Here is a 142377-nt window from a genome sequence, read left to right as displayed (position 1 = left end):
ATCGGCTGCCTCCTGCACACTCCCCACTGGGGATCGAGCCCACAACCCAGGCATGTGTCCTTGGCTGGAATCGAACCCGGGACCCTTCAGTCCGCAGGCTGACGCTCTATCCACTGAGCCAAGCCGGCTAGGGCAGCACTAATAATTTTTAAAGCGTATTTCCTGTTTTGACTCTAAGCCCCACGAAGAGAGGGATTTTGTCCCGCTCACCAGCACCACCCTGGTCAGGACGGGCTGTGTAATGTGCACGGCCCAGTGCGAAATGAAAGCATGGGCCCTTCTATTCAAAAATGAAGTATTTCAAGATGGCGGTGCCAGAGCCTTAAACCAAGCGCGGGCCGGGGAGTGGGCCCTGGCCAGTGCCCCCGTCATCAGCTGGTCAGTGGGAGCCAACAGCTGTGTGATTGCCCTGCTGAGCACCGACCGACTGGGGCCTCTCTGCTGAGAAGCAGCAGGACTGTGGCACTGGGTCCCTAACTTGTTAATTTTCCTCTCCCACTCTTCGGAGTTGGAATTTTTATTTATTTTTAAAAATATGCCGTAACCGGTTTGGCTCAGTGGATAGAGCGTCGGCCTGTGGACTGAGAGGTCCCAGGTTCGATTCCGGTCAAGGGCATGTACCTGGGTTGCAGGCACATCCCCAGTGTGGGGTGGCAGGAGGCAGCTGGTCAATGTTTCTCTCTCATTGATGTTTCTAATTCTCTATCCCTCTCCCTTCCTCTCTGTAAAAAATCAATAAAATATATTTAAAAAATATTTTTATTGATTTCAGAGAGGAAGGAAGAGGGACAAAGAGTTAGAAACATCAATGATGAGAGAGAACCATCGATCAGCTGCCTCCTGCACGCCCCCCACAGGGGATGGAGCCCACAACCCAGGCATGTTCCCTTGACCAGAATCGAACCAGGGACCCTTCAGTCCGCAGGTCGATGCTCTATCCACTGAGCCAAACAAGCTAGGGCAAGCTGGACTTTTAATTTATTTTCTAAACCTCAGGATTGTGAGGAGCCTTTGGAGACAGCAGAGGCATTTCAGTTACACCAGAGGATTTCATGCATGGACTTGCGATAAAAAAGATACAGCTCAATAAATAAACCAGATCCACTCAGGACCTGCGTTGGTCTACTAGGCTCCCCTCCCCATTGCCCCTGAGGGCTCAGAGGAACCCTGGGCCCTGCTGTTCCCCTAAATAAATAACTGATTTACGGAGCCCGTGTCTGCTCGTTCCCCCTATGGTGTTCAAGGGCCACACCAACCCCAGGGCCGCATGGGGGCGGGTGAGCAGCCTTCCCTTCCGTTTTCATGGCTGCAACCCCCACGCAGAAGGCACGTGGCAGACTCACGCAGCCCAGCCTCCCTCACCTGAACGTTGCCCTGGGCTTCGTGCAGACAGTGCAGGGCGAGCTCCAGGTTGGTGCCCCCTCCCGGCATTACGCTGGAGCAGGCCACGTTGCAGAGCTCGGTCACTGTTTCCAAAGGCGGCCCCAGCCGGGTGCAAGGGGGAGACACAGGGAGTCAGCAAGGGCCAGGGAGGAGGCTCCCTGACAGCACAGACAGGGGGGCCTCACATTTCAGCTCAAAGCAGGTTGAGGGAAGGGAGGGCCAAGGAGGAAGGGCGGAAACCCTGCTGCGGCGCCTGCTTTGGACAGCCTGGAAAGCTACTGAGTGAGAAGATGAGAAGAGAGGTGGGGGCAGGAGACTGCGGCCTGGGAGAAGCAATACTGGACTGAGGGCTAGTTCTACCCCCCTCCCCCCACCCTCTATCCCAGGGGACCCTGCTTCTTGGTCAAGGTGAGAACTGGGAGGAGAAACTCGTAGGAGATGGGGGGAGGCCTTGGGAAATTGGCCCCAAAGTCCCAGCCACCTCTATCCTGCGTTTCCAGGTTGGTCATCACATCTCCCCACGGCTTCCAGACCAGAGAAGCTAAATGCTCATCGATTCCGGCCAGCAATCTGTCCTGGAGCTCCGGGATCTCAGCCTGAAACCGGCCTCCTATGTTGATGTGTCTGCAATGAGGTCACATACACAGACATGTGAGGTACACGTGACTAAGATGGGAACTGAAGGTGCAAGGTGTGCCCTGCTCTGTGGGAACCCTCCACCATCGCCGCCGTGCTGCGTGTTGGTCACCCTGAGCCACGTGCGGGCCTTCCAGAAACCTCTCAAGGGATATTTCCTCCCTTCCTCCAATTTCTTTTATTGCCAGGTTTCTGGCCTCAGGTGTCTCTCTTGGGGTCTAGGACCAGGGACGTACATGCTTCTACCTGACATCAACATCCATGGCCACATCCATGTAACCACTGTGCCAGCACCAATTCTACCTAGAACCCCAGGGTCTTGGGCATTCTTTCCCGATGGCCCCAACTATGATATGTCTGGACAAAGGAATATTGAGGGAATGTCCCACAAGTACCCGAAGAAACCCACGCCTCCTCTCCTGGGGAGGCTCTGGAGCGAGACCTGATCCCCCCCTGGGATGCAGGAGGCCGTGGGAAAAACTGACACTGGAATGCAAGGAGGGTAAAAGCAGCTCCGCTGTGGAAGGCCCCTCAGGTTCTGAGCCGGCCCCAACTCACGGTTCTATGCTGATTTTGGTGTCATCCTTTACCACACAGATGCCGAAAGAAACATCCACTTGATCTAGAAAACACACAACAAAAAGTCTCAAGAAGACAGACGAGAAGTGACCCACGGAGCCCCTCTGTCTACCTCCCCAGAGTGGCTGAAAGCAGGCTCTTGAAGCCTGCAGAGTAGAAGGTTCTTCAGAAAATTAAGGATAGAGTTACCATAGGATCCAGCAATCTCGTTCCTGGGTATTTATCCAGAAGTAAAGATATAGACAATAGTAAGAAATCAGGATCTCAAGAGATACCTGCACGCTCATGTTCATTGCAACACGATCCATACTAGCCAAAAAGTGTAAACAATCAGATGGCCATTGCTGGGTGAGTGGATAAAGAAAGTGTGGTATAGACATGCAACAGAATACTATTTAGCCTTAACAAAGGAAATTCTGTAATATGCAACAACACAGATGAACCTTGAGGACATTAGACTAAGTGACTAAACCGGTCACAGAAAGATAAATACTACCTGAGTCCACTTATATGAAGTACCTAAAATAGTCAAATCCACATAATCAAAGAGTGCAAGGGTGGTTTCCAGGGCCTGAGGGAGTGGGAAGTGAGTAGTTATTAATCAATGGGCATTGAATTTTTAAGTAAGCAAGATGAGTAAGCTCTAGAGATGGGCTGTACAACACAGTCAAAATACTGTATTGCCGAAACCGGTTTGGCTCAGTGGATAGAGCGTCGGGCCTGCGGACTGAGGAGTCCCGGGTTTGGTTCCGGTCAAGGGCATGTGCCTGTGTTGCGGGCACATCCCCAGTGGGAGGTGTGCAGGAGGCAGCTGGTCAATGTTTCTCTCTCATCGATGTTTCTAACTCTCTATCTCTCTCCCTTCCTCTCTGTGAAAAATCAATGAAGTATATTTAAAAAAAAAAATGCTGTATTGCACACTTAAACGTTTGTTAAAAGGGTAAATTTCATGTTAACTATTCTTATCACACAAAAATTAACTTTTGAAAAAAGATTACATGGAAGGTGGATAGGCCTTCTGAAAAGTACAGCAAGGAACTCAGCACAACAACAAACTAACTGATAAAAATTATATTAAAAACACTAAGTTAAAGTCTCTGGAAGTTGTCTTAAAGGCATACACTCAGGAAAACTGACCCAATCTTAGCAAGAACAATGAGAATCTGTGACATCTGAGCCATGGCCCATGCCCTCAGCCACCGGGCCTCCAGCTCTGTAACAGACTCTACCCGGAGTGCTCTAACCCAGGTGGGTGCCAAGGAGAGGGGGCTGACTCTCCCCACAGTTCTCATGTTTAAATAATTAAAGGGAGGTATAAAAATAAGGTCTCATCAAATAAAGATTACCATTAAGAGGCAGAAATTACTTTTTTTTTTTTTTTAAAAAGAACCAAAATGAGGCCCAATGGATTTGAGCAGATAGGAGAAATGATCAATAAACTAACTTGCTGATAAATCAATGGAGATTATGGAATCTAAAAAACAGAAAAAAGAAAAATGAAGAGAGCCTCAGAGAAATGTGAGATGTCATTAACTGCAACAACATATGTGTAATGGGAGGACCAGAAAAAGAGAAAGGGTCAAAAATATTTAAAGTATTAATGGCTGAAACCTTCCCAAATTTGATGAAAAACAAGATACACATTTAAGAAACACTATAAACTCCAAGTAGGATAAACACAAAGTGCTCTACATCCAAACACATTGTGGGCAAAATGTTGAAAGCCAAAGATAAAGATCTTAAAAGCCAAAAGAGAAAATTAACCTGTTATATACAAGAACACCAGTAAGATTAACAGCTGACTTCTCATCAGAAACTACAATGGTCAGAAGGCAGTGGGATAACATATTCAAATTGGTGAAATTAAAAAACTGTCAACCAAGACTCTCATACTCAGCAAATTACCTTTCAAAATGAATGTGAAATAAAAACATTATAACATAAATAAAAATTGAGAAAATCTATTGCTAGCAGTCCTTTAGTATAAGAAATATTAAAGGTAGATTATGGTGAAGGGATTAAACAAAGAAAAGAAAAGAAAAGAAAAGAAAAGAAAAGAAAAGAAAAGAAAAGAAAAGAAAGACTCACGGATACAGACAACAGTATGGTGAATGCCAGAGGGAAGTGGGTGGAGGAGGTAGAGGAGGGTAAAGGAGGGACAAATGGTGATGGAAGGAGACTTGGGGTGGTGAAAACAATACAATATACAGATGATGTATTTTAGAAGTGTCTATCTGAAACCTATATAATTTTATTAACCAACGTCACCCCAATAGATTCAATAAAAAGAAGTGGAATATCATTCAGCCATTAAAAAGGAAGGAAGAACTGATACATACTGCAACATGGCTGAAACCTGAAAACATTATGCAAAGTGGAAGAAGGCAACCACGAAGGACTAAATATTGCATGATTCCACTTACATGAAATATTCCGATTAGCCAAGTCTATCGAGGCAGAAAGGAGATTAGTGCTTCCCTAGGGCTCGGGGGGAAGGCAGGGGAAAGAGGGGCTGCTAATGACTGTGGGGCTTCTTTTGGGGGTTGTAACATTGTCTGGAAATTGATAATAGTAATGGTTGCACCGCTCTGTGATTATACTAAAAACCATTGCATTATCTATACTTTAAGGAGATGAACTGCACGGTATGTGAATTATATCTCCATAATGAAAATAAATACTAAAGAAAGTTCTTCAGACTGAAAGGAAGTGATATCAGATAGAAATTTGAACTTAAAAAAAAGAGCACTGGTGAAGGTAATTACATAGGTAATTACAAAAGTCAGTATTTTCCTCTTTAAATTGACTTAAAAAGCCCTGCATAAAACAGTATGCAGTGTAGCCTGTAACACACGGAAATGTAATCTAAATAACAGCACCAAGGACCGGAGCTGCATTGGAGTGAAGAAGTAACACCCAGATAGTAGCTTTGAATCCACAGGAATAAATGAAGAGATCAGAGGTGGTAAATAAGGTTAATATAACAAACTCTATAAATGGCATTTGCTTTCTTTCCTTTATTCTCTCTGTTTTAAAAATGATATAAAGTCATAATTATGACAATGCCTTGTTGGTTTCTAACATATAGATATGTAATATAACAACAATAATAAAAGTGTTACAGAAACAGAGATAGAAAGAGCAACGTTTCTACGTTCCGTTCTTAATAAGTTGTGGCACATCTGCAAAGGTTCTCATATTTCACATGTATGTTGTAGGTCCTAGAGCAACCACTAAGAAATGACTAAGAAAAAGTAACACTAGAAAATATTCACTTCATACAAAAGAAAGCAGGAACGGAAAAACAAAAGGAGAAAAATACATGAGACTTACAGAAAAGAAAAAAAAATGGCAGATGTAAATCCAACCACATTAGTATAACATTAAATGAGAGTGGATTAAACAAACCAATCAAAAGGCAGTTCGTCAGACTGGCTTAGAAAACGTATGCTCCTACTAATGCTCTTTACAGGAGGCATGCTTTATGTTCAAAGACACACATAGGTTAAAAATAAAGGAACAGAAAAATACATGCCAAGCAAACAACAACCGTAAAAGAGACGGAATGGCTATACTGTCAGACAAATATTACTAGAGGTGATACAATTATAGTATGAATGATAACTAATATCACAATTATATCATAATGATACAAGGTCGGCCAAGCCATCAGGAAGACATGACGACTATTATAAACATGTATGCACCTAAAAACATAATCTAAAAATACAGAAAGCAAAACTTGAAAGAACTGAAGGATGAAATATACAACTTAAAAATAATGGTGGGAGATTTCAATACTTTCAATAATCGATAGGACAACCAAGCAGAAGATCAACGAGGAACAACATAACTAACTAGATATGATAGATATCTACAGAGAATTCCACCAAACATCAGAACATACATTCTTCCCAAATGCACAAAGAACATATTCTAGCCCATAATACATGCCTCAGTACATTTAGAAGGGCTGAATTCATATATGTTCTCTGACCAAAATAGGATAAAAAATCAATAAAAGAAGGCAATTTGGCCCAGCCAGTGTGGCTTAGTGGTTGAGCATCAGCATATGAACCAGGTGGTGATGGTTAGATTCCCAGACAGGGCACATGCCCAGGTTGCGGGCTCAATCCCCAGTGGGGGTGTGCAGGAGGCAACTGATCAATGATTCTCTCTCATCATTGATTCTCTCTCTCTCTCTCTCTCTCTCTCTCTCTTCCCCATCCCCTTCCTCTCTGAAATCAATAAAAAGATATTTTTTAAAAGAAGGCAATTTGTAGTAATTAAGCAACACTCCTTAATAATAATAAATGTATCAAAGAAGAAATCAAAAGAGAAATTAGAAAATACTTTGAGATGAATGGCAATAATAATACAACAAACTAAAACTTACAAAATGTAGCTACAGCAATGCTTAGAAGGAAATCTATAGATGTAAATGTGTTTAAAAAGAAAAACAAATCTCAAATAATTCATGGTTCATTGACATTCAACAAGGGTGCAACACAATTCAATGGGAAAAGGAAGATCTTTTCAACTAATGGTGCTGGAACAATGTAAACCCACATGCAAAAGAATGAATTTGGATCCTAACCTTACATAGAATATAAAAGTTAACTTAAAATGATCAAAGTACTAAATGTAAATTGGATCAAAGAACGAAATTTTATATTAAAATTATAGAACTCTTAGAAAAAAACATGGGCGCAAAACTTTGTGACCTTTGGTCAGGCAAAATCTTAGATACAACCCTGAAAGCACAGGTGGTGAAAGAAAGAACTGGACTCAACCAAAATGAACCTTTGTATCGCAAACATTGCCATAAATAAACGAAAACAACCACCCACAAAATGAGATCGAATATCTGTAGGAAAATCATATATCTGATAAGGGACTTGAACTCTCAAAAGTCAATAATTAAAAGATAAGAATTCAACATTTAAATGGGTGAAGGATGAACAGACATTTCTCCTGAGAAGATAGACATATGGACAATAAGTACATGAAATGATGCTCAACATCATTAGCCATCAATACCATAAAGAGATGACACTTTGCACCTAATGTGGTTACAGAAACAGCAATGGACATAAGTCCTGGCAGGTTGTGGAGGAACTGGACCGTTCATACAATGCTGGTGGGGTCTTAAAATGGCCCGGTCATTTTGGAAACAGTCTGGCAATTCCTTAAATGATTAAACATAGTTACCATATGACCCAGCAACTCCATTCCTAGGTTTCTACACAAGAGAAATGAACACACATCCACACAAAAACTTGTACATGAATGTTCATAATAGCACTACTTATAATAGCCCAAACGAGGGAACCTAGATGCTCACAGCTGATGAATGGATAAATAAAATGTGATCCATCCAGACAACAGGATATTATTCAGCCATAGAGAGAACGAAACACTGATCCATGCTACATGGATGCACCTTGAAAACATGCTAAATGAATAAACGACACACAAAATGTCACGTATGATTCCACCTATACACACTGTCCAGAATGGGCAAATCCATGGAGAAAGTAGATCAGTTGCTTCCTGGGGCTGGGGAGATTGGGGCGCTGGGGCTATGGGGGTGACAGCGCTTCTTCTGGGGGTGATGAAAATACTGTCAAATTGACTGTGTGACGAATGCATAGTCCTGTAAATATACTAAAAAACACGGTACATTTTAAATGGTGGTTCATATGGCATGTAAATTATCTATAATAATAAAAGCGTAATATGCTAATTAGACCGGACGTCCTTCCGGATGAAGCCGGGGCTAGGACAGAAGCCTAGGTCCTGGGTGTCAGAGGGAAGCCGGTGCCGGCAGTCGGGGAAGGAAGGCCTACTCTTGCATGAATTTCGTGCATCAGGCCTCTAGTATCTCAATAAAGCTGTTTAAAAAGTTAAGAGGAGGGTAGGCAGAAGGGTAAAAGGCTAAATGGCTCTATGGTTGTAAAACTCTAAGCACTGACAAGGCTGCGGGCCACAGATGGTCCTGCGATACTTATAATGGCACCCACAGCCATAGGCGGGGGAATCTCTGGGCCGAATGCTAAAGGGAGAGTGGGCCTGGTCCACAGGAGGTCGGCCGTGTGATGACTGGGAGCTCCAGCCCAGCCTCACTCACCCAGCGTGGTGCTGATGAGCTTGTCGGGACTGGCCTGAGCCGACGTGGAACAGAGCGTGTTGAAATACAGCCCAGACCCCTCCCGGATGGGGCTGAGCATTGGGGGTGGCGTGTAGGGAGGGCACTGGAATAACCCCTTCAGGAGGCGGTCCACCAGGAACACCGGAGACCGCAGGCAGCTCTGGTGGCATCTTCCTGGGCCTGGCTCCCCGAATGTGGAGCGGGGCGGAGGGATGAACAGTGCCTTGGGCTGGGGGCGCTTCTTCCGCTTCCTGTGCAGGCTGCTCTCCCTGCTGTCTCTCTCTTCCATGTCTTTCTCTTGCCCCTGGGGAAGAAGACAGTTCAGACCCACAAAGGGTCACTGAGGCTCCTGCCACACAGCTCAGTCCTCAGGGCACTGACCCCGAGGACAGAGGGAAATGTGACAGGCACACCCACTGCTGTCCATGCCGAGAGCCTTAACAAAGGAGGCTGACAGGGCCACCCACCGGAGCTAGACCCGAGGCTCTGCCTGTGACGTGCAAGGCTGGAGCCTTCTCGCACCCACACTCCAAGGAAAGGCCCTGACTCAGAGGGTTTGGGAACGTGGAGGCCAGTGTCAATGGTTAACATGCCTGGCCCTTAAACAGTGGGGGCCAGAGTCACAGAGTGACTGACAAAACGAAAATGTATTCCCCTCCAAGCGATCACAGCGCCTGTGAGACGAACAATGGCTCCCTGTCCCCATGTCCAGCATGCGCTGTTCTGGTCAGGACCCTCTAGTAACAGGCTGAAAGCCCTACTGCCTGAACTTACCATGCCCTCTCACCTCCACACAATCTCCCTTCCCCTCTGCCAGTCTTACTCCTCCTTATCCTCCTGGTCTCAGCTCCCACACCCCCACCTCCAGGAAGTCCTCCCTGATCTCCTCAGGCTGGCCCTCTGGTGCCCTCTCAGGGCTCCCACAGCTCCCTCCCCCAGCCTGCCCTGCCCACTCTGGGTCATCACTGTCTGGGGGAGGGTCTATCTACTGCACTGAACTGGGAGCCCCAGCAGGCAGGGCAGAGGCCTTCACGGTCACCACGGTGTCACCAGCACAGGGCCCGGCACAGAGGAGGCTCAGCAGATGCCGAATGAGTGAGTGAATGAACACGCAAACCAAGCTCTTCTGGAGTCAGGATTGCCTGTGGCGTTTGGGCCAGCAGGTCGGGAGGGAGAGCAGCAGGAAGGACGTGGACTGACCAGCACCCACCTTGGCCGAGCTCCCCAGGACTCGGTGTGTGGGCGCCGCAGGCACCGACATGGGGAGCTCCAAAGGGGCCGCGTTGTCCAAGGACTTCTTGGCTCCGGGGGGGCTCTGCCCGTCCCCCTCTGGCCTCAGCACCTGTCTCGTGGGCTTGCAGAACTCGGTGCCAAACACCTGGAGCAGAGGAGACGGCTCTTTAGAAGAAACAGCGAGTGGGGAGCGGAAGAGCTGCCCCAGCCTGCAGTTCCGACTCCTGGCCCCTCCCCAGGCTTCCCCCAGACGATGGAGGACATCTCCATCCTGAGATAAATGGCCCCCAGTCCTTTTCTCCCCCAAGCCTGTCAGCAACCCTGAAAGCACAGACTCTACTGCGTGTGCCCTTCACCTGCTGCTCCTGCTTCCCGCGAGGTGACGGCCACTGATCGCTGTGAAAGCACATGTGGCTGCTCAGCCCTTTCTCGGTGTAAAACATCTGGCTGCAGTTCTTGCAGACGTACGTGCTCCTTGGCTCTGCCCAGTCTGCTGGGCCCCCGTTTTGCTGGCTACTGCGGGAGACATGCAGGAGGGAAGAATGCCAGAATGGGACTCTGCCCCTGATCACTGACTCCAGTTTTCTTTTCTTTTTTAAATCTCATCCGCTGACAACTCTAGATGAACCCTAAGAAATGGAGACGACACCCCAATTCTTCAGGGCCTGGCGCACACCTCGTCAGGACTGACACATCCAGAGCTCGCTTACCCAGGGCCAGCACATGGAAGAGAAGGGGCTGAGCTCCCCCAGATGTGGGGGAGGGACTTCTAAACTTACCATCCACCTGCCATGTTCTCCTCCTTCATCAGATGGGGGAGCCGGTAGATATTTCCACCCTGAAGATAAAAATACACCCGAGCCAACATATCAGAAACGAGGTTTGCAAGAGCTAAAACTCTAAGATGCCTAGAAGAAAATACAGGTGTAATTCTTTGCGACCTTGAATTAGGCAATGGTCTCTTGGATGACACCAAAACAGAAGCCAGAACAGACAGCCCTCTGGGCTGGCTCAGTTGGTTAGAGCAGTGTCCTGATACACCAAGGTTTGGGGTTTGATCCCTTGTCAGGGCACATACAGGAAACAATCAATGAACGCATAAATAAATGGAAGGGTCACTGGTTTGATTCCCGGTCAGGAGACATACCCAGGTTGCAGGTTTGATCCTGGTCAGGAGGCAGCTGATTAATGTTTCTCTCTATATATCTCTCCCTCTCCCTTCCTCGCTAAAAAAATCAATGAAAACGTATTTTTTTAAAAGTGTATAAAAAAAAGGAAGTGAACCCAGCTGTTGTGGCTCAGTGGTTGAGTATCAACCCATGCACCCAGAGGTCACTGGTTCAATTCCCCGTCAGGGCACATGCCTGGGTTGCAGTCTCGATCACCAGCAGGGGGCGTGCAGGAGGCAGCTGGTCAATGTTGATGTTTCCCCTCTCATCGATGTTTCTATCTCTGTCCCTCTCCCTTCCTCTGTCTCTAAGAATCAATAAAAACATATTAAAAAAAGAAAGAAAAGAAAGTGAAAAGAAAACCCACAAAATGGAAGAAAATTGTTGAAAGTCATATGTCTGATAAGGACTTGCATTCATAATACATAACTTTTATAGCTCAATAATAAAAAGTCAAATAGCCCAATTTAAAAATGGTCAAAGACCTGGCTGAGTGGCTCAGTTGGCTGGAGCAGTGTACACCAAAAGGTCGCAGGTTCGATTCCTGATCAGGGAACACTCCTAGGTTTCGAGTTCAATCCCTGGTCAGGGAGCATACGGGAGACAACCAATCAATGTTTCTCACTCACATCAATGTTTCTCTCTCTCTCTCCCCCACTTCCTTTAAAAATCAATAAAAAAATAAAAATAAAAATGGACAAAGAATCTGAATAAACACTGAACCAAAAGAGATCTGCGAATGCCAATAAGCACATAGGGTAGAGAGATGCTCAACATTGGTAGGCATCAGAGCAATGCAAATGAAACCTTAAGGAGAGCTCTGCACAGCCACGAGGAAGGCTATGATAACAGGACAACAACGGGCTAGAGGGGACCTGGAGAAATTGGAGCCCTCGATGGCTTGTGGGTGGGAATGTAAACTGATGCAGCTGCTTTGGAAAACTGTCGGGCAGTTCCTCACATGGTCCAACACAGAGTTACCATCTGACCCAGCAATTCCACTCCTCGGTATTTCCCAAGTGAAATGAAAACATGCCTGCACAAAACATGGACACCCATGTCCACAGCAGCACTATTCACAATGACCAAGAAGGGTCAACTGATGAACGGATGAACAAAATGTGAGGTGCCCGTACGAAGGAATGTTACTCAGCCCTGAAAATGAAGCACTGACACGTGCTACAGATGGACGAACTTGGAACACTACGCTGAGTGAAAGAAGTGGTCACAAAGGGCCATGCGGTGTATGATTCCAATGCCATGAAATGTCCAGAGCAGGCAAATCCAGAGAGAGAGAAGGTAGATTCCTGGTTGCCGGGGGCTGGGAGGGATGGAGAGATTGGGGGTGACAACTAAGTGGGGGTTTCTCTGGGGCTGAAATGTTCTGGCAGAGTGGTGATGGACGCTCAGCCCTGCGGTTAGACCAACCCCTGTGGTACCTGGATTCTGTTGAATATGGTCAGCTTGGACTTGGAGTCCCGGGCGGCGTCCGCCGGAGGCCCCGCCGAGGAGAAGGAGGCCATGGCCACCTGGCTGGGAGAAGCGGCACAGCACATGTCCATTTTCACCTTCTCCTTCCGGAAGCCTGAGAAGCGCTGGGCCCTGGGGTTGCCGGAGAAGAGCCTGTAGCCTCCGCCCCGGGTGCAGGCCGAGCCCCTTTCCCCTTTCGTGGCTCCTGATGCCGCACCGTTCTCAGCCTGGGTCTGCTTCCCAGGGCCCGGGGCTCCAGGCGGCTGGTCCCCCCCTGCCTGGCTCTGCTGTGGGCCGCCGGGGGAGAACATGTCCCCCAGGTCCAGGGTCCCTTTTGCAGATCTCAACTGCTTGGCCAGAGAGGAGATGTCTGGGTTGTCAGGAGGGTCCAGAGATGATGCTGTGAGGGACGGTGGGGCGGTGGCCACCTTTGGTCCTCCCTTCGAGTCCCATTTCGCGCTGCCAGGAGAGGCTGCTCTGGGGAGAGCAGCTGCGGTTTTTCTCCTGTGGACTGGGGACCCCTCAGGCTCCGGGTTCCCAGGGCCAGCATGGAGAGAGTCAGCACTGGGCGTCATTGGCAGGGGCTGCTGCGACCACGGCCCCGACTTCAGGGCGGCCTGCTTGCCCTCGGGGCCCGGCAGCTGGGAGGACGCGGCTGCCACCTGGGCGTGGGAGAAGAGCCGCTGGGACTTGGTGATCATCTGGAACACCTGCATCTGCTCGTGGCTCACCAGAGACTCCTGCGACTTCAGGAAGAGCTGCCGGAAGAGCGGGGTGGCGTCTGACGGGAGCCCACCCGGCTTCTGGACGTCCTGCAGGCCGGGCTCCCTGGGGTTCTGCCACGGGAACGTGTCGCAGTCACACTGGCTCTTTCTGGAGGCCCAGTTGTCATCTTCCCCGCTGGCATGTCTGGGGTCACCCGAGGCCTCCCCAGGCGCCTTCAGGAGCGAGGGTGCGAAGGGCAGCACGTCCTCCAGACTGAGGCCCGAGCTGGGGGAGGGCTCCCTGCTGGGGGAGGAGCTGTTGGGCCCGGGGCCGGATTCCGGGCCCTCCGGGGACTGCACCGCTGGGGCCTTGTGGACCACAAACACATTGTTCCCTTTGCTCTTGGGGCAGCCGGGCAGGTTCCGGTTCCGGAGCCACTGGAAGTTGTGGCTGGATGGCTGGGAACTGGAGGGGCCCGTCTGGCCTCGGAACAGAGGCAGGCAGGCAGGCAGGGGGCCGCCCTCAGGCCAGCCCTCCAGGGCGGATGGGAGCTGGAGCAACCAAGGCTCCGGCTCGGATGGGTCGGGGCCACCATTCTCTGCTGCCCTTGAGTGGACGGCTGTGAACATATCAGCGACAGGCTCCTTCTGCGGGGGACGCGGCTCCTTGGGAACCTCAGGGCCCAGGGCTCCTGGGGCTGCTGGGGTGCTTGCTGGGGTGCAGGAGGAGGACCCGGATGAGGGTGGGCAGGGACAGGCCGTGTTCCTCCCTTCGCTGCTGTCTGAAGGCCCTGCTGGGGCCGGGCAGGGAGAAGGGATCTTCTGGTGGACAATGCTGCTCACGATACAGCGCAGGAGGTCCCGGTTGGGCAAGAGGGAGCCAGGGGACCTGGCCTCTGGGGGCATCAGGGACCGCAGGCCACTGGGTGCGGGTGGGCCGGCTACCTCCTGGGCGTGGGGGGAGTCCCCGCAGGCCTCCTCCTCCGCGGGCGCTTCCTTCAGGATGCACAGGCCGTGCTGCACCTCGTAGTGCCGGCGCAGCGAGCGGTAGTCGCAGTAGCTCTTGCTGCAGCCCTGCTCGATGCACACGAAGGGCTTGGTCTTCTGGTGGGTGAGCATGTGCCCGGTCCTGGAGTCACACAGGAGAAGGAAGTCAGCAGGCTCCACTAGGGCCTCCCACTGAGAGGACCCCAGGGTGCCCCACGATTCAGAAAAACGCCCTCAGCTCCCACTACGGGAGAAGCCATCTGGGAGGGGTGCTCCTCTCCCTCACCTTTAAGTAAACCCCTTATCTGAAAAAAATCAGTGGAAGCCAGGCCAGAGTTCCCCAAAGTGGGTTCCCGAGGAACACCAGTCCTCCAGAGTTGCTCCCCGAGGACTTGGGCTCAGCTGGCAAATAAGTTTTGAAAAAACATTATATGCTTCTGGGAGGTTCACAGCGCACAGGAGCAAAATGTAAAAGCCACGCAGCAGATAGGGAAGCATCTGTTTGACTTTCCACATCTCAACCTTACTTGCCACAGAACCGTTTTTCCAAGCAGCCTCTCTGAGCAGCCCCCAGAACAGAGCTCTGCAGGGTGCACGGGGGAGGTGCGAGCCGGGGACACCCTTCCTCTAACAGGAATGTTTGCATCCCCTTGGGTTCCCCAGTGGTCCTCAACCTTCCCAATGCCGCGACCCTTTGATACAGTTCCTCACATTGTGGTGACCCCCAACCATAAAATTATTTTCATTGCTACTTCATAACTGTCATTTTGCTACTGTTATGAATGGTAATGTAAATATCTGATATGCAGGATGTATTTTCATTGTTCTCGACCCACAGGTTGAGAACTGCTGCAGGAGACAGCTACCGGGAACCCCCGCAGCAAAAAGAAAAAAGTCCAGACGCCCAATCAGAACACTTTCTGGAAAACAGACAAATGTGCCCACAATTTCTGCAAATATCGATGAATACAAATGTGTATTACGTTTATATCATAGTCATATCTACATGAATATATTATAAACATAAGCCACCCTCTGGGTTCCCCATAGTCCCAGTGGACAGGTGCAAATGTGGCCCGTGGGGCATGTGCAGGGAATAGCAACGTCCCTCCCCACAGGCCGGCCCGGGGCTTCCCTTTGAGAGAAGCCGCGGAGAAGGAATCCGGAGACCCCATTTCTAGCCCAACTGTGACCAACTTGTGACATGAGCAAATTAACTTCCTTTCCTTTGGGTCTGAGTGGGCAAGAGGATAAAGGAAAAGATAAATGAATCAGCCCTGGGCAGTGTTCCCAATGGTTAGAGCAGTGGTTCTCAACCTTCCTAATGCCTCGACCCTTTAATATAGCTCCTCATGTTGTGGTGACCCCCAACCATAAAATTATTTTCGTTGCTACTTCATAACTGCAATGTTGCTACTGTTATGAATCGGAATGTAAATATCTGATATGCAGGATGTATTTTCATTGTTACAAATTGAACATAATTAAAACATAGTGATTCATCACAAAAACAATATGTAATTATATATGTGTTTTCCGATGGTCTTAGGCGACCCCTGTGAAAGGGTTGTTTGATCCCCAAAGGGGTCACGACCCACAGGTTGAGAACTGCTGGGTTAGAGTGTTGGCCCGCACACTGAAAGGTCTCGGGTTCGATTCCCAGTGAAGGGCACGTACCGGGATTACAGGTTCAATCCCCAGCCCTGGGTGGGGCGTGTGCGGGAGACAACCAATCTATGTCGCTCTCACGTCAGTATTTCTCTCTCTCCTTCTCCCTCCCTCCCTTCCACTCACTAAAAATCAATGAGAAAATACCCTCAGGTGAGGATTAACAACAACAAAAGGTAAATTAATCAAAGCCTCAGGTAAGGGTTAGGAGTGCTGCAAGGGATGTACTTCCCACGTGCAAGTCTCTTAGTCTGAGAAAAGCCTGTCTTTCCCTCCTTACTAGCAAGAAAAGCTCATCAACTTCCCAGACATCAAGAACAAAGGAAATTCTGCCCCTAACTCTTATCATGGACTTTCTTTTTAAAATCAAGAATTAAAAAGAAAAATTAAGAGTTCTAAAAATGAAAGAAGTTCAAAAAGAAAAACAAGAGTTAATACTTCATCATCATGTTCTAGAAGCAGGCGTTTCAGACACTCTCATGCCCAGTGTTGTCCCAGCACATATTCCTCATGGCACGCAGACCCGTCGCCCTGACACCCACCAGGGACTCCGAACGGTACTCGGGGGCTCAGCACTGCTTCAGGAGCGAGCCGCTATGTGTCTTTAAACCACCAGGGTCCCGGCTACACATGGTAGCAGCCACTTCCTCCCTGGTGTGAATCTGGGGGCTCCGAACAGTGACCCGTCCAGGGCAGTGCCAGCCCTGCCCCAGGCACTGGCAGTGTGAGAAGGGGGAGTCTGGGGCTCAGCACAGGTGACATCCATCTGGGGAACACGGAGGTGAGACCATCCAGGAGGGGTGGGAAAAGCTGATGTGAGAGGGGATGGAGGAGATACAGGAACGCCCCTGCCCCCTCCCCCTTTGCCCCCTGCAGAGCTGTCAGGACTCCTACGTACAGGTGGTCCTGCCGCTTGAAGGCCTTGCTGCAGATTTTGCAGACGTGCTTTCTCTCCTGGCTGTGCGTCAGGTAGTGCTTGCTCAGAGAGCTGGCGCTGCTGAACACCTTCCCGCAGAGGCTGCAGTCCAGAAGCGGGTTCTGGGGGGAGCTGTGCTGCCGCTTTCCTTTCCTTGCACTCCCCGAGCTCGCCCTGCCTCCTTCGTCAGTGTCTTTAGGCGCCTTAAGCGGGCCCAGCCCCAGGTCTACACAGGGGAGAAAGCACAGGTTAGAGACATGGGGCGGTCAAGGAGCCGGCTGGAGGCTCTGCAGCTGAGAGGCACGGCCGGCTTGGGGAGAGTGGGCCGGGAACCCCCACTTCAGCAGCTTTCCTTCAGAGGAAACGGGTTAGGACCAGGGGAGGGAGAGAAGGCAGCTGTTCGGTGCACCTGCAGGAGGCACCCAGTCTTGGTGCCCTGCTCCAGGGGACAGCAGCCTGAGGCTCTCCGTGGGTAAGAGGGCGGGGCTTTCTGACCACCCCACCCATTTCACTCCGAGAAAGGTGATCCAGAAATACACACTCCAAAACCTTAAGAGAGTCTCAATCCTTTCTCCCAGCCAATTCTACTTCGGGTTTTTGTTTTGTTTTGTTTTGTTTTAATATATTTTATTGATTTTTTTTACAGAGAGGAAGGGAGAGAGATAGAGAGCTAGAAACATCGATGAGAGAGAAACATCGACCAGCTGCCTCCCGCACATCTCCTACTGGGGATGTGCCCGCAACCCAGGTACATGCCCTTGACCGGAATCGAACCTGGGACCCCTCAGTCGCAGGCCGACGCTCTATTCACTGAGCCAAACCGGCTTCGGCTACTTTGGGTTTTTAATGAAGGAAATAAATGTAGACTTGTCGAGTTTGCTGTGAGGGACTCAACGGCCACACTGTTTTTCCTGGAGAAATGCTGGAAACGACTAATATCTGACAGGAGGCATGCAGGTCACGGCCTGGTGGGTTAAATGGTGTATGACATACGCACTTCAGATAAAACCGTAGAAAAATGCTCGATGACACGAAAGGATGTTCATGCTGCACTAAGCCAGAAAAAAGCAGCCTGTTGCAAAACAGAACTGCCCCAGTTTTAGAAAAAGAAAAAGAAATGTATTCAGAAAACAGAGAGAATAAATTGACTGGTCATTTTTATTTTCTTCTTCTTGTGTATCTGAATTGTCCGTGTTTCCTGCATTTTGGGGGTAAAATGATAAAAGGGTATTTTTATGAATCTTGTCATTGGAGGAACTGAAGGGGCTGGAAATGTTCTGGGGGGAGGGGGGCGATGCCCTCAGACACCTGAAGGGCCAGCGTGTGGAGGAGGGAGTGGATGGCTCTGTCTTGCTCCAAGGGACAGAGCTGGGTTTGGTGACTAAAGGGTAAAGGGAGCTGGTCTCACATCACTAGAACTGCTCAGGGCATGGACGCGGGACTCTGCCGGCTCCCTGCTCCAGCTGCTGGACTTCCCATCCGGGCACTCGTAGGTGCTCAATGACCATCTGCTGGATGGATGAGCAATGGGAGACCTTTCTTCCCCTTGGACGGCCTTCGGGATGGAACAGCCTGCATGAGACGGCAAGCTGAGAACTCACCATTTAGCTAGGAAGCTAAAGGCAGCATCCGTGACTGTCACAGGCCAGGGAAGGGGGAGGGGAGGGGACGGCACTGAAGGACCCAGATGGCAAGTCTCTGTGGCTGAGATGCAGTGTGAGAAACACAGCAGGAAGGAGCCAGACTTTTGTCCCAACTGTGCCTCTGGGGTGGACCATCTGTCACTTCACTTGCCTGGTTTACATCTTCATATGAGAATTACTGTGATGAGTGATTAAAAGATTCCAACAGTTTAAATGAGGAAAAACAGGCCTCCCTCAGGGGAAAGCCCTGGTCTTGCTAAGTTACTTTTAAAATGCTCATTAAAGAAACTATTAAACTAGAAAACAAAACGTTGTTTTGAAAAATTAGCAAGGACATTGAAAAATAGGCAAACAGAGTCACTGGTCTGGGAAGGCACTTGATCTTCCCAGAGAGTAATTGTTAAAGGAGCTCTAAAACTGTACGTTCTCTGACGGGCAAACTGACTTAGAAGCAAATGTTCAGGCCCTGGCCAGGTAGCTCAGCTGATACAACGTCGTCTCAATACACCAAGGTTGCAGGTTTGATCCCGTCAGGGCACATGCAAGAAGCAACCAATGACTGCATCAACAAGGGGAATGACAAATCGATGTTTCTTTCTCTCTCTCTTCCTCTATCTAAAATCAATCAATAAACATTTTTTTTAAAGATGTCCAAAGAACTAACTAAAAAGAAAACTTGATGTGCAGAGTTGTTCACAAACACTATAGCAGCCTAATGAGCAAGAATATGGTCAAACAACACAATGGGATAAACGACTGCTACAGTGACCACCGCGTGGTCTACCTGCATGTAAGAGAGCAGATACTCGCCCTGACCGGTTTGGCTCAGTGGATAGAGCGTCGGCCTGCCGACTGAAAGGTCCCAGGTTCGATTCCGGTCAAGGGCATGTACCTTGGTTGAGGGCACATCCCCAGTAGGGGGTGTGCATGAGGCAGCTGATTGATGTTTCTAACTCTCACTCTCCCTTCCTCTCTGTAAAAAATCAGTAATATATATATATTTTAAAAAGTAAGTAGATACTCTAAGTTTTAAAAAGAGAATGAGCCGAAACCGGTTTGGCTCAGTGGATAGAGCGTCGGCTTGCGGACTGAAAGGTCCCAGGTTTGATTCCGGTCAAGGGCATGTACCTGGGTTGCGGGCACATCCCCAGTAGGAGATGTGCACGAGGCAGCTGATCGATGTTTCTCTCTCATTGATGTTTCTAACTCTCTATCTCTCTCCCTTCCTCTCTGTAAAAAAATCAATAAATTATATTTTAAAAAAAAAACAGAGAATGATACACTTAATACACCTCTGCAAAACCATGTTTTTCTGAGTGACTTTACTCACATTTTTAAAAATTTACATGTGGGAGCCAGAGTGGGATTTTTCTTGTTATTACATTGCTTTATTTCCTAAGTTTTCTTTAATAAATATGCATTACTTTTCTAATTTTAAAATTAACGTAAGTATATGCATTTATATGGACCTAAATTTACGTTAGAGAAGTGTAAAGAATAGAAATTTAATGTTCAGTAGATCCCTTTTTAAAAAATGAGATGAAAAACTTCAAGTTTAAAACAAATTAGGGCCTAGCTCATTTTTCTCAGTGGATAGAGCATCAGCCTGCAGAGTGAAGGGTCCTGGGTTTGAGTCCGGTCAAGGGCACGTACTTGGGTTGCAGGCTCGATCCCCAGTTGGGGGCATGCAGGAGGCAGCCAATCAATGATTCTCTCTCATCATTGCTGTTTCTCTCTTTCCCTCTCCTTACCTCTCTGAAATCAATTAATATCTATATCTATATCTATATCTATATATTTAAAACAAATTAGGAAAAGCTGAGTTAGACTAATGATTTGTAACACTGGGGGGAGGGGGGGGTGCACAGACCCCTATGAAAATCAGGGGAAGCTACAGTGTTTCTGCCCAGCATAATGCGCACATACTAGTATTTGCACTTAGCAGCATTTTCCAGGTGATTTCTGTGGCCTGGGCTGAAAACCCTCATCACTGTATCCCCGGGCCTGGCCTGGTGCCTACAACACTCAGATGTCCCAGGAGTCTAGGACTTCACGTTTAGCTACTGTTCCTACATGGTGACAAGACTAACGCCCTGGCTTCCACATCGTATGCGAGTGGGGGCTCAGAAGGCTTTCATGGCAGCAAGTCTTCAGGGCCTTTGGGAGCTGCCTGTTCCAATGAAGGTTAACATGTTTGCAGGGCTGCTGTTTCACATGTGCCCTTCCACGCGCACAGTGTGGCTATAAACTTCAAGGAGCTCTAGCTCAGTCAACCCATCTGAGCAACCAACCCACCACCATAAAGAAGATTGAAAACCAAAACGGAATTTATCTTGTGGGGAAGCCTGAAGGCAAACCAAAAGGAGATTTAATGAAGGCCTGCTTTTCCTCATTTAAACTGCCGGTGTTCTTGTTCCGGCATTAAGAAGGGTTCAGCAATCTGGAAAAGGGGCTGTGTGTAACTTAAGTATGAGTCCAGAGACGAAGCATAATTTTGAAAGGCATATGGCGGTCAGAGGAGCTTAGCTAAAAGGAACTAAGATCTCCTCGTCTCAGGACCCCATGCTTTTTTAAATTTATTTTTATTTTATTGATTTTTCACAGAGAGGAAGGGAGAGAGACAGAGAGTTAGAAACATCGATGAGAGAGAAACATTGATCAGCCGCCTCCTGCACATCTCCCACTGGGGATGTGCCCGCAACCAAGGTACATGCCCTTGACCGGAATCGAACCTGGGACCTTTCAGTCGGCAGGCCGACGCTCTATCCACTGAGCCAAACCGGTTTCGGCCCCCATGCTTTTTATTAACACAAATTGTCCTGAGGCCAGGCAGAGATATACACTCAAAGGGTCAGGGTTTCCTATACAGAGGCATTGGCAGATTGGGGGAATTAGCCTACGGCTGTTCAGGTGTTTGGCCAGTAGGAGGCAGTAACATGTAGATTAAGATGCCCTGAGCTGTCTGGCAACAAACAATCATCCCTTTTCAGGTTTGGGGAAATGTCCTCAGCCATTCCCAACAGGTGACAACATATGTGACTCAGCCCTTGTTGAGTCCCCAAGGTCCATCAACCTTCTGCCATTATGACATGCTGGAATTGGCTTCTGGCATTAACTATTGGGATCTTTTAACCACTCCACTGCTTGCAGAGAAAGACTTCGAAACGAACCGATGGGCTGTCTGAAATGAATTCTAACAATGTGGGTAAAAATAACAAAATAACTCTCATCTGTCCAGAGCTTTACAGTCTACAAAGTGCACTTGCGTTCATGTCTTCTGTTGCTTTCTCTTACTGGTACTCTGGGGGAAGAAAGGAGGGTGTTACTGTCCCCCCACTTTACAGATAAAGACCCTGGGCTTGGGCGGTTTAGAAGCAGCAGATGGACAGGCTCCCGGCTGGGTCTGGAAGTGTGAAAGGGCCTCTGAGAAGTGGTGACGGAGAGGAAAGTCTCCCGTACACTCGAAGGTCTGCCCACACCACTCACGAGACTAGGATATCCCCAAACAGCCACCCTTCTCAGCATCGTTCCCTAACACCAGTGGTACGTTTTCTCGACTAGGAAGTTGGGAACAAGTCCCAAGTGGGAAAAGGGTAACTGCTCCCCATTCATCTGTGCGAGAGACACTTCCATAACCCATCGGGCAGAGCCAACCCCCTGCAGCCCGCCAGGCCCTGGGACCCACGGGGACAGCGTTACCTTGTAAGGAAGCCTGAGATTCCGGGTCTGCATACTCCTCCAGCACCTTCACGGAGTCACTGTCCTTCCCCGAGTACAGGGACACTGCATCTAAATTGTCCTCCAGGGCCTCGCTGGGCACACCGGGCTTTGGGAGGCTGGGGTCCAGGTCCAAGCCACTCAGGCCAGCGTAGAGCAGGTCTCGTGTGCTGGACCCCAGGTCCCGGCTGACGGTGTCACTGCAGTGGAGCCCCTGGCCCTCGGATAAGGAAGGGAGGTGCCGCTTGGATGGAAGGGCACCCTCTTCCCCAAGGCTGTACTGGTCCATGGTTATCTGCTGCCAGGTTTTGGCCAGGAGTTACTCTCCAGATGAGCAAAGTTGTGCAAGGATTCAGGGAGGAGAGAACTCCTGGTCTCTAATTCCTAAAAAGGAACAAGGAGGAATCAAAATTACAAGATGGCAACACAGTGTAGTGGATTGAACTTGGACTTGGAATTCAAACAGGCCTGTATTTGGGTCTGTTCTCTGACACTTAATAGCCCTATGACCCTGGGAGTCACTTAAGCTCCACGAGACTCAGTTTCCTCATCTGTAAATTGGGCATAAGAGTAGCTTCCATCATAAAGTGGTTGTAAGGACTAAATGGAAGGACTCCCAGCAACATGGTGGACTGAACTGACCTCTTTTCCAGCTATAAACACATAGAAATATGAGAAAAGAGAACTTTTAATACACAGTCACGCTCAAGAGACAGGTAAAACCCCAAGTGCCAGCAGCAGTGAGAAAACTCAAAGCCAGAGGTGTAAGCACAAGGGGAACATCAGACTCATGGGCCTGGAGCCGCTGTCCCCTACGGCAGCCACTGGTCACACGTGGCCTGGCCCGACACTGAGATGTGCTGTGAGTGTAAAATACACGCTGAGTTTGGGAGACTTAGTGCAGAAAAATAATAATTTTTTATATTGATGACATGTTACAGTGAGAATACTTTGTACCTAGAGGGTTAAATATAATTTTATTTAAACTCATTTCATTTGCCTCTTTTATTTCTTAATGTGGCTTATTAGAAAGTTTAAAATTATATACATGACTCAGAGTATATTTCTATTAAAGAGCATTACGCTAGAGGCTGGGACCTGGGGTCATAACAGACACGTGGGAAAAGGAAACAGCACCTTGAGGTGACAGGAAACGCAGGTCTGGGCCCCTGGAGGAGCCGTGCCATTCACAGGAAAACGAAATTAAGAGAAAAATGGCACACAAGCCTAGAGAAACATCCCAAAAATAGGACGATGGGAGACAACAAAACATAGTGTAAGAAAAGAAGTCAGTATGGGACAAGAACAAACATTTTTAAAAAGAAACAAATGGACCTTCTAGAACTGCAAACAAATTAAATTCACTGGAGGTTGAACAGCAGATTACACAGTGCTAAGAGAGCATCAATGAACTGGCAGAGCAAACCCAGGAAATCCCCCCAGAAGGCAGCACAGAGATAAAGAATGAGAAGTTGAGAAAACATGAATGGAGAAGAAGCCAATGCCTAACAGGGGTCCCAAAAGGAAAGAGGAGAGATCGTAGGAGAGACAGTATAGTCAAGAGATGACGGTGGAGGAATTTCCAGAGCTACAGAAACACATGAATCCAAACTCAAAGATATGATTCTTGGAAGAGATGTGGTTAGTAATCAAGCATGGCAAGGTCAGAGCAGAATAAATAAAAACGAGTTCACTCCTCGACACACAGCAGAACTGCAGAACACCAAAGACAAAGAGAAAACCCTGAAACCTACCAGAAAGAAACAAACAGGCAGACAGTCTACAACGGGATGATGACTAGATTGATGATAAACTTCCCAACAGAAACGAGGCTGGAAGGCAAGGGACACACGGCAGCAGAGGAAGTCAGGAGGAGAGTCAGCACAGAACTCGGCGCAGGAAAACTGCTGTTCACGAGGGAGCGACAGAGACTTTTCCAGACAAAGCCTAAGAGTCTACCTCATAGACCTTGGCTCAAAAACTACTACAAGTTTTGAATCATTTGGATAAAAGAAAGAGATAATGATTAACTTCACACTTTAAGTCTCCATGCTAAGGGAATCTAACTATGGAACATCTAAACTGGCAGAATTTATCCCAAAAAAAGAGAGAAGAGAAAAAGACTCAAATTTCTAAAATTAGAAATTTAAAGAGAAAATATCACGAAATGACCTTACAAAAATAAAAAAGGATTATAAAGGAAAATTATGAATAAATGCATGCCAACAAATTAGGTAAATTAGATTAGAACAAATTCCTAGAAAGATTCAAATTACAAAAACTGACTCAAGAGGAACTAGACTATCTAAATAGAACTGTGTAGGAAGTAGAAGAATTGAATTAGTGAATTTAAAACTTCCCAGCTGTGGCACCAAAGAAACATTATTGCAACTCTGGAAAAACAGTCAAGGGTTTATAGCAACTAAGTGAACCCTCATTAAGAAAAAGGTGAGCTGAACCGGTTTGGCTCAGTGGATAGAGTGTGGGCCTGCGGACTGAAGGGTCCCAGGTTTGATTCCGGTCAAGGGCATGTATCTGGGTTGCGGGGACATCCCCAGTAGGGGGTGTGCAGGAGGCAGCTGATCGATGCTTCTCTCTCATCGATGTTTCTAACTCTCTCTCCCTTCCTCTCTGTAAAAAATCAATAAAATATATTAGTAAAAAAAAAGAAAGAAAAAGGTGAATGACACCTGGGAGGAGAGCCCTGTGTGGTTTTAACTCACCCCTGTCCCACCCCCTCTTCCCACCCCCTCCCTAGCACCACAGCGGTTTTGAAGACTGCTCTGGTGTGGGAGGCAGCAGAGAGGACCTTGTTCTCAAAGAACTGAGGTTGTCTGCCTTCCCCTGTGGAATGGCTCCTGAAGGTCTAACGCAAAGGTCTTGCCTTGATCTTGCTCAATTTGGAACTCTCTCAAGGCAGAGAGTAGCAATGGGGATGGGGGGGAGGAGGTTTGCTGAAAACATTAAAAAAACAATGAACCATTTGCTACAGCTTGGGACAAAGGATGTTATCTGGGGCCGACAACAGACCAGCCATGGAAAGCAGGGAGGAAAGGCTGGAGCTTGAGATGCTTGGGGAATAAGGGCACTGAAAAGCTCCCACACTGGCCGTTTCTTACAAAGTTAAACATGGCCTTACCATACGACCCAGCCAGCACACTCCTAGGTAACTACCTCAGTGAGTTAAAAACCTACGTCCACACAAAACCTGCACACAAATGTTTATAGCAGCGTTCTTCATCCTGCCCAAACTAGAAGCACCCGAGATGTCCCTCAGTAGGAGAATGGATAAACGAATTGCTACATCCATACAATGAGAAGCAAGGAGATCTCAAGCCACAAAAAGACACGGAGGAACCATAGACGCATATTGCTGAGTGAAAGAAGCCAGTCTGAAAATGCTATATAGTGTATGGTTCCAACTATATGACATTCTGGAAAAGACAAAACTATAGAGACAATAAAAAGATTGACTGCCCGGGTTGGTGGGTGGGGGGTGGGGGGTGGGGAGTGGGGGGTGGGAGATGAACAGGTGGACCATGGAGGGATTGTTAGAGGAGTGAAATTACTCTGTACGATACTATGACGACAGATACATTCGCCAAAACCCATAGAACTACACAACACAAAGAGTGAGCCCTAATTTAAACTGTAGAATTTCGTTCATTAAAAAATAAAATAAAAATTTAAAAACCTTCTACATATTTCAGGGAACCTAGAAGGCCATGTGCCCAGGGTAGGCACACGCTCAGAAAAGACCCCAAAGGCTCTAAGCTCGCACCTCTGGCTGACCTTCGTTCTGTGCAACCAGGAAGTGAAGGTGAAGGTTGTAAACTGCCCACTGAGTCTTGAAAGCGTGTCCCGACTCCCACAGAGCCCAGCTGCAAAGACTGGGCAATTTCTGTTTCGTTCTGGGCGGGTAAGGTAATCTCTGTTAAGTCACTGACCCCGCATGGCCAAGAATATAGTCTTTATTTTAAAAGTCTAGAAAAGTCACTAAACAAATAAATCATGACAACCCATACGGAGCAGCAGCAACAAACCCTGGGGTGGGGGTAGAGAATCTACTCTGAGAGAGACACATTAAAATATTCAAAATGTCCAGTTTTTCAAGAAAAAATTACGAGGCACATAAACGAAGTATGGCCGTTCAGAGAGCCATCCACTTCATACAAACGAAATCGAACAGTATGCAGCCGTTTCTGTCCGGCTTCTTTCACGAAGCACAGCATTTTCGAGGTCTTCCACACTGTGGCAGGTACCATTCACTCCTGTTTATGGCTGAACTAAAGACACGATGCATGAAATTTGTGCAAGGGGCTCAGCCCTTGCAGCCCCGGCTTCGTCCAGAAGGATGTCTGGAAGGTCGTTAGGCTGTCTGATCTAATTAGCATATTATTATATGCTAATATTATTATATGCTTTTATTATTATAGATTTATTATTATAGTTAATGCCAGAGGCCCGGTGCATGAATTCATGCACAGGTGGGGTCCGGCCAGCCTGCCCCAGTCGAGGCCTGCTGGCCCCGCCACTGGTCGAATTCCCAGTTGAACTCCTGGGGGACAATTTGCATATTAGCCTTTTATTATATAGGATTCCATTGTCTAGTTATACTACATTTTTTAAACCATTAATCTGTTGATGGGTATTTGGGTTGTTTCCATTTTTGGCTATTATGAATAATCCTGTCCACACCTGGACATTTAAAAAATGCTTTATGACTCCCCGAGAGCAAATCTAGTGGATCCTAGAATAACTGGAGTTTGGGCCTAGATGCCTAGGCTGTCAGTATCTACTGTTTTTAAACTGTTCATGTTGAGATATAATAGAACAGCTGAGCCCTCAACACCTGCAATTCACATTATGCATCTGTCTGCCTGTCTGTGTACGTAGCCTACTGAGGTTGCTCAAATGAAAGTTGAATACAGGTTCACAATCCCGTACCACAACTCTGCGGCCTAAATGAGTTTCAGAATTCAAAATTTGGGGGATTTAGAAAGGTAAATCAATGCATATGCCGTATTTAAATAACCCACATAGGTCTGGGGCAGCACCTCGTAACCCAACTACTATTTCCGCTTTGACACCTGTGATTAGAGCAACAGAAAAAAAATAAAGAGCAATGTGCAAGTTCAGATTTGGCCACCACATGAGGTTTGAGACATCTGGGCACTCTCAGATATTTTGGGTTTCTAAATTACAGAGAAGGGAATGTGAACTATAGAAGTTTATATTCTGAGGCAAAATGAATTTCTCCAATTCTAACGTTCTCCTGGAGCACTGCTATAAACAGTGTTCAGTGCTCCGAAGGGAAAGACCCATCTCTTTCTTCCTCTCCCAATAAAAACAAGCTACTGAAATATAAAGCATTATTTCCTGGCCAGGTGGCTTAGTTGGTTGGAGCATCTTCTCATGCACCAAAAGTTGCGTGCCGAAACCGGTTTGGCTCAGTGGATAGAGCGTCGGCCTGCGGACTGAAAGGTTCCAGGTTCGATTCCGGTCAAGGGCATGTACCTGGGTTGCGGGCACATCCCCAGAGGGAGATGTGCAGGAGGCAGCTGATCGATGTTTCTCTCTCATCAATGTTTCTAACTCTCTATCTCTCTCCCTTCCTCTCTGTAAAAAATCAATAAAATATATTTTTTTAAAAAGTTGCGGGTTTGATCCCTGGTCAGGGCACATTCCCAGGTTTTGGGTTCAATCCCCCAGTCAGGGCACATGCTGGAGGCAACTGATCCATGTTACTCTCACATTGATGTTTCTCTTTCTCTTTCTGTCTTTCTCTCTCTCTCTCCCCCCCCTTCTCTCTCAAATCAATAAACATATCCTGTCCCATCCGGTTTGGCTCAATGGATAGAGCGTCAGCCTGCGGACTGAAGGGTCCCGGGTTCGATTCAGGTCGAGAGCACATGCCCGGGTTTCGGGCTCCATCCCCAGTAGGGGCGTGCAGGAGGCAGCCAATCAATGATTCTCTCTCATCATTGATATTTCAATCTCTCTCCCTCTCCCTTCCTCTCTCTGAAATCAATAAAAATATAAAAAAATAAACATATCCTTATGTCCTTGAGTGAGGATTTAAAAATTATATATATGTATATATAGAGCATTATTTAAGATAAAACATTAAGCCTTTTCTCCTCGTCAGGTATCACACCAAGTACTTTACATGCATTGATTCACTCCTCACAACAACCCCCAGGTTGGCTCTATTATTACTCCCGCTCTGCGGAGAAGGACAGGGACTCTGAGAGGCTAAGGAATTTGTTCAAAGTCACATACTAACAAGTAGTGGAGCGAGGTCTTAAGCCCAGATACTCTGACTTTGGAGCTTGTGTTCTGACTCAGTGCACAACACTGGTTGCCCGTAAATTAAAGCGGAGGCCGCACTGTGTCAGTTACACTGGAAAACACAAACTTGCGAGCTGCAGGGAGGGAGGCAGACTGCCTCTGGATTCCCCAAATGCTAATCACTTGCTAATCACTTGCTTTCCAACACACTCCCAGAGTCCAGAGAACAAACCGGTCTGGTCACAGCCTCACAGGCCAGCCCGAAGTCCAAAGGCCACGCTTTGATATTCACATCCTGACCAGTGAGGAAAGCAACCCCCATCACCCAATATTGAGCTTGCTCTTATTCTGTCAACAGATAAATTCAGGTCAACAAGTTTTGGCGCCTTCTGTGTACACAGCTACCTGCTAGCCCTAGTGGGGCTGGGTTTGTGGTCCATGGAACCTTGCAGGCATTCCCAACAGCCCAAATACTCTTTCCAAGAATTTTTTATTTTGTGTTTTCATTTGGAAAATAAGTTAAAAGAAGGAAACGGTATATTTGGATTCCTGGATTATCACTTTATAATCCAGTACTACCATTTGGCTTCCATGCCCGGGGACTGTAATTGCACGAATGCCAAACAGGACTATTTTACTTGCCATGGGCCAACGAGAAGCGGAGACGGGTGGATTTAGCTCATAATGAGGCCTTTGGGCACAACTCAAGGCCAACAGACATCGTGGTACAAATAGAGGTTTTGCGGCAGTTCAGAGAAAAGGGAGGGGGGAAATGAGACATCACAGGGCCTGCTAAATCCGAAAGGGCCCAGTGTAGCAGACTGCAAAGTACTTGTCTTAAGGAAGCACTTAAGAGCAACTCTCTCATTAATTTGAATTATATTGGTTTGGTTGCTTTGTTTATATTTAACTTGCTAATTGATTTGGGCTTTCTGGAGGCACAAGAACTGTAAGCTTTAGGAACATATGTATCATTTATGCCTCATTTCATAGCTTAAAAACCAATTTAAATCAACACTGGGGATCCAAAGCCAATTTAATTTTTTTTTCTTTTAAAAAAGGCCCATCATTCCAGGGCTGGTTGGGGTAGGAGAAAGGGATTCTCCTGGGAAATGCTACCACCTCTTAGGAAAGTAACCTGCCATTCAGCTCTAGACTGTAGCCCTAAGTTCACAGTTAGATAAATAATATTTACTGTGGTGTTGTTTGGAGGGAAGGGAACAATCTGAATACACGAGAGGCCCAGTGCACGAATTCGTACACGGGTGGAGTTTTCCCCCCCCACCCCCCACCCACCCCAGCTCATGCCTCCAGCCTCACAGCACTCTGTCTTGGCCTGGCACCACTCCCTCACCTGCTCCACCATCCCACCTGCGGGACCATCTATTGGGGCCAGGCCGCCCCCTGCCACTGCTGCAGTTGCTGTCTGCAGGGGCCATCAGCAGGGCCATCAGGCCCCTGCTCACACCCGCGTTGGCCTGGCACCTGCTCACCTGCTCTACCATCCTGCTGTGGTCCCACTTTCATTGGGGCCCATCAGGGCTGGCAGCGCCTCCACTGAACAACCGCCAAAGGGGACAATTTGCATATCAGGCTTTTATTATATAGGATGTGCCTGTTCTACAAAGCTGTTTTATTCAGCTTGCAGTAAATTTAAACATTTTTCAATTCGTTATCAGGTTGAAAAACCTGTCAGAGTTCTTTTGGCCAGAGCATCACTGTCCAAAAGAATTTTCCGTGCTGATGGAAATGTTCTAAATCTGTACTGTCTAATGATAGCTACCAGCCATGAGCACCAGAAATACAGCTGGTGTGACTGGGAACGATAGTCTTTATTTTATTTCCATTAAATCTGAATTTACACAGCTACAAATGATAGTGGATAACGCATTGGACACAGCAGGCTCTAGAGATGTCTCATTAAAATGAGGCTTTCCAGCACTGGCCAGTATGGCTCCACTGGTTGGGTGTCTAGTGCACTGCAGGGGGCCAGGTGGCGCATTCCCTCACATCAATGTTTCTCTCTCTCTCTCTTCCTCTCTTTCTAACAATCAACTTAAAAAAAAAAGTGCTTTTTTTTGTTTTTTTAAAGTAAGGCTTCCCAATTTGTATGTAAAAATTGGGGGGGGGGCGGATATCTGAGGATCTGTCAACACTGAGTCCACATTCTTTTTTTTTTTTTTTTACATTTTTATTGATTTCAGAGAAGGAGGGAGAGGGAAATAAAAACATCAATGATGAGAAAAAATCACTGATTGGCTGCCTCCTGCACACCCTACACTGGGGATCGAGTGTAGGGCAACCCTGTTATGTGCCCTTGACCAGAATCAAACCTGGGACCCGTCAGTCCGCAGGCCATCGCTCTATCCACTGAGCCAAACCGGCCAGGGCTGAGTCCACATTCCTGCAAAGCAAGAACTGGCTGGAGCCGAGAAGCTGCAGCTGCCTTGAGACAGAGCACGGACTGTCCAGTTTGCCACAGTCTCCACCACTCCCTGTTCTCTCACACCTTCCCACTTCACTCATTTACATGCCCTGCCAGGTCCCTGGAGACACCTGGGTGTAGTTCCCTGATGGATTTCCCTTGACCCAGCTCTCTCTCCTCAGCTTTACCAAACTCTGCCAAATCAGGCTACATGCCCCCTCTGCCATAGAGGATACTCCCAACATAACGAAGTCTAAGGTAATTCTGCCCTCCTTGGAAACGCTGATAAGCACGTGTCTGATAATCCACTTACCACTTTCTCAAATGGCCTCAGAAGTTAAGGACCTTTCAGGTTCCTCTATTTTCCCCAGACCACAGCTCTAGGATGGCCGTGAACCTGCCTTATGCGTCTCTACTTCTCACAGCCTCTGGCCTGGCACAGAATTCTGATCAAAGGCTCTCAGCATCCCTCTCATGGACGAGTGACAGGATTCCATTGTGTCACCTCTCTTCCTCTTTGAAAGGCCCCAACCTGCTGTTCTATCAGTCTCCCCGCCCCGCAGTGACACCTTTTCCTGTTCCTCTCCACATCGATGTTACCAGAGAGAGAGTGAACATGCCTGAATGACATCAGCTTTTGGGAGCTGAGACACTTGCAGCTTTTACTCCAGCTGTGCAAATGCTTTCCTCATTTTCCCACTCCAAACATTATTGTAAACTGCAGGCCCGTTTTGTTTGGCCTACAGTGTTTTTAAAAAATGGATTAGTCATCAATGCTTCTTTTAAATGGAGAGAATTCAATTAAATGGATTTCTGGCTTCTCTTGAAAAGTATATTTGCTATTGCCTGACAGTTATCAATAGATAGAACTGAGGGACATAACCCTCTGGAGAGGGTTATGGCCTCCAGTTCCCATTTTCTTCATTTATCATCCCACTTGGTCCCTATCATAATCTATATATATAAAAGCCTAAGCAACCAAACGACCGGTTGCTATGATGCCCACTGATCACCAGGGGGCAGATGCTCAATGCAGGAGCTGCCCCCTGGTGGTCTGTGTGCTCCCAGAGCCAACTTCCTGCAGCTGGCCAACCTCCTTCGGTCCCTCCCCACAGCTGCCCTGATTGCCCCGATCAGGACTGGGCGAGACAGCCTGATCGGCCCAACCGCCGGCCAGGCCGAGGAACCCCACCGGTGCATGAATTCATGCACTGGGTCTCTAGTCATTATAATAATAACAGTGGCAACAAACATTTATCGAGGTTTTATCACATGCCGGGTACTATGTGATCACTTATATATCATCTCATTTACTAGTAATTCCCACAATACCCCTCGAGGCACAAAGAATTTTCTGTGCTGATGGAAATGTTCTAAATCTGCACTGTCTAATGACAGCCACAGCCACAAGGAGCTACTGTATCTATTATTAGCCCTACGTTACAGATGAGGTAGATAATGTCCAGAGAAGTTCAGTAACTTGCCCAAAATCAAGGTTAGGATTCAACCCCAGGAAGTCTGACTTCAAAGCCCTCACACTTGCCCTGGCCAGTATTGCTCACTGGTTAGAGCATCGGCCTGTACACCAGAGGGTCCAGGGTTCGATTCCCAGTCAAGGGCACATACCGGGGTTGCAGGTTCGATCTGTGCCCCCCATCGGGGTGCCTGCGGGAGGCAACCAATTGATGTGTCTCTTTCACATCTCTCTTTCTCTCTCTCTCTTTCCCCCTCTCCACTCCCTTTCACTCTCTAAAAAAATATCCTCACTCCTTGGGTGAGGATTTTTTAAAAAGCCCTCACACTTAACCACTCCACTTTGCTCTGGCCCCACATGTGAGAGTGGTCTCCTGCCCTAATTCTGCACCTACATTCTTTTTTTATTTCAATCAGCAATCACTTTGACTCAGGTAAACCTAATTGGCCACAATACCTGTCGCTGAGCAAAGCCTGCACTTACATTCAAGGAAGACTCCCTCGTCCCACCATGTAACTAATCTGTACAGTGGAGCCTTGACTTACGAGTGGCCCGACTAACGAGTTTTTCGAGATACGAGCCGTCTCTCGGCCGATTTTTTGCTTTGAGTTGCGAGCTAAAATTCGGGTTACGAGTCAGCTTCAGATACCCCACCGCTAGTTGGCATAGCGAACGTCACAGTGAACGCCACAACATCAGCCCAGCATCACGTGTCTCACTCGTTCACTTTAAGATTTGACATAAGAGTAATTTGAGTTACGAGCTCCGTCACAGAACGAATTAAACTCGTAAGTCAAGGCCCCACTGTACTTTCAACCAGACCGTTGACTCATTCCCTCTGATAGCTCATTATAAGAGCAAATTTAAAGCTTACATTGGGAAAGAGAAAGTCTGGAGGAATGAGAAGGCCACCGTTGTACCTTCCAGGGAAGATTCTTGCACAGAATTATCTAAATGAGAAAACAGACGCCGAAGTGTCTCACCCCAAAAGCTAATTCCGGCAGAAAATGTTAAAATAAGCATTAAAATCTAGAACAGTGGTTGTCATAGTGCGGTGACGTGGGGGAGCCGTGGGGTCCTCAAGACTATTTCCATAGTAATATTTACATGTTACCTGCCTTTTTATTCTGGGTGAAACTTTCCAGAAGCTACAGGACATCTCTCAAAAGGCTGAATGCAGAAGATCTGAGAATCCAGATGACTCTAAACATGCAAAACAATGCCACTATTCTCACAAAATTTTGTGGTTTTATTTTTGTTTTTTTAGTCATCTTTTTGTTCTTTTATTCTCACTAAATTTTTTTGTGTTTTGAAACATACTCTTTTTTAAAAATCCTCACTCGAGGATATATTCATTGATTTTACAGAGAGAGGGAGGAAGAGAGGGAGAGAAGGAGAGATAGACAGACAGACAACAATGCAAGAGTCAAACATCTATCAGTTACCTCCCCAAGTCCGCACCCCACCAGGGATGGAACCTGCAACCTACGTATGTGCCCTGACTGGGACTTGAACCCACAACCTTTTTGGTATACGGGGCAGTGCTCCAAGCAATTTAACCACCTGGCCTGGACTGAAATATACTCTTTTCAATAAAAATGTCAAAGATCTTACTCTATAATGAACTTATTATTGCTATTTTATTTTTTTTTAAATTTATTTTATTGATTTTTTACAGAGAGGAAGAGAGAGGGATAGAGAGTTAGAAACATCAATGAGAGAGAAACATTGATCAGCTGCCTCCTGCACACTCCCCACTGGGGATGTGCCCGCAACTAAGGTACATGCCCTTGACCGGAATCGAACCTGGGACCTTTCAGTCCACAGGCCAAGGTTCTATCCACTGAGCCAAACCGGCCAGGGCTATTATTGCTATTTTAAATTAATAAATTTTTTCAAAATGTATTAATCTTCTAACACAACAAGTATCAGTAGATATAGTTCTCGAGCACAAAAGCTCTCTGGGGTCCTCAGTGATCTTAAATGTAAAGGGGCCCTCAGACCAAAGTTTGAGAACTGCTGCTCTAAAGAGAAAAAGGCCTGCATGTACACAAGCAGGAGTGTATCTGTGTATGTGTGCCTACCAGCGAAAGAAACCCTAAACCAAAAATTCCAAACTGGCGGCCAGCAGGCTTTGTAAGGACCCTACACCAGTGGTCGGCAAACTGCGGCTCGAGAGCCACATGCGGCTCTTTGGCCCCTTGAGTGTGGCCGTGAAGTTTCAATCGCACTGTACGTGCGCGCCCACATGTGGTATTTTGTGGAAGAGCCACACCCAAGGGGCCGCAGTTTGCCGACCACTACCCTACATTATCTCTAAATACTTATTAAATTTGTTGTCAGCATTTAAAGATCAAAAACTTGCCCTAGTTCATTTGACTCAGTGGATAGAGCATCGGCCTGTGGACTGAAGGGTCCCGGGTTTGATTCTGGTCAAGGGCACATGCCGGGTTGCAGGCTTGATCCCCAGGAGGGGGGCCTGCAGGAGCAGCTGATCAATGATCCGCTCTCATCATTGATGTTTCTCTCTCTCTCCCTCCCTCTCTGAATTTAATAAAAGTCTATTTTAAAAAAATAAAGATTGCCCTAACTGGTTTGGCTCAGTGGATAGAGCGTCGGCCTGCAGACTGAAGGGTCCCAAGTTCGATTCTGGTCAAGGGCATGTACCTTGGTTGCAGGCGCATCCCCAGTAGGGGGCGCGCAGGAGGCAGCTATCAATGTTTCTCTGTCATGGATGTTTCTAACTCTCTATCCCTCTCCCTTCCTCTCTGTAAAAAAAATCAGTAAAAATATAGTAAAATAAAATAAAGATCAAACGGTTTCACATAAAGACAGTGTTCTGGTCTCTTCTAAAAAAAAAAAAAAAAAATTAAGTTCTAGCAACACTGTCCTGGCATGTCCACACAGCCATTTCCACTGGCTGGTGTCACCTGGCTGGGGCAGGTGCTGTTTGGCTCGCCACACTCCGGGTCTTTCGCTGCCTATCCCCGGTAGGAATCTAAGTTGCTTTGCAATAAACAATGAAGCCAACACCGATCTACTAAGTGTCTGCACTGTTCCAGAGTCAGCATGCAGGATAAATAACCCTTCTCCCAGGTGACTTCCCAAAGCGGCAACTTGCAATAGTGTCCCCACTGGTACTGAGAGTCCCTGGGGTGGACTGGAAATCCTTCTGAGACAGAAAGGGATCCATCTGAGAAAGGAGGTGTCTCTGGACACGTGCAAAGGGGGGAAACTCACCCAGAGAGGAGCGAAATCTCCAGGGCTCAGGGGGGCCCAGGCCAGGCCCCACGGGGAGGGGAGTCCAGGTGACAGTCAGACCATTGGCTGTTTCCTCCTGGAACACTGGGTGGTAAATACGGGGCACTCGGCCGACTTCTTTCACCCTGAAAGCAGGTGGTGGGGCGGAGAGGAAGGGGCCGTCAGATGGCGGGTCCCCAAAGCAGCAGAGACACAGGCGTGAAATTGGGGGAAATGGGCACCTTTGAGAAGGAAGAAAGCAATACTAAACTGGGGTGATCTAGGTGGCAAAGTAGTTTTGTTGTTAAGGGAAAGTTATTATTTTTTTTCTCTCTTTCTTTCCTTATTTTCACTGCCCCCTCCCTGGAGGGAACTGTAGGGTTTTGCTGGGAGAAGCCAGTTGGAGGTGGGAAGGAGGGTTGGGAAAATAAGTATCAGATGAGAGGGAAAACGGAAGCTCTGAGTTGGTTTGTTCTCAATGAAAAGATAACTCCAGAAAGGGGACTCTTGATGGGAAGAAAGGATTTTTGCTGGAAAGTGATCCTGAATGGAGGGAACATCTGAGAACCCAATAATAATTTTTTTTTGCTGGAGGAAGTTCCTAAAAGGAGGGGGAGGGGAGTAACCAAGGGAAGCTAGGAGAGAGATCTGGTTTTGCTAGAAGATCCCCAAAGGACACAAATCTGGGTCCCCTAAGGTGGGGCCACGTAGGATGGACGAATTTTCAGCAGAAGGGGCCTGGGAGCGGAGAGCGAATGCAAGGCCGAGATGCAGAAAGCGCCGAGGTCGGGTAGGGCTCGCGGCGCGAGCTGGGGAGCTGCGAGGGAGCAGTTAGGGCCCCGGGGGGGCGGGGTAGGAAAAAAGCGGGGTGCAGCGGCTCAGGGGCCCCCGAGGAAAGTCTTCTCCAAGGCGAAGGCGGTTGCGGGGGTGCAGCGGGGCCCGGAGCTGTTGGGGTGCAGAAGATGCGTGCGTGACGCGGGGTAAGGGGCGCCCGCCGCACCCGCTGCGCCCTTCGAAAGGGAGATGGGCCCCCCCAGAAAAGAAATCTACAGACGAATTAGACTTTAAAAGGGGGGAGGCGTTAGAAACCGAGGAAGGGCGGGAAAGGGGAGGTGGGGAGGATGGGGAAGGGGTAAGGGCAGCACAGCAACCGGGTTTTACCCGCCCCCGGGGGCTCGCGCGCCGGGCCTCGCGCCTCGCGGGCCTCCCAGCGGCCTCCAGCCTCGCACGCGCTGCCCGCCGGCCGGGCGCGCACGCGCAGCCCCGCTCGCCCCCCGGAGCGCCCCGCCGCCCCGCGGGCGCGAGCTCACGTGCGCGGCCTCGGGCTGCCTCGCGCCGCCCAGCGCGGCCACGCGCGCGCCTCGCGCCGCCCGGGCTCCCCGCGTGCGGCCCAGCTGCGCAGTCTGGGCTCCGGCCGCCGGGGGGGCGGGGCCAGGCGGGGGCGGGGCCAGGCGGGGCGGGGCCTGGCGCGGTCAGGTGACCCGCGGCCGGCGGGAGAGGAGGCGGTTGGTCGCTGTTTGGGGAGGAGGGCGGTTAGAGGCGGGAGCGATGAGGCGGAGCTGGGGAGGGCGGCTGGGGACCTGGGAGGCAGGGAGGCTGGAGGGCAGGGAACAGGGGGGGCCCCTCCCGACCCACCCCGGGCAGCGTCGGGCCCTGGCCATTGTTCCTTGAGGGCGACGTTAGAACGCAGGCGGGGAACCCGGCTCCCGGGGGCGCAACGAGCTGCAGGCTCCGCGATGGGGGTGCACACGGGGTGGCGGGGGGGGTGGGGGGGGGAGGGAGAGCAGCCAGGCAGCCCGGGGTCCCCAGACACCTGCCCGGCAGTGGCGGGGAGGATGTGGGGCTGGAGAATCACAAACGGGCACGAGCGGCTCCGCCTTTGTTTAGGTGGCCACGTTGTTTAGGCGGCCAGGTGGGGTCCCAGGGAAAGACAGACGCCGGGAAAGGCAATGGCCTGGGGCGCGGGCTGGCCAAGGGGTCTGCACCCTGGAACCGGGAATTGAATTCATTGCTTAGAAATTGAACACGCGATGGAAAGCTCACTAGTGGGTGTCCTGGGGGGAGGAATGGGGGCCGACTGTAAACTGGCAGGAGGGGGTCTGATTGGGGTGCTGGGAATAGTATAAAAATAGGTTATGGTGACGGGTGCACAGCTAAACGTTGTTGGGCTGTCCATTTAAAATGGGCTTTTGGGGGGGTTCAATATGTTTTTATTGATTTCAGAGAGGAAGGGGGAGAGATAGAGGGATAGAAACATCAATGATGACAGAGAATCATTGATTGGCTGCCTCCTCTATGCTCCACACTGGGGACCAAGCCCACAACCCCAGGCATGTGTCCCTGACCGGAATCGAACCCGGGACCCTTCAGTCCGCAGGCCGAATCTCTATCCACTGAGCCAAGCCAGCTAAGGCAATTTAAAATGTTTTTATTAATTGAAATTGTACCTCGATAAAGTTTTTTGTTTTACTTTTATGTGTTTGTTTTTCACCGATCCCTGGGGTAGACGGTGGAGGAGAAGGACTGGCTGGCGTCCTACGTGTGGATCCCGTCCTTCAGGAACTGTTATTTGCTGGGTTTCTGTCCTGGGGGACAGGACAGCAGGGTCTGAGTCAGACACACCTCCCAGCCCTGGCTTCCGTCCAGAGCAGCGCGCCCGATGGAAACAATACAAGCCCCGAGTGCCAGCCACATAATTTTACATTTCCTAGTAGCCATTTTTAAGGAACGGTTAAAAAACCCAAATGAAATGAACTGTCATAATACTGTAACCAAAAAAATGTCGTTTCCACATGCAATCAATGAAAAACATGTTTAATGTGATAATTTACTCTTTTTTTGGTCTCTTCCAAACCTAGTATATAGTTTACATGCCACCTCTCTAGGACTCCGTAGCCACATGTAGCTGGTGGCTCAGGAACGGGGCAGCATAGATGTACTGGGACATAGGCAAATGTGTAATAATAAAAACATAATATGCTAATTAGACCTGACGCCCTGCCAGGCGACCTTCCGGACGAAGCCGGGGCTGGGAGGAAAGCCGGGTCCTGGTTGTCTGCAGGTGGCCAGAGGGAAGTCCGGGTCCCAGGTGCCAGAGGGAAGCTGGTGCCGGCAGCTGGGCGAAAGAAGGCCTACTCTTGCACGAATTTCGTGCATCGGGTCTCTAGTACATTTATAATGCAAAGTGGTTATACGTCAATGAAAAATCAAGGGAGCCCTGGCCGGTCGCTCAGTTGATTGGAGTGTCATCTTGTGCATCAAAAGGTTGCGGTTTGATTCCCAGTCAGGGCACATACCCAGGTTGCAAGTTTGATTCCCAGTTGGGGTATGTGCAGGAGGCAACCCATTGATGCTTCTCTCTTAAAAAGAAATCCAATTGAGAAAAACATCCTTGGGTGAGGATTAAAAAAAAAAGTTTCTTTAAAATAAATAAAAAGAAGAGGACAGAGAGTGTTAGAAGATATGATTAAAAAAAAATACAGGTCAGTAAAGGCCTCTCTGGTGGGGAGGTCATACTGAGCAGAGACCAGAAGGAAATGAAGACAGGACCTGCAGAAATACCTGGGGGAAGAGCAGGTGTGAGCACCCTGAGGCAGGATGGTGTGTGGGCCCATGTGAACAGGAAAAGCTAGTGTGGCTAGAACCACGTGAGTAAAGGAAAAAGCAAACCAGGGGTAGATCATATATAGGTTGTGCCAAAGCAGCACTTATAAACACCCGACTTCAGTTTAGGACAGTGGTTCTCAACCTTCCTAGTGCCGCGACCCTTTAATACAGTTCCTCATGTTGTGGTGACCCCCAATTTCATTGTTACAAATTGAACATCATGAAAGCATAGTGATTGCCCAGCCAGGTATAGCTTGGCGGTGGAGCGTCGACCTAGGAACCAAGAGGTCACCAGTTCGGTTCCCGGTCAGGGCATATGCCCGGGTTGCTTGATCCCCAGTGGGGGGCGTGCAGGAGGCAGCCAATCAATGATTCTCTCTCATCATTGATGTTTCTATCTCTCTCCCCCTTCCTTTCTGAAATCAATGAAATATATTAAAAAAAAAAAAAAGCATAATGATTAATCACAAAAACAATATGTAATTATGTATGTGTTTTCCGATGGTCTTAGGCGACCCCTGTGAAAGGGTCGTTCGACCCCCAAAGGGGTCTCGACCCACAGGTTGAGAACCGCTGGTTTAGGAGCAGTTGTTATTTCAGTTAGCAAACATTCAAAAAAAATTGAGTGTCCGCTTGGCTGGTTTGGCTCGGTGGGTAGACCCAGGAAGCAGGAGGTCACTGGTTGGATTCCCAGTCATGGCACATGCCCAGGTTGTGGGCTCAATCCCTGGTGAGGAGTGCACAGGAGGCAGCTGATCAATGATCTCTCTCATTATTGATGTTTCTATCTCTCCCTCCCTCTCCCTTCTCTCTGAAATCAATTAAAATATTTTTTTTAAAAAGTGCCAAGACTCAGGAAGGAGGGGGCCCTGAACAAGTCACTTAGCAAGGTGGGACTGAACCTCTAAGAGGGAATTAACAAGGATTCTTACACTTATTTAATAGACTTTAAGAAATATTGAGTTTTCCTGGCCAGTGCGGCTCAATGGTTGAGCATCGACAATAATATGTCAGCAGTAAATCTTATATCTAAGCTCCAAATTTTCATGATTAATATTTTTAAAGCATTTTAATTCTCTTTTTAAAAAAATTTTTATTGTTGAAAGTATTACATATGTCTCCTTTCCCCCCCCATTGACCCCCTCCAGCTCACCCCTACCCCCTGCCCCAGGCCTTCACCGCCCTATTGTCTGTGCCTGTGGGTTATGCCTATATGCATACAAGGTCTTTGTGTTGTTAATATTTACAAGGAAAGGTTTGAATGAGCAAAGAATCATTTTGTGTATCTTCGGTTTTCTATAAAATGTTCGTTAATGTCAGTCATACTTGGTGTTACAGATGATCTGTTGTCAAACCTTCTATCTCATAATGGCAAGAAAGGCTGCCTGCTCAGGGGGGACTTTCCTGGTGGTTGGGGCTCCCACCCAGAAACCTGGAAAACTTGTTCACAGAGGAAAATACCCCACTTCTGCTTGCCAACATATGAAAAAAAAACAAAAAAACAATGAATGCATAAATAAGTGAAACAGCAAATCTCTCTCTCTCTCTCTCTCTCTCTCTCCCCCCACCCCCCCTTCCTCTCTAGAATCAACAAACAAACAAACAAAAAAGAAGAAAGGTCTGCTTCTTAATATTTGGCCATTAAAACGACAAGCTCACAGAAGTGGTTACCATTTCCCTGGCTCAATGAACACATAGTCCAGTGATGGCGAACCTTTTGAGCTCGGCGTGTCAGCATTTTGAAAAACCCTAACTTAACTCTGGTGCCGTGTCACATGTAGAAATTTTTTGATCATAGAAAAACAAAGACTTATATTTTTGATATTTATTTTACATATTTAAATGCCATTTAACAAAGAAAAATCAACCAAAAAAATGAGTTCGCGTGTCACCTCTGACACACGTGTCATAGGTTCGCCATCACTGACATAGAAGCTGGTGGTGATCATGGAGGAGAAAAGGAAATGGACCAGCTGGCCGGCTGGATGATGATGAGCGCCCACAGCACTGCTCCATTTGTGCTTTGTCGTCTTGCAAGTCATGCCACAGATGGCCTTGGACGGTCTGCTCTGCGCAGAGCACTCTTTGGGGCACTGTGTGAAAGTTACAGCACCCTACCCCCCAGGGTCTGTGTTTGTATTTAGAGTAGCCCTTCTATGTCACATGATATAAAACATATTTCACAATTCTATTTTTGGTTATTTTGGTAATTCTTTTGCTTTGCCTACCAGGCTATGTTCTTGAAAGTGTGGTCTGGCCTCATTCAACAGCCTATCTCTCGTAGTACTTAACAAGACATCATCATTGATTATAATAATAATCAATACTATTGCCCTGACCGGTTTGGCTCAGCGGATAGAGCATCGGCCTTCGGACTCAAGGGTCCCAGGTTCGATTCTGGACAAGGGCACAACCCCTGTGGGGAGTGTGCAGGAGGCAGCTGATCGATGTTTCTCTCTCATCGATGTTTCTAACTCTCTATCCCTCTCCCTTCTTCTCTGTAAAAAATCAATAAAATATATTTTAAAAAATAATCAATACTATTATTAACACTTGGAGTGCGGGAAATGAGTTAAGTCGGCTCGCGTGAATTGCGCGTACTCCGCGGGAGCCGTCTTAAACTCGGTTCATATAGATTTGCGGTGGAGTGCGGGAAACGTGTAAACTCGGGCCGATTGTAACTGCGTATTACCAAATATTTGTTTGTAATCCACCCTTTTGGTGGATGGAACAAAACCAAAAGACAGAGCCATCTTATATTTTGGCGGGAAATTCACCCGCACTCCAAGTGTTAATAATATATACTTATATCTGAATGACCAACTTATCCCAATTTGCCCAGAACTTTCCTTATTTTGGCATAAAAAAAAACCTTTTGTCCTTGGAAACCACTCAATTCCAGGCAAACGGACTATTGGTCAGCTTAATTATAATCTATAATATAAACGGAAAACATTTATGGCGCTCTACTTGTATTAACTCACTCCTCACAACATTCTGATGAGATAGGAATATTATGATCATAACTATTTTCTAGATGAGAGAACCAGCTCAGAGAGGTTAAGTAACTTTCCCAAGGCTACACAGCTAGGAATAAACCCATCCTTTTTACTACCACAGGAGTAAATATTTGGGAGTTGAATGAATAGATTAAGAGCCCTTAGTACCAAAAAAAAAAAAAAAAAAAAAGAAGAATCCTTAGTACCTTAGTATTTAGCCATAAAATCTAGCAGCAGAAGTAAGACACTGTCTCATCTTTGAGGTCTAGTAACCTGGCAGGGTCTGGTGTAGGGAGCGCCTGGGATAGGCCCCTGAGCTGATTCTCACCTGAATCCAGTGGTGCCCGGCAGAGCTATGCCCTGGAAACATACCTTGCCACAGGCAGGTGTGCTGTCAGCCTGACCTTCAGCTCAGGCGCCAGGGATGGGTTTCATTATCTAAATCCAGCCAAGCACCAGAAACAAACATGATTATTCGGGCCCACCCGGAAGTGACGATGACAAAGAAGCCACAAAAATGCACATCATCTCCTTTGTCTTGGGCTTTAGTAAAACTTCCTGGTATTTTGCTGTATAAAATAAACGCGCTGTATCGGCTCTGGGTCACTGTCTCTCCATCAGAGGACGGCCGTCCCACCCGGCCCCAGCTTTTTCCTTCTATCTCTGTGTCTGTCTCTTTCTTTCATTTTCTCAATCCCCAGACGCCCCTACTCAGGAACCGGACCGCTCTCTAGCCTCGCTGGACACGGAAAAGAGAGAAATATTTATAGTCTGGCACATAGAAAATCAAAACTGTGAAATCACCCATCCTCAAACACTCAAAAAACACCACCAGCAGCGTTTGGTTAACTACCAAAGGAGACGCTTAACTTCCATGGGCTGTTGGAGGAAGGAAGAGGCTGTGAGGACTGGAGCAGAGAAAAAGTTTCAGATCCTCCTGGCCGGTGTGGCTCAGTGGGTCGGAGAGTCAGCCCATAGACCGGAGGGTCTCAGGTTCAATTCCTGGTCAGGGCACATACCCAGGTTGTGGTTTCGGTCCCTGGTAGGGATGGACAACTGTTGATATTTCTCTCTCTCTTTCCCTCTCTCTCTCTAAAATCAGTAAAACACATATTTAAAAAATTTTTAAAGTTTCAGATCCAAACTGAGCCTTAAAGGTTAAGTAGATTATGAAGTTAGGTAGTGGAATAGCTGATCAATTGCTTACCATGTGCCAGACACTTTCCTAAAAAAGTATCACAGGAGTGTGTGTGTGTGTGTGAGTGTGTGTGTGTGTGTGTGTGTGAGTGTGTGTGTGTGTGTGTGTGTGTGTGTGAGGAAATGTTCCCCCACAAGGGGTATGAAGGGGGAAGTGAGCCTGGGAAATGCAGACCCGAGGGAGGGCGTGCGATGGGTCAAGGCGGACTTCAGCATTACCAGCGAGGGTTTTAATTTTCTGCAAAATCAAGAGATGTAAATGTATTAAGAAAATTAAAATCTGTTCATTAAAATAAAAACGTGATCAAATGAAAACTGATGAACTAAAATTGCATTCAAACTTATTTTACATTAAAACTTAATTAAAAGAAAACTTACTAATTAAAATCACTGTAAAACTTAGTTATTAATTGCGTCTCGGCCTTTTGGCTAAGATCAAGGGTAACATCTGTCCTGATCAGTTTGACATCTGATACGTCCTCTAATGACAACAGATTAATGGGTTTGGAGCAGGGAGATGGAATAGGAGCTTGCTGCATCCACGCCGCACATCCACTCGGTATGGCAGTACCTCTGGGAATGGCACACGTCCTCCAGGACAAAAAAGCCAAACAAAAAAAAGGCATTAAAATTAAAGTGCATTGATTAAATGTATTGATAAAATTGAAATTTATTGATTGGCCCTGGCTGGTTTTGCTAGGTGGTTAGAACATTGGCCCATATATTGAAGGGTCTTGGGCTCGAGTTTCAATTAAGGGCATGTACCTGGATTGCAGGTCCAATCCCCAGCCCTGGTCAGGGCGCATGCAGGAGGCAACCAATTGATGTGTCTCTCTCACATCAAGATTTCTTTCTTTCTCTTTCTTTCTCTCTCTCTCTCTCTCTCTCTCTCTCTCTCTCCCTCCCTCTCTCCTCCCCTCCCTCCTACCCTCTCTAAAAATCAATGGGAAAAATATCCTCAGGTGAGGATCAACTGAATAAAATTTTATTGATTGGATTAAACTAAAATAATCATATTAAAGTTTATTAATAAACTTAAACGAAAAAGTAGTAATTAAAATTAAACTAAGCCCTAGCTGGTTAGGCTCAGTGGATAGAGCATTTGGCCTTCAGACTAAAGGGTCCCAGGTTCCATTCCAGTCAAGGGCACATGCCCAGGTTGTGGGCTCAATCCCCAGTAGGGGGCGTGCAGGAGGCAGCCGATCATTGGTTCTCTTTTATCATCGATGTTTTTATCTCTCTCTCTCTCTTCCTCTCTGAAATCAATAAAAATATTTTAAAAATAAACTACAATTTTTAATTTTAATTGTCGACAGATTATGTTCTACAATTGTAATTCTACAGTTAAAGGAATTCATGCAGCATGTACATGAGTTACCAAACTATGTGGCAGGCATCGTTTGAAACACTTCACATAAACTCATTGGATCCTTCCAAGCAGCCTAGGAGGCAGCCACTGGCTTTACCCCCATGTTTCCGATGAGTAAGTTGAGGCGCAGAGAGACTAACCTAGGCCAGTGGTCGTCAAACTGCGGCTCTCGAGCCACATGCGGCTCTTCGGCCCCTTGAGTGTGGCCACGAAGTTTCAATGCACTGTACATGCGCGGCCGCACATGGTATTTTGTGGAAGAGCCACACTCAAGGGGGCCGCAGTTTGCCGACCACTGACCTAGGCATTGGATGGGTTAGGACCCAAAGACCTGAATTTGAACCTGCCCCCAACCCACACGCTGCAGGGCATCAGGTGAACCTCAGTGGCTGCACCACAGCCTGGGACAGTGACCCCGCTGCGAAGTCACGAGGAGAAAAAGGGAAGACTTTCGAGGGAGCCCTCGGTGAATCGGGAGCTGTCCCACCCACTGGCTGATCTTTTCCGTAGGTGGGGAACGGGCTTCTCACCCTGGGGCCAAGGTTCACTGCCATCACCAAACCCTAGGAAGGGGTGAGAGTGCTTAGGGAGCCCGGGCAGCCGAGGAGAGGCAAGGGGGCCCCACGTTCACACGCCCAAAAGTGCAGGCATTTGAAAAGTCAACCAGTGAGGACACTGAGAAAAGAGGAACCAGAGAAGTGGAAGGAAAACCATGAAAAGGGAAGCCCCCGAGGAGCGAGGGAGGAAGGGGGGAGAGAAGGAGGGAGGGAGGGGTCCACCCTGCACCCGTCTCTCCTCTCCTAGCCTTCTCTTCACTTCTTCACTCATCAGCTCTACTTTCTGTGATTCCTGTTTTGAGTCACTTCCCTCCAGCGCCCTCAATCTCCTCTCCCCTCTCCTGCTCCAAGGCACACACCTGGCCAAACTCCAGCCACCTGCCTCCTGGGTGCCAGCTAAACGCAGCAGAAGGAAACCACCCAGCCAGCCCGACGGGTTTTACCTGAATCAGCCCCCCGGCCTCCGTAGGGCACAGGGCCTGCTCCCTGCGTCTCTGGCGGCTGCTTTCTGCTGGGTGGAGAGAGGACTGTTTCCTTCCAGGCTCCCCACCCTCACCCCACCTGCCCTCCGGCTGAGGATCATGTTCCAAACGGGGCTTCCCTGGGCAAACCAAGGCCATCAGATGGGAAGCCCCTGGCTGCCCGTGCCCAGAGCACAAGTCCCCTCATCTTCCTTTATTTATTTATTTTTTTAAATATACATTATTGATTTTTCACAGAGAGGAAGGGAGAGGGATAGAGAGTCAGAAACATTGATCAGCTGCCTCCTGCACACCCCCCACTGGGGATGTGCCCGCAACCAAGGTACATGCCCTTGACCGGAATCGAACCTGGGACCCTGTAGTCCTCAGGCCGACGCTCTATCCACCGAGCCAAACCAGTCAGGGCTACATCCCTGTTTTCTAACTTCAGCCTGCTCTTCACTTCTTTCTGGGGGTCCCTTTGATATTTTGGGGGGACCCTCTATCCGTTCCTTACCTACTCCCAACCCCGCCTTCGCCCATCAACAGAGCCTGAGGCCCCCCCTCCCTTCTGGATCAGGCCTGTCCTAGAGTCTCCGCCTCTTCTTCACTCCTTCCATCTCCTGCGGGGGAAAGTGTTTCTTCTCAGGCGCCCGTGAGGGTTCCCCCTGGACTCCGCCCACTCTCCCATCCTGCCCAGTTACCAGCCTATCTCCCTGCGGGTGGGTCCTCCATCCCCACATCTGCACGTGGTCCAGATCGCCCCGGGAGGGGACCTCTTGCCTAGACTCACAATGACCATCACAGTGCGCCGACTTACACACTGACCACTGAGCGACACCAGCCAGGGTGATCATGCATTTATTTAATGCATGTTAGGGGGAAAGTAAGCAGTCCATCACACCTGTGATTTCATGACTATTTTTGTTTATGATAAGCCTAGGGGAGCCCCTTGGGGACCCATTTAAGGAAAAAGGGGAAAAATGGTTGTAAGAACAAATTAAAGGTGCAAAACAGTAGAGAAGCAAAACTTGTGAAATAGTCCTTTAGGAATTAAAGAAGTTGGAAAGCCCGCGGGGCTGGGTTACCCCTGCCTGACCTCCCCTAGCAGCCCCCAGAAATGTCTACCAGACCCAGGAAACGCTTTGTTTTATGTCTGTCTCCGCCCCTGGGGGGTGAGCCCCATGAGGGCAGCGCTGGGCCTGTCTCACCACCACTGTGTCCCCAGCGGGGCCCAGAGCAGGTGCTCAGGGAGTGTGTGGAATGAACTGGTGCCAAGCTGTGGGGTGTGGACTTTACCCCAAGGGCACTGGGGAGCCACAGGAGGGTTCGATCAGGGAAGTGTCAAGGCTGATCTGTGCTTTAGAAACTCCAGGCTGTCCCTACTCTAGGCCCAGAATATCAACTCTGCTGCCCACAGGAACTTCTGCTATCAACTCCTCTTTATCATCTCCTCCTCCTCCTCCTCCTCCTCCTCCTCCTCCTCCTCTTCCTCCTCCAGGAAGCCTTCCTGAACCTCAGGCTGGTGGGGGGCCTGCTCTGTGCTCCCACAGCCCCCTGGCTCTCCCATCCTAACCCTGTCTACCCTGTGGGCTGGGTCTGTATCCGCTGTGGTTGCCTGGCCTCTGAGAAGCCCCTCCCTCCAGAGCAGGTGCAGTGACTGAACCTCACTTGACCATCTCCCCAGACCTCCTTCCCTCCACCGGCCCCTCCCAGCTATTGTTGGCTCCTCTCTTTGTATACGTTGCCATAATATATATTTTTTAAGTCGTATGTAATCAACACCTCTGCTTTCTCACCACCTTTTAAAAATTAAAACATTTTTAAATTAAGAGTTTTTATATCATAAAATTTACCATTTTAAAGTGTACAATTCAGTGACATTAGGGTATTCTAATTCCAGAACTTTTCCATCACCCCGAAAAGTTCCCTGTGCCCCTTTAACACCCCATTCCTTTCTTCTTCCCCAGCCCCTGGTAATGTAACCGGACAATGAATGGGTCCGTGCTGCCTGTCACTGCTTGAGCCAATTCAGCAGAGACAGGGTTGAATCATATGTGAGGTTTATTCCAACCCTGCCGGCAGCATGGGAGAGCAGCAGGCCATCCACAAAAATCCGCTCCGCAGCCCCCCTTAAGCCAGCTGCTCATATGGGGTAGGACAAGGATTACATGGGGAAGCAGGGATTGCATGCCTGGGGAAGTAGGCTCTGCAGGTTGGGGTGGGACTCCATTGTTGGGCAACAAGGGTGTTAATATTTCCATGAGAATAGGCAGTTCTTGAATGAGAATGGACCACATTCCAAGGTTGACTCCCAGGTTCTGGGGGCATACAACTCCCAGCCAGGTTAGAATGTCCTTTCTTTAACCAGAGCAAGGCAGTCATGGTTAACAGAGCATGATTAATATTTCCCATAACCACAGCTAGTCCCCACTATTCTATTTTTGCCCCTAACAGTAACTACTAATCTGCTTTCTGTCTCTGTGGATCTGCCTATTCTGGATGTTGCATGTAAATGGAATCATACAGCCCGGCCAGCATGGCCCAGTGGTTGAGCGTTGACCTATGAACCAGGAGGTCGAGGTTCAATTCCTGATCAGGGCACATGCCTGGGTTGTGGGCTGGGTCCCCAGTAGGGGGCTTGCAGGAGGCAGCCAATCAATGATTGTCTGTCATCATTGATGTTTCTATCTCTCCCTCTCCCTCTCTCTCTGAAATCAATAAAAATATATTTTTAAAAATAATAAATGGAAAAAAAAATAATAATAAATGGGCCTTAGCCGGTTTGCTCAGTGGATAGAATATCGGCCTGCGGACCAAAGGGTCCCAGGTTTGATTTCGGTCAAGGACAGGTACCTTGTTGCAGGCTTCTCCCCGGGCCCAGGGCCTGGTTGGGGCTCGTGCAGGAAGCAACCAATCCATGTGTTTCTCTCACATCGATGTTTCTGTCTGTCCCCCTCTCTTGCACTCTCCCTGAAAATCAATGGAAAAAAATATCCTCGGGTGAGGATCAAAATAATAATAATAAATAAATAAATAAATGGAATCAAACCACGTGTGGCCTTTTGTATCTGCATCGTACACTTAGCATGTTTTTAAGGTTCCTATAACACGGACCAGTTCTTTTACGGGTGAATTGTATGGCTCTACCACATTTTGTTTACTCACTCGTCCATTGATGGATATTCCCTTGTTTCCTCCGTTTGCTTATTGTCAATAGTGCTGCTGTGAACATTCGTGTACACGTTATTATTTGAATACATGTTTTCAATTCTTTTGTGTCTATACCTGGGAGCGGTCATACAGTAGCTCTGTGTGCAACTTACTGAGGAAACACAAAACTGTTTTCCATCCCTTGCACCAATTCACCCACCAGGCCAGCAGTGCGTGAGGGGTCTGATTTCTCCACATCCTCCCAGCACGTGTCATTTCCCCCTTTTTGGATGATGGCCAATCTAGTGAGTGGGGAATTGTCTCTCCTTGTGGTTTTGATTTGCATTTCCCTAATGACTAGCCGACTGACCTCAGCACTGCCACCTCACTACAGCCACTCTCACATTCCCCAGCCCAGTGTTTCGCTGAATTCCCTTTCTGTGTTTCTCAACGTTAGACACCTTCCTCCCTCTCCTGCCATGACCGGCCCATTCTTGGGCTTTTTTTAAAAAAATAGATTTTTATTGGTTTCAGAGAGGGAGAGAGAGAGAGAGAGAGAGAGAGAAAAACAAAACATCAATGATGAGAGAGAATCATTGATCAGCTGCCTCCTGCATGCCCCACCCTGGGGATCCAGATGTCAATTCGGACATGTGCCCTGACTTGGAATCAACCGTGACTTCCTGGTTCAGTAAAAACCACTGAAACCTGTAAAGAATTTTTGTGAGTTTATTTATTTATTTATTTATTTATTTTTAAAATATATTTTTATTGATTTTTTACAGAGAGGAAGGGAGAGAAATAGAGAGTTAGAAACATCGATGAGAGAGAAACATCGATCAGCTGCCTCCTGCACAGCTCCCACTGGGGATGTGCCCGCAACCCAAGTACATGCCCTTGACCGGAATCGAACCCGGGACCCTTCAGTCCGCAGGCCGACGCTCTATCCACTGAGCCAAACCGGTTTTGGCTGTGAGTTTATTTGAGCCAAACTGTCGACATATGCCGGGAAGCAGAACCTCAACGAATTGAGATAATGCTCCGGAGAATGGCGGGTTACATCTGTATTTATACACTGCAATCAAAGGAAAGGGACGTAGGTGGGTTACATGAAATCCATTGGTGATAGACCAGAGAGGCGGGAGAAAGCAAGTGGGGAAACCCCTGGGATTGGATAAAAGTAAAATGATAGACACATACTTAGGTGGGCGCAGGAACAATTAACATGATAATGAAGGAATTTGTGGTATCTGTCCTGCACATTAGGTTGTGCCCCAAGGGGTCTGGAAAAAGAGAAGTTACAAGTTACCTAGACATTTCAAAGATATGTTATTATAGATGCAAAAAGACAGATAGGCTCAGTTAAGGCAAAGGCTGACCTTGTCAGTGTAGATACTGGCCTACGAGGTGACTACCCACCATAACTGCTTTTAGTTAAAGTTTAATTTCAGACCATCCTTTGTGGTGACTTTAGGTCTCTGAGTCTGCAAGACCGCCATGCAGGCCTCCCCTGAGCCTGTCAGGTTAGCATGTGGCCCCCTTCATCCACAGGTTGACACTCAACCACTGAGCCATGGCGGCCGGACCCATTCTTGGACTTCATCTTCTTTTTTGCAAAGAGATGTGGGACCTTGGGCCAGTTATTTAACTTGTCTGTGCTTCAGAGTCTTCATCTGTGAAATGAGAATGACGACTCTGACTTCAGGGCTGTCGGAAGGTGTCACTGAGCTCACGTCTATGAAAGGCCGAGCCGTGTGCCTGGCACACAGTAAGCACGTGGTGAGAGGGGTTGGAGGGCCAAGGGCAAAAGTCTGCCTTTGTGAAAGGTACTTCACAAAATGAAATTGGCCCTGGTATAGAATAAAGGAAAACCACCAGGAATTCTCTGGCCCTGGCCAGGTTGCTCAGTTGGTTTGTGTCCTCCCGATATGCCAATGTGGAGGGTTTGATCCCCTGTCAAGGCACACATAAGAATCAACCAATGAGCCCTAACTGGTTTGGCTCAGTGGACAGAGCGTCGGCCTGCGGACTGAAAGGTCCCAGGTTCGATTCCGGTCAGGGGCATGTACCTTGGTTGCGGGCAACATCCCCAGTGGGGGGTGTGCAGGAAGCAGATGATCAATGTTTCTCTCTCTCTCATCGATGTTTCTGACTCTCTATCCCTCTCCTTTCCTCTCTGAAAAAAATCAATAAAAAACATATTAAAAAAAAAGAGAATCAACCAATGAAACCATAAATAAGTGGAACAGAGAGAGAGAAACCAATGTTTCTCTCTCTCTTCCTTCCCCTCTCTCTTTAAAATCAATAAATTAAAAAAAATTCTTCAGCCTTCACACACCAAAAAGACAGCATCAAGCTTCATATAGCTTTTTTTCTTTTGTATTGAATTTATTGGGGTGACATTGGTTAATAAAATTATATAGGTTTCAGGTGTACAAAACTTCATATAGCTTTTTAAACAATGCAACAAAAGCCAGAAACTTGTCAGGGGCAAGTATAATATGGTGGTTAAAGTACGAACTTTGGACCAGGGCTGCCTAAGTTCGAATCCTTGTGGCTCCTGAGGTTACAATTCTGTAACCTCTCTGTAATTCAGTTTCCTCATCTGTAAACCAGGGATGAGATTAGACCAGTGATGGCGAACCTTTTGAGGTTGGTGTGCCAGCATTTTGAAAAACCCTAACTTAACTCTGGTGCCGTGTCACATATAGAAATTTTTTGATATTTGCAACCATAGTAAAACAAAGATTTATATTTTTGATATTTATTTTATATATTTAAATGCCATTTAACAAAGAAAAATCAACCCAAAAAATGAGTTCGCGTGTCAGAGGTGTCATAGGTTCCGCCATCACTGGATTAGACCCTACTACCTGCTAGGGTCATCGAGGCATTCACTGACTTTATCTGTGTACCTGGGCCGGCATAGATAAGTACTACTTGTAACTGCATCATCTCGCGGCCCAGTACATTTTCACTCTAGGCATGTGTGACTTGCACAGCTATCTAAACCACATTTCACAAACCCTGTGGCGTCCTTACGTACACAGAGAAAGCCTTTACAACTAATTTCCGTAACAGGCCCCAACTCATTAGCTGCAGGAAGTCCTTTGCATCCTCTTCTCCAGATCTCCTGGAGCAAAGCATAATAATAAGCGTCAAAGCCAGACAGCTCTCCCCTCTACCCTGGCATGGCTTCCCTTCTTAAAGGGTCCTCTCCGAGGCTTGACTTTTTCCTTCTCTTTCCTAAGAAGACAGGCCTGCCGAAACCGGTTTGGCTCAGTGGATAGAGCGTCGGCCTGCGGACTGAAGGGTCCCAGGTTCGATTCCGGTCAAGGGCATGTACCTGGGTTTCGGGCACATCCCCGGTGGGGGATGTGCAGGAGGCAGCTGATCGATGTTTCTCTCATCGATGTTTCTAACTCTCTATCTCTCTCCCTTCCTCTCTGTAAAAAATCAATAAAATATATTTAAAAAAAAAAAAAAAAGAAGACAGGCCTGTTCCTGTTCCTCCTCCTCCTCCCCACAAGCATCAACCAGGAAGTGCCCCCCACCTCCCTCCCTTGAGGCTGGGATGTTAAAGCAACAAATAAAACCACTTTCTTGATCTGGGTCTGGAATATCTGGTGAACAGGTGAGGAAATTCATTCCCAGCACGCCTTCCCCCCACCCCCATGCCATTGTACTTGTTAGGGGCAGAAATAGAATAGTGGGGACTGGCCATAATTATTAGAAATACTAATCATGCTCTGTTGACATGATTGTTCTATTCTGAGAAAGCACATTCCAACCTGGAGAGAGTTGTATGCCTGGAGACATGGGAGTTAAACATCCGAATGCAGTCCATTCTCCTTTCCTGCTGCCTAGCATCATGGGAAGATGAACAACCTGTTGCTGAAGCAATCTGGAGCAATCCTGGGGGTGCCCACCCTTTGTACTCCCATCCCCCAGCCCGAATCGGCTGTAACCTGTAACCATTCTACCCATTCTCATTCCTTTTGCCCACCTCCCCATGTAATCTTTTTGTTGTTGTTGTTGTTTTTTTTTTTAATATATTTTATTGATTTTTTACAGAGAGGAAGGGGGAGAGAGATAGATAGTTAGAAACATCGATGGGAGAGAAACATCGATCAGCTGTCTCCTGCACATCTCCCACTGGGGATGTGCCCACAACCCAGGTACATGCCCTTGACCGGAATCGAACCTGGGACCTTTCAGTCCGCAGGCCGACGCTCTATCCACTGAGCCAAACCGGTTTCAGCATTGTTGTTGTTGTTAATCCTCACTCAAGGATATTTTTTCCATTGATTTTTTAGAGGGAGTGGAAGGGAGAGCGAAAGACAGAGAGAAACATCAATGTGAGAGAGACACATCCATTGGTTGCCTCTTGCATGCACCCCAACCAGGGCCAGGGAACCTGCAACCAAGGTACGTGCCCTTGACCGGAATCGAACCCGGGACCCTTCAATCCATGGGCGGATGCTCTATCCACTGAGGCAAACTGGACAGGGCTCCCCATGCAATATTTTTCCTACCAATATAAGCAGCTGGTTTATGGGAAGGGGAGTGAGAGCAGATTTTCTTGGACGACCTGCTGCTCTCCCATGCTGCCAGCATTATTGGAATAAATGCTCATATATGATTCAACCCTGTCTCTGCTGAATTGGCTCAAGTAGTGACAGGCAGCCGGGACCCACTGGTTGTTCAGTTTCAAAGTGGAGGGGGTGGGGCGCGCGCAGGCCACTGACCTTCATTACCAAGTCAGAGTTTTGAGTTTTCTTAGGATTAAAGTATGGATGCAAAGGGAGAGTTCTCATAACTTCATATTTTTATTTTTTTAAATCCTCACCCGAGGATATTTTTCCATTGATTTTCAGAGTGGAAGGGAGAGGGAGAGACAGAGAGAGAAACTTCGATGTGAGAGAGGCACATCTATTGGTTGCCTCCCGCACGCACCCAACTGGGGCTGGCAGGGGATTGAGCCTGCTACGGAGGCACTTGCCCTTGACCGAATGGAACCCACGACCCTATAGTCCTCCTGCAGATGCTCTATCCGCTTTATTTACATTGTTATGTATTTCTTTGAATGGATGATACAAGGTTCAAACTTACAAAAGTACAATAAGATCTACCCTCCACCTACCTTATTTCCTTCCCCACAGACAACTGCTGTTACCATTTTTTTTTCTTCTTTGGAAGATAGATATTCTTGGCATTGAATAAGCAAAGCTTGTATTTGTCAACACACCTCCCCCCACCCCGCACCTTTCATATTAATCCATACTCTGCTCCCTTGTCTGCTTTTCCCCCCTCGACTGGATACATAGCTCATTTCGTGTCGGTTCACGTGTTGCTTCCTCATATTACGGTTACTTCGCGTCCGATTGTGGGTCGGACCACAACTTACTTGAGAACGCCATCCGCGGACAGCTAGATTGTTTGCAAGTTTGTTTCGCCTAATGCATTTCTATGAAAACAAAAACCATGCTCCCCACCCCTTGGTTAGTGTTTATCACGTAACGGGCGGAAGCCTCAGCCTGCCGGCCCCCGCTGCTCGCATCGGCCGAGGGCACCCCGATCTGCGCGGTCCCAGGGCTTGGGCGGTGCAGGCAGCGCGGGCATTGGCAGCCCCGAAGCTGTCAGGCAGGGCCCCGGCCCTCCGAGTCCCGCCCCCGTCGGGGCGATTCAAATCCAACCAATGGCGACGTGTAAACAAACCCGGGCCCCGCCCCCCGATGCATAATACCTCGGGCCGGCGCGAGGCTCACAGGACCCCGCGGGGGCGGGGGCGGGTCTGAGCGGTGGCCACACCCCCAGGCCTGGGCCAATGGGCGGCCAGACCCCGCCCCCCGCACTTGCCGCGCTGAGGACCCGAGGCCGGGCTGGGCTCGCAGCTGCCTGATTTGGTCGCCTCGCCAGGTCTCGGTTCTCCGAGCGGCGGCCGGGCTGGGAGCCGGGGTGTGCACTGCGGCTCTACCCGTCATATTTAAAGGGCGCGGTCAGAGGGCGCAGGTCGCCCCGGAATCTGTGCCCTTTGATCCTCCCTTCGTTCCCGCGCCCGGCGCTAAAACTCGGATCGCGGAAAAGGCTGTGATGGAAACTTTCTCCTCTCGGGCCCCATCGAAGGAAGCGTGGAAGGGCGCCAGGTGTATTTTAGGACTGGGCAAGGCTTTTTCTTGTTTTGTTCGCCCGTGTCATTGAAATATTTTATATGCATTACAGAAAAACACACGGATCTTAAGTGTGCTGCTCGACTGAAAACTGCACCCTTCCCGGACCAAGAAACAGAACTTGGGTTGCAGAGTTTTCAACTTTGCAGCTGCCGGTGCGAGGGAGGACCGCGGTGGGCATTAAGACTTTCAGAGGCACAACCCATGTATTAAAAAAACACACACAAAAAAACAAAAACCTCAGTAAAGCGAGGGCGATCAAGCTAGACATTAATCGGGGTCCTGCAGGGTAGGAGCTGGGCTGCTGGGCGGGTAGGAGGTGCAAGGCGCCGTTAAAAGTAAAGGGATCTTGTTGGGTAGCTGGTGGGGTGCGGAGAACCCCAAGTGCGAGTGGATTGGACCGGAAATGCTGTGGCACTTGCGGGGAGGGGAGCGCTCTTGGCTGCAGCGTTAACATCGGAAGAGGGACTCGGAGCCAGTGCGCTGGATATGGAAAAAGGCAGGCTAGTTCTGCCATGTACTGGGCACCCTTCCACAGCAAATGGGGTGTTCCTGACACTCCTGTTTAGCTGCACAGTTACAGTTAAAACAGTCTATTAAAGGTTGAGGTGAGAGACCCAGAAACCCAAGGTCATGTTGAGAGCAGGGGGTTTTCATGATCCTCGGTGCAATATCTAGCAGCGGTTCTCAACCTGTGGGTCGCAAACAATGAAAATACATCCTGCATATCAGATATTGACATTATGATTCATAACAGTAGCAACATTACAGTTATGAAGTAGCAACGAAAATAATTTTATGGTTGGGGGTCACCACATGAGGAACTGTATTGAAGGGTCGCGGCATTAGGAAGGTTGAGAACCACTGATAGGGCTATGCTTGTTGACTGGCTGCAAGGGCCTAGAGGAGAAGCCATTTGCCTCACAGCAAGCTTTTTTGGAGCCCTTGATTCCATCAGCAAACATTCCTGAGGTGTCTATTCCCTGTGATTCCTGTTGGGTTAAGTCCCAAACTGACAGGCAGGGATCCTGTGCCCAGAGCCCAGGGCAGCAGCTTAACTGCTGGTCTAGGAAGGGTGGAGGCATCTTCTTCCATCCTAATTATTGCCTCTCTGAACCTTTTTCTCTTTCACAGAAAGGAGAGAATTGAAGTTTAAATAGAAGCCAGCACCTAGCGCAGGGGGTTCTTAAAAGTCCTCAGAATTTTTCAGAACAGGGAGTTAGGGTTACCTGCTTAGTGATGTATTTATTCAGGAGGAGGTAAACAGAAGTCGGCCACTTCCTTTAAAAAAAATTATTGATTTTAGAGAGAGAGGGAGAGCGAGAGACAGAAACATCAATGACAGAGAAACATCGATCTGCTCTATCGTCTGCCTCCTGCATGCCCCCTACTGGGGATCAACCCCAGCATGTGCTCTGACTGGGAATCCACCTGCCGACCTCTTGGTTCACGGGCCTACGCTCAACCACTGAACCACACCGGCGGTGCCACTTACTTTTAAAGCAGCGGTTCTCAACCTTCCTGATGCCGCGACCCTTTAATACAGTTCCTCATGTTGTGGTGACCCCCAACCATAAAATTATTTTCGTTGCTACTTCATAACTGTAATTTTGCTACTGTTATGAATTGTAATGTAAATATCTGATATGCAGGATATATTTTCATTGTTACAAAGTGAACATAATTAAAGCATAGTGATTAATCACAAAAAGAATATGTAATTATATATGTGTTTTCCGATGGTCTTAGGCAACCCCTGTGAAAGGGTCGTTCGACCCCCAAAAAGGTCGCAACCCACAGGTTGAGAACCTTGGTTTTAAAGGCATCTAAAAATAAAATGGGTTTGATGGATAGATGCACAGATGTGAGGAAGCAAATAGCTGTAACAGGCACATCTGGATGGTGGGTATTTAGGTTTCATTATATTTAACTTTTCCATGTTTAAAAAATGTCATAATATGGGGTATAAAACTGAAACATACAGACACAGACAACAGCGTGGTGGTTACCAGAGGGAAGGGTATGGGGTGGGGTGGTAAAGGGCAGAGGGGCCGAGTGTATGGTGATGGAAGATGATTTGACTTTGGGTGGAGGGCACACAATGTAATACACAGATCAGGTATCACAGAAATGTACACCGGAAACCTAAATGACCCTAGTAACCAATGTCACCCCAATAAACTTACTTTTAAAATTTCCTAATAAAATGGTTGGGAGCAGATTTTGGTGTCTGACTATACATTCCCATTGGCTCGATGAGAAATTGGAGGAGCTGAAGAAGTGATCCGCCCACAATTCATTTGGTGACTCGGAGACAAAGTTGGTGACACCTAGGCATACTGGTTTAGTTCCTACCCTGGTGGGGCCGTCCTGGGGCCAGTCGATTAACCTATCTGAGTCAACTGCCAACTCAGTTAACCTGAAACTCGCAACTTGCATCTGCTTCTCAAAGGGAAGGGGGGTGTCACCCCCAAAGGACAGCCGTTCTTCTATTTGAGCCCCTACTTGATCCGACACTGGCCTTGGACTTTTGATGAGAGAACTACACATCGCCCACCTCCCGCAAGCCCCCACCGGAACCGAACCCTGATTCCGGTTCGATTGGGGCTGGCTATCTGTTGGCTTCCTTCATACCCAGCCAGGCCCCTTCCAATTGGTTGGCCTCAATACCATCTCCCCAAGAGACCAGGTGTGCCTGTGGGAGAGTGGGTGTGGTTTCTCTCTTTATTCAATGGACCTAGACTTTTCTTGAGCAGAATAGAATGCCAGGCACCGTTCTAGGGGTGAGGGATGCCATAATGCACCAGGAAACCTGGGACCTGCCATGGAGAAACCAAGGCTAAGAGACCTATTTACTTCCTTGGTCATTATCTCTGTTCCCTAATATATAGTGTGTGTTGGGGAAGGGGCGGGGGGACACCAGGGTGCTCTTGGTCACTACTATATTGCTGGCATACACTACACACTTAAACTATATTTCCTTTATGAATGAATAAACCTGGTCACCCCCCCCCCCCCGGCCCCCTGCAATGCCTCAAGTCTGTCAATTTTGAGAGAGCCATTCCCCAAGTTCCATATACCCAGGGGCTGGCAGCTATGAGAGACAAAGGTGCCACCCAGCTGATTTCAGGTCTCTCTTCCTGGTCACAGACCTTGGGCAAAACCCTTCTCCTCTCAGAGCCAATGTAGTTTTGTGCGCTATCAGATGGGAGTAGCTAAAAGCCTCCAGATGAGGGGTTATGAGAGGTCTTTGCCCAGGAGGCAGCACTGAGGATTGGAAACATTGTACTTGGCACTAGCTAATGAATACCCAAGGTGTAGTTCAATCATAGCCAATGGAAGGGCAAACTACACAAAAATAAAGTGTCAGTGTATCTATTGCTCTTCCTCCGTGCAGTGCATGGCCACTTACAACAGCGGTGGACCACTCTCTTGTTTGGGGGCAACCCATGTGTTCACTTTTGAAATTGGTAAGTTTGCTTTTTACATAATAATAACAGCCAACACTTTATCTGGCACTTCCTGCGAGGTGCAGCTCTCTCCATAGCTCATTTCCTCCCAATGACCCTATGAAGTGAGGCCTATTATTTAAAGATGAGAAAATGAAGGCAGTGAATCTGCTCAAGGTCACACAAAAGTGAATTTGCTCAAGGTCACACAGCAAGGAAGTGGCAGAGGCAGGATGTGAACTGGGGCTTACTGACTTGGGTCAGGGCCCTTAACCACTGTGGTCTCTCTCTCTCTCTCTTTTTTTTTTTTCCAAAACCTTGCTTTTTTTCAAGGGGAAGATCTACATGTTTAAAAATATACTTTTTGTTGATTTCAGAGAGGAAAGGAGAGACATATAGAAACATCAGTGTTGAGAGAGAACCACACATCGCCTGGCTCCTGCACGCCCCCCACCGGAATCGAACCCTGACCTCCTGGTTCACAGATTGACGCTCAACCACTGAGTCACACCAGCCGGGCCACTGTGGTCTCTTAAAATTTTTTTAACGGAAAAAAAATGTTTAAATAATACGAACAGTATCACAGAAACACCAGGTAAATGCTAAAGCTTAAAAAATAGAGATACTAGTATGTTTCAGTCACTGGTTTATTCAACACATTTATTGAGCAGCTTCTGTGTGCAAGGCACTGGGGAGACAGAAGGTACTAAGGGACCCTAAGTGCCCCTGTGCGCCCCAGGAGGGCAGGCCTCGGCCCGGCACAGGGCACACAGTAGGCGCTCACCGTGCATTCCCCGGATGAACTTGTGGATCTGTGTCCCGCCCGCGAAGCTTCCACGGCCAGGTGGGGAGGAAACGGACCCAGCACTATCGCGGCGACGTGGGACCCTGGGAATCCCACCAGCCCGGCTCTGCAGCAGGACCGACCCGTGTCCCCGGCGCCCTCCGCGAGGCCGTCGCGGCTCGGCCAAGACCGACGGGGAGGAGCGATCAGCCAGCCCGGGGTCCCGGCCAGTCGCCCCAAAGCCCCCGCCACCTTCCACCTTATGGCTAGGACTCCCGGCTCCGCGGATTCACAGGCGAGACCTTCCCTCCTGCTCCATACGCGACTCCCGCTACCTTTTCAAACCACCGCGTCTTCCCGCCCGGCGACCCTCGCCCGAATCCGGGGGCGCGCCCAGGGCGCACGGCGACCCCTTCCCAGCCGGGCTGGGCGCCCCGGATCTGGGCGCGCATCCCTTTAGCTCTCCCGCAACGCCAAGCGCCGTGAGAGGCCATCGCCGGACTCCACTGGAGTCTGAGAAGGCGCGCCCCCAAACCCCCGGGACTGGGGCTGAGGAGGGGGCGGTGCTGGAGCGAAGGGCCCCCTCCCTGCGAGGCCGCAGCCTCTCATTCGCTGGCGGGCCCGCCGCTCGGCGCCGGGAGCCGGGGCCGGTTCGCCGGGAGCGGGGCGGGGCTTCCCCAGGCCCCGCCCCCAGTGAGGGCGGAGGGAGGAGGAGGAGGAGGACGAGGAAGGGGGGGCGGAACACAAAACCTGTAAAGGTTTTTTTTCTTTTGCATTTAATTAAAAATAATTTTTTTTTTTTTTTGCAAACCCGAGGGGTCCTCCCCGGAGCGGGCGCGGGGCCGGGGCGCCCGGGCCGCGGCGCGGGGCGGCGGCGGGGACCCGGCGGAGGCTGCCGGGCGGCCGCCATGCGATCAGGCAGTGCGCTGACCGGCCCGGCCGGTCGGCCCCTTCTGGGTCCTCCCTGTGCAGCCCGTGCGGGGCCGTCTCGGAGACCCCGCGCCGACGGCTGCTCAAACATCAGGGTGAGTTTCTCACAATGTAGCAATTTCTCTTTAAATCTCTTAACTCTCTCTACCTGCGAGTCGGGGCTGTGACAGGGCGCAAAAGCGAGGGGGGAGTGGGGGTTGGAGGCGAGGGTGTGTGTGGGGGGAGCCGGAGCCGGGGCCGAACCCACCCCCCCGACACTCACACACTCAGCCCCCCAACCGGGGCGCAGCGTCCGCTGCCTCCTTTTCTGCTCGGCGCCCACCGCCCCCGGCAGCCCCCACCCCCCGCGTCTCTCCTACCAGCACCGCCGCCCCGAGCCTGCGGGGACCCCCCCACCCGGCTTCCCTGCCCAGACCCGGCGCCCGGTGCCTCCCGGCCCTCCCGCCGGCTGCCGGGGATACAATGGAGCGGCGGGGAGGCGAGACCTAACGTTCCACGGGGGGAGGGGCGGGAGACCCCCTCCCCGGCCCGCGGGCGTCCTCCCCGCGCCCTCCCCGGCCTTGCGGGGAAGAGGAGGGCAGCGGGGCAGCGGACGGTGCTTTCCCGGCTGGAGGCGGCGAGACCTCATCTCCCCTTCTCGCCCGGCCCCTGCGCCCCCTCCCCAAATGTCTCCCGGGGCTGCCGGGGAGAAACGGGGCCCCCGGCCAGCTGCGGAGGGATGGATGTGGAGGGAGGCCACCGGGTCCCCCCCTCCCCATCGCCCCTAAACAATGAAAGGAGTTGACTTGGTCCCGCACCCCCAGCGGGGAAAGGAGCCGACCCCCTCCCCAGCGGGCTGGCTGGTCCCGGAGGGGGGCCGTGGAGGGGGAGGGAGGAGGGAGGGGAGCCTGACCCCCTGTCACCGCCCGGGATTTGGGGCGGCCCCCCACCTCCACCCCCTCGGCCCGGGCAGGGGAGGCACCGGGCCCAGCCCGGGCACCGCGCTCGGGTGGTGACCTTTAGACAAAGGCAGCCCTTTCCCTGGGGTGAGCCCGGGCGAGCCGGGCCCCTGCGGAGGGCCGCCTGCCCGCGGGCACCGGGAGGGAGGGATGGAGGAGGGAGGGGGGACGGAGCCATCTGGTTTTCCCATCCCTGGCTGCCCCTGGGCTGCTTCTCCGGCTGCTGTCACGGGCGGCCGCGGGGAGACAAGGGACCCGGGCTGCCCAGGCCTTGGTCCGCGGCCAGCGGGGAAGCGGGCGAGGAGCCGCGGGAGGGTGCGGGTTGGGGCGCGGGCGCCCGCGGTGATTGGGAGGCACGGTGGCTCCTTCCTCTCCGCGCCCCTTTGTTTTGCTTTGTGGTTCTGAGCAGCTGAGCTTCCCGGGAGGTGGGGTCAGAGGCCGCCGTGTCAGCTCCTGGGGGAGGGAGGCGGGGGTGACAGGTCCCGGCCCTCCGGCCCTCCGGGGCTCCCGGACCCCGGGGCTGCAGTCGGTGCCCAGCCTTCCGTCCGCCCGGACCGGCAGCCCCTTTTGTCACAGCACTCCAATGGTAGGACGAGGATCTGGGTTGGTACTGAGCGCCTGCACTTCCCTCACATCTTTCCGAGGGCGCTTGTCTGGGAAACAGTTTGTAGAAACACCGAGACACCAAAGGACTGAGATTTGTAAGTTCTGAGCGCTTTTCAAACCCTCACCTGGGGCGGGGGTAGGGGTGAGGCCGAGTTAACCTCAGGGATGATGGGAGAACCGGGGGAGGTGACAGCTCAGGAGCTGGTGTCAGGGGGGACTTCAGGGGTCCATTGACCGCCCCGCCCTTCCCCAGAGCTCCCCGACTCCTAAGAGTTGGAAATCAGCTCCGTCTCTCTACCCAGGGAGCATTAGGGCTGCTGCAAAGTGGCCACAATGGGAGGAGGAAGTAGGGGCTGCTATCAGCCCATTCTGCAGGCAGGCTAATGGAGGCTCAGAGAGGTTCAGTGGCTTGCCCAGGGTCACACAGCCCCCATTTGTAACCCTCTCAGGTTTCTCCAACTCCGTTCAAAACTGTTAGGTTCCCCTGTGCCCTCTTGGGCACTTGGTCCCTTTGATTTCAGTTGATCATGGTCCCCAATGTAGTTAATCCCTGGACAGAGCTGTCAGAGTGAACCTGGCCACTGGGCTGAGGGCAGGGTCATCTCACCTGTGGCCCAGCTGAGAGTTGGAGGTGTGTGAGTCAGGGCAAGGGGATGTCCCAGGCCTGACTGAGGTCACCCAGCAGCCAGCCCCACTGTCATCCTCTTCTCCCCCTGAGCCGGGACTTGCCCTGGCTTGCTGCTTCTCAAGCCTGCAGGGAGGGAAGCTGAGCTGTTGGGGACCTGGTTGTCCCTCTGCCCTGTGGCCCTCCGTGGCACCCTGATGCAGCGGGCAGAGAGTTCTCCTGCCCATTCTCCGCCTGGCCTGGTGTCACACGCCTGCTCCCAGTCTGTTATCTTAGGGAGGTCATTGCCCTCCCTCGTCCTCAGTTTCCGCCTCTGTACGTGGGGATAATTACAGTTCCCTTAGCTGACCTTGAGGGGGTGAAAGTGTCTCCAAACGTTTTTTTATTTCTCATTCAGCCGGTGGGATGTGGCATGCCTGCCTGTAGGGTGGGGAGGATTGCCTGGGGCTGGGGGTTTTATGGAGATCACACCAGGTATTCACCCCTGAGGATGTTCCTGTGGCCGGTGAGGCCCACCTGTAGATAATTCGGTTTCTAGATAATTCCGCTTCTAGATAATTCTGCTTCGGTGACATATCCCTCCACCTGTCTGACCTGGGGCCCTCCCCCTTCAGCATTCACTGGTGCTGAATCCACCTTTGGGGGTCCTGTGTCACCTCCCTCACTAGATGAAGACACTGAGTTCCCGGGAAGCCGGGGCCATGGCTTGGGGTTGTGGCAGGCGGGCTCCATGCTTGTCAGCAGAGCTGGGAAGACCACATTTTGAGGGAGCCCCTGCCCCCCAACTGCTGTCTTCTTGATGCGCCAATGTCTTTCTCCCGGAGATGACAGGCATACAGAGATGTTTCCTGAAAGTAGGAATAGATTGACTTTGAGGGGGAAGCAGGAGTAAGGCCCCCGAGGGACAGGCCTATGCCCTGCCCCCCCCCCCCCCCTCCCAGGTGACTTCCTTCCCAGAGGCCTCTGGGGCATTCCCTGGGGATGTGGGGTCTTCTTCCCCTTCTCAGCTCCAGTGAGTCTGGGAGGAGCCAAGAGGTCTGTGCCAAGCCCTGGGGCGGGGGTGGGGGAGGGTGGGGGAGGGAGGGTGTCCCCCGGGGGTGGGGAGGGTTCTCCAGGTCCAGCCACCAGCAGAGTTCCCGCCAGCCTTCCCAGCTCTCCCTGTAGCTGCCTTGACTCCTGGTCTCAAGAATGCAGAGGGCTGCTGGTGGGGAAGTTAATTGGAAACAGGGAAGCATGGCATTCCTTTCCAGCCGGCCTGGGCTTGGAGAGCAACTGGGGGGCTGCCTTGCTCCCTCTCCTGCCCTGCAGGGGAGAGGGCTGGGGGGCATGGTCGTCTCCCCCTGGCCCCCTTGGGGCCTTCCCCCCACCAGACACTCTCAGTCTTAGTAGAAATAGGAAGTTCCTGAACTACACATCCAAGGTGCGGAGTGTTCCCCCTCCATCCGAAAGAGTGCCCCCCCGCCCCCCCCACTTATGCACTGTCCATCGCTGGTCTGTCCCCTCTATTGGAGGGCGGAGGGCCTGCCTGAGAGCTGGCTCCCCAGCATAGGATTCGTCACACGAGAGACACATGGGAAATGTTTACTTGAATTGTCCCCAAGGCGCCCCTCCTCATTCCTTCTCTAGACTTCTCCCCTGCCTGGAGTCCCACCATTAGAGTGTTGTCCCCATTGACTGAAGCCTTTGTGTCTCGGGGCCATGTAAGTTTCCCCAATGGGGAGAGAATGTTTGCTAAGACATTTCTAGTTTTGCTGACAATTAGTTTTGTGTAGTTTGTGTATTCATGGTGGGGGGGGGGGGGGGAGAAGGGGATCTGTTGGCAGGAGCAGCTGGGGAAACTGCCTTTGTTTTTTGAATTGTTCCCAGTGAAACTTCCTGAGGGCCTACTGTGTGTCAGGCCCTGGGGCTCAGTTAGGTTTTGGGACCTGGTCCAGGGGGAGGGCCTACTGTGTGTCAGGCCCTGAGGCTCAGTTAGGTTTTGGGACCTAGTCCAGGGGGAGGGCCTACTGTGTGTCAGGCCCTGGGGCTCAGTTAGGTTTTGGGACCTAGTCCAGGGGGAGGGCCTACTGTGTGTCAGGCCCTGGGGCTCAGTTAGGTTTTGGGACCTAGTTCAGGGGGAGGGCCTACTGTGTGTCAGGCCCTGAGGCTCAGTTAGGTTTTGGGACCTAATCCAGGGGGGAGGCGAAAGGTAAGTGTTGTTTTCGAGGCTGGATTAGCTGTGTGGGATTTGACGAGTTCTGTAGGGTAGTCTGTGCCTCCCCAAGGAGGAAGCAACTACTTTCTCCCCCTGTCTCTCTTTTTCTAAGCGATACAGGCACGTGGGACACATTCAAAGTAATAAGTCTCCTCCATTTCCCCTGGCGTCCCTGGGGCCCCGGCTTGCCTCCCCAGACGCAACTCCTCAATTCTGACACACACATTCACATCTGTGTGTCTGTCTTTACAAATGTTTATTGTGCACAGACGGTAGCGCGCTCTTCCCATCATCCTGCAGGTGGCTTTTTTCACTTCAGCTCCCTGGGAGACACTACGGCGCTGCACACGGAGGGTTTCCGCGTCTTTTTCTTGGCCGCGTGGTATTCCGTGGAGTGGGTGAATCCTCCTCGGCTTGGCATGGAGATGTTTCCCAAAGTTTCTGCGCGCAGAGAGGGAAGGCGTGCTTCCGCGTGTCTTGTTGGGAAATGGACGTGCCTGTGGGATAAACTCCCGGAAGCGGGGTTGCTGGGTTCTGAACCTGTAACGTGTCATTCGGTCACTCTGAGGAGGTCCCCTGTCCCACGTGCCTATATCGCTTAGAAAAAGAGAGACTGGGAGAGAAAGTAGTTGCTTCCTCCTTGGGGACGCACAGACTACCCGACAGAATTCGTCAAATCCCACACAGCTAATCCACCTCGTAAACAACACCTTTCGCCTGGAGTTCCCCTTCCTGCTCAGTTCATCCCCCCTGTCCATCCCTGGGGTCTTTGCGTCTTGTGACCTCCTTGCCTGTTCCTCCTGCCTGTGGCCTGCTTCACACGCTTGCCAGGTGGTGTGGAGGTCAAGAGCGTGGGCGTGGGAAGCCAACTGTCTGTTGGTTCGAACCTTGGCTCTGCCACTTCCTGGATGAATGGTTGCAGCCAAGAGGCTTGCTGACCCTAGGCCTCGGTTTTCCCCTCTATTAAATGGGTTCATCTCAGTACCTACTTTTGGAAGGTTGTTGTGAGGGTTAACGAAAATCCATAAAAGGTTCACAGGTAGCCTGGCCGGCGTGGCTCAGTGGTTGATCATCAACCTATGAACCAGAAGGTCACGGTTCGATTCCCGGTCAGGGCATACATCCGGGTTGCAGGCTCGACCCCAGTGGGGGGCGTGCAGGAGGCAGGTGATCAATGATTCTCTCTCATCATTGATGTTTCTATCTCTCCCTCTCCCTTCCTCTCTGAAATCAATAAAAATATATATATTTTAAAAGTCCATAGGTAGCCGTACAGCCAGGGGTGGTGGTGTCTGTCATTCTTTGTCAGTTCTTTCTCCTGGGGCCTTTTCAACTCAGCGGAAGCATGAACCCCCTAAATGGGCAGGCACGGGAGGGAATGCTGGCTCTTCCACTTAATCACAGCATGACTCTGGGCAAGTGATGCCTTTCCTGGGTCTCAGTTTGCTTGTCTGTAGAATGGGCTCAGGCCGGCTCCCTTGTAGGGTCTGCTGGGAGGGCCTCAGGAGGCTGAGCTCTCCCAGGCCGGGCGTGCAACGGAGGTCGCTGCTATTTTCGCTATGATTACTGTCCTCCCATGGGACCCAGGCTGACTTCTCCTCTCTGAAAGGTCCCCATTGTCCTCCCCAAAGGCACATGGGAACAATGTTGGCATTCTGAACTGGACGACACAGAGCAGGCCGCTCTGGCATCAGGCACGGCGGCGTGACTCTGGAAACAGATGGGGCTTCCCTGCTCTGTGCCTCCGTTTCCTCATCTGGAAAACATGGGAATAACAGGGGACCCACCTCAGGCGTGCTCACGCGTGTGCAATGCCTGGCAAGGGCTCAAAAACTGTTAGTGGGATTATTATTGTTATTGTTATTATTAAGAGAAGTAGCAAAGTCTCCCGTGAGGTCAGACCCACGTTTTTATTGCCTTCCCCCCTAAACCGAGGCAATCAATGTTGGCGTTTTATTTATTTATTTTTATTGATTTTGAGAGAGAGAGAGAGAGAAACATTGATTTGTTGTTCCACTAATTTATGCATTTGTTGGTTGATTCTTTTTTTTTTTTTAATATATTTTATTGATTTTTTACAGAGAGGAAGGGAGAGGGATAGAGAGCCAGAAACATCAATGAGAGAGAAACATCGATCAGCTGCCTCCTGCACACCCCCCACTGAGGATGTGCCCGCAACCAAGGCACATGCCCTTGACCGGATTCGAACCCGGAACCCCTCAGTCCGCAGGCCGACGCTCTATCCACCGAGCCAAACCAGCTAGGGCGTTGGTTGATTCTTGTATGTGCCCTGGCTGGGATCAAGCCCACAACTTTGATGCATCCGGACGATGCTCTAACCAACTGAGCTACCCAGCAAGGGCTCAGTGTTGGCATTTTAAATGGAGGCGAGGTCCCAGGCAATCAAATACCCTTTGGGTCTCGGTTTCCTCATCTGTAACAGAACTCCCCTCCCGGGGTGGTTAGGAGATTTAAGTGAGTCAAGATGCGGGATGCTTTCTATTTTTAAAGATAACTTTTTAAAAATTTACTGATTTTTTTTATTTTTTATTTATTTTATTTTTTAAAATATATATTTTATTGATTTTTTGCAGAGAGGAAGGGAGAGGGATAGAGAGTTAGAAACATGGATGAGAGAGAAACATCGATCAGCTGCCTCCTGCACACCCGCTACTGGGGATGTGCCCACAATCAAGGTACATGCCCTTGACCGGAATCGAACCCGGGACCCTTCAGTCCGCAGGCCGACACTCTATTCACTGAGCCAAACTGGCTAGGGCAAAAAAATTTACTGATTTTTTTAGCTAGAGATCATTTTGTTTTTCCACTTAATTATACATTCATTGGTTGATTCTTGTATGCGCCCTGACCAGGGGTCAAACCTGCAACATTGGACGATGCTCTAACCAACTGAGCTAGCCGGCCAGGGCCCAGCCAGGCTCCTCTTGCTCCCTCCATCCCTCAGTAGTTCCCCTTCAAAGTACCTCTGGTGTTTGGCACTTCGTTGACTTTAGGTGACCCCCTCCCCCCCATCCCAGTCTGCAGTGCCCCCTGGCAGCCTTGGAGCAGACTGAGGGGGATGTCTGTGGCTGCAGGACCCTGTGAATGACCCCTGGGCCCTGGAGGCTAAGGGGGGCCCTCCCCCCAGGACCCCTGCGCAGGTGGAAGCTCCCCGAGCCCTTTACCAGAGGGTGTGCTGCTTGGTGTCCCCCGGGAAGTGCTGGGCAGGCGACACCAGAGCTCCTGCCTCACAGGGTGGTTGCGACTATAACTTCCTCCCTGTTCTTCACGGCACCTCCCCCATCCTTGGGTGGGGACCCCCAGGCTCCGTGAGGGGGACCCTCTGGAAGAGCTCTTGGCTCTTAACCTCCAGGCCAGACTCCCCTCGGCTTAGCAACCTCTTGCCACACGGTCCTTACTTCTGTCCCCAGAATGTGCCTGTGACCCCGCTTTTGTGCACACGCTCCCCCTTTCACAGAGTTTCGGACGTGTGTGCTCCCCCACAGCTCTCTCCTGGAAGTGTAGTTCCCATGCAGTAAAACGCACGGAGTCTATGCCTGCATCTGCATGGGTCTCGACAGACGTGGCCGCCTCTGTGACCCACCCCCGTCCCGATCTAGAATAGTCACCTGGATACTTGTATCTATGCGCTTATATGTAAGCATGTGAAATTCCGTGTTCCCGTTCGCTTCCCTTGCCTCCCCCGGCAACCTGCCTGCGGATGTAAGTGTCGCTTTTTGTTCTCCTGTGCCCTGGCAGTCGCTGGCTTTGTGTGATGGGTTTTTGCTTTGTAGAGAGGATCCTGCTTTATTTCTCCTTCTGGGTCTTTCCCATTCGGCTCCTTGCTTTTAGGACAGCCTTGGGCAAACTACGGCCTGCAACCCATTTGAAATGAATAAAACTAAAAAAAAAAAAAAAGACAGTACCCTTTTATGTAATGATGTTTACTTTGAATTTATATTAGTTCACACAAACACTCCATCCATGCTTTTGTTCCGGCCCTCCGGTCCAGTTTAAGAACCCATTGTGGCCCTCGAGTCAAAAAGTTTGCCCACTCCTGTTTTAGGACCTCCTGTTGCCACTTGTCTGTGTCACCTGTTGCTTGGCCCAGCAGCTATGGTGCCATGTGGGGTAGAGTCATCATAGTTTGCTTACAAACCAGGGCCGGACTCCCAGGTGGCCGGCATCCCCCTGTCCCAGAGAGGTGACGTGACCTGCCCAAGGTCACCCAGCTAGCTGCCGGTAGAGCAAGGACTTGAATCCAGGTGGATTCTACTCGTTAATTCAGACCCACACTGCTGGCCTTCTGTGTGCCTGGCCTTAGAGCTCTGCCCTCGGGGACAGGGCAGGAGGGAAGCTGAGTACACGCCCATCCTCCCTGCCGTGTGAGATCAGTATCTTGGTCAGCTGGGCTGGTGGAGGCTGGGAGGAGACATGACTTCTGGGGTATGTGGGGGCATCAGGGCAGGCTTCCTGGAGGAGGGAGCTTCTGGGGGCAGGCTTTAGATTCCAGGCCATTCCCAGCAGAGAAGCGTGGGGTGCTCTGCACAAGGCCAGTTGAAGCTTCGTGGGGAAGGAGGGCCTGCGACATGGAGGCTGGCACCTGGGGTGCCGTGGTTCTGGTGATGGGAGGAACGAGAAAAGGAGTCTAGGGTGACCCGAGGTCATTGGCCTGAACAACTGGGTGGATGCAGCTGCCCTGTCTTGGGACATGATAGAGCGCTGGTAGTTTGGGGAACTCAACCCCCAGAGAGCAAAACCTAACACCCTCTTTCTTGGCTCTTGGAGGAATGCAGAGAGGAGAGAGTCGGAGACTGAATGAGTGACCTGTAGGGGTCTCAAGTGAGAGGCAGTGACACTGAGTGAAAACTGGGCCCCGGGGATGGGGATGAGTCCCCAGGAGAGGACAGGAGAGGGTTGAGGATCCACCTAGGTGGCCGCCCATGTGTAGAGCAGAACAGAAAGAGAGGGAGGAGGATCAGGACCAGGCACGGTCAGCGTCTCAGGAACAGCGTAGGGGAGTTTCTAGAAAGGTTTCAGCTTAAATGGACTTGAGGTCGGGCTTCCTGGGTTGGAAGCAGCTGTTCTGGAAGCAAAGACGCCCTGGGTTTGATGGGTGGTGGGGGCAGGAGCCAGACTGGGACATAATGAAGAGCCATGAGAAGGGGACGGATGGCCCCAAGGAAGGGAGGCAGGGTGGGCGATACTTGCTATCCTCTAGAGCAGAGATTCTCAACCTTCCTGATGCCGAGACCCTTTGATACAGTTCCTCATGTGGTGGTGACCCCCAACCATAAAATTATTTCCGTTGCTACTTCATAACTGTAATGTTGCTACTGTTATGAATCGTAATGTAAATACCTGATATGCAGGATGTCTTTTCATTGTTACAGATTGAACATCATTAAAGCATAGTGATTAATCACAAAAACAATATGTAATTATCTATGTGTTTTCCGATGGTCTTAGACAACCCCTGTGAAAGGGTCGTTCGACCCTCAAAGGGGTCGCGACCCACAGGTTGAGAACCGCTGCTATAGCTCCTTTATGCTCTCAAGTAAACATCTGATTCTCACCTTCCAGACAGCACCCCTCCCGTCTGGCCTGGCTTATCTCCTTGACCTCATCTCTCACCTTTGACCTTGCCTTCACGCATGAAGCTTGGTCCTCCCTCCCTTGCTGTGCCCTCTGCCTGCAGAGATCTCCCCCAACTCCTTCCTGTCTCACAGGCCTCTGCGAGGGGAGGCTCCCTCGTTGGCCCTGTCCAGCTTCCTTCGCGTCACTTAGTTTATTCCCGGGACAGAATTCATCCCCAGGACCTGACTTGGAATACGCTCATAATCGGCATTTAGTGCATAAACGAGGGGCCAGGCGGCCTTTGCCCAGGCTGGGAGGAGAGGAGCACATGAGATTGGGTTTTCAGGACCTGAGCAGGCTCACAGGCTCAGGAGAGAGAAGGAAAGGAGTGAAGGAAAGTTCTGGAAGAGGCAGTAGTTGGCCCCAGGAGTGTGAGGAGGTGAGGAGGTGAGGGGAGAGAGGTATGAAGGTAGAGGAAAGATGCTTGTGCGGTTGGGAGGGAGTTCAGGAGCCAGCGTGGACCTGCTTGGAGACAGGAGGAGAGGGGATTGAGGGGGGCCCGGCGGTGGGGGCGGGGGAGCTTGCAGTCCCGTCTACTGGCCCACCCTCTTTCGGCCTGAGCTTAAGAGCATGCTGGGGTTCGCAGTTTGAGGAAAAAGAGGTGTCAGGTCCTTTGGGGAATCTGATCAGAGACTACAGACCTTCTCCCCGGAGAAATACACACTTGGCTCTCCCCAAATCTGGCAAAGGATCTCGGGGCGCTTGTGGATCCGGTTAAGAGCTTCACATAGATTGTGACCATAGCGACGATGATAATAATAATAATAACAGCTAGCACTGCCCCGACACTGGTCTAAGCCCTTCCTAAGCACTGACTCACTCACTCACAGAAGGACCCTAGGAGGTTAGGCGCAGTGAGCATCCCCATTTTACAGATGAACAAACTGAGGCGCAGAGCTGTTCAGTGACTTGCCCAGAATCGCACAGCTGCTAAATGGTGGTCAGGCCGCAGAACCTATACAACCTCGATACTTCCTTGTTCCTGGAGCCAACATGAGAAAGCCCACAGTCTGGAAGCTGCCCTCACCCTTCTGCCCCCACTTTGGGTTGGGATCCAGCTGGGGTCTCAACTGAGCCTTTGGAAGGCCCGGCTCAGCAGGGTGCGGTCCCTCCTTCCTTTCTCTCTTGCCCTCCTTTGTGTCTTCATTAACATAACCACGGCCGCCCAGCTTCCCCCAGACCGAGGATGTGTGTGAGTTTGTGAGCTTGTGAGCGAGCCTGGGTGGGTGACAAGCTGGTATGAGTCAGCAAGACCTAAGGCAGTGGTTCTCAACCTTCCTAATGCCGCGACCCTTTAATACAGTTCCTCATGTTGTGGTGACCCCCAATTTCATTGTTACAAATTGAACATCATGAAAGCATAGTGATTAATCACAAAAACAATATGTAATTATATATGTGTTTTCCGATGGTATTAGGCGACCCCTGTGAAAGGGTCGTTCGACCCACAGTTTGAGAACCGCTGACCTAAGGGATGGGGTGGAGGGGTCAGGACTCCAAGGCACATCTGGCTTGCAGCCGGCTGAGGGACTTGGAGCAAGGGCCCCCACCTCTCTCAGCCTCAGTTTCCCCATCAGTGAGAGGGGCCTGATCCCTTCCTCTTGCAGGTCAGCTAGGTGACATCGCGTGTTAACAGAAGTGCTGCATGTATGGCACTAACCGGGATCGTGTTTCAAAATTCAGAATATTTCAGCACATGATGGTGGGGAATGCCTTGCAAGCTCCCCGGCCAAATATACTAAGATTTCTGCAGCAGAGAGGATTTCTGCTGCTGACGGGTCTGTGGCTGTTGACACCGAGAGGGATACATAAGGATGGGCATTGCAGGCCGGGTCTGTCCTCGAGTGATTCTTGAAGGCTGAGGGAAAAGGATGGTTTTTAGAGATTTTTGGAGGTTGGGACAGCAGATATGAAGTCTTAGATTTACCTAAATTATCTAATGATGGGAAGGTTGTGGAATTTTATTTGATATAATGTGTTGTCAGGTGCCTGGCATTTAAGCACGTTATAAATGCTAGTTGAGCCCTAGCCGGTTTGGCTCAGCGGATAGAGCATCAGCCTGCGGACTGAAAGGTCCCAGATTTGATTCCGGTCAAGGGCACATGCTCAGGTTGCGGGTTTGATTCCCAGTAGGGGTCGTGCAGGAGGCAGCCGGTTGAAGATTCTCATCATTGATGTTTCTATCTCTCTCTCCCTCTCCCTTCCTCTCTGAAATCAATAAAAATATATTTTAAAAAGACAACAACACACTAAAAATAAATAAGTGCTAGCTGATCACTCTCACTGTCATTGCTCTTATTGTCACTAACCAGCTTTTCGTCTGGACCCACTGGTGCAGACAGCAACCAGCAGTTTCTCAGACTTGACCTGGCCACAGATTCCTTGGGGGCCTGTTAAAGTGTGGGTTCTGATTCAGCAGGTCTGTGGCTCAGCGCTTCTAAAAGGCTCCCAGGTGAGGCCCCTGCCCTCCCGGACCACACATTTGAATTGCAAACGTGGTTTCCCCGGGGTTTGCAGTTGCTTCAGGCGCTCTGCCAGTCTGAGACTTTGGGTGCCCCGGCTAAAATAAGATTCCTTAGCTCTTCGCTTCCGGTCGGCTAATTTGAGGGAAGGTCTGTATTAATTATTACACAGGACAGAGTCACAAAACACTATAATTCTTTTCACTGTCCCCCCTCCCTCCGTAGAGGGGACCTCTGTGGGGAGTTTGTGTTGCATTCTTTTTTTTTAAATTGACTTGAGAGAGACATCAATTTGTTGTTCCACTTATTGATGCCTTCATTGGTGGCTTTTAAAAATATATATATTTTTATTGATTTCAGAGAGGAAGGGAGAGGGAGAGAGAGAGAGAAACATCAATGATGAGAGAGAATCATTGATCGGCTGCCTCCTGCACACTCCCTGCTGGGGATCCAGCCCGAAACCCAGGCACACGCCCTTGACTGGAATTGAACCTGGGACCCTTCAGTCCACAGGCTGATGCTCTATCCACTGAGCCAAGCCTGCTAGGGCATTGGTGGCTTTTTGTATGTGCTCTGACCGGGAATCGAACCTACAACTTTTGGTGTATTGGGATTACACTCTAACAAATTGTACTACCCAGCCAGGGCCAATTGCACTGTATTCTTTCAACCCCCTTTTTTAGGCATACTTTTTTTTTTTCTTTGAGCATCCATACCATATGAATTCTTCTATCCTTTTTTCATTTTTTATTTTTATTATTATTTTTTTAAAAAATATATTTTATTGATTTTTTACAGAGAGGAAAGGAGAGGGTTAGAGAGTTAGAAACATCGACCGGCTGCCTCCTGCACACCTCCTACTGGGGATGTGCCCGCAACCAAGGTACATGCTCTTGACCGGAATCGAACCTGGGACCCTTGAGTCCACAGGCTGACGCCCTATCCACTGAGCCAAGCCGGTCGGGAGTATCCTTACTTTTTAACTTGAACAAATGTCTTAAAATTATCTCCATGTGAGCAATCTGGAACGTTTTGGTGCATGGAACAATGCTTCCACCAACTGAGCCACCCAGCCGGGGCGGTCATCCACAACTTATTTACCCTCCACCTTGTGGATTTTTTTTATAAGTTTATTTCCAGTATTTGCTGTGAGCCTATATGTGCCTTTCTATTTAGTGTGTCTCTTGCAGATAGCATATAGTCTGACAGTCTCCATCTGACGATTAGCATATTAATATTAAGGGCATTGCTGTCCAGTAGAAATAAAATGCTAACCATGTATGTTATTTGAAATCTTTTAGTAGCCACCGTAGAAGCCGGGGAAATTAGTGTGAATATATTTTATGTAATCTAATATGCCCCAAATGCTATCATTTCAACCTGTGATCAATATAAAAATCATTAATGAGATGTCTTAGAGTGGGTTAAATACACATAACATGAAACTCACCAGTGTCACCCTTTTCCAGCGTCCGATGCAGTGACAGGTGTATTTGCGATGCTGTGCAAGTAGAGCCACGATCCATTTCTAGAGCTGGTTCGTCATTCCCAACAGACACTCGACCCGCTGAACAGACCCTCTCCCTCCTCTGCCAGTAACCTCTCTTCTGCTTTCTGTCCTTAGAGGTTTGCCTGCTCTAGGTGCCTCATGTGAGTGGTATCATACAGCATTCATCCTCCTGTGTCTTCCTTAATTCGCTGAGTGTCACGTCTTCAAGGCTCATCCGTGTGGTGGCATGTCTCCATGACTGAGTAACATTACATGGTCCGTGTACAACCGCATTTGGTTTACCCACTTGTTTGTCGGTGGGCGCTTGGGTTATTTCCACCTTTTGGCTATTGCGAATAGTGCTGCTTTGAACATTGGCATAGGGTCTGTCCGGGCCCTGCTTTCAGTTCTTCCCCCACCCCCCACCCCCAGATGTTTTTATTAATTTTACAGAGAGAGAGGAAGGGAGAGGAGGAGAGAGAGAAACATCGAGGAGAGAGAAACATTGATCGGCTGCCTCCTGCACACCCCCTACTGGGGATGGAGGTCAGAACCCGGGCATGTGTCCTGAATGGGCATCGAACCCGGGACTTCTCGGTGCCTGGGAGGAAGCGCAACCAGTTGAGCCACACGGGCCAGGGCTCGGTTGTTTTGGGTATAACCTAGGAGTAGAATGGCTGGGTCGTATGGTAATTCTGTGTGTAACTCTTTGAAGAACTGCTGTTTTTTCACAGTGGCTGCATCAATTCCCATTCCCGCTTTCCACACCCTCACTAACACTTGCTATACAGTCGTCGTTTTTCCTACACTTAAGTTTTCAAAATTTGTTGTATATTTCACACTCACAGCACATCTCAGTTGGCCCAGCTGTATTAAAAGTGCTCGGGAGCCCTAACCGGTTTGGCTCCGCGGATAGAGCGTCGACCTGCGGACTGAAGGGTCCCGGGTTCGATTTCCCGTCAAGGGCATATGCCTGGGTTGCTGGCTCGATCCCCAGTAGGGGGCGTGCAGGAGGCAGCCGATCAATGATTCTCTCTCGTCATTGATGTTTCTATTTCTCTTTCCTCTCCAAAATCAATAAAAGTATATTTTAAAAAAAGTGCTTGGGAGTGGAACTGCTTGGTGGAGACCGCTGGCTCAGACCATTAGCCATTATTGATGCGGCTGGATTTAAATCTTGCCTCTTGCTGTTTGTTTTCTGTTTATCGCCCATGCTCTTTGTTCCCTTTTTCTCATTTCCTGCTTCCCTTAGATGAATTGAGTAATTTCGCGTTCCCTCTTACCCCCCCTGTGAGCTGATTCACACTACCTCTTTGTTGCTCTAGAGCAGGGGTGGGGGCCCTTTTTTCTGCCAAGGGCCCTGGATACTTATAACATCATTCACGGGCCATACAAAATTATCAACTTAAAAATCCGCCCGCTGTATTTGGTCAGGCATTTAATTAACTCACCCCTAACGCCTTGGCAGGGCCCGACCCAGTGATTTCTCAGGCCTCATACGGCCCACGGGCCAGACGTTCCCCACCCCTGCCCTAGCGGTTCCATTCTGCATCTTGGACCAGAATTTGGGCTTGGCGTCCATGGGGAGATGGGAGCCATGGGGAGCGTTTGAGCTGGGGAGTGGCGCCACCTGACATTCTTGTAGCCACACCTTCAGTCGCTGCTTGTGCAAGAGTGCTTCTACCAGCCAGATTCCTGGAAGAGGACTTGCTAAGGCAAAGGGAAGCTGCATCGAGATGTGGGTGGGCCCTGCCAAATTGCATTCCACAAAGGCTTCGCCATTCTCACCCCTGGCAAACAGCAGCCAGGATTTATTGAGTGACTGCTCCGTGCCAGGCCTGTGCCGGGCCCTAGGGACCCTGGCCAGAGCCAGCCCGGCTTAAGTAACTCCCCGTCCTCTAGGCCCAGGGCGGCCTCTGGAGCTGCCTCTGAGCTCAAAGGAAGGCCAGGGTCTCCGGGGAACTGAGAAAGGAGAGGCGAGAGGACACTCAGGTGGCGGAAGGAGGGTGGCAGCTCCGGGTGGCGTGAGAGTGGCTGGATCAGGAGGCGGACAGCATTGGTCTGGAGGCCGCACGTGTGGGCTCCCCGTGGGCTCCCCGTCGGTGCAGGACATGTTCGTGTGGTGGAGCAAAATAACTTCCTCCCTCTGGGCTTGTTTGGGGAGGAAAACAGAGCTGGGGCTGTTTAACTAAATTATCTCCGGCGGGAGGGGATCAGCACCGGGAACGGGTCAGCCTGACCTAGGGCCTGCTTGACCCAAGTTGAAGGCCTGTGTCAGATAAACATCTGGGCGAGCTGCAGGCCTCGGGTGATGGAGGGAAACCAACAGCAGGGCTGCCTCCCAGGAGAGTACGGGCTCCCATCGACGGCTCCACGGCAGCACAGAACTCAGGACCCGCCTGGACCATAGGGAGGCCCCGGGAAGGTCACCTGCAATTATTGTTACTGCTGCTGTTCTCTCTGTCTCTGTCCTCATTCTCATTCATTTAAGTCCTCCAGGCAACAGCCAGATCCTTCCTTATCCCCAGGGCCGAGACCCCGGAGGTAAATAAGTCAATTGCTCAGGCTCAGAAAATTGCAGAGCCGGGATGGGAAGCTGGGTTTGTCTGATCCACACGCCACCGCCACCATCAGTTATGGTCCCGCGTGACTGGCAGCAGGGCCAGCCCCGAAGCCAGGCTATTTATAGTCAGTCTGTGTCACTCTGCAAGTGAATATGCATGTGTTTGGCTGCGGAAATATTAGGGTTTGATTACAGGGTGCCGCCTCCGAGCCTCTGGTGGGTGTTGTGTAACAGACACGGGCACGCCAATACCTCGCACAGTCGGGGGAAGGTCTGCGCCCGGCACACATCTGAGCTCGAGGGATTTGAATAAAGGATCGTGGACCCATAAGCACGCGGATTCTGTCTCCCCTTCCCCACGTCCCGGCTGCATATTGCACACACCGGTTAGCATCTCCATGGGTTGTGTGTACTCACTCCTCAGGTTCTCCGCTCCCTGAGCAGCCGGACGATCCAGAATGAGCAGCCTCGTCAACCCTTGATGGGATTGAAGGCGGGGAAGCTGGGTGGGCAGTAGGAGTGGGCAGTGGGGCTTCTGGAAACCTGTTCTCCAAAAGCCGGGAGCCTGGAGTCTGTGCCGGGCCAGGGCTGGTGATGAGGGAGGAAGGGGAACGGGATGATGGGCCAGGAGCCGTGTCATGGAACCAAAGAGAGGCTGGGCCCTTAGATGGTCAGGCAGGGGAAGTAGGGGCGAGTGGGGTGAGGAGGTTGTACTCACTCCCCCGGCACAGGCATGCTGTCTCCGGCCTGTACCCCTGGCTGAACTCTCCAGGGTGGTCTCAACATGGAGCTCCCGCCCCCAAAACCAGACCAAAGCACAGCACAGCCTGCTCCTCTCCAGGCTGTCAGTTAATGGCAGCCCCCTCCTACCCCCGGGACCAGGGCTAGATACTTTTGCATCATCCTTGACTCCTCTCTCTCTCTTTTAATTTTGTTTTTATTTATTATTTTGAAATTCTCACCTGAGGACATGCTTATTGATTGTAGAAAGGGAAGAGAGACAGACAGACAGACAGACGTCGATGTGAGAGAGAAACATCAATTGGTTGCCTCCTGTACGCACCAACCAGGAATCAAACGCACAACCTTTCAGTGTATGGGACGACAAACTGAGCCACACTGCTCAGGGCGCTCTCTCTCTCTCTCTCTCTCTCTCTCTTTCTCTCTCTTAATTTAAATTCAATTTTTTTTTTATTGTGGTAAATAACACAAACATAAAAGTTATCGTCTTAGCCCTTTGCACCTGTACAGCTCCGTAGTGTTGAGTAGATTCACCTTGTTGTGTCGGCCACCTCTCCTCTCTCTTGTGCACCTGTCACCTCTGCCTAGAGAACGTCTCCCGAACCTGGCCTCATGTCCCCACCTCCACTGCCGCCTACCCTGGTCCAGCCACTCTCTGGACTGGTGCCATCTCCTCCTCCTGGGACACAATCTGTTCCTCTCACAAATCCGGAGGGACCCTCCTGTCACCGGGGTCAGCTCCTGATCCCTCCTCTGCTCAGAGCTTTCCCGTGGCCCCTGTCACTCAGAGTAAAAGCTAAGTCCTCACCACGGCCCAGACTCTGCTGTCCAGTGCAGTAGCCACTGGCCACATGTGGCGCTTGGGCACTGCATGGGCTGTGAGTGAAAATTGCACACTGGATTTCAAAGGCGCAGAATGAAGGGGAGCCCGAGGGGAGAAATGTAAACTAACCTCAATAGTATTTTTTTAGAAATATATTTTTACTAGAGGCCCGGTGCACAAAAATTTGTGCACCTGGTGGGGGAAGGGGGGGTCCCTCAGCCTGGCCTGTGCCCTCTCACAGTCTGGGACCCCTCGGGAGATAACGACCTGCTGGCTTAGGCCTGCCCCTGGGTGGCAGAGGGCAGGCCCAATCCCTAGGTGCAGCCCCTGGTTACGCTCAGGGTAGGGCCGATTGGGAGTTGGGGCACTGCCCCCTGTCACACTCAAGGCAGGGTTGATGGGGAGGTTGCGGTGCCACCCACTGTCACGCACAGAGCAGGGCCAATCAGGGGGTTGGGGCACTGCCCCCTGTCACGCACAGAGCAGGGCCCATCAGGGGGGTTGGGGCTCCGTACCCTGTCATGCACAGAGCAGGGCCCATTAGGAGGTTGGGGAGCTCCCCCCTGTCACGCACAGAGCAGGACCGATCAGGGGGTTGGGGCGCCGCCACTGTCACACACAGAGCAGGACCGATCAGGGGGTTGAGGAGCTCCCCCCTGTCACGCACAGAGCAGGGCCGATCAGGGGGTTGAGGAGCTCCCCCCTGTCACACACAGAGCCGCAGGCCGATCAGGGGGTTGAGGAGCTCCCCCCGTCACGCTGATCCAGTGCCAGGAGGCCTCCCGGCTCCGCTGATTCCGGTGCTGGGAGGCATATTACCCTTTTACTATATAGGATAGAGGCCTGGGGGCCGGCTGGTTTGCCCAGAAGGGTGTCCTGGATCAGGGTGGGGGTCCCCACTGGGGTGCCTGGCCAGCCTGGATGAGGGGATGATGGCTGTTTGCAGCTGGTCACACCCCCTTCAGGGTGGGGGTCCCCACTGGGGTGCCTGGCCAGTCTGGGTGAGGGCTGAGGGCTGCCTTCAGGCTGGTGATTGACCGAATCTCCCAACCGCTCCTTTTTTTCTTTTTTTTTTCTTTTTTTTTATTCTGGGCCAGCTTTAGCTCTGGCTCTAGCTCTGAGGCCTCCGCTGCTGGTTTGTTTGCGTTCTATAATCGAAACAATGTATAACTTCAGCTCTGAGATCCCGGCTGGCTGTATTTGTTACAAAGTTTCAAACTGTTGGCTGAGAGGCCGGCAGCGCAGGCGCAGGCGGGGAACGTTGGAGCCCGCATTCCCTGCAGCAAGCAAGCCTCATGTTCGCTTCCAGCTGCCTGGCTGCCGGCCGCCATCTTGGCTGACAGTTAATTTGCATAAGGATACGCTGATTAGCCAATGGGAAGGGTAGCGGTCGTACGCCAATTACCATGTTTCTCTTTTACTAGTGTAGATTGATTTCAGAGAGGAAGGAAGAGGGAGAGAGAGAGAAACATCCATGATGAGAGAGAATCATTGATCGGTTGCCTCCTGCAAGTCCCCCACTGGGGATCGAGCCCACAACCCGGGCATGTGCCCTTGACCAGAATCGAACCTGGGACCTTTCAGTTCGCAGGCCGACGCTCTATCCACTGAGCCAAACTGGCTAGGGCAATAGTATTTTTATATTAATAAAAATATTAACATTTTATAATTCTGATTGCTCGTTGAAATGATCGTGTTTGCATATATCAGCTTACATAAAATATGTTATTAAAATTAGATACATATAACATATATAAAGCCACCTATTCTTTCCGCTAGAAATATGACGAGGCTCGTAGGCATATTTCCTTGGACAGCACTGGTTTGGAAGGTTCCTCTCCTCTGTAGGGTGGTTGGAGCAGCAAATGAAGTAACATGGCGAAAGCTTTTCGAACACTTCCCGAAACATCAAAGGCAACATAAGTGTTAGCTGTTATCTTCTTATTGCAGTAAAATGTGCATAACAAAATATACCATTTTTACCACTTCTATCACCTGTGTCCATGGCCAGAATTTTTTCATCACCCCCCCCACACACACTGTATCCATTAAATAATAACCACCTATTCTCCTCCCACCAGCCCCTGTAACCTCTAGTCTACTTTCTGTGTCTATGAATTTGCCTGTTGCAGCCACCTAGTATAAGTGGAATCCTACAGTAATTGTTCTTTTGTGTCTGGATTACTTCACTGAGCCTAGTTTTCAAGGTTCATTAATTTTGTAGCGTGTCTCAGAATTCCCTTCCTTTCTCAGGGTGAATGACACTCCACTGTACGGATGTACCACATTTCGTTTATTCACTCAGCTAATGGACAGTTCGGTTGTTTCTATCTTTTAGCTTTTTTTTCTTCTTTAAAATTTACTGTTGCAAGTATTACAGATGTCCCCCCCCCGCCCCCCCAGGAACCCCTCCCTCCCCGCTCTCGCCCCTTCCCCAGGCCTTCACCACACAGTTGTCTGTCCATGGCTTATGCATATATGCATGTGAGTTTTTTGGTAAATCTCTTCCCACCCACCCCCACCCCCTTCCCTCTGATGAGATTCGTAAGTCTGCTGCATGCTTCCATGTCTCTGGATCTATTTTATTTGTCAGTTTATTTTGTTCATTGGATTCCATATATAAGTGAGATCATGTGATATTTGTCTTTCTCTGACTGGCTTATTTCGCTGAACATAAAACTCTCCGGGTCCCTCCATGTTGTTGCAAAAGGCAAAAGTTCCTTCTTTTTTACAACTGCATAGTATTCCATGGTGTAAATATACCACAGCTTTAAAAAATACATATATATTTTTATTGATTTCAGAGAGGAAGGGTGAGGGAGAGGGATATAGAAACATCAATGGTGAGAGAGAATCAGTGATCAGCTGCCTCCTGCATGCTCCCTACTGGGGTTCAAGCCTGCAACCCGGGCATGTACCCTGACTGGGAATTGAACCGTGACCTTCTGGTTCATAGTTGATGGTCAGCCACTGAGCCACACCAGCCGGGCCACCACAGCTTTTTATCCACTCATCTACTGATGGGCACTTGGGCTGGTTCTAGATCGTAGGTATTGTAAATTACGCTGCTATGAACATAGGGGTGCATATATTCTTTCTGATTGGTGTTTCAGGCTTCCTAGAAGTGGGATCACTGGGTCAAATGGCAGTTCCATTTTTAATTTTTCGAGGAAACTCCAAACTGTTTTCCATAGTGGTTGCACCAGTCTGCACTCCCACCAGCAGTGCACTAGGGTTCCTTTTCCTCCACATCCTCACCAGCACTTGTTTGTTGTTTTATTGATGGTAGCCATTCTGACAGGTGTGAGGTGGTTCCTCGTTGTTATTTCAATTTGCATCTCTCTGATGATTAGTGACTTTGAGCATTTTTTCATATCTCTTGGCCGTCTGTCCTCTTTGGAGAAGTGTATATTTAAGTCCTCAGTCCATCGTTAAATTGGATTATTTATCTTCCTTTTGTTGAGTTGTATGAGTACTTTATATATTTTAGAAATTAACCCCTTATCAGATGTATCATTGGCAAATATGTTCTCCCATACTGTGGGCTCCCTTTTAATTTTTATGCTGGATTCTTTTGCCGTGCAAAAGCTTTTTATTTTGATGTAATCCCATTTGTTTATTTTTTTCTTTGTTTCGCTTGCCCTAGGCTATGTATCAGTGAAAATTCTGCTACGTGAGATGTCTGATATTTTGCTGCCTACATATTCTTCTAGGATTTTTATGGTTTCATGACTTACGTTTAGGTCTTTTATCCATTTTGAGTTTGTTCTTGTGAATGGTGTAAGTTGGTGGTCTAGTTCCATTTTTTTGCATGTACCTGTCCAGTTTTCCTAACACCATTTATTAAAGACACTGTCATTACTCCATTGTATGCTCTTGCCTCCTTTGTCAAATATTAATTGAGTGTAATGGCTTGGGTTGATTTCTGGGTTCTTCTGTTCCATTGTATGCTGTTCTTGTGCCAGTACCAGGCTGTTTTGATTACAGTGGCTTTGTAGTATAGCTTGAAATCCAATGTTGTGATCCCTCCAGCTTTGTTCTTCTTTAAGTTTGCTGTGGCTATTCAGGGTCTTTTTTGGTTCCATATAAATTTTGGAGTATTTTGTTCTATATCTGTGAAATATGCTGTTGGTATTTTAATAGACCTGCATTGAGTCTGTAGATTGCTTTGGGTAGTATGGACATTTTATTGATGCTAATTCTACCAGTCCATGCACACAGTATATTCTTCCATTTGCTTATATCTTCCTCTATCTCTCTTTTTTTTTTTAATATATTTTATTGATTTTTTACAGAGAGGAAGGGAGAGAGATAGAGAGTTAGAAACATCGATGAGAGAGAAACATCGATCAGCTGCCTCCTGCATATCTCCTACTGGGGATGTGCCCACAACCCAGGTACATGCCCTTGACCGGAATCGAACCCGGGACCTTTCAGTCCGTAGGCCGACGCTCTATCCATTGAGCCAAACCGGTTTCGGCTATCTCTTTTTTTCAATGTCCTGTCCTTTACCTCCTTGGTTAAGTTTGTTTCCTAGATATCTTAATTTTTTTTCTTGCGATGGGAAATGGGATTATTTTTTAGTTTCTCTTTCTGAGAGTTCATCATTGGTGTAAAAAAATACCATCGATTTCTGGGTATTAATTTTGTATCTGCTACATTGCTGAATTCATTTATTACATCTGGTAGTTTCTTGGTGGAGTCTTTAGGGTTTTCTATGTACAATATCATGTCATCGGTAAAACTGCAAATGACAGTTTTACTTCCTCCTTTCCAGTTTGGATGCCTTTTATCTCTTCTTGTCTGGTCGCTGTGGCTAGGCCTTCCAGTATTACGTTGAATGAGAGTGGTGAAAGCGGACATCCCTGTCTTGTTTCTGTTCTTAGGGGAAATGGTTTTAGTTTTTGCCCATTGAGTATGATGTTGGCTATAGGTTTATCATATATGGCCTTTATCATGTTGACGTATGATCCCTCTCTTCGCACTTTGCTGAGAGTTTTTATCAAAAATGGGTATTGGATTTTGTTGAATGCTTTTTCTGCATCTATTGATATGATCATGTTTTTTTAATCTTTCAGTTTGTTTATGTGATGTATCACATTTATTGATTTGCAAATATTGAACCAGCCGTGCAGCCCTGGAATAAATCCCACTTGGTCATAGTGTATGATCTTTTTCATATATTGCTGGATGGGATTTGCTAATATTTTGTAGAGGATTTTAGCATCTATGTTCATCAGGGATATTGGCCTATAGTTCTCTTTCTTTGTAGTGTGGTTATCTGGTTTTGGAATTAGGATAATGCTGGTCTCATAGAAAGAGCTTGGAAGTGTTTCCTTCCTCTTGGATTTTTTGGAATCGTTTGAAGAAAGCTGTTATTATTTTTATTACATGATCTGGTCCCTGGCTTTTTACCTAACCTTCTCTCCCACTAACTGCTCTCCCCGTCGCTGCTTCAGCCACACGGGCTTCCTCAACGCAGACAAATAAGCACCTCAGGGCCTTTGCACCGGCTGTTACCCTTCTCCATGGCTCCCTCCCTCCCCTCTTCCATCACGCCTGCCTTTTTCACTCTATTTAAAATTGCAAGTCCCTTGCCCTTCTCCTTCACTGCTTTTCCTCCATGGTATTTGCCAACTTCTGACATACCATTTATTTCATATTTACACCAGAGGCCCAGTGCACGAATTCATGCACGGGTGGGGTCCGGCCAGCCTGCCCCAACAGGGGCTGATCAGGCCGCTGGTGGGGGTGAGGGGCTGTGGGCAGTTGGCAAGCTGGCCCCATCTCTGATGTGGGAGGCCAATCGGGGGTGGGGTCGGCCAGGGGGAGGGGCCGTGGGAGGTTGGGGGGCCGATCGGGGCCCTGATCGGGCTGTTTGGCCTCCCCAGTGTGCATCATAGCGACTGGTTGTTCTGGTCGTTCTGTCCTTTCTGTCGTTCTGGTCACTTGGCTTTTATATATATAGATTGATTTTATATGAATATTTTATGTTGCAAATATTTTTTTTTCTTTTGAATGTTCTCTGGTGCGATTTCTTAGTTTTGCCATTTTTGTTAGATGTGCTTCCTCTGAGTCACCACACATCCCTGTGGAATCAGACCGGATAATAAATAATTAATAAACAAATAGAGTCGGGATGGAAAGCAGCTCTATTCATAGCCCCGTGCATGGAGGAGCCGTCACGCTGCCATGAGGCCTGTCGTGTGGGGTGGGGACAGAAATCATTTTATGAGTCCAGGGTCCATGTTGCTGGGACCAGGGTGCCACCCTGGCCTGATGCACCCAGTGTTGGAGTTGGAGCTCTTACCGTGTGCCTGTGGCCAGAGGAGCCTGGAAGAAGCCTGGGCAGCTTGCTCCCTGCCAGGTCTTGTCCACCAAAGCCATGTGGTCTGTGTCGGGTGGGGTGACTGGTCGGACAGAAGGACACCTCCCACTTGGGTCAGAGGGTCCTGGTGCAGAGCCAGTGACAGCGCCGGACACAGACTCCATCCTGTCTCCTTGGGGCAATAGCAGCCGCCCACACGGGCCGCCCTGGGCTGGCAGCAGGCGGGGCAGCAGGCGATGCAGTGGGTGTAGGCTAAGGCCTTCTCCTCACAGTGCATGGCATGGGAGGCCAGGAGCAGTATCTCTAAGCATTCTTAATATTTATAAATAATTCTTTATATAACAGCATTTCTATTTTAACGTTTATAAATATAATTTACAAAGTATGTTCACGTTTAATCACTCCGTATAAATAAAATGCGTGCGGATTAAATACCTGTAAATACATAGTGTAAGATTATTTTTTGTCCCCATCCTTACCCTCTTCAGAAACGTAAGCTCTGGCCGAACAGGGATCTTTGTTTTGTTGCCCGTCCTCCCCCCAGCATCTAGAACAGAGGCACAAGGCATGTGTCTCAGTCCTTACTTCTAAATGGATGAATACTTAGTGAACGAGGAACTCAGGAGGTTGTGAATAAGCCAAAAAGAAAGTGTATTGGGGGGCGGGGCCGGGGGGAGAGGAGAGAAAATTGGGAAGAACAGAAAAAAGGGCCTAAGGCTTAAACGCGGTATGATTGGGCCCTGGGTGGGTGTGATGGCACTGGGAGCAGGCTGGCGGAGCAGGCAGGGTGGTGCTTTGGGGTCCTATCTTGACCCGAAACCCGGTTCCCTCCCTCACTTGCTGGGTGACCTTGAGTCAGTGACTTGCCCTCTCTGAGCCTCATCGCTTCATTTGTAAAAAGGGGAAAAAGCAGCTGCTCCTTTATTCAGCAGATATTTCCTGCAGGCACTGGTGGCAGCGTCCCTGCCCTCTCAGATCTCCTCCAGGCTCCCACCTTCGGGGCTAACGTGTGGACTGAGCCCTCACACACCTGGTAGGCCCGCGGTGAACCACAGTTCCTCTTGGCAGGGTAGCCGCAGGCTTCAGCTTTCCCCATCTGTCGGGGGAGGAGGGGGTCAGGGTACCCGCTGTGCAGGGTTGTCCCGCAAGCCCGGGACCTCGTTTGTGATAACGGCCGGCGATGCACAAATGGAGGCTCTTGTCCTTGGTGTGGTGTTAGGCTGGAGATGCGGGTTGGCCCTGATCCTGGAGCTCGAGTTTCTTTTCCAAACAGGAACTTGATACGGCTTAGAACATTTTGTGGGCACAAATCTCTGGCCTTTGTTGTCAGCTCCTCGGAGCTGGGCACACCCGCCGTCCCCTGGGGCATCAGAGGCTTCGATCCCTCGCCTGTCTTCTCTCTCTGGAACCTCTGCAGAAGGCTTCTCCTTCATCAGGCTGCTCAGTCGGCCAGCTTTCACCTGGAGGGAGTGTGAGTGAGCAGGGGTCATGCTAGCTACTGTAACAAGTAAGCCCTTTCTTCTCAGCGGCTTCACACTATAAAAATATCTCCTTGCACACGTCAGAGACCAGTGAGGGTGTTTCTGGCTGAGCAGCCTCTGGTGAACCCACGGAGGGAACCAGACTCCCTCCCTCCTGTGGCTCTGCCCTCTCCCAAGTCTGGAGTCCCCGCAGATGAAAAATAGCGGAGGAGTATTTTATGTGACAGACCTGGACCCGAGTGTCACTCACTGACATTCTGTCGGCCAGAACCCAGTCACCTGGTGACACCGAGCTACAAGGGATGCTGGGAAATGTAGTCCAGCCTAGGAGGAAAAGAAAATAGTTTTGGGGGTGCACACGACAGTCTGCCAGCGTAGATGTGTGTTCACAGACACTGGCACGGGAAGGATTCAGTTCTGGAGGGAGGGGCATCCGGATTCACCGTTTCCCTCACATTTAACTTGCAATTCCTAATAAGACATATATTTTACACTGTGACCCAGGACAGATGGACACACAGACACACGTCTGAAACCAAAGTTTCGTGGAACACTTAACTTGACTACCTTTGAGTCAATACCTTGTAAAATTCTCTTGTTTCCTTCATTTAAGTGGTGGTTGATACCCATTACAGTGATTTCATGACTGCTCAAATATTACAGCCCACGATTTGAAAAACATTGACAATGAAAATAGAAATGTGAGCCGAAACCGGTTTGGCTCAGTGGATTGAGCGTCGGCCTGCGGACTGAAGGGTCCCGGGTTCGATTCCGGTCAAGGGCATGTACCTGGGTTGTGGGCACATCCCCAGTAGGAGATGTGCAGGAGGCAGCTAATCGATGTTTCTCTCTCATCGATATTTCTAACTCTCTATCTCTCTCCCTTCCTCTCTGTAAAAAAAAAATCAATAAAATATATTAAAAAAAAAAAAAAAAAGAAAATAGAAATGTGAGAACATTTGAACTGGAATGGGCAGCTTCTGGGCCTCTCAGAGCCCCGCCTTGGCTCCCCATGGGTCCCAACCCCCGTGTGAGAAGCACGCTGCAGGCATGGAAGCAATTCTGTAGCTTAGAACACTCGGGACAAAACCCACGCGCCCCCCACGCCCCCCACGCCCTGCACTACCCCTCTGACGTCACTCCCCATGCTCCACCCACCTCACAATGATCTGGTTCGGTGGTCGGCAAACTGCGGCTCGCGAGCCACAGGCGGCTCTCTGGCCCCTTGAGTGTGGCTCTTCCTAAGCCTTAGGAGCACCCTAATTAAGTTAATAACAATGTACCTACCTATATAGTTTAAGTTTAAAAAATTTGGCTCTCTAAAGAAATTTCAATCGTTGTACTGTTGATATTTGGCTCTGTTGACTAATGAGTTTGCCGACCACTGATCTAGTTGTTCTTGGAGCCAGCCAGATGCATTCCTGCCTCCGGGCCTTTGTGGTTTCTGTGTCTTCTTGCCCATTTGTTATTGGGGGAGGAGGGGAAATGGCATGTGAGGCCAAAGCCTGGTGCCCACCCTCATGGCACCCCCACCAGCGAGGGCACAGCGGGCAGGGCAGCAACTCTGAATGCTCAGGGGCCCTGTGGGGTTGACCCGGAAGTACAACCAGGAGAAGGCGGGCCCTGGGGGCAGCCCCTGTGTGTGGGGAGTGGGGGTCGTGCTGAGGGAATGTGCATCCTGGGAGGTGAGGTTGGAAGGGTGGGGAGAGGGCCCCCTGCACTGTCACCAGTTCCTTTTATTTTTTGCTTAAAATTTTAAACAGCTTTACTGAGATAGAATTCACATGCACCAAATCCGCCCGTGTGAAGTGTGCAATTCAGTGGGTTTTGGTATATTCACAGAGTGGTGCAACCATCACCTCCGTCTAGAGAAGCCTTACACCCATTAGCGCCACTCCCCACCCCCCTCCCGCCCTTGGCAGCCACGGCGGCTTCCTGTCCCTGTAGATCCGTCTGTTCTGCACATTCTGTAGAAACGGGGTCCTCCAGTCTGTGACCGCTGGTGCCTGTCTCCTTCCACTCGCCTCGTGTTCTCAAGGTTCGTCTATGTGGTAGCGTCTGTCACTACTTCATTCCTCCCCTTTTTCTTCTTTTTTAAATCAAGATAATTTACATACCACAAACTTCTCCCTCGAAAAGCTCCAGTTCAGTGGTTTCCAGTATATTCGCAATGCTGGGTATCCATCCCTTCAGTCTAGTGTTAGAACATTCTCATCTCCCCAAAAGGAAACCCTGTACTTACCCCCCCAGCCCCTGGGAACCATGCATCTACTTTCTTTGTCTGCGGATTTGCCTGTTCTGGACATCTACACTAATAAAAGGGTAATATGTTAATTAGACCCGGTCAACCGGCCATCTTCCGGACGTCCGACTTCCTTCCGGACAAAGCCATGGTGGTGGGGGCTGAGGCAGAGGTAGTTGGGGGCAAGATCAGGCCGGCAGGTGAGAGCAGTTAGGGGCAAGATCAGGCCAGCAGGGGAGGGCAGTTGAGGGCGAGATCAGGCTGGCAGGGAGGGCAGTGGGAGCAACCAGGCCTGCAGAGGAGGGCAGTTGGGGGCGACCAGGCCTGCAGAGGAGGGCAGTTGGGGGTGAGGCAGGCAGGAAGGTTAAGAGCCAGTGGTCCTGGTTTGTGAGAGGGATGTCTGCGCAGGGATCGCAGGGACCGGCAGTCGGACATCCCCTGAGGGGTCCCAGATTGGAGAGGGTGCAGGCCGGGCCGAGGGACACCCCCACCCCCACATGGATTTCGTGCACCGGGCCTCTAGTTTCATATAAATGGACTCATACAATATGGGGTCTTTTGTGCCTGGCTTCTTCCACTTCATGTTTTCCAGCTTCACCCCGTGTAGTGTCTGTCAGTGCTTCATTCCTTTTTATGGCTGAGTAACACTCCAGCGCACGGATGTGCCATGTTTGGTGTATCCATTCATTAGCTGATGGACATTTGGGCTGTTCCCACTTTTTGTCAGTTATGGATAAAGCTACTCCGTGGCCATTTCTTCAGCCAAAGAGGCGTTTCCAGCCACTCCCTGCTCAGACCTGTTCCTCTTTTGTTCCCATAGCACACAGGCCTCCCGTCCCCCTCCCCTCCTCCTCCCCCTCTTTTTCTCCTTTCTCTTCCTCTGCCTCTTCTTTCTGTGTTGTATCTCCCCCTCCCCCAGCCTCAGCCGAGGGTGTGGGAGTCTGGAAACCATTTCCTGGGAGCCCTGGGCAGGCCCATGGGTGCTCTGCTCCCCCTGCAGGGAGGCCTCAGCCGGAGCTTGGCTGCCCACCCCCGGGAACCGACAACCTGATCCTTCTAATCCAGCCCCAGGGAGATGTGCCGGACAGGGCCACACTTAGAAAACAGCTTTTCTTTGGGGCTTTAAAAATGGCATATATTTAGCCCAGCCCGTGGTCGGCAAACCGCGGCTCTCGAGCCACATGCGGTTTTTTGGCCCCTTGAGTGTGGCTCTTCCACAAAATACCACGTGTGGGCGCGCACGTACAGTGCGATTGAAACTTCGTGGCCCATGCGCAGAAGTCGGTTTTCGGCCTGGGCGAGTCTGTTTTGAAGAAGTACTGTTGATATTTGGCTCTGTTGACTAATGAGTTTGCCGACCACTGGCCCAGCTGATGTGGCTCAGTGGTTGAGCGTTGACCTATGAACCAGGAAATCACGGTTCGATTCCTGGTCCGGGCACATGCCCAGGTTTAGGGCCCAATCCCCATTGTGGGTCTGCACGCCGCCGATCAATGATTCTCATCATTGATGTTTCTCTCCCTCTCCCTTCCTCTCTGAAATCAATAAACACATATTTTTAAAATTTTATGTATTCATTTTTTTGGAATAGGAAGTACATTTTAAAACTCAAATGGTATCAGTCTCTTCCTCCCTCCCTCCCCCGACTCCCAGCATCTACACGCAGGTCTTTTCCCAGAGGTAAAGCAGTTACAGTTCTTGGGCCTCCTCCAAAGCGCTGTTCTGGGCATGTGCAAGCACACGCAGACTTTACAAGGCACTAATAACAGGGTATGTAACGCGAACGCCATCCTGCCCTTTGCCTTCGCCTTTTAATAATATATCCAGGAGACTCTAGCTGATCAAGTGCAGCGTCTTTCACTGCTGCGTGGAAATAGACTGGATAGTAGTTCATTGGAGGACCCTAACTTACCGAACCAGCCCCCTTCCATGGACACTTAGGTTAGCTCCAGGCTGTTGCCAGCAAGGCTGCCATGAGGAGCCATGGACAGCTGTTGGTTGGTGTGAATGTAAGTAGACCTGTACGTTAAAATCCCAGAGGTGGGTTTGCTGGGACAAAGGGTGCGTGCGTTAAAAAAAAAAAAAAAATTACGACAATTTCCAGATGTGCACAAAACTAGGGAGAACAGCAGAATGACCCTCTTAGCTATCCCCGGGTTCCATGTAGATGAGCATTAGGACATGCGTGCTTTGTTGATCTCATTTTTGTTGTTGTTGAAGTATTTTAAAGTAAATCCCAGATCTCTCATCATTTTAATTCTACATACATCAGTTAAAAAACATACATGTGTTAAAAAACAAATATTTTTTTAATATATTTCATTGATTTTTTATAGAGAGGAAGGGAGAGGGATAGAAAGTCAGAAACATCGATGAGAGAGAAACACCGACCAGCTGCCTCCTGCACACCCCCCACTGGGGATGTGCCCGCAACCCAGGTACATGCCCCCGACCCGAATCGAACCCGGGACCCCTGAGTCCGCAGGCCGACGCTCCATCCACTGAGCCAAACCGGCTAGGGCACAAATATTTTTTTTATATAACCACAATGACATGATCAGACCTGATACCAGCTGTTTGTTATCATCAGGGCTGTGCTTTTTTGTTACATTTTGTACTGATATGTAATTTTTTTAAATCTATATTTTTGTTGATTTCAGAGAGGAAGGGAGAGGGAGGAGGTGCAAACATCAGTGATGAGAGAGAATCATTGATCGGCTGCCTCCTGCACGCCCCGCAATGGGGGATTGAGCCCACAACCTGGGCATGTGCCCTGACCGGGAATCCAACCATGACCTACTGGCTCAAAGGTCGATGCTCAACCAGTGGGTAACATATCTTAATTTTTTAATTGTGTTTTTAGAGAGAGAGGGAGAGGGAGGAAGAGGAAAACATTGATATGAGAGCGAAACATTGATTGGCCATCTCCTGCATGCCCCCTATGGCAGTGGTCGGCAAACTCATTAGTCAACAGAGCCAAATATCAACAGTACAACGATTGACATTTCTCTTGAGGGCCAAATTCTTTAAAGTTAAACTATATAGGTAGGTACATTGTTATTAACTTAATTAGGGTACTCCTAAGGCTTAGGAAGTGCCACACTCAAGGGGCCAAAGAGCCGCATGTGGCTCGCGAGCTGCAGTTTGCCGACCACGGCCCTATGGGGATTGAGCCTGAAACGGGAATTGAACTGGCAAATTTATCCTCTTAAAATGTACAATTCAGAGGTTCTAGTGTATACACAGGGTTGTGCAGCCATCACCACTATCTCATTCCAGAATATTGTCGCCACCCCACAAAGAAGTGCTGTACCCATTCGCAGTCTCATTTCCCCCAGCCCTCCTTCCCACTACAAGCCCCTGGCAGCCGCTAATCGGCCTTCTGTCCCTACAGATTTGCCTGCTCTGAACATTTCATATAAATGGGTCCTACAATATATGGTCCTTCTGTCTGGCTTCTTTCAGCATTGCTTCAGGCTTCACCCATGTTGTAGCATGGACCGCTGCTTCATAACTTCTGTGGCTGAATAATATTCCATTGGGTGGACGGGCCACATTCTGTTTGTCCATTCTTCAGTTAATGAACATTTACGTTATTTCCACTTCTTGGCTCTTATGAATAACTAGAGGCCCGGTGCACGAAATTCTTGAATGGGGAGGGTCCCTAGGCCTGGCCGGCGATCAGGGCTGATCTGTGGGGCGACCGGCAGGGCGATCGGGGGGCCCCCACTGGCACCCACTTTGGCCGGCCTGGTGCAGCCTGCTCACCGGCCCTGCTCCCCGATCGCCCGCCACCAATCGCTCACCACCGTCGCCAGTCTCCTCCCTCTGAGGGAGGTGACCAGAAGGGTGATTGGGGGGGGGGTGGCGACGCTGGCCCACTCACCAACCGGCCCCACTGCCGCTGCTGGTCGCCTCCCTCTGCGGGCCAACCGGTGGGGCGATATGGGAGCCCCCCGCTGGCACCCACCTTGGCTGGCCTGGAGCCTGTGGGCTGGGAGCAGCTCCTGCGTTGAGCGTCTGCCCCCTGGTGGTCAGTGCATGTCCTAGCAACCGGTCGTTCTGCTGGTCATTCTGCTGTTTGGTCCATTTGCATATTAGGCTTTTATTATATAGGATAGGATGCTGCTATGGACAGTGATGAGCAAGCTTTTGTGTGGACATGCATTTTTATTTCTTTTGTGTATGGACCTGGGCATGGATATGCTGGGTCGGATGGTCATTCATTGAAGAACCACCAGACAATGGCAGTTTTCCACAGTGGCTGCATCATTGTACATCCCCACCAGCAATGCACGAGGCTCCAGTTTCTCGTGTTTATTGTAACCGTACTGCTAGGTGTGCAGTGGTCGCTCCTTACGGTTCTGGCTTGCATTTCCCCAGTGGCTCATGATGTGGAGCGTCTTTCCCTGGGGGATGTGTGTTTTCAGTTCTAATCTGTTTCCAAGTGGGAGCCAGGACCACTGTTTTTGACTCCCCTGTCTTTAATTTGTCCCCCAAATACCCTCCTGCCCTGACTTCTCTGGCCCTGGTTTCTCAGTCTCGTGATCCTCAGTTCAACCACGCACGTCGTCTTCCTACACAGAGACCTCGCTCTGTTAGCCAAGGGTCCCTGGTGGCCCACAGCCCATGCCCTTCCCTGGGGCAGCATAGTTGATGGTATCAGACCGCCCAGTGGGAACCCAGCTCCGCTCCTTACTTGCTGTGTGACCTGTGGCCAGTGCCTTCACAGGGTGGTTGTGAAGCCCATTTCATCCCGTCTTCCCTTGGACTTTCTCCTTATTTTCTTTATTAGACACTTACTGAGTGTCTGCAGTTCACCTCCCAAATGGGAGTGACATGAATCCCTTTGTGCACTTATCCAGCAGTTACTTAGTATATATTGTGTGCCAGGCAGGTTCTAGGAGGAGGAATATGGCAAGAACAAGACAAAAACCTCGGCCCTCGGGGAGCTGATCTGCTGGTGGGGGAGACCCAGACAGGACTGAGTGCTGAACGCTGTGGAGCAGCAGGAAGAGGGAACGTGGGTGAAGAGGGCTGATGGGGCGTGTGGTCGTTTTAACCACCCCGCACTGAAAAGATGACACTTGAGCAAAGACCTGAAGCAGGCGGGGGCCAGCCTTGTTGCTCTGTGCAGAAGGGTGTTCCTGGCAGAGAGACCAGCACGTGCAAAGGCCCTGAGGCAGGAAAATGAAGACACTTACCCTGTAAGTCATGGCCAGTAAGTGCTGAAGCCACCCTTTGAACTGGGAGGCCTTCTTCTATGATGAACTTCATGGAGGTGTAATTTATTTACAATGTGATGCATCCATTTTAAGAGTACTGTTGGGTGTGTTTTGACAAATGTGTAACATTGTGTAACCACCACCTTAGTTCAAGGCATGAGACCTTTCCATCACCCAACAAGGATAAATAGAATCACGCAGCGTGTGCTGTTTTTGCATCTGGCTTCTGCCACTCAGCCTACCGATTCTGACGTTCATCTATGTTGCATGCATCCGTGGTTCGTTTCTTTCTTTTTTTAAAAATTGATTTCAGAATGAAGAGGAGAGGGAGAGAGAGATAGAAACATCAATGATGAGAGAGAATCATCCATCAGGTGCCTCCTGCACGCCCCCCACCGGGGATTAAGCCTGCAATCCCGGCATGTGCCCTGACCAGGAATTGAACTGTGACCTCCTGGTTCATAGGTCAGTGTCAACCCCTGAGCCGCACCGGCCGGGTGACATTGGCCTTTTAGAGGGGTCCCCGCCAGTTACTCTGTGGGGACCCTCAGCGTGGGTTTGACTGCCGTTTCCTCTCAGCGAGAGTCAGGTGTTCAGGTGACACATCCCGCCTGGAATCTTCAGGTCCCTCGCTCTTGACCTCGTGCAGTTCTTCCTTCCAGAGGCGCCCTCGGGCGGGTCATCTTCTTGTTCCCGTTCGTCCGGCGGGGCGTGTTGTTGGTGACAAAGTGTTGCACTTATAATATGTGCATGTGGGGAGGCACGTGATTTCGATAAACAGTTAAAGAAAAACTGTCTCTTAACATACAAATGTAACACAAGACCGTTAGGAGGAACAAAAGCGGAAAAGGGCGGGGATGAAGCTGAAATATACAAAGTCCTGGAACTGCTGAGAACGAGCACACAGGCCGCTGGGAATCCCGTCACCTGGCGGTGCAGCCTCATTAGCGTCTTGGCACACGTCCTCTCCATGGATTTGCTTGCCCTCTCGCCCTCCGGGCATCTCGCCCCAGTTGACCAGACTGATGTATTTTGAAAGCTGAAGAGGAAGGTCCAGGAGGTCAAGCTCCGTCCAGGGGCGTTTGGGGGGCTGGCCCGCGGGTGCGTCGTGAGCGAGGAATGCCCACTGAGGGCTTGTGCCCTGGAGCTGGGGTCCCTACCCCACTGTGTGGACACCAGTGCCCCCCACTGGCCTGGGGAAGGGCGCAGAGCCCGGGTCCTGGGGGTGAGCAGGGCTGGCGCCATCCCCAGAGCTCCGAACCAAGGGGTCGGCTCAGCCCCACACACACGCTGAAGCCTCTGTGCTTGGAAACGTTTCCCCAGGTGATGTGTTTTCTGAAGCCCGAGCCTGGGGATTTGGAAACAATAGCGGCTTCTGATAATAGCCTGGCTTCTCTGGCACCTCCTGTGAGCCCCAGTGCAGGTCCTTCACACACGCTAATTCATTTAATCTCCGGAAAGTGGAAACAGAGCAGTCACCTGTCCCGGTCAGACAGCGCTGACTTAGCATCAGAGCGGGGCGTGGACCCTGGCTGTCGGGGGGCATGTGGCGGACTTTCTGGCTGCGGCTGAGAAACGGTTTGCCGATGGATTTAACGGCGGCCCCCACGCTTAAATAAGGGGGCCGCTTTTGTGGATGTCCCTTTCTCGCGAGCCTTTAATGCCACCTGCCAGAGAATTGTGGTCATGTAGCGTCTGGACCCAAGTCTACGGTGTCGTAGTTGAGAATGGCTCCCCCCGGGCTGTGCGGTTAGAACTGCGCAGCTGTACACGGTTACCCAATGTTTAGTAAATATTTCTCAAGCAGCTGCTTCAGAGACAGACCATAAATTAGATCCGTCAGTAAAATGTTTACTGTGTCAGGTAACGGTGAGTGTGCTTAACCTAAAAGCAAGCAGGCTAACGGGGATCAGGGTGCCGGAGTCGGCCCTGCACCCTTGGAGGTGACATTTGAATAGAGACTTGAAGGGGGTGAGGGGTAGGCCACGTGGGCGCTTGGGGAAGAGCGTCCGGCAGAGGGAGCCGCCAGTGCAAAGGCCCGGAGGCAGGGCCAGGCCTGATGTGTTCGGAGACTGTGGAGAAGGAGCAAAGGGGAGAGGGTGGGGCTGAGGGCAGAAGGAACAGCGGCCGATCTTATGGGGCCTTGAGGGCAACCGTGAGGACTTGGCTTCTGTTGCGAGTGAGATAGGAACCGGGATAGGGCTCCGAGCCAAGAGGGACTGGAGCTGACTCAGTTCTAACCAGATCCCTGTGAAGACTAGACTGGGAGCGGGAGGGGGTGGGGGGAGGCATAATGTAGGTTCAGGAAATTATTAATTTTGAATGAATGAACGAGTGATTTTATCGAAGCAGGAGGAGGCGCAGCGGGAGGGCTGGGAGGTCTGTCCCTCCTCCCTGACTCGCAGAAGGAAGCAGGCGGCCGGAGGGCCCAGCCACAGAAGGGCTGAGAGCCGGGCTCCGGACACACCTGCTCTGTGACCTCGGGCGAGCTCAGGGCAGGTGTGCCTCAGTTTCCACTCCGTAAAATGGGGATCATTAAGTGCCTCGGTGTGGCCTGTACATATTCGCTGCTTCTTAAAAGTACAAAACGCATATGTCCCATCTGGCAGGTATAAAACAACAGTCTCGCCGTCTTTTTTAAACGCTTTATTGAGATATAATTCACATACCGTGCAATCCGCCTATTAAAGGGTGCAGCTCTGTGGTCTGTAGGACACTCGCAGATGTGTGACCCTCACCGCCACCAGTTTCTGAACATTTAATCACCTGTGCCCCTTGGTCATCGCCCGCCATCCCTCCCATCCATCCCCGCCCTGGACCACTGATCTACTTTCTGTCTCTGTAGATTTGTTTATTCTGGATTTTTCATATAAACGGTATCATATAATGTGTGTACCTGTCTTTATGGGGACATATGTTTTCATTTATCTTGGGTATCACAGGGTAACTATGTTTAACTTTAAAAAAAATCTCGTTCTTTTTCTTTTTTAATAGTTTTATTGATTTCAGAGAGGAAGGGAGAGGAAGAAAGAGATAGAAACATCAGTGATGAGAGAGAGTCATTGATTGGCCGCCTCCTGCACCACCCCCCCCCACCCCAAGGATCAAGCCCTGCAACCTGGGCATGTGCCCTGACCCAGAACCGAACTGTGACCTCCTGGTTCATAGGTTGACAAGCACGAGCCACACCAGCCGGGCTCTGTGTTTAACTTTTGAGGAACTGCTGGACTGCTTCCCACACGCTTACACCATTTTACATTCTAGCAGCCGTAGTTGAGGGTGAGAGTTATTCTTTTTTCATTGTTTCTTCCTCTTTTGATCACTTTAGGTTGAATTACAACACACACAAAAGTGCACACATCAGAAGCCTCTAGCTGGATATTTTCCACACTTTGGACACACCCACCTGACCGGCTCTTAGATAAGGAAACATGACCAGTTCCCTAAAGGTGCCTGTGCCCTTCCTAATCCCTCTGCCCCCACAAACACCCCCACCCAGGGGGCCGCCCTCCTGATTCTAACTCCATAGGTTGGCATTACCTGGTTGGTGGCTTTGCATGTGAAACCCTACAGCCGGGTTTTCTTTCCCTTGACATCCTGTGTTTAAAAAATATATATTTTACTGATTTTTTTACAGAGAGGCAGGGAGAGGGATAGAGAGCTAGAAACATCGATGAGAGAGAAACATCGATCAGCTGCCTCCTGCACATCTCCTACTGGGGATGTGCCCGCAACCAGGGTACATGCCCTTGACCGGAATCGAACCCGGGACCCTTCGGTCTTCAGGCCGATGCTCTATCCACTGAGCCAAACCGGTCAGGGCTCGACATCCTGTTTTGGGGGTTCTTCCACGTTGCATGGATCAGTGCTTGGCTTGCTCCCTTTTCATTGCTGTGTAGTATTCCATTGTGTGGATGGACCTTGACGTGTTCCTGCATTCTCCTGTTGACGGGCATCCGGGTTGTTTCCAGTTCAGGGATGCTATGAACATTCTAGAACAGCGGTCGCCAACCTTTCGGACCTCACGGACCCCCAGTGGTCCACGGACCACCGGTTGGCGACCGCTGTTCTAGAATATGTCCCTCGGTCCACATCTGCCCCGTTATTCATAAGGGTGGAAGTAATGGAGAGTAGCCCCAGGCTGTGTGTGATGCCAGATGGAAACTGAGGGAGGCGTGCCCCACATAGAATGTTCTAGAATCCTAGTCCCTGATGCTGGTTTTAGCTCTTTAACGCTTGCTGTGTGGTCTGGAGAAATGGTCGTTTGCATGGCGCCCATGAGCTAGATGTCCGCTTTGTCCGTGCAGACGTGAGGTGGCTGCCTCGGGGTCCTGTCCCCTGTGTGGGGGTGTCCTATTGGGCTTGATGGGGCCCACAGAGGCGGTGCCACCCCAGGGGGTGTTCTGCACCTCTGCCTAGAGTTGTGGTTGTCTTGTCATTGGGGTGGCTCCTGGCATTGAGTGGGCAGGACCACTGGGGCCCTGACTGGATTCATCTGCCTCTTGAGTTGGTGTGCATGGGCTGGGGCAGGGAAGGTGGGGCATCCTGTAGCAATGTGCCACCTTCTCGCTGCCCCCCTTCCTCTGAACTGCTCTTTCCCACGCGGTGGCTGCCCCGTCAGCACTTCTGCTCAGTTCTCCCTTCTCCGAGCAGCTTTCTGTGCTGAGGCCCAGTTTCACCCCCACCCCGTGACCTTTCACCTCCTCCTCCTCTCCCGCCTCCCACCTCCCACCTCCAGGTTTTCTCTGGGTCCCTGTGTCAGGTCCCCCCATGGTCCTCTGGTCAGCCTGTGTCTGTGTCCCCCCACCATGGACCTCCCCCACCATGGACCTCCCCCACCATGGACCTCCCTCTCCCGTCCCGGTGTTGGGTCTTGGGTCAGGGGCCTACGCTGTGGAGCATCAGCGGTGGTCAGAGAACCAGCCAGCAGCCATCCAGTCTGTGTTCACCCAGAGCGACCGACAGACAGGCAGAAACCCCGGCTGGGCCCCTCCTGGGGAGACAGGCCGCAGATAAGATAAATCAGGTTGACAGCGTGTCAGATAGTAATCAGCCTTTTGAAGAAAAGGAAAGCAGGAGCAGGAGGTGGAAGTGCTGGTGGGGGCGGGGGTTGCCGTCTCACGGGCCTGGTGACCATGGAGAACAGGAGATAAAGGCAGAAACCTGCAGGCACAGACGGAGTTCTCACATTCCCTGCACCCAGTTTTCCCTAATGTGGACATTTTATTTATTTCTTTTATTTATTTGTATTTTGTTAATCCTCACCTGAGGACATTTTTTCCCATTGATGTTTAGAGAGTGGAAGGGAGGGAGGGAGGGAGGGGGAGATTTGGGGGCGGGGTGCGTGTGGGGAGAAACATAGATGTGTGCGAGACCTGGGTCAGGATGGAGCCTGACCCTTCGGTGCCTGGACCAGCACTCTAACCACTGAGCCACACCGGCCAGGGCTAATGTTAGCATTTTACAGCACTATGGTCTTCTGGTCACCACCGAGGAACCAGCATGGTGCATTCACTCTCAGCCCCTCCCTCATTTACTCTGGTCTCCTTAGCTTTTCCCTGATGCCCTTTTCTCCTCCAGGCCCTTGTCCAGAGAAACCCTTTCCGGTGAGTTCACTGTTATGTCTCCTCGTGGCAGTGGCAGGGTCTCAGGCTCTCCTTCCCTTTGAGGACCCTGACAGCTTCGAGGAGTCCCGTCAGATGTTGTGGAGACTGTGCCTCGCTGGGGACTTAGCTGCTGTGTTTTCATGACTAGGCAGGGGTTCACGGTTTTGGCGGGAAGACCATAGAGGACAAGCGCCCTTGTCATCATACAGCATCAAAGTTAGCACAGTCAGCATGCCTGTTGCCCTTGGTGTTACCCTTGGTCACCTGGCCAATGGTCAGCATGTGCCTTGGTGTGTGTGTGTGTGTGTGTGTGTGTGTGTGTGTGTGTGTGTGTTGGTTGGACGACACTCCACCAACTGAGCCACACTGGCCGGGCTCTGCTTTCTCTCTTTATAAATATGCTTTTTCTGGACATTTCATGTCAATGGAATCTTATGATGCGCGAGCTTTTGTGTCCATACAATTATTATTTATAATCATTTGGTATCTTTGTGAACACTTTTTTACACACTCTGTCTCTTTTGGGAGGATTAACTTAGTTAAAAAGTTGATAATACAGCCCGGCTGGTGCCGGAAGCCGGTCCATCCTTGCTGCTTGACACAGTCGCTGCAGGAAAGAAACATCTGCACAGCATATGTTTCAAGGGACCTGGCGTATATGGCATACTGTTCTTAATATGTTTGCTCCCCTTAGTGCTATGTGTTTTAACCAAGGTCACCTCTCCGAGAAAGGTTGTTTCCCCAGGTAGGAATTTTTCCCTGAAGTTAGGGAGGGGATAAAACCCCTTAACTAAGTGCCAGGCGGGTAGTTAATCACTTTAACTACAAACAATCACGCTTAAGCTACATAATCTTTACTCCCTGGAATGGCGATAAGAAACGCCCTAACCTTTGCAATAGAAATTGACAGGATTAAAATCAACTGGCATAAATACAGATGTAACAAGACAATAAAAGCCAGAACCTGGCTGGAGATCCTGACCAGAACTTGACCAGAACTTCACTGGAGTTCCTAACCAGAACTTCTCTGGAGATCCTGGCTAGAGATCCTGGCTAGACTGCTGATCAACTGAAGGCTGTCTCCGTGTCATTCCTTCTTCGCGGACTTCGTCCACACCTTTGGGGACCCCTGGACCTGCTGGGGCTGGACCCCAGCAGGCTGGTGTGGCTCAGTGGTTGAGTGTTGACCTATGAACCAGCAGGTCCTGGTTCAATTCCCGGTCAGGGCAGATGCCCGGGTTTCGGGCTGGATCCCCAGTAGGGGGCGTACAGGAGACAGCCGATCAATGATTCTCTCTCATCGTTGATGTTTCTATCTCTCTCTCTCTCCCTGTGCCTTCCTCTCTGAAATCAATAAAAGATATATATTTTTTTTTTTTTTTTTTTTTATTTTCCTCTTAAAGTATTACAAAGGGTATTACATAAGTATCCTTTCCCCCCCCCCCCCCGCCCTTGACAAACCACTACCCTCCCTTACCCCCCAGTGTCTTATGTCCATTAGTTATGCTTATATGCATGCATACAAGTCCTTCGGTTGATCTCTTACTCCCCTCCCTCCTGCCCCCCAACTCTCTCTGGCCTTCCCACTGCAGTTTGACAATCAGTAAAAGATATATATTTTTAAAAGTTAATAATATATAAATCAACATACTTAGATACTGAAAAAACAGGACTTTATATCGTCAGGCAGAGGGACATCACGGTCCCTGACCTTGTGCCTTTCAGAGACAGCTCACTTTCTTGACCATCAGTCACCTTCTGCAGCTTCGAAGCCTGGATTAATGACCTGTCCAGCTGAATCTGTTCTTTTTCTAAAATTGGGGGATAAATGGAAATTGATGTTCTCCCCATGGAATAGAACAGAGAGCCCAGGACAGGAGCCAGGCGCAGATATGGAGGTCTGTTCTGAGGCCGAGTGGCCACTGGCCGGAGTGGTGGGAAAGGAGAGACTCTTAATAAATGGAGCTGGTGCCACAAGTCATTCCTATGGGAAGAGCTGAAATTAGATCCCTACCTCAAACCATATGCCTGTGGAGGGTCCTGCGAAGGGGAGTGACACGGCCTTAAATAAAATGGATCACTTTGGCTGCCTCGTGGCACTAGTGTCTAAGGGACTGGAGAGGAGGCAGTTGGCCAGCTTGCGACGCCCCTGCAGCCCTCGGTGCACAGAGAGGGTTAGCCAGACAGTGTTGGTTGCACCACCTCGAGAAGACGGGAGAGTGAGAGACGAGAGGGGAAGCCTTGTGCTGGAGACGGTCGGAGTTAGCTGATCCCAGCAGGTGGAGACTGTAAACCCCTAGCCCAGTGGTTCTCAACCTTCTGGCCCTTTAAATACAGTTCCTCATGGTGTGACCCAACCATAAAATTATTTTCGTTGCTACTTCATCACTGTAATGTTGCTACTGTGATGAATCATAATGTAAATATCTGATATGCAGGATGGTCTTAGGCGACCCCTGGGAAAGGGTTGTTCGACCGCCAAAGGGGTCGCGACCCACAGGTTGAGAACCGCTGCCCTAGCTGATGAGGCAGTTGAGCCACACTGGGCTGCATCTTCAGGGGAAAGGGGTGGAGGGAAGGAAGCTTGGCTCCATCCCGCAGGCGCTCTGTTTCCCAGAGTGCTCGTGGGCATCGGAAAGGAGGCCTCGGGATGTCTTGGGAAGCAGCCCAGGCTTCGGGGTCCAGGAAATCTGGGTTCAAATCCCAGCGCTTCCTTTCACCCGAGTAGCTTTTTAGTTGTGTGTGTTTGGCTGCAAGTAACATTTTACCCAAGTAGCGATGGCTTAAATAATATTCTTATTTTTTTCCACCCAATTTTTTAAAATGCAGCTTTTGGAATGGTTAGTACATCCACAGGACTTAAAAGCCAAAAGTTATTTTGAAAAATACGCGGTGAAATGTCTCCCTCTCACAGTTGCTCCCATCTTCGAGGTCGCCATCCTAGTGGTCAGTGTTCAGTGCTGAATAGATTCTTCTCAGAGCTCTTCAGACTTACAAAGGCACTCAGAATATATACTCTTTATTTTATTTATTTTAAAATGTAATTTTATTGATTTCAGAGAGGAAGGGAGAGGGAGAGAGAGTTAGAAACATCAATGATGAGAGAATCATTGATTGGTGCCTCCTGCACGCCCCCTACTAGGGATCGAGCCCACAACCCGGGCATGTGCCCTTGACCAGAATCGAACCGTGACTTCCTGGTTCCTAGGTAGACGCTCAACCCCTGAGCCATGCCCGCTGGGCTTGTTTTTGTGTCTTCTTGTTGGTGGTTTAGCTGTTTGAAATGCACTTTCCCAAGCACAACGCTGAAGTGCTGGCGGGCCGTCCGGAGCTGGAGAAGGCTCTGATGCGTCTCAGAGAAAACATGTGTTCAAGAAGCTTCCCTCGGTGTGAGTCATAGTGCTGTTGGCCGTGTGTTCATGTGAGCACATCAGCAATACACATCTCCTAAGGTGTCTTTAAACAGAAACGCACATAAAACATCATGACGTATCGGTCGGTTGATGAAAATGTTGTGACAGGAGGCTCATAGGAACCTGTGTTACCCGCAGGGTCAACCCAGCTCCCAGTCCCCGACTCTGTTCATGGAACTTTATGGAATACTAGAGGTCTGGTGCATGAAATTCGTGCGTGGGTGCGGTTCCTATGCCTGGCTGGTGATCAGCAAAAGTGTCCTCCCGTCCTCCCCTCCTCCCCTCCTCCCCTCCTCCCCTCCCACCTCTGATTTTTCCCCATCGGTTTCACTAGAACTTTACCTAAAGGGACCACACGGTGGGTAGTCTTGCTTCCTTTGCTCCTTTGCTCAGCATGATTCATTTCAGATTCATCATGTCCGTTCCATGTATTAGTAGTTTATTTCCTTTTATTGTTAAGCTGTGTTCCATTGTGTGGCCGGAACACAGTTTATTTATCCATTTACCTGTCAGGGGACACCTGTGCTGTCTCCAGTGTGGGGCGTGTGTGAATAAGGCTGCCGTGGAAATTTTCGTACAGTGTTTTTGTGGCCATACTTTCCACTGCCGCTAAGTAAATACCGTGGAGTGGAATAGCCGGGCCGTAGAGTTGGGTGTGTGTCTAACCTCAGTTAACCCCGGCTTTTCATCCTCTTCTGGAATGAGACCTTCTAGTCAAAGGCCGTTGCGGGGCGCCGGGCAGCTCAGCGAGGCCAGACCGGCAGGTCTGTGTCTCACTGTCTTGACCTTCCCCCTCAGGAGTGCAAAACGGCTGCTGTGGCACCGGCCGTTGGCGTCAAGCTTCACATCCGTCTCCCAGGCAGAAAGCAGGGCGGGGACAGATCTCCCTGAGTTAAGGCTCTGTGTTTTGGCCAAATGTGAAAATCTTTCCCGTGTCTACACTTGGCTGCCAAAGAGGCTGAGAAAGTATGATTCTGACCAAGGGCAAAGGCCTGCCCTCGTGGTCATCCTCCCGGGAGGGTATGTTGCCGAATGAAGCAAATCCAAGTTCTGTTTACCCATCTGAGCTGTGGAGATGACCCCCTGAGGCCACTCTGTCGGGGGCCTGGACGCCGGCTGGGAACTGTGGCTTGTGTTCAGTCTGAGAGCAAGAGCCCCCAAAGGAAGACTATAGAGACAGAAGCTTCTAGAGCAGCGGCTCTCCAAGTGTGGTCGGTCCCTGGACCAACATATCAGCACTGCCTGGGAGCGTGTTAGAAAGGCACACACTCTGGCCCCGCCCCAGACCTGCTGGTTCTGGCTCAGGTTTAGGACCGAGGGGTCCGAGGCCCATGAGGGTGCCGCCCCGGCTTTTGTTTCCTCTTTGCTTCTCTTCGCTCATTTCCTCCTGAACTTGGCGCTTTCTCTGTGGCCTGGTGCCTTGAAGGCCCTGTGTCCATTCCTCTCGTTCCCCTACCCCACCCCCTGCCTGTTTCAGTCCTTCTCAGAATTTCCCTGGTTTTTATAAACTAGTTTTAAGAAAAAAATCTAGCCCGGCCAGTGTGGCTCAGCGGTTGAGCGCCAACCTATGAACCAGGAGGTCACGGTTCGATTCCGGGTCGGGGCACGTGCCCGGGTTGCAGGTTCCATCCCCACTGTGGGGCGTGCAGGAGGCAGCCGAGCAGTGATTCTCTCTGATCCTTGATGTTTCTATCTCTCCCTCTCCCTTCCTGTCTCTGAAATCAATAAAAATGTATTTAAAGAAAAAAAAAGAAATAAATCTATCCCTGGTTGGGTAGCTCAGTTGGTTAGAGCATTGCCTGGGGGTTCAATCCCTGGTCAGGGCACATGCAAGAATCAGCCAACAAATGCATAAACAAGTGGAACAACAAATCTCTCTCTTCTTCTAACAAAAAAGGGGGAAAAAAATCTAAAACCTCTTGAGGTACCTGGATTTCTTGGCAGGCCTGCAGCTTTATAGCTGCACATAGAACACCCACAAAACACACAAAACCTTTCTAGTCTAACTATAAACTGGGCGTCAGGAGCCAGACACCAGGCCCTCTCTGAGCAATACAGGTTTTATAGGGCACACTTCTCCGTCGTAAGGAATTCAGTGATTTTAGAACTCTAAAGGTCGCTCAGAACGAAGAGGGGGTAGGTTTTAATTGCGCTTCAAATTGCTCTTTCTCTCCTTTCCCCTAGAGGGGCGGGAGCGGGCAAGCAGCCAACACTTCTTGCCTGTTTTCCTTTTCTGGCTTTGAAATAGACACAGCATGCGAGCGGCTACATATCCCGGTGCTGGCAGCTCCTGCTGGGCCTTTGCACGGAATTGCAAAGGGTGCCTCCACCGAGAGGCTCCGTCCCCGTGGAGTCTCCTTTGTGTGGATTGGAGAAGGGCGTCCTTCCTCCTGGTGGGTGTTGCCCTTATCTGGGTCTCGCTGGTGTCAGAACCTCACTGGATCTGCGGCCCCTCTGGTCCCCGTGGCTGGGTTCCTTTGTGTGTGAACAACCTGGACAACTGTACATGGTGGTCAGTGTATATATATATTATGTACCCAGTACAGGTGAGGTGACATGTGTCGATCTTATAACTTGCATCCTGCATTCATTTATTTATTTTTATTATTTAAAAAAAAAACTTCACCTGAAGCTATGTTTATTTTTTAGAATTTTTTGTTGATAATCCTCACCCGAGAATAGAAGGAGAGAGAGAGAGAGAGAGAGAGAGAGAGAAACATCGATGTGAGAGAGACACATTGATTGGTGGCCTCCCGCACGTGCCCTGACTAGGGGCCAGGAATGAACCTACAATCCAGGTACGTGCCCTTGACCAGGAATAGAACCCATGGCCCTTCGGGGCGCAGGCCAATGCTCTACCACTGAGCCAGGGCAAGGATATGTTCATTGATTTGAGAGAAAGAGAGAGAAACATCGGTGTGAGATAGAAACATCGATCATTTGCCTCCTGTACACGCCCGGCCATGGATTGAACCTGCAACCTAGGTATGTGCCCTGACCTGGAATTGAACCTGTGACCTTTTGGTGTACAGGACAACGCTCCAACCCACTGAGCCACACCGGCCAGGGCCATAACAATTACAACCGGGAATAGAACCCATGACCCTTCGGAGCTGGGGAAGGACCCGTGGTGGCCTCTTCCGGCGCCTGGTGGCTCCAGGTGTTCCTTGGGTTGTGGCCGCATCCTTCTCATCTCTGCCTCCGTCTTCACATGCCTGTGTCCTTTGTGTCTTCTGTTAGAAGGTCATGGTCATTGGATGTAGGGCTCGTCGAGATAATTTAGGATGATCTCATCTCATCCCAATTATATATGCAAAGACTTTTTTATCCCCCAAATAAGGAAGGCCGCATTCAGGTTCCGGTTGGCGGACATATCTTTTTGGGAGGCCATCATTCAGCGCATACAGGTGCCTTAGACATAAGCACGTCGTGAGGGGGAAACTCGTAAGCATCCTAGTGTGGTGAGTCTACTCACAGTGCCTCGCCCGCTTCGCCCTTCTGGCTGAGCTGCGTGGGAAGTGAACGGGTTCTCTGTGGCATTTCATGACAGTGTAAGGGGAAGAGGGCCCAAGTGGGTGATTAGAGGGCGGGACGGTGGGGACCTGCACGGGCATTGCAGGAAGTCAGTGGTTGGGGTTTGGCCAGGGAGCCAGCCGGGCTGCTACCACTGTGTAGCTCCCGTGAGTTTGGGAGCCGTCAGTGGGTTCAAATCCCAGCTCTGCCATTCTGCTAACTGGTGACCTTGGGCCACTTACCTCACCCTTTTCTCTGCCTCAGTTTTCTCATCTGTGAAATGGGTGTGAGGGTAAAGGCACCTGCCGCATCGGATTGTTATGAATGAAATGAAATAGGAAGACGCACTTAGGACAGCACCCGGCACTAGGGAGCTTGGCAAACCCTGGCTATGACGACGAAGATGAAGGCAGCTGAAGGCGCAGGGCACAGACACAGATCACCCGGACGCCTGGCCTTCCCCACTCCAGCCACCCGAGGGGTGCCCCTAAGCAGGGGTCAGCCTTGTGCTCGGGCAGGTCAGCTGGTGGCCAGTGAGGAAGTGGGTCGGCACGGAGGAGCAGAGGCCACAGGGAGCCTGGCGGGCTTTACTCGGTCGTTTGTGCCTGGTATGACTGATGTCCTTACTGGTGGACTTGAGCTCCGGGAAGGTATGACCGTGTTTGGCCATCACGTGTCTCGGCGCCCAGCCCGGGGCGGGAATACAGGAGGTGCTGAGTGACACTCTCGGATCCATGGCTGCAGCGGAGGCAATATTTCAAATTCATAGCAAGCAGCCGCTCGTGGGCACCCATCGGCCATGCCTGGCGTGGGGCGGAGGGAGGGCCAGGGCTCCCTGCTCTGCCAGGTGGTTCCCTTCAGTTGCTGGGTGTCGGGGGGACCTCAGGGGGTCCTGAGCGGGCCAGTGGGGTGCTGGGGTTTGGGGCAACGTTTATTTACCAGTCGGTAAGGAAGTGCTTGAGTGTTTTAACAACAGGTGCTGCCAGTGACGAGCAAGCTGAGTGTTAGCACAGGCCGGGTGGGTGGAGAGGTGGTGAGGGGAATGGCGAGGTGTAGGTTGGGCAGGAGTGGTGGTCGGGGGAAGGAGGCGATAGCGCTGAGAGGTGAGGGAGGTGGAATCGCTGAGACTTGGGGAGTCAGGGTTTGGCCCGTAGTCTCAGGAGGGCTGTGTCAGCTATCGCTACATTACAGCTCCCAGATATAGAGGCCGTTCTGGTTACTATTGCTGTTTAACAAATTACCCCAAATACGTATAGTAGCTTTGTCATCATAGCCAAGGTTTGCCATATAGTAGCTTAAAGCAACATATTACCCCAAATATAGTAGCTTAAAGTGCTCATGGGTTTAATGGGTCAAGAATTTCACATGGGCCCTAGCCGGTTTGGCTCAGTGGATAGAGCATCGGCCTACAGGCCAAAGGGTCCCGGGTTCAATTCTGGGTTAAGGACATGTACCTTGGTTGCAGGCTCCTCCCTGGCCTGGGCCCTAGTCAGGGCCGGTGCAGGAGGCAACCAATTGATGTGTTTCTCTCACATCGATGTTTTTCTCTGTCTTTCCCTCTCTCTTCCACGCTCTCTAAAAGATCAATGGAAAAATATCCCAGGTGAGAATTAACCAAAAAAAAAAAAAAAAAAAAAAAGATTTTCACATGGAATTTGCCCTGACCGGTGGCTCAGTGGTTAGATCGTCGTCCCACGCACGGAAGGATTATAAGTTCGATCCCTGGCCCCAGCTGGGGAGCGTGCAGGAGGCAACCAATCGATGTGTCTCACATCGATGTTTCTCTCACTCTCTCCCTGTCTCCCCCTCCCTCCCTTCCACTTGTTCTTAAAAAAAAATCAGTGTAAAAATATCCTTGCAGAAAATATCCTTGGGTAAGGATTTTAAAAAAAAGAAGAAGAAGAAGAAGAATTTCACCTGGGCAGCTGGGCAGAGAGTAAAGCCTGCCAGGTCTCCGTAGGCGGAGCCTCGGGAACGCACACATCACTTCCGCCACACTGTTGGCCAGCGCAGGTCCAAAGGCCAGCCCACGTTCAAGAGTTGGTAATTGACCTCATCTCTCTCTCTCTTTTTTTTTTTTTAACATATATTTTATTGATTTCAGAGAGGAACGGAGAAAGAGAGAGAGGTAGAAACATCAATGATGAGAGAGAATCATTGATTGACTGCCTCCTGCAGCCCCCTACTGGGGATCAAGCCTGCAGTCTGGGCATGTGCCCTTGACCGGAATCAAACCCCGGACCTTTCAGTCCGCAGGCCGACGCTCTATCCACTGAGCCAAACCGGTTTCGACAGCAGTTCTGTCTTTACATTCTGGAAGGAAAATGTTACCAAAGTCTCACTGAGTAAACCCCAACTCTCTACACTTTGGCTTTGACTGTGCAGAACGCCATGCCTAACTGAGCTGCCGGGAAGCCTGGGAAAGTCAATGACTGATTCAGGGACGGGCATGGCACTGGCTTAGTCTAATTGCTTTAAAGCTGTGTTGACGACAGCTCACAGTAGGAAATATGTACCCGTACAGACGCCCATAATTGAAACCAGTGTCACAAGCTGATCCTTAACATGTGTTGCCTTTTAATCTTTTCTATTCACTCCCATTCCATTTTACATTCTATATCGTTTAATTAAAAAAAAAAAAGAATCTGGCCCTGACCGGGTAGGTCAGTTGGCTAGAGCAGTGGTCGGCAAACTGCGGCTCGAGAGCCACATGCGGCTTTTTGGCCCCTGGAGTGTGGCTCTTCCACAAAATACCAACTTCTGCGCATGGGACACGAAGTTTCAATCGCACTGTACGTGCGCGCCCGCACGTGGTATTTTGTGGAAGAGCCACACTCAAAGGGCCAAAGAGCCGCATGTGGCTCTCGAGCCGCAGTTTGCCGGCCACTGGGCTAGAGCATCGTGTTGATCCCCAGTCAGAGCACATGCAAGAATCAATCAGTGCATGCATAAATAAGTGGAACAACAAATCAATCCCTCTCCCTCCCTCCTTTCTTCTCTCTCTCATATCAATCAATAAATTAAAAAAGAAAAACTCTGGTCACAGCCTGCTCATGTGATTTCACAGCCCTCAACGGCCTGGCCCATTGTTAGGGAAAGACGGGCTCAGAACCACGGCCTTTGTTTACATCCTGGAATTGGCAAATGTCACCCTGGGCAGTGTCAGGCTGCTTGGGAGGACGAGGAGGAGGGCTGGGGACACGTGTTTGGAAAGCAGCAGCCAGACTTGGCCACTTACCTTCTCGTCCTGACATTCCCATCAGCCAGTGGTACAGTCCTGTCAACTTTCTTTTTATGACTTGCAAGTGACCCGAGGGTCACTCACATGCATAGTGGGGAGTTGCAGTCTGCCTGTTTCTGGAGCTAACGGGGCCTTTAATTCCTGCCCTGCAAGCTTTCTGGCTTCTGCACAGCTCCCGATGACAACGCAGAACTCCCCAGGCATTACAAGTGCCGGAGGAATTCACACGCGTTTCTGGAAGGACACTCTGTCATTGTTGCGTCACAGTTGTTCTCCGGAGCTGCCTGTGGTTTCCAGGCTGGCGTTTCCTGCTTTGTATAGGAGGTGGTGAGGAATGAGGCTCTTCAGAATCACAGGGTCTGAGTTCGAATTCCGCCCCCATAGCGTGGTCCTGGTCCCTCTGAGATTCTTGTTTCCTGAGCTGAGAAACGTGAGTCAGCGTTCTTCCCACCTCACTGGGGCCTGAGAGGGACCGGTGGGTATAGAGTTAGCTACGGCCTGAGACGGAGGAATCAGTGGGCCCCTCTGGGCTTTGCAAGGCGCATCAGTCAGCTTTGACTGAGTGATGTGCGGTAACAAGTGAGCCCCCAAGCTCAGTGGCTTACAACAGCCAAATCTCATCCATGCTTGTGTGTGTGCCCTTTGTAGGGTGGCTGTGGCTCTGTCCGTGTGCCCTCTCCATTCTGGGAGTCAGTTGGGGACCATGTGATGGCTCCTAAAGCTTCTGCTCCCGTGTGAACAATTGAGGGTTGGCAGCTTTGCACACCGATTGTGTCCCCGGGAGTCGCTCTTCCCGAAGCTTGTGAGGATGCGTGTGTGGAGGAGAGGGGTATCTAATGCCGTCCCTGGCTGAGACCACTGGCTGTGCGCCCCAAGGTCAAGGTCTGCATCTGCTTTTGCTCATGACAGCGTCCTCAGCTCTCCCGACGCTGACACAGTGGGCACTTCATAAACGCCCTTTCCACCAGGCTGCTCCTTGAATGAATGAATGAACAAACGAACAAGGGTTTGTTTTACTTCTGCAGATTCATTTCATAAATATGGATTGAGCTCCTACTATGTGCCATGTACTGTGCAGGCCCCACAGGGAACAAAACAGGCAAAAATCCCTGCTCTTGGGGGGTGTTGATGTTTTGTTTGGGGTGGGGCGCCATAAATAACCAAACAGATATGATGTTTGATGATAAACTGTGTTTGTAGTTAAAATTTTTCATTGTGGAAAATTTCAAATGTGTACAAAGTAGAGAGAATAGTAAAACAGGGACAGTCTCCCCCAAATCAACCAACTCCACCAGTTTTCACTTTTCCAACATCCGTACTGACCGGCACTGCCCAGCGGGGCTTTCTGCCGCGTGGACGGGTTCTGTATCCAGTGGCAGACGGGAGCCAGCAGCCACACGTGGCTGCTAGTGAGCACCTGCAATGTGGCTTCCGTGGCTGACAGCGTTTAATTTTATTTTTATATAAATATTTTTATTTAAAACATCGATAGTCCTAATTATCCTTATTTTCAATTGTGATAAAATACATGTAACATACAATTTACCATCTTAGCCACTTAAAAAAATTTTTTTTATTAATTTGATGGAGAGGGAGATAGAAACATCAATGATGAGAGAGAATCGTTGATTGGCTGCCTCCTTCCCGCCTCCAGGAATCGAACCGTGACCACTGGTTCATGGGTTGATGCTCAACCACTGAGCCATACCAGCCGGGCATCTTAGCATTTCTACGTGTGCAGCCGCCCCCACCATCCCTCTCCAGAGCGCTTTTCATTTTGTAGAACTGAAACTCTGCACCCACTCTGTAACCCCCACTTCCCCCCACCCCATCCCCTGGCAGCCAGCATCCTGCTTCCTCTGTGTGTTTGTGTGTGTGGACCTCAAAAGTAGAATCAGCCCTGACCGGTGTGGCTCAGTGGGTAGAGCGTCGGCCTGCGGACTGAAGGGTCCCGGGTTCGATTCCGGCCAAGGGCATGTACCTGGGTTGCGGGCACATCCCCAGTCGGGGGTGGGGCGGGGGTGTGCAGGGGGCAGCTGATCGATGTTTCTCTCCCATCGATGTTTCTAACTCTCTATCCCTCTCCCTTCCTCTCTGTAAAAAATCAATAGAATATATTTTTTTTAAAAAAGTAGAATCAGGTAGCACTTGTCTTTTCGTAACTGGCACGTTTCACTTAGCGCGGTGTCCTCAAGGGTCACCCGCGTTGTAACCTGAGCTAGAATTCCCTCTGCATAGTGTCCCATCGTCTGTACACACCCCGTCCTGCTCATCCGTGGGTGGACACGGGTGTTTTCTGCGTCTGGGCTGCTGGGAATAGCGCTGCTGTGAACATGGGCGTGCACATACCTCCTCGAGGCCCTGGTGCCTTTGGATGTGGACCCAGAAGCGGGGTTGCTGGGCCATGTGGTGATTCTATTTTTAATTTTCTGAGGAACTGCCAGACGGTCCTGCACAGCAGCTGTGCGGTTTTGGGCTCCCACCAGCAGGGCACAGGGTTCCGTGTCCCCTCATTCTCGCCACTGCTGGCGATTTTCTGTTTCATTGACAGTAGCCATCCTAATGGGCATGAGGTGGTGTCTCTGGTTTTTAAAATTTACTTTTATTTTCTATTTTTTTTCTTTATTGATTTGAGAGAAACCTCAGTTTGTTGTTCCGCTTATTTACGCGTTCATTGGTTGATTCTTGTAAGTGCCCCGGCGGGGGATCGAACCTGCAACCTTGGCGTATTGGGACGATGCTCTAACCAACTGAGCTACCCGGCCAAGGCCAGGGTCTGTGGTTTTGATTGCATTTTCTCTAATGACAGTGACGTTGATCATACTTTGATGTGCTTATAGCCATTTGTGTATCTTCTTGGAAGAATGTCTGTTCAAGTGCTTTGCCCTAATTTCACTTAATTAACTTGAACTTAAATGTATATGGCCACCTGTGGCTAGCGTCCTGGCCAGCATATGTCTACATTCCCCCTGCACACCCACTGCCGGGAGCCGGTCCATCCTTGCTGCTTGACACAGGCGCTGCAGGGAGGAAGCATCTGCGCAGCGTGTTTTGGGGGACCTGGCGTATATGGCATACTGTTCTTGATATGTTTGCTCCCCTTCTTGGTGCTATGTGTTTTGGCCAAGGTCGCCTCTCCGAGAAAGGTTGTTTCCCCAGGTAGGGATTTTCCCCTGAAGTTAGGGAGGGAATAAAACCCCTTAACTAAGTGCTAGGCGGGTAGTTAATCACTTTAACTAAGAACAATCACTCTTAAGCTACATAATTTTTACTCCCTGGAAAAAGAAATGCCCTAACCTTTGGAATAGAAATTGACAGGATTAAAATCAACTGGTATAAATACAGATGTAACAAGACAACAAGAGACAGAACCTAGTGAGAGAACATGGCAAAAGATCGTGGACAGAACCTTGCTACAGAACTTGGCTGGAGAACCTAGACAGAATATGGCAGAGAACCCGGATAGAACCTGGCTGGAGAACCTAGAACCAGAACTTCTCTGGAGATCCAGACCAGAACTTGGCTGGAGATCCTGACCAGAACTTGGCTGGAGATCCTGGCTAGAGATCCTGGCTAGGCTGCTGATCAACTGAACGCTGTCTCCGTGTCATTCCTTCTTCGCCGACTCCATCCACACCTTTGGGGACCCCTGGACCTTTTGGGGTTGGACCCCAACAACCCACCACTGGGGTATTTTGCAGTAAATCACAGGCATTCTATCATTTTCCCCCTAAATATTTCAGGATGTATTTGTAAAAGGTAAGGGTTCTGAAGAGGCAAGAAAGAACATGGTTTCATTACTACACCTAGAATTTTTTTAAAAAAATATGTTGTTTGCCCTGGCTGGTTAGGCTCACTGGATAGAGCATCAGCCTGGGGACTGAAGGGTCCCAGGTTCGATTCCAGTCAAGGGCATGTACCTTCGTTGTGGCACATCCCCAGTGGGGGGTGTGCAGGAGGCAGCTGATCGATGCTTCTCTCTCATCGATGTTTCTAACTCTCTATCTCTCTGGGGCCTCCTGGGACATCCCCTGTGGGTTTGGAGAGGCTGCTGGGGTCACAGCCCCTCCTGGCTGATCCCAAAGCACAGACCACACCCCACACTGGAGGCAGGAGGAGGGGAGATTTGGGAACCTGGCTGCGTCCTTGAAATGCCCTTGGGTGCCTGTGAGAGCCTCCAGGCCAGGGGCGTTCACATGGAATCCAGGTGGGACCCGGGGTCTTGTGACAGCTGCTTTCTAGAGCTTTCTGGGTGAGGAGGAGGGGAAGCGGCCGGGCTCACGTTCCTCTTGTCCTGGCCCCTCGCTCTTATCGCTCTGAATCTGACCATGGCAGGCATTCCTAGAGCCATAACAAAAGCCTGCAGGAGCCAGTCGCCAGCTCCTCTTATCTTGACATTGTTGCCATATTTGCGTCAGATCTTGAAAGAGAAACAATGCAAAGAGCATCTTCCGTGTCATAGCGGTTGAGTGGGGGACCCCGGCTCCCAGTGCAGCCTGGCCGCTGGCAGCGGAGGGGTCTTGGGCATTTTGCTAGCTGTTCTGAGCCTCAGTCTCTCATCTACGCAATGGGGCTAACAAAAGCCCCACCTGAAATGGGTTAATGCGCAGAGTGGTTTGCTTAAAACCCATGCCAGCACACAGTGGGCCCGCATTAGTGACTCAGCGTCCGTTACGGCTAACCTCATTATTCACGGACTCTGCATCTGTGACTGCCTGCTCCCTAACATTGGTGACCCCCAGCTCTGCAATGCACATGCTTCTTTCCGGGTCACTTGCAGACGTGCGCAGAGCCGTGAAAAACGCACACCACGCGTGTGTCCAGCAGAGGACCCGCCTGGTGTTCCTAACGCCAGGGAGGAGGGATGTGCCCTGCAGGAAAGACTGTCAGCGAAGCGGCGCTCAGGCCCGGGCTAGCGTGCTGTGGGCTGCGTGTTCAGTGTAAACGACCAACAGTTTGTATGAAATCAGGCGTCCTAAGACAGAGTCACAGGGAAAGCATGGGTCGGTGGAGGAAAGTGTGATGAGGCTTATAGGGACCTAGTTCCTTGTGTTTTCTGAGAGCGGGGATTCGGGGTTCACCGTTCAGTGTTCCTGGCAGCATTAGAACAGAAGTCCCACGGACGCCAGAACTGGCTGGGTTTGTTAGACTGATGTGCCAGTAAACGCTGTTGTACCCTGTTACATACACTAGAGGCCCAACGCACGAATTCTCGCAGGAGTGGGCCTTTCTTCCCCCGGCTGCCGGCACCGGCTTCCCTCGGGCACCCGGGACCCGGGCTTCCCTCGCAGCCCTGGCTTCGTCTGGAAGGTTTTCCTGAAGGACATCTGGTCTAATTAGCATATTACGATTTTATTATTATAGATTATGTACCAGGTGTATCTATCCTGTGCTATGCATGTGTACGTACAGCACAGTATGTGTGTATATATGATCATGTATAGTGCTGGTTTATGTGGTTTTAAAGTGGATTTGACCTCTCCTTTTAACCTCGTATCTTCAACCCTCCTGCTGTCTCTCCTGTCCCCCATCCCGTTACTCCCCTCCCAGCGACATCTTTCTCCGTTCGCTGACTTTCTCACTCACAGCCTCTCTCTCGTTCTCTCTCCACAGCTGGCCCCCGAAAGGACACTCCCCAAGTCCCCTGCTGGGGGCCCCGCGTAGACCTGGAGCGGACACCCCCTCCTTCCCTTCATGATTCGTTTGTAGCACAGGTAACCAGCGGGAGGGGGTCCCCATGCTCCCCCAGTTCACCCTCCTGGGCCCACCTAGGCCCCTGGGCTGGGAAGGGACATTCCGTCTTGGCAGAGCCTGCAGCACCTCGTCTCCAGCCGGGCCCCGGGGCCATGTGGGTACCCCCCCCCCACCCCCCCGCCTCCACCCGCTGCAGGCAGGCTCTCCCTCCCCCCTTCCCCAACTTCTTTGCAGACCTTGCCTTTCCATCCCCCGCCGGGCCTTGTGCCGCCTCCTGTGGCTGGTAGAGAAGGGCAGGGGCTTGTAGGCCCCAGACCTGGCGACACGGGAGGAAGGACAGACAGGTGGGGCTGGGACCCGGAGTCAGAGATAAGCCACCGCCACTAAGTGCAGCAAAGCCGAGGAAGGGCCTGCTCTGGGAGGGGAGTGAGTGGCACGTGGGGCTCTGGGGTGTGCACGTCCGCATGGCCTGCCCTGTTGCAGACCTGGGCTTGCCCGCTGGGCCCGTGCACTGTGTGTGTGTGTGTGTGTGTGTGTGCGTGCGCGCGCACGTGTGCATGTGCACCATGAATCCTGGGAAATATGGGTAGAGTTTTAGGCCACACACATGCTTCTGGCAGCAGTGTCTCACCTTCATCAGCTTCTCCCAGACCCTATTCAGAGAGGACCCTCACCCAGCTCTGAGAGGGCCCACCTGCCTCTGCTTGTATCACAGAGCAGTTGGGGGCCACGGGAGCTGAATGGCGATGGGAGGTCTCGGTGAGGGTTGCTCAGAGCACGCTGTGTGGGTGAGGGGCTGGGGACCAGCCGAGCGAGCATGTGAGACTAGGTATGTGGGTCCACGGCAGTAACGGCGTCTTTGGGGAGGTTCAGAGAACCTCTAAGAAAAGAGGGCCCTGGGCCGCAGCGCGGAGGGACTGGGCATGGTTTCTCTGTCCTCCGAGCATCGCCGGGAAGGAAGGACGGGCAGGGAAGGCTGGGTCGATTGCGCTGGAAGGAGAGAATGATGGATGTTCGAGTGGCACTTTGGCCAGATGGACAGGTGGAAGCTTGGAGGGATGGAGGATGTTAGGAAAGACGGAAGGCTGGGGGTGGATGGGCAGATGCAGAGAACTTCCCGTCCCTCGCCTGTAGGGCGGGGCTAACGGCATCCCTCCCTGTCCCGGGGGTTGGACAAGCTAACTAGCGCTTGGGACGGGGCCTGGAGCAGTGTAAGTGCTCAGCACATGTCAGCCACCTTCATCCTCATCCTCATCATGCTGGCAGGCTCAGCCTCCATTTACTCATCTGCAGAGTGGGAGTGGCAGGGTCCACCTGAGGGATGCTGGGAGGATGAGCTAAGAGAGTGTGGAGTGCTTAGCACCGGGCTGCGCAGGGTCAGGCTCCCTGATATCATCATTGTTATCAGATTCTGGGGACAGAGAGTGAGAGGGGAGGAGGAAAAGGCCTGGTCTGGCAGCTCTGCAGGGAGGGCACCCCCACCCATGCCCATGGGAACAGAACCCTGACCCCCCACCCCCACCCAGGGGCCTGACCCCGGGAATGGTCCTTGAAGGGAGGTCCTGGTATGCTGCTGAAATCTAACCTCTCTCCCTTGCCCTCTCCCTGCCCCGCCCACCCCACCCAGTGGCGATGGATGATGAGGATGGGAGATGCTTACTAGACGTGATTTGGTGAGTAACTGGCTCCCCCCATCCTCCTCTTCCCTCCCCTCCCCCCACCCACCCCTTGCCTCCTCAGTGCCTCTTCCCTTCTCTTTCAGTGACCCTCAGGCCCTCAATGACTTCTTACATGGATCCGAGAAGGTGAGTGCTGGGCAGGGAGGTGTCTGGGGCAGGGGCTGTGGAATTGGGAACTGACATGCTCCCTGAGTCAGTAGACACCTACCCCTTGACTTCTGTGAGCTGGGCAGTGTGGTTGTGGAGGAGAGCAAAAGAGATGGCAAATCCCTGACCTCACGCCGTACACATTTCCTTGGTCAACAGAGTAACCAATAAAGGTGACAGTGGAAAGCACTGTGCAGAATAGGATGAGAAATAATAGTGTCACTTGCAAACAAAAGAGGTTTGAAAGGAAATGAATGGGGGGTGGGGGCAGGGGCTTCTTTAGCCAGTATGGTCAGGGAGAGTCACTCTAAGGAGGTGACATTGAAGGTGAACCTGAAGGTGCCACGGTGCTCTGGGCAGCCAAGAGCAGGTACAAATGTGGGAAAAGTTGGCATGGTTGAGGAACAGAAAGAAGGCTGGTGGGGCTGGACCGAAGGGGAGACTGGTAGGAGGTGAGGCTGGAGGTGAGAAGAGTCACCTGGTCATGCAGAGCCCGGAAGACCTGGGTCCAGGAGTTAAGGTTTTATTTTGAATGCGACAGGCAGCTCTGACGTGTTATCAAGCAGGAGAAAGCCATATTCGATTATCACCCCACAGAGTGGGACAGAGCAGGGGGGAGTGGAAGTCTGTTGATCCACGAGGAGTTGTATCAGTCATCTAGGGCTGCGTAACAAATCGTCCCGACGCTTGGTGACTTAAACCAACACGTTAGAGCTCTGGCAGTTTGTGAGGGTCAGGAGTCAGGGAGCAGCTTAGCTGGGGGTCTGGCTCGGGGCCTCTCCGGGGGTTGCAGTCAGGTGTCGGCTGGGGCTGCTGTCATCTGAGGGCCTGTCTGGGGCCGCAGCTCCTCACCACGGGGACATCTCCTTGGGATGCTACTTAAGTGTCCTCACGACTCGGCAGGTGGCTCCCCCAGAGCGAGGGACCCAAGGGTGGAAGCTCAGTGCCCTTTATGACCTAGTCTCCGAAGTCACACATGGTCACTTCCGTCAGATTGTATTTGCTAGAAGCAGGTCACAGGTCACGGAGCCAGCCCACACCCGTAGGGAGGGAAAGGAGAAGCGAGTGCAATGGGATGGCGAGGGCCCGGGCCCCGGGGCAGGGGTGAGGAGGGCCAGGCGCTGGTGGGGTCTGGGTGGGAGGCAGTCTCCTAGACTTGATGTCAAGGAAGAGAGGTGTCTGGAATGCCTCCTGGATTTTGGCCTGAGCGGGCTGTGATCCGGGTTTCTGTGATTGGGAGTTTGGTGTGGATTCCAGGGATCCAGGGAGGGCTGTTGGATATAGTCTGTGGCTCTGGAGAGACACCCGCTGGAGAGATTGGCGAGGAGGCCACCTCGGCCGTGGACAGGCACTGGGCGCTTATGGATCCAGGCTCTGTCCTAGGTCCTGAAGGCGCTCCTGGAAACGAACCCGTCCCTGCCTCCCAGAGACAGTGCCGTGCAGGGTGGGGGCCTGGCTGGGGGCCCGTGCCGGGTACTTGGAGGGACTCAGTGAGAAGGGATGAGAGTTGTTGGGAGGAGGTGGCATATATGACAAGCCCTGAAGGATGCGTCACCAGGGGGAAAGGCAGGATTCTGTCATCACCGCAGCCATGATGTCAGGAGAGCCTTGGAAGCCAGGCTGAGGGACCCAGTGTTGGGGACGTCTTGCCCCCCCACCTCGTCTTTGTCTTTTTGCTCCAGAGCAGGCTGGTTTACCGTCCAGCTGACCTTTGACCTTGGGTGGGGGTGGGTCTTGTTACAGCTCGATGGTGACGACCTCCTGGATAATCCTGGGGAGGCCCAAAGTGCCTTCTATGAAGGTCCTGGGGTAAGTGCTCCGGGGCTGGGGGAGGGCGCAGGCTCCCAGTCATCTCCCAGGCCGTCCGCAGCTGCAGCCTGTGGGAGGGAGGCCCCGAAGGCAGGAGGGAGGGGTCACATGACACTCATTCCCATGATGCTCTGTGCTGGGCGCAGGATGGGAGGCAGTCAGAGAGCAGGGTGGGGAGGTGGGCCTCTGCTGTTGGAGCACCCTGGCTGGGCCCTGGCCTGGGGAGCAGGGGGGGGGTCTTGGGGGTCAGCGATGCAGAGCTGTTCTGGGGAGTTGAGGCAGATGCTGGCTCTGGGGTTCACCGGGGAATACTCCTCTGGGAACAGGCCCTGGAGGCCTGTCCCTGCTCAGCTGTTGGGGGGTGACCCGGTGGGGGAAAGGGATCAACTGATACGGACCTCAGTCTCCATCTGAAAAGTGGATGTGGGGTGATGGACAAAGCCCAGAGTGGGCGCCACAGTGGTCATTTATTGAGCACCCACTGTAAGCCTGGCTGTGCTGGACCCATTACTGACTGTCTGTGTCTTCCTCTTCTTCCTCTCCTGCTGCTTCTGCCTCCCTCCTCCTCTCCCCTCCCCCCTCTTCCCTCCTTCCTCTTCATCATCATAACTATCACTCACGGAACATGTATTCTATGCCAGACACTTAAAGTAATTTTCATTTCGTTCTCACAACTATAATAATATATTCTGAATAAGTTATCTTTCGTAACATAAATGATTACATCCAGAACCCAACAAATAAACATCATTTCATGTTATTGCCTTTATAGACCTGGAGCAGTGAGCCTATATTCTTACTCCGTGATCATTATTCTCATCGCTGCTGTCATTGTTCAATGCCCACACGGTCCCTGGTTGGGCTCCACGCACCTCCCGTACTTGATGTCGGGGAATGTCACGACCACCCTAGGAAGCTCTCTGGCCAAATAGCCACTTACCGCAGGACCTTCCTGTCTGGATTCCATGCCATGAGCATAATTACTGCCTGTGGGATAGTTGTTCAGATACTCACACACATATTTATTCCCCCGTGTCCTGGGTTGTGCATGGAAAGTACTTAAGAAATGTCAGAGTCCAACCAGTGTGGCTCAGTGGTTGAGCATCGACCCATGAACCAGGAGGTCGTGGTTTGATTCCCAGTCAGGGCACATGCCCGGGTTGTGGGCTCGATCCCCAGTAGGGAGGTGTGCAGAAGGCAGCCGATCAGTGATTCTCACCATTATGTTGCTATCTCTCTCCCTCTCCCTTCTTTTCTCTGAAATCATTAAGAAGAAATGTGGGACTCAGCGCATGTGGCACAAACTAAGGTTTGTGTGCAGTAGCAGCTGCTGCTGTTATGTTTATGGTTGTTATTATTTTTGTTTTTTAATCCTCACCCGAGGGTATGTTAATTGAATTTTAGAGAGAAAAACATCAATGTTAGAGAAAAGCATCAATCGGTTGCCTCCTATATGCGCCCCGACTGGAGATCGAACTTTATTCCGGAGAGGAAGGGAGAGGGAGAGAGAGAGATAGAAACATCAATGATTAGAGAGAATCATTGATCGGCTGCCTCCTGCATGCCCCACACTGGGGATCGAGCCCACAGCCCAGGCGTTTGCCCCAACCGAGAATCAAACCGTGATCTCCTGGTTCATAGGTTGACCCTCAAACACTGAGCCACTCCAGCTGGGCTCCATTGCTTTTTAGAGAGAGTGGAAGGGAGGGAGGGAACCGGGGAGAGAGAGGGAGAGAAAGAGAAACATTGATGTGAGAGAGAGAGAGAGAGAGAGAGAGAGAGAGGGAGACATCAACTGGTTGCCTCCCAGGCGTGCCCCGACCAGGGGTGGGGAGCGAACGGGGAATCGAACCTGCGACCCTTCGGTGCTTGAGCCGGCGCTCTAACCATTGAGCAACCATGATCTTTTGTCTGAAACCTTCGGGGCAGGTATTTTTCAGATTCTGGGAAGGTGATGCAGGTCAGTGTGTGCTGCTCATAGCAACAGGCCACTCGTTCACCTTTCCGTGGCCAGGCTTCAGAAGGGTCCCGTCACGTGGGTAAATGATGCCTTTCCCCAAGAGCGCCCATGGGTGCTGGTCAGGTTTTGCTTCCGCCACGTTATAAAAGCATCCTTGGTTTTCAGAGCCTCTGGGGTTTGGGAGTTGCAGGTGAGAATCAAGGGCCTTGTAGGCTGTTCAGTAAATGGTTTTTGTTCTACTGGTGTGTGCAGTGGGGATAGAGGCCACGTTAAGCAGGCTCCCAGCTAAGCCCTGGGGAGCTGGGAGCCGAGCTGGGTCCAGCCACTTCCAGAAGAAATGTTCTCTCTGTGCCCCCTGGCACCTCGTGTCTGTTGCAGCCGTGCCCTGCGCCGGCCCTTTGCTCATCTCAGGCCTTTCCTTCCCATCTTATCTGGCCTCCAGCTCCACGTGCAGGAAGCTTCTGGCAACCACTTGAACCCGGAGCCTAGCCAGCCAGCCCCCAGCGTGGACCTAGACTTCCTGGAGGATGACATCCTGGGCTCGCCCTCCGCAGGGGGCGGCGGTGGCGGGGGCGGGGGCGCCGACCAGCCCTGCGACATCCTGCAGCAGAGCCTCCAGGAGGCCAACATCACCGAGCAAACGCTCGAAGCCGAGGCCGAGCTGGACCTGGGCCCCTTCCAGCTGCCCACGCTGCAGCCCGCAGATGGCGGGGCCGGCCAGGCGGGTGCTGCAGGGGCTGCCGCCGTGGCCTCGGGGCCACAGGCCCTCTTCCCGGGGGGCACAGACCTACTGGGACTACAGGCCCCGCCCACCGTGCTGACCCACCAGGCCCTGGTGCCGCCCCAGGATGTGGTCAACAAAGCCCTGAGCGTCCAGCCCTTCCTGCAGCCCGTGGGCCTGGGCAACGTGACCTTGCAGCCCATCCCGGGCCTCCAGGGCCTGCCCAACGGCAGCCCCGGGGGCGCCACGGCTGCCACCCTCGGCCTGGCACCCATCCAGGTCGTGGGCCAGCCGGTCATGGCGCTGAACCCGCCCACCTCCCAGCTCCTGGCCAAGCAGGTGCCTGTCAGTGGCTATCTAGCCTCGGCGGCCGGCCCCTCGGAACCAGTGACCTTGGCATCAGCGGGGGTTTCGCCCCAGGGCGCCGGCCTGGTCATCCAGAAGAACCTCCCGGCCGCCGTGGCCACCACGCTCAACGGGAACTCGGTGTTCGGAGGAGCAGGAGCTGCCACTGCGGCCGCCACCGGGGCCCCCTCAGGGCAGCCGCTGGCCGTGGCCCCCGGCCTCGGGGTCCCCGCGCCCAACGTGATCCTGCACCGCACGCCCACGCCCATCCAGCCCAAGCCGGCCGGCGTGCTGCCCCCCAAGCTCTACCAGCTGACACCCAAGCCTTTCGCCCCCGCGGGCGCCACACTCACCATCCAGGGCGAGGCAGGGGGCCTCCCACAGCAGCCCAAGGCCCCCCAGAACCTGACTTTCATGGCGGCCGGCAAGGCCGGCCAGAACGTGGTGCTTTCGGGCTTCCCGGCCCCCGCCCTGCCGGCGAATGTCTTCAAGCAGCCTCCCGCCACCACCACGGGGGCCGCCCCGCCGCCGCCCCCCGGGGCCCTGAGCAAGCCCATGAGCGTCCACCTCCTGAATCAGGGCAGCAGCATCGTCATCCCCGCCCAGCACATGCTGCCCGGCCAGAACCAGTTCCTGCTGCCCGGTGCGTCCGCCGTCCAGCTCCCCCAGTCGCTCTCGGCCCTGCCGGCCAACGTGGGGGGGCAGATCCTGGCGGCCGCGGCCCCCCACGCCGGGGGACAGCTCATCGCCAACCCCATCCTCACCAACCAGAACTTGGCGGGGCCGCTGAGCCTGGGCCCCGTGCTGGCCCCCCACTCGGGGGCCCACAGTGCCGCCCACATCCTCTCGGCCCCCATCCAGGTGGGCCAGCCGGCGCTCTTCCAGATGCCCGTGTCCCTGGCGGCGGGCAGCCTGCCCACGCAGAGCCAGCCGGCGCCCGCCGGCCCCACTGCCACCACCGTCCTCCAGGGCGTCACGCTGCCCCCCAGCGCCGTGGCCATGCTCAACGCCCCCGACGGCCTGGTGCAGCCCGCCACCCCCGCCCCCGCCGGGGAGGCCGCGCCTGTTCTCACGGTGCAGGCGGCGCCCCAGGCGCCCCCCACGGTCAGCACCCCACTGCCTTTGGGCCTCCAGCAGTCTCAGGCACAGCAGCAGACCCCCCCACAGCCCCCCACGCCCCAGCCCGCCAACCCGCCTCAGGCTACCACCCCCCAGCCCAGCCCGGTCCTGGCGTCCAGTCCGGAAAAGATCGTGCTGACCCCGTCCGCCACTGCCACGGCCATCCTCACTCAGGACTCCCTGCAGATGTTCCTGCCCCAGGTAACCGGGCTGGGGGGTGGGCGGGGGGTGGGGGGCTGTGGGCATGGGGGGGTGAGGGACCAAGAAAGGGGGTAGCTAGGGCAGGGCCTCTGCTGTCGAGAGGGGTGAGAGCAGGGAGGCATCTGGGGAGGTCTGAAGGCTAGGAGAGCATCTCCGAGATGGCGCCCCTGCTCTGGGTACCAGTATATCCAGGGAGGCCCCAGGGTGACAGGGACCTACTGACTGACAGGAAGATGGACAGACAAGGAGAGGGGCCGACTGACATGATGGATGAGGAGAGGGGCCGACTGACAGATGAAGGACAGAGGGGCCGACTGACAGATGGACAAGGAGAGGGGCCGACTGACAGATGAAGGACAGGAGAGGGGCCGACTGACAGATGGACAAGGAGAGGGGCCGACTGACAGATGATGGACAGGAGAGGGGCCGACTGACATGATGGACAAGGAGAGGGGCTGACTGACAGATGGACAAGGAGAGGGGCCGACTGACAGATGGACAAGGAGAGGGGCCGACTGACAGATGGACAAGGAGAGGGGCCGACTGACAGATGGACAAGGAGAGGGACTGACTGACAGATGAAGGACAAGAGAGGGGCCGACTGACAGATGGACAAGGAGAGGGGCCGACTGACAGATGGACAAGGAGAGGGACCGACTGACAGATGGACAAGGAGAGGGGCCGACTGACAGATGGACAAGGAGAGGGACTGACTGACAGATGAAGGACAAGAGAGGGGCCGACTGACAGATGAAGGACAAGAGAGGGGCCGACTGACATGATGGACAAGAGTGGGACCGACTGACAGATGAAGGACAAGAGAGGGGCCGACTGACAGATGAAGGACAGGAGAGGGGCCGACTGACAGATGGACAAGGAGAGGGGCTGACTGACAGAGGAAGGAGCTGCCCGGGCTGCGGCCTCTTGGTGCCCTTCGTACCGGGTTCCCACCACCTCCTTCTTTGGGGTGTCAGTGCGGGCAGGGGCGGGGGTGGTGGCTGCAGGTCCATGGGGCAGCCTGGTGACCCTGTGTGGGCTGCCCGTTTCAGGAGAGGAGCCAGCAGCCCCTCTCCGCGGAGGGCCCCCACCTGTCCGTGCCCGCCTCGGTCATAGTCAGCGCCCCAGCTCCTGCCCAAGACCCAGCCCCGACCACCCCCGTCGCCACAGGAGCCGGCCTTGGCCCTCAGACCCCCGACGGCCAGGCCTCCCCGGCGCCAGCCCCCCAGGTAGATGAACCCAGCAGCCTCTGTCCTTGCCCGGACCAGCCCTGCCCGCTCCCTCCCCGCTCCCCCCGCTGGCTGCCCTGCCCGCTGCTCTGTCTCGCTGGCTCCTTCGCTTCTAGATACTTCCTCGGGGCTCCACGGGCCCGAGACCAGGGCCGCCCGCGGAGCCCACACACGAGGCAGGAGGCTGATACACGTAGCAGGACGTTGCTGACTTCTTAAAGTTATCCTTTTCCCGTCTGGGTTGAGAAAACATTCCAGTAGCTCCTGTTTCGAGAAGGCCTCCCTGAACGTGGCCTCCTCTGTCCCTGCGTTCCCACGCACAGGCAGCAAGGTGCCACCTGGACCCTCTGCCTTCCGTTTTCATAAATATGAGCGTGTGCTCCGTGTGCCCGTGTGAGCCCTGCTTTTGTCATCTAAAACGTTGTCTTGGAGGCGGCTGCTTCGCTCTTGTGTACAACCGCACGGGCTCCGTTGTGTGGATGTGCTGCTGTTTATCTCCCCGGCAGTCCCTGTGGGCACTGTGGTCACTTCTGGTCTTTACCTGCTGTAAGCAAGCTGCAAAGAGTGACTGTGTAGCCATCTCTCTGTAGGATACCTTCTTAGAAAGGACATTGCTGCCGCTGAGAGCATTTGTATTTGTAGTTTGACAGTATTGTCTCCGTGGAGTGTAAACTGGTTTCTCCTTTATCTATGCCTGCTTTCCCACACCTCAGCGATATATTCAACCAGCCAGTCTGGTAGGGGGAAAATTGTATCTTGTGGGTTTTTTGTTCTGTTTTGTTTTATATGTTTTTATTGATTTCAGACAGGTTGGGAGAGGGAGCGAGTAATAGAAACATCAATGATGAGAGAGAATCATTGATCGCTGCCTCCTGCAGGACCCCTATTGGGGATCGAGCTCACAACCCTGGCATGTGCCCTTGACTGGAATCGAACCCGGGACTCTTCAGTACTCAGGCTGATGCTCTACCCACTGAGCCAAACCAGCCAGGGCCTTTTCTGTACCCAGGCTGTGCACACACCTAGGAAAATAGCTGTGAGGTAAATTTCTAGAAACAGAACTGCTGGGTCAGAGAGTATGCGCACTGCACACATTGTATAGAACGTGCGGACCCGGCTGCTCCTCCCCGAGGCGTGTGTCCATGAGGCCCTTCCTCCAGGAGCTTCATCAACCCCAGGTTTTGGGTTGCTGCTCCCGCCAGGGCGAAACCCACCCTCCGCACGGCTCTCCAGTTCTGTGGGAAGCTGTGCATTTGGCATCTACACATGGACAGTTGGGATCGGTTGGTAAACAGTCCACTTGTGTGGTGGTTTAAAGAAATGATTATAAAAATAATTTCATGCTTATTTAGAGAATTTAGAAAACACAAAAGAACAGAGAAGAAAAAGAAATCACTCGTAACCCCACTGGGTGGTTGTGTGTGTGTGTGTGTGTGTTTTATCCTCATCTGACGATATATTCACTGACTTTTAGAGAGAGAGAGAGACATCGATCAGTTGCCTGCCCTCACCAGGATATTAAACTGGCAACTTTTTTTGGTGCAACTGAGCCATGGTAATATTTTTGACAGGAAATTTTCTTTCAGTTTCTTCTCATTCATTGGACATGTTTTTATTTATTATTTATTGATTTTTAGAGAGAGGGGGGAGAGAAACATCGGTGTGTTGTTCCACTCATTTATGCATTCATTGGTTGATTCTTTTTTTAAAAATATATTTTATTGATTTTTTACAGCGAGGAAGGGAGAGGGATAGAGAGTTAGAAACATCGATGGGAGAGAAACATCGATCAGCTGCCTCCTGCACACTCCCCACTGGGGATGTGCCCGCAACCAAGGTACATGCCCTTGGCCGGAATCGAACCCGGGACCCTTCAGTCCGCAGGCCGACGCTCTATCCACTGAGCCAAACCGGCCAGGGCATCATTGATTGATTCTTGCGTGTGCCGTGACGAGGGATCGAATCCATAGCGTTGGCGTATCAGGGACGATGCTCAAACCAACTGAGCTACCTGGCCAGGGTGAAAATATTTTTCATTTGTAAAATTAGGTATTATTTCATATGCTTCAACCATCAAAAATCATTTTGTAAAGTATGGTGTGTGAGTGTGTGTGTGTATGGGGGGGGGGGGGTGGCAGGGAATGGGCCTGGCCGGTGCTGCTCAGTGGTTGAGCATGGACCAAGAGGTCAGGGTTCGATTCCTGGTCAGGACACATCGGGTTGTGGGCTCGATCCCCAGTGGGGGGTGTGCAGGAGGCAGCCCATCAATGATTCTCTCTCATCATTGGTATTTCTACCTCTCTCTCCCTCTCCCTTCCTCTCTGAAATCAATAAAAGTATATTTTTTTAAAAAATAAATAAAGTACAGGGGAAAGTGTCCTTCATGCCTACAAGCTTGGCCCACGGTCCCTCCAGATCAGCAGAGCAACTCATTTTTGTAAATACCGACAGTGCGTTGAGCACATGTAGCCTGCAGTGCACTTCGTTCACACTGATCTCCCATTTCTCTGCCCAGAAGCTGGCACATGACAGTTGGCCCTCCATACCCCCAGGTCCTGCATCCACGAATTCAATCAACTGCAGAGGGAAGATATTCAGGGGGGAAACGTTTCTAGAAAGTTGATCCTTAAAGGACACATATAACAACTGTTTACATAGCATTTACATTGTAGTAGGCATTACAGGTAATCTAGAGACGATTTAAAGGATACGGGAGGATGTGGGTAGGTTACATACAAATACTTCGACATTTTGTGTGAGGGACTTGAGCCTCTGAGGGCTTTGGTGTCCGTGGGGGGGCGGGTGGGGCCTGAAACGAATCCCGTTTCCCCAGTAAGTGCTGTATTGATTCCCATTAGACCATGGCCAGGCGCTGGCGCTCCACACGCAGCTGCAGCGAGAACCTTCTTCGCGAGTCATTTCCCACGGGCACGTGTGTGGTCTGGTCCCTTCCCAGGAGCCTATGTGCCGGGACAGGGCGGATGTGCACTTACAATTTGGTAGCTGCTGCCGAATTGCACTCCTCTGGAGTGGTAGCACATTGTACCAGTGTGGACGCCCACGCAGTCTATGGGAGTGTCTGTATGAGATGTATGGCCTTTTCCTAACGGGATGAGTGGAACTGGTTCCTCAGGGTGCTTTTGCTCTGCGTTTCTCATATGACAGGTGAACTGGGCATCTCTGGAAATACTTAAGCCTTTTGGGTTTTCTTTCTTGTGCATCGTCGGGTCATACCTTTGCCCCCTTTTTCTCACTGGTTGTTATTCTTAGTGATTTCTAGAGGCTCTTTACATATGAAAGAGATGAAGTTTGTGCTATGAATTGCAGATATTTCCTCCCGCCCCCCCCCCCCCCCCAGGTATATCATTTGGTTTTTTACTTTGTGGTGGAGTGTGTGTGTGTTTGTCTCTGCATTTTTAATGAGAACAGGTTTTTTAAAAAATTTAAATTTGGGTACTTTTAGATTTCAGTTTGAAATCATTTCAAATCTATGCAAAGTTGTCAGAATAGTACAAAGAACCCATGAGAGTTCTTTGCTCTTTAACCAGATGTATTAGTTATGTGTTGCTGTGTAACAAATGGTCCCAAAACTTAGCCACTTAAAACAACCAACATGAACGTATCTCAGACCATTTCTAAGGAGCAAGAATCTGGAAGTAGCCGTGGGAGGGTTCTGCTTCCCACTGCTCATGAGCTCAGGGTGTGAACCGGGGCTGAAGGTTTGACTGGCCTGGAGAATGGGCCTCCACGGTGGCTCCCTCGTGTGGCTGTGGCGGGCGGCCTCAGTGCCTCTCTGTGGGGCCTCCCAAAGGGGAAGTTCATAGCATGCTGCTCCGTGGTTTCCACCAGAGCGAACAATCCAACAGGAAGAGGGTGAGACTGTGCCCCAAATGGAAGCCACGGTCTTTTATAACCTAACCTGGGAAGTAGCATGTGGTCACTGGCTGGATTCTGTTGGTCACGGAGACCAACCCTGGTCCAGTGTCGGGAGACGGGATCTGAGGAGGTGGGGTCGCTGGAGGCCGGCTCAGAAGCTGGCTGCCACACCAGACACACCCATTAGTTAGAAATACTTTGCCTCCCCCCTTTTTTTATACTTCGCTACTTTGCTTGCCTCTCTCAGTAGTTTTTTTTTCCAAGCCACTTGAGAATCATTTGCAGACATCGGGCTCCCTCACCTTTAATATTTTAGCAGAGTATTTCCGCCCTTAGAACAAGAACATTCTCTTACTCGATTGTGGTAGATAATATTCAAATTCAGCAAGTTTAGCGCGGAGACAGTACTGTTACCTCACCCAGCGGTCGCCCACCTTTCGGACCTCGCGGACCACCATGTGCGTGGTCCGCGGACCACCGGTTGGTGACCGCTGCTCTAATCCACTGTCCGTAATGCAGTTTAGCCAGTTGTCCGGCCATCACGTAATGCGTTCTTCTCATCTCCCTCGGCATTGTCGCGAGCTGTGCTGGCCGTGTGTTCAGGGAGGCCAGGCTGCCCCTCTGACCTCCCCTCGGGCGGCAGGCCCCTGGGGGCGGGGGGGTGTGGAGGGAGCTGTTGGTTTGGGACCTCATTTTGGATGGCGGCTATCCAGGGCCAGGATCGGAGGGGGCTGGAGGGTCAGAGCGTTGGCGCCTTAAAGCGGGTCATCCTTGGGGGCTCGAAGCCCAGAGCCCGGCTTTGGAGGAGGCAGCGCTGGGTGACCCCGAGCGAGTCCCCCGAGCCCTCGGCCGGCTCTGAGGTCCTGGTGGGGGTAAGACAGGGAGTCTCCGGACCAGTCATCTCGCTCCTGGCTTCAGTGTCTCACCTGTGAATCGGCCCAACCTGGTCCCAGCTCTCAGGGCCGGGGAAGGCCACACGGGTGGGCGCAGGCGCCAGCGCACGCTGGGTCGGAGTGAGCTGTCATTGGGGGGGACTCGCCGGTGCCAGTGCGGGGTACACAGGTGACGCAGCGGCTCCGAGGTCATGGTTCTGGGGGAGGTGACCCCCGGGGAGGAGCGTGCAGGGGGCAGGTGCCCTGGCTGAGGCGGTGCAGGCAGGGTCGCTGTGTCCCTGTGGCAGACTGTGCCGGCTCTGGTGCAAGTCATACGCGTGCACACCCCACACTCGTGTGCACACATGCCCGTCCCTGCAGGCTCCTGTGGCCCAGGTGGGCCCGCAGCCCTGACACGCAGGCCTGCGGAGGCCTTAGAATGGGGCGCAGGAGTCACAGCCTGCCCCTCAGCTGCCCGGGGTCCCCCGTCCCCACCCTGGTACGCAGGAAGGTATCCACACTGGCGTCTGCTCTCCTTGCTTAGCTAGGCAGTCAGGCCGGGTTGGCTGCTGGGACGCTGCCCGCGGCGCCTCCTTCCCCCTCGCTGCTTGTGCTCCGCTCCCTGGCCTGCCCTCCCCGCTGGCAGCTGGCGTGGTGTCCCTGCTGCTTCCTCTGCTGCTGCTCCCACCCTGCAGAGCTGCCTCATACTGGGAGCTGGGGAGGCGGGGCATATGGGGAGGGGGGAGACCAGAGGGCAGAGGTGTGGAGGGGGTGAGGGGGGAAGGTGCAGGGGTGAGGGGGGCACAGGTGCAGGGGTGAGGTGGGGAGTTGAGAAAGGAGAGGTGGGAAGGATAGTGCTGTCATGGTGGAGGCTCCAGGACAAGGCGCTGCTAAGAAGGGTGGTGTCGGGGGAGTGGCTGGGCTCCCTGGTGTCTGGGGCAGTGGGAGCCAAGGTTGGTTCTGACCCTGCTCCTTGCCTCTGCCTCCCTGTCCTGCCCAGATCCCAGCAGCGGCTCCACTGAAGGGCCCAGGCCCCTCCTCGTCCCCGTCACTACCTCACCAGGCCCCTCTGGGAGACAGCCCCCACCTGCCCTCCCCGCACCCCACCAGGCCCCCTTCCCGCCCTCCCTCCCGACCCCACTCCCGGCCGCCCTCCCAGCCCCAGAGCCTGTCCCGCCCACCCTCAGAGCCCGCTCTGCACCCTTGTCCTCCACCCCAGGCTCCCCCCACCCTGCCTGGCATCTTTGTCATCCAGAACCAACTGGGCGTCCCCCCACCTGTCAGCACCCCTGCCCCCACTGCCCCAGGCCCACCCCAGCCCCAGCCCCCCGAGGGGCCGCTGCCCCCAGCCCCCCACCTCCCACCTGCCTCCACCTCCTCCGTGGTGGCCTCCTCCGAGACATCCACCAGACTGCCGGCCCCCACGCCCCCCGACTTCCAGCTCCAGTTCCCACCCAGCCAGGGGCCCCACAAGTCCCCCACGCCCCCTCCAACCCTCCATCTGGTCCCCGAGCCCTCAGTCGTCCCCCCACCGCCTCCTCGGACCTTCCAGATGGTGACCGCCCCCTTCCCGGCGCTGCCCCAGCCGAAGGCTCTTCTGGAGAGATTTCACCAGGTAACGAGGCAGGAGTGGCCCCACCGCACGCTCACAAGCCCCCGACCCTGCCCTTTAGTGTGACCGGAGCCCCTCCCCTTCACCCCCAGCCCTGGTGCCACCCCACTTCTAGTGTGTGCCCCCCACTCCTCACCCACTGTCCTGTCCCCTCCTCAGGTGCCATCCGGAATCATTCTCCAGAGCAAGGCCGGGGGACCCCCCGCCGCCCCGCAGACCTCCACCAGTCTGGGGCCCCTGGCCAGCCCCACTGCCTCCGTGCTGGTCAGCGGGCAGGCCCCATCCGGGACTCCCGCCGCCCCCAGCCACGCCCCTGCCCCGGCACCCATGGCCACCACAGGTAGGGGGCAGGTTGCCCACGAAGGAGGGGTGCGGGCTGAGCTGGGGTGTGAACCTGAGGAGCCCCTCACATCGCATGGGCCCTGGGAGGTGGGGGAGGGTGTCCCCCAAGGCCAGAGTGCAGTGCCCTCTGAGCCCTGTTCGCCCCCACCTGCCCCCAGGCCTCCCTCCTCTGCTTCCTGCCGAGAACAAAGCCTTTGCCAGCAACCTCCCGACCCTGAGTGTGGCCAAGGCCCCTGCATCGGGGCCAGGGAAGCCCTCGGGGCTGCAGGTAAGGGGACCGGGTGGAGGGTGGGGCCGAGCATGTCACCAGCGAACCGGGAAGGGCCAGTGGGGCAGGGAGGTGGTGGGCGGGCGGATGAGACAAACCCAGCCGGTGGGTGAGACAGCAGGACAGTGGGCGGGGGCATGTGAGAGACCCGCAGACACCGAGCCGACAGGGTGACGCTAGGAGAGGGGGCCTGAGACCAGATGTGGTCCCTGGGGATGTGGTCCCTGGGCCGGGAGCAGGGGAGAGGTTGAGAGGGAGGGGGAGGGACGTGAGAGTGGCAGGTGGCAGCTCAGGACAGGTGGGTGAGAAACTCGAGGGAGGATCTGGAGCAGGGGTCCTCAAACTACAGCCCGCCAGCCACATGCAAATACAAATATTGTATTTCTTCCCGTTTTGTTTTTTTACTTCAAAATAAGATATGTGCAGTGTGCATAGGAATTTGTTCATGGTTTTTTTTTTAAACTATAGTCCGGCCCTCCAACAGTCGAGGGACAGTGAACTGGCCCCCTGTTTAAAAAGTTTGAGGACCCCTGGTCTGGAGAGACCTTGGGAGGGGGTGGGACTGAGGCAGGGACCACCTTTTGGAAATGGGGGGACAGGAAGACAGGACAGAGACATCTATAGAAATGAGAGGGGCAGGTGAGGGACCCGGCTGGAGAGACTTGGAGACAAGACCTACCACAGCCGTGCAGAGGCCTGGCATGGCAGGGGGCAGTCTGAGGCCTGAGGCAGAGTGAGGACTTGGGTGGGAAGAAGTCTGCAAATCGGAGGCCATGGAGGCCATGGGAGGGCAGGAGGGGCGGGAGACGCCGGGGTGTTCCTGGGGTCCAGACAGGAGGCAGGCGGAGGCCACTAATGAGAGGGGCTGCAGGGTCCCTGGCTGGGGGTGCCAGGGCTCGCGCCTGCGTGTCGCCCTCTCCTCGCCGTGTCCCCCACCAGGGCCCAGCCCAGGTGTTCCCTGGAGGTGGAGTGTGGGGGGCAGGGCAGGACCCCTGGGGAGATGGGCCTTGTCTTTGCCCCAGTCTGGAGGGGGGGCGGTCAGGGCGCAGAGGGAGGGCGGGCTTCCCCGTGGGATCCCCCATTCGCCTTTCTGCCCGCAGTATGACAGCAAGTTGAGTGGCCTGAAGAAACCACCCCCACTTCAGCCCAGCAAAGAAGCCTGGTGAGTGGCAGCGCGCCCTCGTGTTCCCCACCCCGTGCCTTCCAGAGGCCCCAGGGCCGGTTCCCTCACAGACCCTCAGTCTCCCCCTCTGGAAAATGGGTGCTGACAGTCACGAGAATAGGCTGAGGGGTGAGGATTCGATGAGACTGTGCTACGAGCATGTGTCACCGCTGCGTTGCCAGCATTAAGAGGGAGGCACTGGCATGCCCTGGTCACTGCGCACCCGGGCACCTCGGACAGGGTGGGTGGGTGGTGGAGGGGTGGGTGCTTGCCTGCGCGCTCTCCCTGTCTCCTGCCCTCCTTCCCCCAAGTGTTGGTCAGGTGCTCACTCCTTGCCCGCCCTGTGCTGGGTTCTGGAAACAAGACGGACCCAATCCCGCCCCATGGTGTGTGGGCGCCGCTGGTCTTCAGCACAGGGTGGGGGAGACCATCACACGATGGAGACATAACTCATAACCTGCGCTCAGGTGGGAAGCCTTGTGAGAGAAGAATAGGATTTTACCGGCAGAGGTTGCGGTTGGGCCGCTGGCAGCGTGGGGCCGTGCTGCCCCCCGGTGGCGGGAGACGGCATAGCATGGGATGCGGTTCAGGCTCTGCCGCTGGCTCCCAGCTCTGCCGCTTCCTTCCTCGCTGTATGTTTTGAGTGGAGGCACTTCCCCTTTCGGGGCCTCAGTTTTCTCATCTGTGAGATGGAGATAAAGAGCACGGCTGCCTTTGGTTGTCACCAGAGACTCAGGGAGACAGATCAGGACAGTCCGCGCCTGGGTCCTAAGTGTCCTCTTGCGCCTGCTGTTGTCGGCCTGCTGGGCCGGGGGCCTGCTTTCTCCTGGCCTCACCACCAGCTCTGCGCGTGTGGTCTTCCCCCTCCCCCCCAGCTTCCTGGAGCATTTGCACAAACATCAGGGCGCCGTCCTGCACCCGGACTACAAGACAGCCTTCCCCTCCTTCGAGGACGCCCTGCACCGCCTCCTGCCCTACCACGTCTACCAGGGCGCCCTCCCCTCCCCCAGTGACTACCACCGAGGTGAGGCCTCCCGGGACTGCCCCCACTGGGCCCTGCTTTGCGGAGGGGGGTGCAGGCATGCTGCCCCGTCAGTGCGCCCCAACGTCTGGGCCCCGGGGCCTCTGCTCTTGCTCGCAGTGGACGAGGAGTTCGAGACGGTGTCCACGCAGCTGCTGAAACGCACCCAGGCCATGCTCAACAAGTACCGCCTCCTGCTCCTGGAGGAGTCCCGGGTAGGGTGGCCTCGCCTTCCTCTCCGGGACCGGGCCCTTCCCTGGGGGAGGGAGGCAGGGAGGGAGGGAGGGAGGGAGGGAGGGAGGCAGGCTGGCCGTTAGGTCGCAGCCCTGACACTCACATCCCCTCCCTCGGTCCTGGCTCCTTCACTTGCCCATCTTCTCCCCCCTCAGAGGGTGAGCCCTTCAGCGGAGATGGTGATGATCGACCGGATGTTCATTCAGGAAGAGAAGACCACCCTCGCCTTGGACAAGCAGCTGGCCAAGGAGAAGCCTGGTGAGGGGGTGAGGGGGGTGTGGCGGGGAGGGCGAGGTGTGCCCCCTCCTTCCCTTGCGCCCTAATTAGACTGGGGCAGAGGGCGCGGCCGCACCTTACTTGGCCGCTAGGTGGCGCCGTAGCCCCGCCTTCCCCCTGTGGCTGGTCTCCCTGGGAACTGAGCTCCTGTTCACCCCTGGTCCTGGCCTGGCGGGACCTTCTTCCCGGGGATAGGAAAGCAGGGGCGCACAGCCAGACTGTGGGGGGAGGCAAGCAAGGTACCCCGGTTGCAAAATGTAAGGTGGCAGCCATCTCGGGTTCCGGTGCCCGCCCGCCCGCCCGCACAGTGCTGGGCTGTGGGCCTTGCTGGGAAGGGCCCGGGGTAGTAGGTGCCCAGTGCACGCCGCCCCTCAGCGCGTCCGCTCCGGCGCCGGGCACTCCCTCACCCGGGTTCCTTGGCCCCCTCGTTCTGCAGATGAGTACGTGTCTTCCTCACGCTCCCTCGGCCTCCCTGTCGCCGCCTCTTCGGAGGGACATCGGGGTCCCAGCCACTGCCCACCGCCGCCCTCAGCGTCTGGGGCGCCCGCCCAGCCCCCCCTGCACCTGCCCACCAAGCTGGTGATCCGGCATGGGGGCGGCTCGCCCTCCGTGACCTGGGCCCGCGCGTCCTCCTCCCTGTCCGCCTCGTCCTCCGCCGCCGCCTCCTCCCTGGACGCGGATGAGGACGGCCCCATGCCCTCGCGCAATCGCCCCCCCATCAAGACCTACGAGGCCCGCAGCCGCATCGGCCTCAAGCTCAAGATCAAGCAGGAGGCGGGGCTCAGCAAGGTCGTGCACAACACGGCCCTGGATCCGGTGCACCAGCCCCCGCCGCCCGCCCCCGCGCCCCTCAAGGCGGCCGAGCCCCCGCCCCGGCCCCCGCCCCCGCCCCAGCCCACGGGCCAGATGAACGGCACCGTGGACCACCCGCCCCCGGCCACGGACCACAAGCCGCCGGCCCCGGCCCCGCACTGCCCCCGCCTGCCCCTGCGGAAGACGTACCGCGAGAACGTGGAGGCCCTGGGCGGCGAGGGGCCCGGGGCGGGCCGGGCGCGGGGCGGCAGCCCGGCGGCCGCCAAGGTGGACGAGGCCACCAGCGGCCTGATCCGCGAGCTGGCGGCCGTGGAGGACGAGCTGTACCAGCGGATGCTGAAGGCGGCCCCGCCCGAGGCCGCGGCGGGCGCCGGGCAGGGCGGCGGCGGCGGCGGCGGCGGCGGCGGCGGCGGCAGGGAGCCCGGCTGGGAGGCGCCCCCCGCTGCCCCCCACGAAGCGGCGCAAGTCGGAGTCCCCCGACGTGGACCAGGCCAGCTTCTCCAGCGACAGCCCGCAGGACGACACGCTCACCGAGCACCTGCAGAGCGCCATCGACAGCATCCTGAACCTGCAGCAGGCCCCGGGCCGGACGCCCGCGCCCCCGTACCCCCACGGCCCGCCGGCCGCCGTCCCGCCCGCCGCCCGGTCCCCCCTGCACAGGCCGGAGGCCTACCCGCCCTCCAGTCACAACGGCGGCCTCGGCGCCAGGACGTTGAACAGATAACACCGGGCTGGGCTCCCCCCCCTCCCCTCGCCCTGGGACGCCCGCCCGGCCGCTGGGAATCCGACCTCCGCCTCCCGGGGGCGCGAGCCAGGGGTCCCCTGAGTTTTTCTTGCCTAAGTTATTTGAGTCACAAAAGCCTCTCTTCCCACCACCCGCGTCGGCCGGGTCGCTGGGTGGGGTTGTGGGTTTCGGGGAGGGGGCTGTACATGTAGACTGTCCCCCAAAGAGGGGTCACCCGGTGTGTCACTTCCCGTTTCGCCCGCCCCCGCCGCACTCCACCCCGGCGTCCGGGACACGCGTGTGTCTGCCAGGGATGGGGCGCTCACTGCTCCCACTGCTCACGCGTGTCCGGGACCGGGCTTGTCTGTGGCTTCCCCCGTCCAAGCCCCGAGGGCGCTCAGCGGGGAGGGAGGGTCCTGGGGGCCCGCGCTCAGCCTTTGCAACACCGCCCCCAACCGGCCGTCAAAGGGATCGCAGGGCAGGGGCGGCGTGAGCCTGCTTTGCAGGATCCCCCGTGGGGCGCCTGCCACATCCCTGTGTGCGCGTCCGGCTCCTTGTCCCGCGTCCCCGTGTGCGCCCGAGTGAGAAGGAGAGGGATTTCTAGTCCTCCTGCCCCGCGACCGCAATCCGAGCACCCCGAGAACAGGAAGCCGGGCTCCCCCCGCCCCCCCAACCAGTCTTCCCTCTGTTCTTCCTGCCGCCAGCCACCCGCGCCAGATTTTGAAATCTCGGAGACAAAACTAGTACTGTAAGATAAATTTTTGTACTGTATTTATTGTGTATAACGATTTTTTTAATGGAGAATTCTGTACATTTAGAACTCTTGTAAATTAAAAAACCAATCTTTTTTTTTAAAACTACCGACGCCCCCTCAGCCCTTTGCTTTGGGGTCTTTGGGGTTAGAGTCTGGGGGTTGGGGTGAGACCTGGGTAGGGAGAGGGAAGGGGAGGGGTTATCCCACATGTATTAGTTGAGTACCTACTGGGTGCCAGGCCCTGTTCCGGGCACAGGGGTGCAGCATGAACCAGGCACGCAGGAATTATGCCCTGGAGGGGTGGGGGGTGGGGGGAAGCAGGTTGGGGACAGACTTAGTGAAGGAGGAAGGCTGAACAGCTCAACCAAACAGGCGTGTTTTTAATTTTAATTTTTTAAAAATATATTTATTTCAGCGAGGAATGGGAAGGGAGAGAGATGGAAACGTCAGTGAGGAATCATTGATCAGCTGCCTCCTGCACGCCCCCATTGGGGATCGAGCCCACAAACTGGGCATGTGCCCTGACTGGGAATCGAACCGTGACCTCCTGGTTCATAGGTTGACACTCAACCCCTGAGCCACGCTGGCTGGGCCAGGCAATTTTTTTTTTTTTTTTTTTTTGAAGAATACTTCGTTGATTTTTAGAGACAGGAAGAGAGATCAGAACATTGAACGGCTGTCTCCTGCATGCCCCCTATGGGGGTCGAGCCTGCAACCGGACATGTGCCCTGACTGGGAATCAACAGGCAACTCCTGGTGCACGGGACAACGCCCAACCAACTGAGCCACACCGGCCAGGTCAGGGCCAGGCGATTTATTTTTCCTAAATATGTTTTTATTGATTTCAGAGAAGGGAGAAGGAGAGAGGGATAGAAACATCAGTGATGAGAGCTTCCCGCACACCCCCTACTGGGGATCAAGCCAGCAACCTGGGCATGTGCCCTTGACTGGAATCGAACCCGGGACCCTTCAGTCCACAGGCCCTCGCTCTATCCACTGAGCCAAATCAGCTAGGGCAGTTTTTTTGTTTTGTTTTTTTTTTAAATCCCATCTCCCCACCCCTTGTCCTTTGGTATCCATCAGCTTGTTCTCTATGTTCACGCACCTGTTTCTGTTCTGTTTTGCCTATTCATTTATTTCATTTTCTCCGAGATTCTGATTCATGTTAATGTCCCGTGGTCTCCTGAAACATGAAATTAACGGATACTTCAAGCCTCCGGTCACAGCATTTTTGCCGAGTGATCAGAGTGTCACATTGTCTTATGTGTGTTTCTGTTTAAAGACAACTTATTCATCTATATTGTTGGTTCATTAACATGGGGCTCACGGCCAACAGCACTCCAACTCCCACGCGAGAAGAGGCTCATCCAACCCGTATTTTCTCCGCGAGGCACGTCGCAGCCTTTCTGTGCTTAGGGACACCAGCCAGCGTGAAGCACCACGCCGGGGGCAGGGGCGTGGGGTGACAGGCAAGGTCAGAGGGATCAAAGGGGGGCTGTGGTGTAGGACCCTGGGGTCCCTGACTCTGAGTGAGGCGGGAGCCTCGGGACAATTCTGAGCAGAGGGCTGGGAGCTGACAGGTTTCCCCGGCGCCCTCTGGTGGCCGCATGGGGAACAGATGCGAGGGAGGAGTCCCCCCAGCCCCTTCCCTGGCCAGGTACAGGTGACTGAGGGCTGGCGGGGGGCGGGTGCGGGGAGGGGGGGGGGTCACAGACTGTAGTTCTCTGCAAGCCCCTGGGGGTGTTTGTGGTGAGGAAGCTTATCCGTGGGGCCCCCTGGGGTGACCCCGCCCCCCACCCCTGGGGAGGGGGCCCAAACTGATCTCCGTTCCTTAAAGTGAGCCTTGGGGACCAAAGTTGTTTGATAAGCTCCCAGATGCTGGGAACAGCTTGGTGGGTGTCTGTGGGGTCCCACTAACCCCCACCTGGGAAAAGGCCCCAAAGGTTACCTCAGGGCCCAAGTAACCTGGGACCGGAGCAGGACCTGAACCCAAGACTAAAGAGTCCACAATTCACTGAGTAACTCCGAGGCTCACTGGCTGCCTTCTCCGTCTTTTTATTTATTTATTTATTTATTTATTTATTTATGTATGTATGTATTTATTATTGATTTCAGAGAGGAAGGGAGAGGAAGAGAGAGAGAGAAACATCCACCGGCTGCCTCCTGCATGCCCCACACTGAGGATCAAGCCTGCAACCAGGCACGTGCCCTGACTGGGAATCGAACCCATGACCTCCTGGTTCATAGGTCAATGCTCAACCACTGGGCCACACAGGCCGGGCTCCATTTTTAAAAAAATCGTGGTCAAATATACATAACATAAAATTTACCGTTCCGCCATGTTGCGTAAGCAGCTCGGTGGCATGAAGTACACTCACACGGTGTAACCGTCACCACCATCCACCCTCGGAACTTGTTTCATCTTGCAAAACGCAAAGTTCGTCCCATGTAACACGACCGCCCCGGCCCTGGCAGCCACCTTCTGTCTGTATGAATGTCCCTGCTCTAAGCGCCTCACAGGCATGAAGCCACGCAGTATTTGGTCTTCTGGGGCTGGCTTATTGCATTTGGCACAGTGTCTCCAGGGTCCACCCATGTTGTAGAATGTGCCAGAATTTCTCCACCGGGTTTTGACAGATGGGGAAAAAGGGAGGGGACTCCAGAGGCTGTGGGGGCGTCGGGGAAGCTGTAGGCACCTGGGGCAGGCCCCCGAGAACCCCTGGTGCAGGGAGCAGGCAGGGAGCTCGAGGAGACAGTAGCCCTTATTAAGGCTCAAAGAATGTTTAATGAGGCAGGGCTTTCACGCCACGGACCCTGCCCAGAATAATGTCTTTACATTTTTGTTGTTGTTAATCCTCCCCCGAGGATATTTTCCCCATTGGTTTTTAGAGAGTGTGGAAGGGAGGGAAGAAGGGTGAGGAGAGAGAGAGAGAGAGAGAGATGTGAGAGAGACACATCGATGGGCTGCCTCTCATACTTGCCCCAGGATTGAACCTGCAACTCAGGTACATGCCAGGAATCGAACCCTGGACCCTTTGATGCGAGGGACAATGCTCTAACCACTGAGCACACCGGCCAGGGCTAGAATAATGTCTTTAAATGCGTGAAATAATACCCATGGGATTACAAGAGAAGCAATTCTACTGAAATACAGTTATCTGTTTATAAAGAAACCCACGACCTGTGACACGCTAATAGGGGCTGCTATGAATTACACGTTAATCAGACAGAGCGAGCAGTGGGCAGGGTGGTGATGCGGAAACAGTTCCTGGAAATCTTCGAAGTAATCGCAAAGGGCTGGAGACCCGGGCTTCCTCTCGGGGGCCGTGATCCAGGGCCGCTGAGGCTGCTGGCTTGTGGCTCACACTGAATTTCAGCGTCAAGATCAGAGGCCGCTATGTTTCCTAGGCCAAGTTCACGGACCCTCCTGGATTTCACCTGAGGACGGTCGGGGAAGCTGAGGCTGAGAAGTCTCGGGTAGAAATGAAAGCAGGACTCTGTCGCCAGGCAACCTGGCTCGACTCCTTGTCATCCCACTCCTTGGACCAGAGGGACTCCCCTTCTTGTATCTCAACTTCCCCATCTGAGAATCGGATTAATAACATAATAAATATAAGAACAGGCCACGCCTCCTGGGGGAAGGGAGATGGTCCATGACAAGCTTTCCGGATAGGCCTGGGCCCTGGCTGACCAGCTCAGTGGTTAGAGCGCCATCCCAATACTCCAAGGTTGTGGGTTCGATCCCTGGTCAGGGCACATACAAGAAGCAACCGCCAACGAATGCATAAATAAGTGGAACAACAAATCGATGTTTTCCTCGCTCTCCCTCCCTCTAAAAATCAATAATAAAAGAGAATGGAATAGGGCCTGCCTCTTAGTGGTAATATCATTAGTCACTGCAAGTTCCATATCTATACTAATAAAAGCCTATGTGGTTGTCATGCCCTCACGCTGTGATGCCCTCATGCCGTAACAATCCGTCACCAGGAGGCTGCGTGCTCAGCGGGCGCGCACAGGTGAGCGAGGATGCGATTGAGGGGAGGTGCGCTTGGGTGGGCGGGGACTTGACGCTGTGTGGGTGGCACAGAGGGGGGTCCGGGTGGGTCCCGGCGGCTCCACAGGGGGCAGAGGCGGGACCCTGGCTCTGGCTTACCTCTTTGAGGCAATCCATCAAGGAGCCCTGGATGGGTGTGCAGGGCCTACCTCTTTGGGGAGATTGATCACGGGGCTCCTGCACTGTGAGAGGGCACACGACAGGCTGAAGGGTCTCAGGTTCGATTCCTGTCAAGGGCATGTACCTTGGTTTTGGGCTTGATCCCCAATAGGGGGCGCGCAGGAGGCAGCTGATCGATGTTTCTCTCTCATCGATGTTCCTAGCTCTCTATCCCTCTCCCTTTCTCTCTGTAAAAATCAATAAAATATATATTTTTTTTAAAAAAAGAAAAGAAGTAAAATAAGTAACAGACATATTCTGGCCCATGTTGATAACAGCTAAGAAGGACCAGGAGGTGGGGACTGGGGAGGGGGTGGGAACAGGCAGGGCTCACAGAGGAGGTGCCTGGGGCGCCAGGGAAGGTCCTGTGAAGGAAGACAGATGAGGAACTGGGCTCAGGGAGGCAGCAGGGCGGGGCTTTGACTGGGGCCTGGTGCGCTCTGAGCCCCCCCCCCGCCCCCCCCCTCCGCTGCCCCCCCTCCCCCCCGCCAGGAGAAAACCCAGCTGGGGACCTGCATGATGAGAGCGGATGTTTCTTTCTTTCTTTCTTTCTTTTTTTTTTTTTAATATTTTATTGATTTTTTTTTACAGAGAGGAAGGGAGAGGGATAGAGAGTTAGAAACATTGATGAGAGAGAAACATCGATCAGCTGCCTCCTGCACATCTCCTACTGGGGATGTGCCCACAACCAAGGTACATGCCCTTGACCGGAATCGAACCTGGGACCCTTGAGTCCGCAGGCGGACGCTCTATCCACTGAGCCAAACCAGTCAGGGCCATGGTCAACAACTGCGGTTGGTGAGCCACATGCGGCTCTTTGGCCCCTTGAGTGTGGCTCTTCCTAAGCCTTAGGAGTCCCCTAGTTAATAACAATGTACCTACCTATATAATTTAAGTTTAAAAAATTTGGCTCTCAAAAGAAATTTCAACCGTTGTACTGTTGATATTTGGCTCTGCTGACTAATGAGTTTGCCGGCCACTGGGTTAGGGCAAGAAAGAGCGGATGTTTTCTAAGCACCTGCCATGGACCAGGTATGGCGCTCTGGGTTTTCTGAATCCGCTTCTCCCGGAGTCAGTTGCCTCACCTGTGAATTGGGAATAATCATCCCTACTTCTCCGGGATATTTGAGAATTCAAAGAGCTTAGAGCGGTGCTTGCCCATAGGAGGCACTCCGTAAGCGTTAGGGCAGTGGTTCTCAACCTTGGCTGCACCTTAGAATCACCTGGGAATCTTTTTAAAATTCTGATTTCTGGGCCTTATCCTTCGGAAATTCTGTTTCTTTGTGATGGGGTGGGGGCCACAACATTAGTAAAAAGAAACAGAATTTCCGGAGGATGAGGCCCAGAAATCAGGATTTTAAAAAGATTCCCAGGTGATTCTAATGTGCAGCCAAGGTTGAGAACCACTGCGTTAGGGTTTCACTCAACAGATACTTACCAAGCCCCACCCTTGGGTGCGGGGCACTGGGCTAGGCTGGGATACGGCAGTGAGCCACCCAGTTGGAAACCCCTGCCCTCCTGGGCTCCTGCTGTTGTGGGGGAGACAATCAACTTAAGCGGAGAAATGTGGAGCAGGTAGAGTGGTAAGAACTGGAGAGAGCCAAACCGGTTTGGCTCAGTGGATAGAGCGTCGGCTTGCGGACTCGAGGGTCCCAGGTTCGATTCCGGTCAAGAGCATGTGCCTTGGTTGCGGGCACCTCCCCACTGGGGGGCGTGCAGGAGGCAGCTGATCGATGTTTCTCTCTCATCGATGTTTCTAACTCTCTATCCCTCTCCCTTCCTCTCTGTAAAAAGTCAATAAAATATATTTAAAAAAAAAAA

The 142377-nt window shown here is 51.9% G+C and overlaps 2 protein-coding genes and 1 non-coding gene across 3 annotated transcripts in view; 2 read left to right on the top strand and 1 right to left on the bottom strand.

Annotated features, from left to right (window-relative positions):
• The window catches only part of ZNF541 (zinc finger protein 541), a 26660-nt gene extending 4115 nt beyond the window's left edge, over positions 1–22545 (bottom strand). The window contains exons 1-10 of the mRNA XM_070402186.1: positions 22239–22545; positions 16879–17122; positions 12591–14454; positions 10762–10820; positions 10339–10498; positions 9960–10127; positions 8729–9053; positions 2578–2641; positions 1865–2007; positions 1363–1466 (exon numbers count right to left, since the gene is read on the bottom strand). Coding sequence (XP_070258287.1) covers positions 1363–1466; positions 1865–2007; positions 2578–2641; positions 8729–9053; positions 9960–10127; positions 10339–10498; positions 10762–10820; positions 12591–14454; positions 16879–17122; positions 22239–22545 — 3438 coding nt within the window. The remainder of the gene's footprint in view (positions 1–1362; positions 1467–1864; positions 2008–2577; positions 2642–8728; positions 9054–9959; positions 10128–10338; positions 10499–10761; positions 10821–12590; positions 14455–16878; positions 17123–22238) is intronic.
• Positions 22546–43897: 21352 nt separating this feature from the next.
• Positions 43898–44081, top strand: LOC139000399 (U2 spliceosomal RNA). Its single transcript, XR_011469576.1, has one exon. It is a non-coding gene; the product is annotated as a U2 spliceosomal RNA (small nuclear RNA).
• A 16074-nt stretch (positions 44082–60155) lies between these two features.
• Positions 60156–136449, top strand: BICRA (BRD4 interacting chromatin remodeling complex associated protein). The gene is given in 16 exon segments (XM_070401858.1): positions 60156–60456; positions 115102–115202; positions 116810–116855; positions 116945–116987; positions 118752–118817; positions 121220–123163; positions 124213–124389; positions 130138–130752; positions 130909–131089; positions 131250–131359; positions 132460–132521; positions 133397–133545; positions 133663–133757; positions 133932–134034; positions 134489–135300; positions 135302–136449. Coding segments are annotated over 14 exon segments (4686 nt in total). The 5' UTR covers positions 60156–60456; positions 115102–115202; positions 116810–116814; the 3' UTR covers positions 135590–136449.
• The last annotated feature ends 5928 nt before the right edge of the window (positions 136450–142377 follow it).

Source organism: Myotis yumanensis, unplaced genomic scaffold, assembly GCF_028538775.1.
Source record: "Myotis yumanensis isolate MYYU_CA2020_CCGP unplaced genomic scaffold, mMyoYum1.0.hap1 SCAF_23, whole genome shotgun sequence".
Lineage (NCBI taxonomy): Eukaryota > Metazoa > Chordata > Mammalia > Chiroptera > Vespertilionidae > Myotis > Myotis yumanensis.
The sequence above is the reverse complement of the archived record's forward strand: the minus strand, read 5'-3'. Positions and strand labels throughout refer to the sequence as shown.